The sequence below is a fragment of the Dipodomys merriami genome, unplaced genomic scaffold, assembly GCF_024711535.1.
Source record: "Dipodomys merriami isolate MVZ:Mamm:240054 unplaced genomic scaffold, mDipMer1.0.p SCAF_22, whole genome shotgun sequence".
Classification (NCBI taxonomy): Eukaryota; Metazoa; Chordata; class Mammalia; order Rodentia; family Heteromyidae; genus Dipodomys; species Dipodomys merriami.
The window spans coordinates 16,842,812-16,965,000 of NW_027203604.1; the positions used below are offsets into that span (position 1 = coordinate 16,842,812).

At 51.2% G+C, this 122,189-nt stretch overlaps 4 protein-coding genes across 8 annotated transcripts; 1 reads left to right on the plus strand and 3 right to left on the minus strand.

Moving 5' to 3' along the window:
• Window positions 1-393: 393 nt before the first annotated feature.
• On the plus strand, window positions 394-11,418 carry Ap5z1 (adaptor related protein complex 5 subunit zeta 1). Of its 2 annotated transcripts, XM_070033459.1 has the most exons (18): window positions 394-461; window positions 1,251-1,385; window positions 2,252-2,438; window positions 2,561-2,803; window positions 4,442-4,586; window positions 4,726-4,835; window positions 5,080-5,248; window positions 5,764-5,904; window positions 6,132-6,169; window positions 6,268-6,430; window positions 6,800-6,981; window positions 8,299-8,441; window positions 8,894-9,034; window positions 9,383-9,494; window positions 9,832-9,929; window positions 10,244-10,376; window positions 10,458-10,672; window positions 10,844-11,418. In XM_070033459.1, exons 1-18 carry the CDS (start codon window positions 421-423, stop codon window positions 11,109-11,111), a joined length of 2,664 nt encoding a protein of 887 aa, XP_069889560.1. In that variant the 5' UTR covers window positions 394-420; the 3' UTR covers window positions 11,112-11,418. The 2 variants fall into 2 exon arrangements, with proteins under 2 accessions (XP_069889560.1, XP_069889561.1); XM_070033460.1 differs by lacking the exon at window positions 2,561-2,803.
• Window positions 11,419-12,724: 1,306 nt separating this feature from the next.
• Window positions 12,725-57,538, minus strand: Radil (Rap associating with DIL domain). 2 transcript variants are annotated; one of them, XM_070033463.1, is made up of 15 exons: window positions 57,441-57,538; window positions 52,631-53,229; window positions 26,794-27,041; window positions 25,941-26,570; window positions 24,293-24,330; window positions 18,913-19,073; window positions 17,635-17,747; window positions 16,955-17,192; window positions 16,311-16,483; window positions 15,696-15,846; window positions 14,958-15,148; window positions 14,484-14,826; window positions 13,570-13,706; window positions 13,221-13,360; window positions 12,725-13,067 (listed from the first exon to the last, which is right to left on the minus strand). In XM_070033463.1, exons 2-15 carry the CDS (start codon window positions 53,163-53,165, stop codon window positions 12,962-12,964), a joined length of 3,204 nt encoding a protein of 1,067 aa, XP_069889564.1. In that variant the 5' UTR covers window positions 53,166-53,229; window positions 57,441-57,538; the 3' UTR covers window positions 12,725-12,961. The 2 variants fall into 2 exon arrangements, with proteins under 2 accessions (XP_069889564.1, XP_069889563.1); XM_070033462.1 differs by lacking the exon at window positions 57,441-57,538 and adding an exon at window positions 56,268-56,345.
• On the minus strand, window positions 39,332-43,543 carry Papolb (poly(A) polymerase beta). Its single transcript, XM_070033461.1, has one exon. It carries the CDS (start codon window positions 43,361-43,363, stop codon window positions 41,435-41,437), a length of 1,929 nt encoding a protein of 642 aa, XP_069889562.1. The 5' UTR covers window positions 43,364-43,543; the 3' UTR covers window positions 39,332-41,434.
• Window positions 57,539-67,634: 10,096 nt separating the features above from the next.
• On the minus strand, window positions 67,635-106,275 carry Mmd2 (monocyte to macrophage differentiation associated 2). 3 transcript variants are annotated; one of them, XM_070033464.1, is made up of 8 exons: window positions 106,050-106,275; window positions 105,475-105,561; window positions 84,571-84,652; window positions 82,740-82,900; window positions 78,349-78,423; window positions 73,279-73,380; window positions 72,570-72,639; window positions 67,635-69,204 (listed from the first exon to the last, which is right to left on the minus strand). In XM_070033464.1, the coding sequence occupies exons 1-8, from the start codon at window positions 106,094-106,096 to the stop codon at window positions 69,001-69,003; spliced, it is 828 nt and encodes a 275-aa protein (XP_069889565.1). In that variant the 5' UTR covers window positions 106,097-106,275; the 3' UTR covers window positions 67,635-69,000. The 3 variants fall into 3 exon arrangements, with proteins under 3 accessions (XP_069889565.1, XP_069889566.1, XP_069889567.1); XM_070033465.1 differs by lacking the exon at window positions 105,475-105,561 and having other exon boundaries at window positions 106,050-106,272; XM_070033466.1 differs by lacking the exons at window positions 105,475-105,561; window positions 106,050-106,275 and adding an exon at window positions 86,201-86,528.
• Window positions 106,276-122,189: the final 15,914 nt, after the last annotated feature.

The window sequence follows — 122,189 nt, forward strand, 5'->3', positions numbered from 1 at the left end:
TCTTTAAGGACCGAGTCGCCTCCGGAGGCCCCGCCCCCCGGAGTCCAACGCGAGATGTTCCGAGGTCGAGGAGTGAGTGCCAAAGAAGGCTACAGCTCCGGAACACACAGGTTTCGTGGCCCACGAGGACACCGGGTGGGGCGCTTCCAGGCCCGCCCCCATAGGCTCTTCCCCGAAGTCCATTGGCTGGGAAGCTAGCTGCCGGTCACTCACGTGAGGCGGCACCGGAAACCGTGCCACTCGCGCTACCGTTCGCCCGGATTGGGTGGTGTGTCACACGTGACACCACCCCAGCAACCAGAGACAGGTCTGCCCCTCCCCGTGACGTGCTCAAGGCGAGCCCTTCGCTGGCGTGCGGAGGCGCGACTCAGTCACGTGATGCGCCACGTGACACGACCCGGAAGTCCTGGAAAGGCGGGGATGTTCACGGCCGCCGCGGAGAATCTGCTCCAGCAGGCCAGGTGCGCGCAGCCGCGGGCGGGCGAGGACGGGAGCTGCTCTGTGCCGCGCCGGGGCCGCCGCCGGCAGGGAGTTCCAGAAGGGGCGAGCGGAGGCGGGCAGGACCCGCCGCGGGGAGCGGCCAAAGGCTTGGAGCGGCCTGGGTCGTTCGACAGTGGCTAGGCAGGCCGAGCTGCCCCCGAGCTGCGGAGCCCAGCGTCGGGCTGTGATGCTCGGCCGAGAAGTAGCACCCCCCCCCCCCCCATCTCCAGGCCCCAGGCTGGCACTAGTAGTCGATAGCCTGCAGAACCCCAAACCACTGGGAGTAGTTTAAAATGTAAACAGGCCTGAAGGCCGACGCTGGTGGCTCACGCCTGTAATGCTAGCTACTCAGGAGGCTGAGATCTTGAGAACCGTAGTTCAAAGCCAGTCAGGGCAGGAAAATCTCTGAGACTCTGATCTCCAATTGACCTCCGAAAAGAGCCAGAAGTGGAGCTGTGGCTCAAGTGGTGCAGCCTTGAGCTTAACAAAGCTCAGGGACAGTGCCCAAGCCCTGAGTTCTAGCCCCAGAAGTGGCACGCTCACACGCGTGCGCCCACACACACCACCAAAACATGGGAGGAAAAGGTCCCGGTCTAGAGAGGGGGACTGTGTTAGAGGCCCCTCATAGTCACCCTAAGTCTCCCAGGATTGAGAAACCATACTCTTAGCTTTCTCCACTAGTTAGGAACATGGCTAGCAGATCCTTGTCACTCAGCACCTACCCAGGGTTCCTGGGTGGGTGACACCTCCTGACGCTTTTTCTTGCTCAGGGAAATCCAGGATGAGGAGCTGGGTAGATTCTGCACTGGAGTCAGTAAGCTGCTGCAGGAGGCCCCCGGGCCTGCCACTGTGGATGCCTTGCAGAGGCTTTTCCTCATTGTCTCTGCCACCAAGTACCCCCGAAGGTGAGTACACCAGCAGACCCCAAATCTACACCCAACACGACTGGGGAGACTGACTACAGGTTGATGCTTTGGTGTCTCAGCTTGGTGTCTCAGTGTGAAAAGTTTTCAGAAACACTGTTCATGGCAATGAGTGGCCTAGTGATAGAGTACATGCTTAGCATGCATGACGCCCTGGATTTGATTCCTTGGTACCACATAAATACAATAATAAGTAATTTTAAAACAAAAGAAAAAAATACTTTTTGGTCGGTCATGGGGCTTAAACTCTGGGCCTGGGCACTGTCCCTCAGCTCTTCAGCTCAAGGCAAGCATTCTACCACTTGAGCCACAGCTCCACTTCCTGTTTTCTGGTGATCAACTGGAGATATGAGTCTCATGGGCTTTCCTGCCCAGGCTGGCTTTGAACTGCAATCCCCAGATCTCAGCCTCCTGAGTAGCTAGGATTACAGGCATGAGTCACTGGTGTCCAGCAGAAATGTATTCTTTATCTGACTTACATAACTGTAACCCCTCTGCACGTCACCTTAAAAAAAAAAAAAAAAAAAGAGGGCTGGGAAGGTGGCTTAGTGGTAGAGCGCTTGCCTTGCATGCCTGAGGCTCTAGGTTTGATTCCTCAGCACCACATAAGCAAAAAGAAAAAAGCCGGAAGTGGCGCTGTGGCTCAAGTGGTAGAGCGCTAGCCTTGAGCTGAAGAGCTGAGGGACAGCGCCCAGGCCCAGAGTTCAGGCCCCACGACCAGACCCAAAAAAAAAATTAAAAAGAAAAGAAAAGAAACACTTCATCTCTAGACACACTCAGGCCAGCTCTCCTGAGCTTGCTGTGACATGACGTGTCACTCGTGGGTTGCTGGGGGGTCTCATTTTCAGGCTAGAGAAGTCATGCGTGGACCTGCTGCAGACCACCCTCTGCCAGCCCTCCTGCCCTGAGCAGCTCCAGGTCCTCTGTGCCGCCATCCTGAGGGAGATGTCCCCTTCAGACAGCCTGACCCTTTCCTGTGAGCATGCCCAGAACACCCAGCAGTTGAGCCTCGTGGCCTCCGTGCTTCTGGCCCAGGTAACACATTTTCATCACTTGGGGTGACCATCTTGTCTGCTGATGGTCCTGGGGCCTCTTGGAAGGGCAGCCAGGGCCATCCATCTTGGAGTGTCCCTGAATGTTTCCCATTCTGTCACCAGTTGTTACCACTGTCGCTAAAAAGAGCCCACTCCTGCCTGCCTGGGAAGCCACCCCAGGCACTGTTGAAAGCTAAGTCAGGCCTCAAGGTCTGGGCTGCCCAGGTGACATTCCTGGGCACACGGGACCGTGGCATTGGAGCAGCAGTCCCCTTTCCGGATGTTTCCAGAGCAAATGCCATGCTGCTGGGAGTGCTGGGCACAGGAGGTGGCTCTGCAAGGGAGAGGACATGGGTGACTGGGAAGGTGCGTCCAGAAGCTTCCCTTCTAGAAGCTGATCCCTCCCTCATGTGTCCCAGAAGGGCAAGGGGGCCCTTGTCTTAAGTGATGAAGGCACCCACTGGGGTACATGTGACAGTCATGTAAGGCACTCATGTGGCTGACTAGTGACCCGGGCTGTGACAGTGGCAGGCAGAAGCAAGCTGTTTCTGTGACCTGACTCCCGAATCACAGGGAGCAACCCCCCAAAATAGCACATCTCCACCTGCTGGAACTCCATTTTTCTTTCTTTCTTTCCTTTTTTTTTTTTTTTGTCATCTGGGCCTGGGCGCTGTCCCTGAACTCTTCAGCTCAAGGTGAGCGCTCTACCACTTGAGCCACAGCGCCACTTTCAGTTTTCTGGTGGTTTATTGGAGATAAGAGTCTCATGGACTTCCCTGCTCAGACTGGCTTTGAACGGTGATCCTCAGATCTCAGCCTCCTGAGTAGCTAGGATTACAGGCGTGAGCCACCAGTGCTTGGCTGTTTATTCTATTTATTTATTTATTTATTTTTGAGACAGGACATTGCTGTGTAGCCCAGGCTGGCCTAGAACTTTTGATCCCCCTGCCTCAGCCTTCTGAGGGCTGGGATTACAGGTGTGTACCACTGCACCCAGCAGCTATGCTTATCTTCAAGTACTGGCTTTTCTTTTTCCAGCAGCTTCCTTGTGGAAAAGCCTGGGTCCATCCTCTATGGTCCCCTTGGCCTAGACTGAGTGGATAGCCTTGGGGTGCGGTCTCCTGTACCCCCCCTCACTGGAGGAATTGGGCCACATCCAGGCTGGGAGGCTTTTCAGAGGGGCTTTGGGGATTTGGCACTGTCAGCCCTTGCTTTGCTGGGGCCAGCCCTGCAGTCCCCATGGGAGAGGTTTTGCTTCTTCCCATCTTAGGTGCCAGGTGCACTGCAGCTGCCTGTGAAGTGCACCCCTGGGCGGGGTCCTGGGAAGGCGGGGCAGACTCCTCCCTCTTGGCCAAGTTTCCACCCAGTACCTGAGTCACCGAGGTGCCTGATCCCCCTGGAGGCAGTCACCTCCCTCTCCTCAGAGTTCCCATCCTGGACCATCCCGAGTCAAGCAGGTACTGGAAAGAGACTTAGCCAGGAGGAGGCAGGAGTCTGCCCCACCTTCCTGCCTAGCAGTTGCATGGATAGCTTGACTGACTGATTGCTTGAGTGCCTGGAACTCAGGGCTTTGTGCTTTCACTTGACCTTTTTGCTGAAGGTGGCACTCTGCCACTTGACCCACAGCTACACATCTGGTGGCTTTATGCTGGTTCATTGGAGAGAAGAGTCTCACACACTTTCCTGCCTGGGCTGGCTTCAAACCATAAATCTTTCTATCTCAGCCCTCCTGAGTAGCTTGGATTATAGTCAAGAGCCACTGACCCCTGGATGCCCAGAACTTCTACGCCACCTGTCTGCCAGGCCCCAGTAACTGATGTGCTGTGCCCACTGTGAGGCAGATGACATTGGAGCCCCTTGACCATGTGGCCCAGCCTTGTCCCCTGTGGGGGTTGTTTGTCTCTGCCATGGGTTGTCTCTGGATATTCCCCTCTTCTGGAGAAGGAGACCCACTCCTGTGTGTGGGTGAGTTGTTGCTTAGCGCTTGCTTTGTTTGGTTTGCAGGGTGACAGGAGACAGGAGGTCAGAAGTGTGGGGCAGCGCATCTGCACTGTCCTCGAAAGCCGGCAGCTGGACGGGTCCAGCCCCAGACCTCTCCTCCCCATCGTGTCCAAGGTTGTGGGCCTTGCCCCAGACACCCTCCAGAGTGGTGCGTGCCCCTGCCACGTTGCCAGGGGAGGTGGGAGAGTGGGGCTTCTGCATGGCCCGGCTTGTGCATGAGCAAGCTCAGGGGGGACCGTGGATCTGCAGTACCTCACCCTGCTCCTCCCTGAACCCCACTCCCACAGACCACACTGACCTGCTCAGCAAGAGGCTGGTGGACTGGCTCCGCTACGCCAGTGTCCAGCAGGGGCCTCCACACTCGGGGGGCTTCTTCTCCACACCCCGGGCCCGGCAGGTGAGGCCTGAAGATGTCAGGGAGCACCCTGCCCCCAAGCAGCCTCTAGTCCCATCGTTCTCCTCCATCTGCGGTCTGTGTGGTCAGGGCCAGCCCTGTAGAGGCCGCGTGACACGGACCCTGGGGACAGTGTGGTGTTCCTGCATGTTGAGGCGTAGTGCTGTCACATCCTGTGCTCTCTTAGGATGGGGCAGTGGCGTGGACCCCATCCCCTGCAGCTTTCCCCCTGTCCTTCCTCCCGCAGCCGGGCCCCATCACTGAGGTGGACGGGGCAGTGGCCTCAGACTTCTTCACAGTGCTGTCCACGGGCCAACACTTCACGGAGGACCAGTGGCTCAACGTGCAGGCCTTCTCCCTGCTGCGGGCCTGGCTGCTGCACAGCGGGCCTGTGGACCCGGGGAGCCCTGGCACAGGTGTGCCCCAAGGAAGGCAAAGATCCGGTGAGGGTGGGGAAGGGTTGCCGGGCCCAGATGCCCCAGACGTGCTGCAGACTACAGAGAGCGTGGCACGGGTCAGTCGCCACCCAGCTGCCCTGGGATGCCCTCACACACCCAGGGTCCCTCTACAGAGGTGGCAAGGCTTGGGAGATTCTGGGGACAGTGTCAACCAAATTCCACCTTGTCTGTAAGTCCTTGGTTTATAGGCAGGAAAGTCTGTGAAACTCTGATCTCCAATTAACTACCAGAAAACCAGAAGTGGTGCTGCAGCTTAAGTGGCAGGGCGCTCACCTTGAGCAAAAGAGCTCAAGGACAGAGCCCAGGCCCTGAGACCAACAAAAAGCAAACAGAAAAATCAAGTGTTTCAGACAGTGTAGACTTACCATGAGAAATGTCAGCTAATAGCCAAGTGTGGTGCTGCATGTCTATAATCCCAGGATCCCGTGCTGCCCATCTACACCTGCCATCCCCTGAGCCCTGTTTCCCCACAGATGACAAATCGGAGCTGGAGGGCTCCACCCTGTCGGTGCTGTCCGCGGCCTCAACAGCCAGCCGTCTGCTGCCCCCGAGGGAGCGGCTGCGGGAGGTGGCCTTCGAGTACTGCCAGCGCCTCCTGGAGCAGAGCAATCGGCGTGAGTCCCCGGGGCCAGGGCCCGTCTTGTGGGGTGCTGCCCAGAGGCCGGGCCCCACCCCTGCGCGCTCCCTGGCTCTGGTGGGCAATCACTGTCCCCGAATGCAGGACGAGGACGTCTTCTCTCAGGGCAGTGTTGAGGCTGACCTCCCTCTTCCCTCCCTCCCTCTCCCCCCCCCATCCTCTACCCTCCCTCTCCCATTCTCTCTCCTGCTTCCTCCCTCCCAGGAGCACTGAGGAAGGGGGACTCTGACCTGCAGAAAGCTGTAAGTGGCCAGTGGGACAGGATGGGATGGTGGGGGGATGAGACAGTTGGGGGGGGGTGCAGAGCCAGCCCCTGTGACACAGCCTGGTGCCCCCTCAGTGTGTGGTGGAGGCCGTGCTGGTTGTGGACGTGCTGTGCCGGCAGGAGCCGTCCTTCCTCTACCGCGCCCTGTCCTGCCTGAAGGCCCTACACGCACAGCTGGGCACGGACGAGGGCAGTGAGCGGGCCCTGCTAGCGCTCGCCCAGTTCTTCCTGAACCACGGTGAGGCCTGAGGTGGGGAGGCCAGGGCGGGGAGGCTGGTGTCAGAAGGCCCTCCTGCGGAGGCTCTTAAGCCTCACTCGGGAAGCGAGGTTTATTCCAGGCCCTCTTGGCACTCAATGGTGTCACAGTTACATTTTTGAATAGCAGAATGAAAGTGTCATGCTTGGACATCTCTGCGGAGTTGTGGGTGGGCTGTGAAGCCCTGCGTGGCCTTGAAGGATGGCTGGGGACAGCCATGTGGGATGTGTCCTGGAAGGAAGCACAGACAGCCCTAGACCGCGCTGACGTGCCAGCAGGTGGAAAGCGCCCCTGTGATGCATTGCAGGCACAGCTGCAGCCACTTTGCCCTGATGAGGTTGCACTTTCCAGGGGAGGCGGCTGTCGTGGGCGCAGATGCGGTGTACCAGCGCCTCTTCACCCGGCTGCCTGCGGAGCACTTCCACAGCCCCGTGCTGGCCTTCGACATGGTCCGGTTCTGTGTGGACAACCTGGGCCTGTTCCCCTCCCCGCTCCTCGGCCTTCTCAAGTCCAGCTTCCCTAATCTCTTCAAGGTACTGGGGGGGTGGGAGGGGGGGAGGGAAGGAGGGTGGATGCCAGGGCCCAGTGCTCTGCCCTCTAGTTAGTCTCAGCAAGAACGGCGAGGCACAGGGTGGGGAGTGGAGGCTAGGGGTATGCTACCACTCATGGCACCATCCCTGGCTTTGTTATCTTGTCTTTATAACGTTTGCGTGGACAGGTGGGTCATCTGCGGTACAGGGATTTGAACTCAGTGCCTCACGATTCCTAGGAGGCGCTCTGCAGTTGAGTTATCCCCCCCCCAGCCCTTTTTGCTTTATTTTTCAGGTAGAGTTTTGAATTTTTGCTCTGGGATATCCTTGGTCTTTGATCTTCAACTTAGGCTTCTTCAACTTAGCTGATATTACAGACAGAATGGCCACACCTGGCTTGATGTGGAGATAAGAGTCCTGAGTTTTGGCCCAGGCTGACCTCAAACTGCGATCCTCCTGATCTCTACCTCCTGGCTTTTTTGCTTTTGGGATAGGATCTTACCAACTTCACCCAGGTTGGCTTCTACTCAGTGATCTCCCTGCCACAGCTTCCCAAGTGCTGAGATTACAGATGGATGCCACCACACCTGGCTTAGCCATGAGGTCTCCGTGCCTGGCACATTCAGCCCTTAAATGCTATAACTTTTTATTTAAACTGGCACTTCAGTGGGCATCTGTAGTAGAAAATGATTGATTTGATCTCCAGTATAAACATGGCTGCAGAAGAAAAACTAAAACAGTAGAAGGAGGGTTGAGATGGAACGGTTAGAAACAAGTCTAGGCCAGGGAAGGTGGCTCAGTAGTGTTTGCTTTGCATGCATGAGGTCCTACGTTCGATTCCTCAGCACCTCATAAGCAGAAAAAGTGGGAAGTGGCGCTGTGGCTCAAGTGGTAGAGCACTAGCCTTGAGCTGAAGAGCTGAGGGACAGCGCCCAGACCCAGAGTTCAGACCCCACGACCGACCAAAAAAAAAAAAAGTCTAGGCCAAAGAGCCCCCCTCCTCTCATCCAATTAGCTGGCACCACGCTCAGTACCCCAGCTGCTCAGGCGGCACAGGTAGAAGGATCACGGTGTGAGGCAGTCCAGGGTCAAAAACAATGAGCCTGTGGCTTGAGTGGTTGAGGCCTGCCTACCAAGCAATGAGGGCCTGAGTTCAAATTAAACAAAAATGAGAAGAGCAAGCAAGCAGAAGCAGAACAGGAGCGGGCGTGTCCACACCCCTGCCTTGCAGGACTGGTGGAGAGGGGGGGCAGATTCCATGCCCCTGCCTGGGGGTGGCTGGCCTTGTGGCTGCGGCCAGAGCCTCTGTGTGTCCCGCAGCTCCTGGCGTGGCACAGCGCACCCCTCACATCGGAGTTCGTGGCGCTGCTCCCGGGCCTGGTGGACGCCAGCCTGGCTGTGGAGATGCTGCACGCCCTGTTGGACCTGCCCTGCCTTACTGCCGCGCTGGACCTGCAGCTCAGGTGACCAGGACACCCCCTTCCCCGCTCCTCTGCACCCCACAAGGCCACCTCCCATGAGCCACCTGGGGAGGAGAACCTGGAGAGGCCAGGAAGCACCGTGGCATTGCCCTGGAGTCTGGGGTTACTTTTTGTTGTTGGTGGTGGTGGTCCTGAGGCTTGAACTCTGGGCCTGGGCACTGTTCCTCACCTCTTCAGCTCAAGGCGAGCGCTCTACCACTTGAGCCACGACACCACCACTTCCAGTTTTCTGGTGGTTTATTGGAGATAAGAGTCTCACGGATTTTCCTGCTTGGGCTGGCTTTGAACTGTGATCCTCAGATCTCAGCTTCCTGAGTAGTTAGGATGACAGGCGTGAGCCACCGGCGCCCAGCTGGGTCAAGGGTTACTTTGACCACAGTTGGTCTGGGCCAGGAACCACATCCCAATGAGGCCTTGGGCCTCCATCCACCCAGGAACTCAGCCACCCCATCGGACAGGCCGCTGTGGGACACCTCCCTCAGGACCCCCAGCTGCCTAGAAGCCTTCAGGAACCCCCAGTTCCAAGGACTCTTTCAGCACCTGCTACGCACCAAGGCCAGCGGCTCTGTGGAGAGGTCAGGTGCTCGCGTGCAGTGGGGCGGGGAGGGCTGGTGGCCCTGTGCTTACCCTGATGTCCTAGGCTCAGAGCTGGGCACAGGACCTGGCTGCTCACCAGCCCCTCGGCCCCCAGCCCCTGCCACCAGTGCAGCTTTGCTTTCCAGGAGACTGAGAATTAACACCTCGAGAAGGGGAAGGGAAGGCGGGAGAGGGGATCCCAGGCTCAACTAACTAGGTCGCAGTGGTCTCCCCAAGCCCAGGAATTGGGCTTGGCGTAAATGTGGTGGGATGGCACTCAGGAGCCGCTGTCCTGCTGCCCGCATGGGCCTGTGGGCAGGCACTCAGTGGCCCGGCCATGTCCCCAGGCTGACACCACTCCACCAGCTGCTGCAGCCCATGACCAGCTGTGCCCGCGTGGTCCAGTGCGCCCAGGCGGTGCCCACCCTGCTCCACGCGTTCTTCGCCGCCGTGACCCAGGTGAGCCCACCTCCAGTCTACCTGCCCCTGGCTGGAGACGGGCTGGAGAACCCCCACCCCCACCCCCATTCCTGCAGGCAGGGGTGCTGCCTGCTGGCCCCTACCTGATGTCTAGCTGCTGGGCACGGGCGCAGGGCAGTCTGGGAAAACTCCTTTGCCATGGCCTTGCAGTGCTGCGTCCACAGGGGGCGCAAACAGAGTGGGGACTCAGATAGCCCTCCCACATGTCCTGTCCTGGCCCAAGGCAGGAGACAAGACCTCCCTGGGCCTGGCCACCCCCTCCCTAAGCGTGGAGGATGGTGAGGTGGATAGAGCCCCTCTCTCTCCTCACCCCCAGTTCGCCGATGGCGCCCTGACCAACCAGCTAGCGCTGCTGATCCTGGAAAGAAGCGACTCGGTCTATCAGGTGGCGGGGTTCGAGGCCCGCGTGCACAGGTGCGCCTCACCTGCCGGTCTACCCCAGGCCAGCCTGAACCCTTCCCCCTTCCAGGGCATTCTCCTCTTTCTGCACTAACTCCACCGTCAGGGCTGGTTCAAGTCCCCTTTCCAGGACCCCATGCCTTCTGGGTGCGTTTTAAGACCTCAAGGTACATGAGCCAGGGTCGATGTGCCCCGGTATGAGGACGATCCTCAGCTGCTGATCCGGGAGTGGGGGAGCAGCTGCCTGGAGGGGCTCCCTGATCCTCTCCAGTTGTGGGCCTGGGCTCTGTGCAGAACAGGCCGGCCTGCAGCGCCCACTCTCCCAGCAGGGTGCTGAGCGGCCAGCTCCTGGCGCTGTGCCAGCACAAGCCGGCGCTGGTGGTGGAGCTGGCCAGGGAGCTGCTGGGTGTCGGGGGAAGCGTGAGCAGCATCCGCAGCCATGGGAGCGTGCTCACCTGCGTGGTAAGCCAGGGCGCGGTGGGCTCACCTGCCCCCTCCCCTGGAGGCCTGGCCTGGGCTGAGCCTCCTCCATCCGGAGCCTAGGTGTGGGCCGTGGGCGAGTACCTGTCAGTGGCCTGCGACCGGCGGTGCACAGTGGAGCAGATCAACAAGTTCTTTGAAGCCCTGGAGGCCCTGCTGTTCGAGGTCACCCAGTCCCGCCCCTCAGCTGACCTGCCCAGGTGTCCCCCGCAGGTCATCACTGGGCTCATGACCACACTGACCAAGCTGGCTTCCCGGAGCCAAGACCTGATCCCCAGGTACCCACATAGGGATGCCATGGGATGCCCTGCCAAGTACCATGCTGGCCGAGTACTCTGAGCTGGCTGCCCTGCAGGGGGGTGGGGGGGTGGGAGGGGAGGGAGGCAGGGCCTCCACTAGGGGTCCCAGCTAATTAATTGGGACACACCCCCCCCCACCCCGGCCCCTAGGGTGTCTTTGTTCTTGTCCAAGATGAGGACGCTGACCCAGAACCCAGCCCCCGGCTTTGCGCACCAGGAGGAGGGCACAGAGGCCATCCGCACACGGGCCACTGAGCTCCTGACCCTGCTGAAGATGCCCAGTGTGGCCCAATTTGTGTTCACGCCAAGTGCAGATGTGTGCCACCCCCGCTACCACCGTGACACCAACACGGCCCTGCCCCTGGCCCTACGTACTGTCAGCCGGCTGGTGGAGAAGGAGGCCGGCCAGCCTGGGTGAAGGGCATGGTGCCAGGGACACAGGCTGCTGATTAAGAGCCTGGTCTCCAACCAGGTCTTAGGGCCAAATCTGGGCCAAAGTGGTCAGTTCTGTGAGGGGAGCAGAGGCTGCCTGGGAGAGGCAGGAAGCCTCAGAGCCTTTTCTCCACTCCTGCCTGCATGGCTGGGCCGAGCTGGGCCTTGGCGTGGCTTGGCCACCTTTGGGTTTTCTTTGGGCTTTCTTTGGGCTAGACTCAAGCTGTGTGACCCGTTTCCTCTTCTTTGTCTCTTGTTTTAGACACATACTAAAATAAACCTTTAAAATCCAAGTACATCATGGGTCTCCCCTTCTGCACCCCAGGAGATGGCCGGGTCCCAGGAGCCCAACCACAGTCCTGGAACCTGCGGCCTTCCAGCCTGGCCTCCAGTGCAGGACTGGCTCCGGCTGAGTCCCAGCACCCATCAAGATAGACACTCCCAGGTAACCCAAGGGGTGTGGAAGCTGCTGCCTGGGCCCAGCACTGGCCCCAGGGCCCTGTGTAGTTGGTGTGGACTCTGCACTGGGGCATAGGGCAGCCAAGCCTGCAGGTCCTATGTTCCAGAAGCCTCAGGCCCCAAAGTCCCGGCTAGAGCCAGATATGGCCACCAGGTGGCGCTGCCCACCAGCTCCTGGCCAGCCAGGGCCCCACCCCATTGTCCAGGCCTCAGCACCCTTCTCCTAGTCTATCCGTGGGACTGGTGGGATCATGGACTGGGATGTCCTGGAGCAAGCACTTAAAGCAGTAGTAGGCCCACAGGCCATGCCTTCAGAGTTGAGCAAGAAGAGGTGCTGTTGCTTTGAGAGGCTTGGTGCTGACACTGGCAGCAGCAGGGGAGGAGAGGACTTGGCAACTGGGTACCCATAGGAGCAGCACCCTCCCTGGATGTGGGTCCTGGCTCTAAGGATCTTCCTCTGGGTCCAGCCATGCATCCTTGTTCATTCTCAGCTGGCGTTCTACCACTTGAGCTATGCCTCCAGCTTAGCTTTTTGCTAGCTAACTGTAGATGGAATTTCACTGATTTTTTTTTTTTCTGCCTGGGCTGGATTAGAACTAGAGTTACAGGTATGAGCCACTGGTACCTGGCTCAGCCACTTCACAGCTATCCAGCATTTTTAGTAGTAGCTTGCAGGGCCATGTCTGGCTGCTGCACCTCCCCTTCCTGGTCAGCAGGGGGCAGCATAGAGCGGTGAGGCCCCCAGGACACTGCAATAGGGGCTGGGCTCTGCGGCTTGTGCTGGGATCCCCTCACCTGGCCCAGAGCTTGACCACCCATTGGTGGTCACGTCAGCCATCACCTGGACACCAGCACGGCCCTGCCACCGTGTCCCACTGGCTGGTGAGGTGAAGGGATTGTAGCCAGCTAGCAGGGTACAGGTTGAGAGCCTGGGCCTCCATCTGGGTTGAACCTGGGCTGTGGTGAGTGGAGGCCAGCTGGGAGAAGCCAGAGCCCAGGATGAACTAAGGGTACTGAGCTGGTCTGATCTTAGGGACAAGGGTTTCAGACCCTCTCTGGGGACATGCCCTGGCCCTTTGTCCTAGCTGTGGTCCTGGGGCAGGAAGGGTGGGTCACCATCACGCAGCCACTGCTACAATATCAAACAGTTTATTCAATCTAAACTCTCATGAAAGTCTTTAAACATAAAGCTCTGTAAGAAACATCACAACTTAGTGTCATCTGCCATAAATAAAATATACACTAGGATATACACTATCAACAGGTGTGTCCTCGACGCACACAACTCAAAGACCAGCCACAGGGCTTGCTGCGGGTGGTGGCAGGTGCCAGGCGGGTAGGGCGCCTGAGGATGGGCGCGAGCGGGTACGCAGCTCCCTAGGTGGGCGGGGTGCGGAAGCGGATCTTCTTGGCAGTTTCTGTGTCAGACTTGGCAACCAGAAACCGCATCTTCTTGCCACCATGGCGGATGAGATCCACAGCTCTAGGACCAAGGAGGAGGAGGAGGTGAGGCTGGGGAGCTGAGGTCACCACCATGCAGATCCCCATCCCTCCCCCGCTCCTAGCCCCATGCACAGAGGACCTGGGGGGCTGGTGAGCCCGGCGCCCCTCCTGCAGACCCCATTGCTGGTCCTACCTCATGTAGCCAACGCCCATCAGGCTGCTGCCGTTCACCTCCAGGATGCGGTCACCCAGCGACAGCCGCCCATCAGATGCCGCGGGGCTGCCCGGAAGCAGAGTCTGAATGTAGAGTCCAGGGGCGCCCAGGGGTGTGTGCTGGAGAGAAGCAGAGGCTTCAGGGCTTGGGTGGCTGGCACCCTTTCCCAGCAGGTGGCAGGGCAGCACAGGGTACCCTTCTGAACCCCAGGATGGTCCTGAGGGTCCAGAGCCTGGACAGCTGCCCCAGGCCTCCGCTGCCCTGGGGCTCCCTAGCCCTGACCCTGGCTTGTCTGGGAGCAGGAGGGATTGGGGAAGCCCGCCCTCACCATCCCGTCAATCAGGCCCATGCCCAGCCCCACTGGGCCTCGCTCCAGCTCCACCATGAACACGTAGCAGAAGTCATCAGTGCTGGAGCTGCGGCTGGAGGGCACGGTTGGCTCATCCGCTGCCTCAGCTGCATCTCCTGGGTGGGGTAAGGAGGGGAATGGGATGAAGCCCAGGGGTCAGCATCCCCAGAGGATGGAGATCTGAGGAGCCCAGGGAACCCGTGTGCAGAATGAGATACCAGAGGAAGGGGTCACGTCCACCAGTGGGGCACCCCTCCCCAGGTGTCTGGAAGGGCACTTCTGGTCCTGCGCAGGTCTCCCAAGGCTAGGGTGTTGTGCAAACACCCCAGCACAGCCTCCTCCCTTGACTCCCTGCACACCCAGGTGGCCACTGTGTCCATCCTCTGGAGGGTGGCACCCATGCCCAGCCCCGATCTCAGCCCCACTCTCCTCCAAGCCGGCACTCACGCCGCCCAGGTGACCCTGGGTCTGCAGCACCTGAGAAGGTGGCCGGCCGTGGGCCCCTCTGCAGATGATGGACTTGCAGGCTCCTCCAAGCTCAGTCCTGAGGCGGGGCTCCCAGGGGTGACTGCTTGGCGCTGGTGCCCTGCCCAGCCTGGCTCAGCCACATTCAGGCACGTGCAGCACACGAGCACATGCTCCCAGCCAGGCGTGCCTCCACCTCCCTCCCCCTGTGCAGAGGCAATTCTCTGGTTCCCACCTATCTCCTGGCCAGCGCGTGGAAGTGGCAGCGCATGGACCATACCCGCCCGGGGGCGGGGCCTCGTGCACCTTCCCACCTGGCCACACCCTCTGGGGCCTAAGCCCTGGGGTTGGTTCTGGAAACCCAGTGGCCATGGGTAAGACCCACACCAGAGGCCTGCCGACCGGACATGAGCAAGGCCTGACCTCACCTTCTAGAACTGCGGCTGGAGGGCCACAAGGGCCATTTCTCTGTCCTTCAGGAGCTATTTTTCCAGAGTGACCACCGGGCTCTGGCCAGCTGGGGCCTCCGGGCTCCAGGCCTAGTGGGGTGCTGGGGGGTGTGAGCAGGCACGAAGAGTCGGGCTGTGGGGGGCCGGCTTGGGAGCCCCTACGGCCAGACTGCCTTACTGGGGGGCCCTGTACCCCCAGAGGCCCAGCAGCAGGAACACGCCCTGGGGCAGCTTCGAGGGCTCCTCTGCTGGCGTCCCTGGATGCCACGGGGCAGCCCTGGCCCTCCAGCGGCCCCTCGAGAGTGGTGCGGTATGCACTGCCCTAGGGGGGACAGATGGACAGATAATAAGATCAGGCCCTAAGGACCAGCAGCCTCGCTGCTTCTAGACCTCTGCCCGCTGCCGCCCTCATCACCGAAGGAGGGCTGTACCCGGCTCATCCTGCCTCCATACCTCAAGGGCCCCCGGGTGGGTGGGCGTGGCACCAGGGCTGCCCGGGCCCCGCAGGCCCCACAGGAAGTGACGGACGTAGAGCAGGTGCTGGTAGATGCCGTCGTCCACACAGTCAGACTCCAAGTCCACCTGGAAGCCCTCGCTGGGCAGGACAATGGGCGGGGGGTGCTCGTAGGATTCCAGCACATCCTCTGCATGGGACAAGGCCACTGTGACCGGCCCACCCTCACTGGGGACACAGATACCCACAAGCACGTGGGCCCAGCCCACTACAACGTGATGCCCCCCCACAGGCACCAGGTTTCAACCACCATGTGTTAAGGGCACAGGGTCCCAGGGGCACTGAGGCCACCAGGCCTGAGGGGGAAAACAGCAAAAGCTCCAACTGCATCCACAGTGAATCTCCTAGCACCTTCTCTGTGTCTGCACATGAGGTGAAGAAAGACACGTGAAAATGCATGCATGTGCACCACGTGAAGCCACGCAGCCCACACACATGCTCAGCACTGGAACTGACCCCCGGGAGGCTCTGGGCCTGTGCCAGCTGAGCCCCAACCAGAGCCTCCACAAGAGGCAGAGGGGCCTTTGGGCTGAGCCTGGGGCTCAGGGCTGGGTGTGGCCCTGGGCCTGGGAGCCCCTGGCTGCTCACAGGCCAGGCTGCCCCGCACTATCTGGGCCTGGATGATGAAGATCCCGGCCTTCCTCGGCCCTGTCACTCCCGCCCTGCCACAGTCTCACCTGATTGGAAGGCGTCGGGGCTGTCTTGCGCTCCTGGCTCCCAGGCACTCATGGGACCCATGGCCGAGGCCAGCTGGTACTGAGTCAGCAGCCGGTGCAGCTGTGCAGGGCTCAGGGCTGGAAAGGCAGCCCGGAGGGTGACCCAGCTCATCTGCGCATGGGGAGCTCAGGTCAGAGGCATCCTGGTGCCTACTACAGCCGGCTTCCGGAGGCCCTGGCTCCAAAGCCCAGCAAGCACCCACAAAGCGCACTAGGGAACCAGGTGGGCCGGCAGGGGGCTCAGAGGGGGGCCCTTCACCCCAGCTGCCTCATGGGGCAGTGGACGGCACCCTGAGGGCCTGCACCAGCAGGCAGCATGTCTCCGGGCCTCTGGCAGAGGACGACTGGGAATCTGCAGCAAATGGGATCCCCACCTCACACCATAGGAAGCAAGGTAGCAGTAGACATGGGAATTCAAGCCTATAATCCTAGTTAAGACTTTGGATCAGGGTTCGAGGATCCAGACTGCATCCTCTTGCCCTGCTCGGTTCTGTCAGGTGCAGATCCCACAGCAATGCGTATGGCCCCAGCGCTCCGCTCCCCTGCTGGCTGCCCACCATGCGGTGCCCTCCTAACCTGGATGAGCTGGGCGCTGGGCGTGGCCAGCAGGTGGAGGGTGCAGGAAAGCTTCCGGAAGAAGCGCTCCCCGGCCGTCCCGAGGCCCTCGCTCCTCGTCCATTCCAGAAGCTGTTGCAGGCGGGCAGAGGCCTGGACCCCCCGGGGCCAGTGGAAGCAACTCAGGGAAGGGCCTGGGAGATGGAGACGGGGGTATATGTCCTGTCCACCAGCACAGGACAGCATGCTTGTCTGCCCAAGGACAGACGCAAGTCTGCCTCAGTCTCTAAGGTGACGGGCTACTGCGCAGGTCTGGATGGGGATGGGGTGTGGCTCCTCCCTGCTCCGCCCTCTGCCCCAGAGGCCCTGTTGGCTGGAAGGAACCTGTGCTTAGCCCCCCCCCCCCCCGCCCACCACAGGTGATGGGGCACCCTGACAGCTGGAGTTGAAGTGGGGCACCTCTGTGGCTTCACCTGGTTGCTTTTGGCTCACGTGGGCACTGGGCAGTTCTGAAAAGGGCATGGGTCACCCCCTCGCCTTCTCTCTGAAGCTCCTGTGGGACCTGCCTGGGGCACGTGTGCCACCCCCGGCCCGGCCTGCCCCCGCCCTGGCACGGGGTGACTGGGGAGTGGCACTCAGCATCCCCACAGGTCCCCGGCACTCACCCTTGTCCAGGAGTTGGTTGAAGAGCAGCGTGCCCGAGAAGAAGAAGAGGTAGGCGAGCATCTGGGAGGCCACCTCGGGGTGCACCTGCAGCTGCCGCAGGAGGTCCAGCGCGGCCTGGTACACAGACACAACACGGCGCAGCTCTTCGGGGAGCGCAGGTGCCGGGCGCCAGCTCTCCCGGCGCTCCGTCTGGAATGGGGGGCACTCCAGGAGGGCCGGGAGGCAGACATACAGGCACTGGGGGTAAGAGAGAACCCCAAGAAGCACTTTACAGGGTTGTGGGAGCCGAGCTAGGCCTCGACCTCAAGTTCCTAGCCCAGCCCCACCAGGGCCATCTGGGCACACAGCCACCCATGGGTGATGCCTCCCATGACTGCTAGGGACCAAAACCAGGCAGGTCTCAGCCGAGCTGGCCACGGGGGTCACTTGGGGGCAGAGACAGTGCAGTGACCCGGGCTCTGACTGGGGAGGCCCACACCTGTGGGTTATTGGGCCCCTGACACTCTGGCACTGGCTAGACCGGGGACAAACACCAGCTTGGCTGGAGCGGTGGGCTCAGGGGACAGCAGTGCATCTTCTACGACCAGGCTGTGGCTCAGTCGTGGGGCCTTGTGGGAAGGGTGGGAGAAGGGTGCACCCAGGGTAGGGTCCCGCTCGATTGGCCTCTGCTGGTGCCCACCTTGGACAGGTAGTAGACGCTCTGCTGGAAGGCGTAGAGCACCACTTCCTCCAGCACCGCCATGGCCTCCTCGCTGGCCGTCAGCGCACACGAGAACAGTGACTCCTTGGAGCCTGTGGGGAAGGGCAGAGATCTCAGGCAGCAGCAAGGGACCTAGGGATCCTGACTCAGGGCCTGGCAATGCCAGTCTGCCCCGTCTGGGCTGGTTCCGAGCCCTCCCAGCAATGCAGGCAGGGGCAGGGAGGCAGCTCCCGCCCAGCCCAGCCACGCGTCACATGGCCTGGACACATTTCCCATCAGACCCCGCATCATCTGCAGCACCTGACCCTGCCCAGCCCCACGAGGGACCTCTACTGGGACACAGCAGAGGAACCCACACACGGGGGGGGGGGGCTGGGCGTGTCACACTCAACCGCCAGGAAACCCCAATCCCCCACATGGCCACCTAGCATGGGAACACAAATGACAGGCTACGTGGTGTTCCTGAGGACAGGGTGGCAAAGGGGACAGGAGTGGGTGGGGCTTGCAAGGCAGACCCCAACACTCCATACAAGGGAGACAGCCCCCGAGGCCATGCGAGACAAGCAGCAGTGTCCCAAGGTCTTGGAGGATTAGCCTGGCCACAGCACTGCAGGCACCAGATCATCACCAAGGAAGTGCAGGGCTGGGAGGAGGGAACGGCCGAGCAGCGCTTCCAGTGGGCAGCGTCACTGGACGGATGGCAGGGACCCATCAAGCCTCCACATGCCTCCACCCTCTCATGGACACGATGTCCTGAGTGCAGTGGCTGCCATACTTGTCCCTACCCTGGGTCCTGGGCTCAGCTCCACTAGCCAGTGCCAGACCAGGACTGGAGGTGCCGGCTGAGAAAGTGGCACCCCAGCAACACATGGCAACTCTGCCCATGAAAGGCAGCCAGGCATGGTGGGTGCAGCCTGTAATCTCAGCAGCGCTCAGGAGGCTGAGAATGGAGAACCAAGAACACATGAACAGCCTGGGCTTTGTAGGAAGAGCAACGAAAGAAGGAAAGGCGGGAGGAAGGGCAACGGGGGAAGGGGAAGGGAGGGAAGGGGTGAAGCAGTGCACAGCTGGAGCGGGTCCTGACGTGTGACCCAGTGTCTCCCAACGCAGCCTCTACCCAACTATTCCCAGCCACAGGCTGTGCTCATGGCTTCCCGGTGCCGGCCTCGGCGCTATTCCTGCGCTGGTGGGTGCCGGGCCTGGTTCCCAGCACAGAGCCCCGGGAGGCAGCCTGCCGGGGCCTGCGCACAGCTGTACCTGTGACATCCAGTTCATCCTCCATGCTCTGCACGTACAGCGGGCACTTCTGCTGGATGAAGTACAGGAGCTCCACTGAGTTAGACATCCAGAAAAGAATGTGCTGCAGGTCTGGAACCAAGTCAGCCATGGTGCAGCTGGCCCAGGAGATGGGTTCCTGGCTACCAAGACAGAAAGACTAAGAGTTAGGGCTGGGGGCATCGCTCAAGTGGTAGAAGCGCCTGCCTGTTCAAATCTCGAAACACACACACATATGCACGCACACACACACATACACACACATACACACACACACACACACACACACATACACACACACACACACACACATACACACACACACACAGGCACGCACACATCCAGGAGCCTGGTGCTGGTAGCTCATGCCTGCAATCCTAGCTCCTTAGGAGGCAGATACTGATTGGGAGGTTTGTGGTTTGAGGCCAGCCCCAATAGATATCTGAGAGGCCCTTTCTCGACCCACAGCTGGGTGCAATGATACATACCTGTCATCTATTACAACAGGAAGCCTAATCATGCTCCTATCTCAAAAATAAATAGCAAAAAGCTGGGCTGGAAGCCAGGAGCTGGTGGCTCACGCCTATAATCCTAGCTATGCAGGAGGCTGAGATCTGAGGATCACGGTTCAAAGCCAGCCTGGGCAGGAAAGTAGGTGAGACTTTTATCTCCAAGAAACCACCAAAAAACTGTAAGTGGCTGTGGCTCAAGTGGTAGAGTGCTCGCCTTGAGCTGAAGAACTGAGGGACAGCGCCCAGGCTCAGAGTTCAAGCCCCACAACTGACAAAAAAAGCTGGGCTGGAGGACTGTCTCAGTGATAAGAGTGGCAGCCCAGAAGGTGTGAGACTCAGGACCCCGCTCTGTCCACATGGACACAGTTGTTCTCATATAGCACATTGCTGTCAGCAAGCCACACAGGGCTGCAAAGCGAGACACTGCACACACACACAGACACACACGCACACACACACACACACACACACACACACACACACACACACACACACACACACACACACACACACACACACACACACACACACACACACACACACACACACACACACCCTCCACTCAGGCCAGGGAAGATCCTAGCTTCCAGAACAAGAGCTTAGAGCCTCAGTGGATTAAGTTAAATGAGGCAATCCCAGAGGAGAGGTACGGTGTGCACTAAATATCATGTGAAAGCAGGGGGCGTTCGACATTGCCAAGCTTGATCCTAGCCCCTCAGGAAAAAATAAAAAGGCAGAAATGAAACAAAGTTCTTAGGAGATTCAGAGACAACCATGGTCTGAGATCTGCAGGCAGGAGAGCGGAGCCAGCCAGGCAAGTTCCCACCACAGACACGCTTTGTCCACTGGGGGGCGCTGTTACTCTAGTTAATTAAAACAGGACTAGCTGGCACTGAGCAAGGCCCTGGGGAAGCTCACACCCTCCCTGGCCCAGGGTGGGGCTTTGGAAGCCTGCCATCTGGGCGGAGGGGAGGGGAGTGACGCCTGCCTTTTCTGGGAACAGTGGTAAAGTTGGGGGTAAAGCCAATGGCAGCTGCCTGTCACTCAACAGTCACCCCATCTTCTGGCCATCTCTCCCACCAGCCCTGGGCAGTGTCAACCACCCAGTGTGATGGGAGTCCTGGGGAAACAGGCCACACCCACAGGAAAAGTCCTGGGACCCTGCAGGAAGCTGGTTTGAGGGGGTCAGGAGAGGCGGAGTTTTGTTTCTCTCTCTCGGTCCCTAGCTCTCCCCTGGGGCCTGAGGTTCCGCTAGTTCCCCCTGACGTAATCTCACTTTTGTCCCCAAACAACACTGACCTCTCTCTGTCCTGCTCCTGGGCAGGGCAGGAACTAGCTGCAGCCCATCTCTGCCTGCTTCTGCTGCGGGCCAAGCCCTTCTTGTTCACCCTGCACCACACCAAGCCTGCTCCTCACAGGTTCTCCACACAGGCACCTGGTTATTTCATGGATAGGGTCTCATGATCTCGCCAGAGGCTGGCCTTGGATCACGATTCTATTTACATTTTCAATGTGACTGGAATTATAACCTCCACACCCCCCCCCCCCCACGATAAATGCCTGCTTGCTGACATGGGGTCTAAATGTTTGCCCAGGCTAGCAAAAATGTAATACTCCTGGATCTTCAATTCATTTGGTTTTCAAAGCCAAATTCTATCTTGCTCCCAACATTCATTACCTTTCTCAATTTCCCCCACAACTCAAAGCAATGTTCAGGCCTGTACCCAGAAAACAAATACCAGGCACTGCCAGCTGCAGTTCCCCTATCAGACCCAGAGTCAACAGCAAGTTTACCCCATTTGCCACCTGGGCATATGACACAGAGGACCCTCTGAGCAGGGCATCGAAGACCCATCTCATCCCACCCAGGCCTGATGGGAAACACGACACACAGGCCCGAGCGAGGAATGCAGTGGTGAAGGCCGCACCGCACAGCCCGGTCATCCTGTGCACGGGGCAGGCGGGCAGCGACGGCACTATCAGGCAGGTTCCCTCTGAGCAGGGAGTGGACACAGCTCCCAGTGTGCGCAGGGGCGGGCTGGCCCGCAGCTGCCTGTGGTGGCCAGCTGCACCCAGGTGCGCAGGGAACTTGGTGCCCAGTACAAGAGGTAGAGCCGCTCCTGCAGCCTGGAGAGGCCAAGCACCAGTGTCAGATCACCCCAAGAGAGGGAGAGAAAATTCACACCAAGCTGTGAGCAGGGCTGGTGCTCTTGTCTCCTCACAAATCCTGGGGACAGGAGACCACAGGGGCTCTCAGCTGCAGAGCAGAGCAGGGCCAGACTGTGGGGTCACGGGCAGCCAGGACGAGCCCAACACAGGAGATCCCAAAGTGGTGAAGAGGTCCCTCAAGGCCAAGCAGTCTGGCAGCACTGCCAGGAGTCTAGGGGAGGGACAGAGATGGAGGCACAGAGCAGCTGCTGGCTCCTCCCAGGTCCCTAGGAGGGAGGGGTGGTGGGAAGGAGGCGGCCAGACAAGCCAAGGGGGATTGGCTGTCTCCTGTCTTTTCTGGGGCTGAAGAAAGCTGTCTGTGGACCAACACTACAAAATGAATGAGCAAAGGTGGGTACTGGTGGCCCACACCTATAATCCTAGCTTCTCAGGAGGCTGAGATTTGACCATGGAGGGTCAAAGCCAGTCTGGGCCACAGGAAGAAGGCAATTTGGAAATCTGAAACAAAAAGGACCAGCCCGGAAATCAATAAGCCAGATGAACACAGACAAGAAGCACGTGACACTCAAGTGGAATCATAGGAGTTGAGTGGCATGGTGGGCCCCAAGACTGGACACTAGAGGAAGAAGGAAGCCCTGAGCACAGGGTCACCAGGTCCTGCTCCTCCACATCCTTCCCATGATGCTCTGCTTCACCACCGCCAGCGAACCATAGATGAATCCTCTGAAAGCCTCCTTTTAAACTGTTTCTGGGTACTTGTCATAATAAAAACCTGACGGAACCACAACAAATCGTAGCCTGCTGTTCATTAAGCCACCAGTGGACCAGGCCATGGCCAGGAAAAGGCAGATGTGTTCCAAGAAGTCCAACAATACACCTCGCTGACAGGCGCAGGGAGGGACGGTTACTGACGTGGACCAGGCCTTCTGTGAAGCTGAGACCGCGGGCAATTAAGAAGGAAAGGCAACAGCGATCTGAAGCAAACTGGGCGGGATGTGTCACCAAGCCCGGGGTGACTACATCCCACTGCTGGACTGTTGTGTAGTTTGGAAGGGATCCGTTATTTTTAAAAGGAAAAGAGAAAGAAAAAAAAAAGCAACAAGTGCACATCAGAGGTGACACAGGACTGTTTTCACACTGAAACATGGAAAGTTCTGGAAATTTCCGTCCAGCAGCAGCAGCTGCTAAGGGAAGACGGGCTCTTCCTGTCAGCAGGAAGCTGGGTCCATGTCCAACCTCACCTCGGCCTGGCGGTGCCAGGGGCCCCAGGCTACCCCAACAGACAGGCCCTGTGAGAAAGGCTCTGTATGCACAGGGGAGCTGGAGAGTTCCTGCATCTCTATGCCCCCTCAGCCTGGGAGCAGAGCAGGTGGGGCTTCCCTGCCTGGTCCACCAGACCCTCACCACTGCACCCCCACAGGCCACAGTGCTGCCACCACCACAGTAGAACCTGTGCGTCTGCTGCCCTTCTGCCAAGTGGGAGGCGTGGTTTCCCTGCAGAGGGTGGGGAGGGGTGTGGTCTCCAGGGCAAAGGGTGGGGGGAGGGGCATGGTCTCCTGGACAAAGGGCAGAGGTCTCCCAGACCTCCCAAACTGGGCTCCTGTGAGGTGCATCATGCAAAGGAGCTTGGAGCAGACATCTGTGCAAGAGGAATCCTGAACTCAGCTCTCAACTCTACCTGGTTCAGGCAGTGGCCTGGGTCAGCCCTGCTAACCCAACACGAGGCCTCTGTCTCTGTGCTTTGCTCCTACCTGGGAAGTTTTCAGGACCCTGGAGCGCACACGTGGCCAGTGTGCTCTGCTTTCTTGGAGCAAGGGCAGTACTGGGGTTTGACCTCAGGCCCTTGCCCATGCTAGGGAGGTGTTTCATGTCAGACGCCACGTCCCCAGCCTTTTGCCTTAGTGTGATTTGCAGAGACTCTCATGCTTTTGCTGGGACCAGCCTTGGATTTCAAAACTGCAATACCCTACACCTTTTGAATAGCTGGGGCATGCACCAGGCATGCACCACCACACCCAGCCCATGTGCTCTGACAGGAGAGGCATGAACAGGAATGGAGCTGGCTCTGCACAGTGACCTGACGTAAGGAAGATGTCACCAGCACATGAATCCCCCAGTGCCAAGGTCCTGTTCCCCCATGTGCTGCCTGACATGACCCCTCTGCTATGTATGTGGCTCTCAGGTGGGTGGCTTCACTAAGGCGTGCAGGGAGCCATGTCTCTCACTGCTTTCTTTGGCATGGGTTTAGGCCAACTACACTGGGAGAACAGGCAGCAGATCCAGGGGAGAGCCTCTACTGCCCATCTACACAGTGCACTGGGCAACCGCCGAGTGCCTCCAACTCTGCCCAGGTACGAGTTGGCTTCCCATGGCAGCTGGTGCTGGGCAAGGCAATGCTACCACCTCCCTCCTAGGGAGGCTGCTGCACTAAAGGGAAGGGGACTCTCAGGGATGGGGAAAAAGGGGAGGATGCAAGGCCTCTCAGGGGTAGGATGCGCTGGGCAATTTCCCACAATACCCCAGTGGGAAGGAAAGGCAGGCTGCTCTGGGGGAGGGCAGTGAGTGAAACCCAGATCCAACACCAGGCCCCAGGAGGCCCCAAGAGACTCAGCCCTGGGAGAGCAGGGGCCTCTGGGATCTGAATGCCATTAAGGCAAGTACAATGACCAGTCCATACTTACAGTTGTGCCTGTTTCTCTGCCAGTTCTTTGGTTTTCTCCTAAAAGGAAAAAAAGTGAGGAAACAGTAACACAAGGATACATAAAAACACACACTGATCCCACTCCACAAAAACCAGGGTACACGGTCCCAGACACCCAATTCTGTTTATTCTAGGCTTGGCTGGAAAGAACACGTTCTGTTGACTTAGCCATCTTCTGTTCACCCCCTTGCTGAATATGACCCACACGCTTCTTGCAAAAGAAATGGCCCACTCCCCCAGAGCGCATTAACAGCATTGCTTTGTTTTGTTTTATTATTTGAATGGTGACTCTGGCATTTGCCCAGGTGATCCTGGAACTCATGATTCTCCTGCCTCAGCCCCTTGGGGAGCTGGACACAAATGTGCATCACCACACTCAGCTTGCTTGGGTCTTACTTTTTGCCTAGGGCTGGCTGTGACTGTGATCCTGCTGTTCTCTGCCTCCTGAATAGTTGGGATTACAGACATGAGCTACTATGCCCAGATTTGTGTTGCCACTCTTAAGAAATCTTTCTTGGGGCTGGGAAGGCGGCTCAGTGGTAGAGCGCTTGCCTTGCATGCCTGAGGCCCTGGGTTCGATTCCTCAGCACCACATAAGCAAAAAGAAAAAAGCTGTAAGTGGCGCTGTGGCTCAAGTGGTAGAGCGCTAACCTTGAGCTGAAGAGCTGAGGGACAGCGCCCAGACCCAGAGTTCAGGCCCCATGACCAGACCAAAAAAAGAAAAACTTTCTTGGCTAGGAGTATGGCTCAAATAGTAGAGTACTTGCTTAATGAGCAGGAAGCCCTAAATTCAAATCCCAGTACTGCTAAAATTTTTTTTAAAAGGGAAGAGGAGATAAAGAGCCATCTTTTGGGTCCTTGTGAGCTATCACCACGGGGCAGGAGCTGGTAGAGAACCTGAGACCATGGGAACTACCCCCATATCGCAGGTAGCCTGTGCCAGCACTTCCAAGTCCAGCCCATCACGGGACCTGGAGTTATGTGTGTGCATGCACGTATGCATGTGTGTGTGCATGTGTATGTGCGTGTGTACATATGCATGTGTGTGCATGCAGGTGTGTGTGCATGTGTATGTGTGCATGCTTGTGTGTACACATGCATGTGTGCGTGCATTTGCGTATGTGTGTGTGCGCATGCTTGTGTGCATGCATTTGCGTATGTGTGTGTGCGCATGCTTGTGTGCATATGCATATGTGCATGCATTTGCATATGTGTGTGCATGTTGTGTATGTGCACGTGTGGTAGCAGAGGGGCCAGGTCTGGGGGGAGAGACCACAGATGTTGTTCCCTGCCCCACAATGCTTTTCTCCAGCTTACAGGCTACCATTCAGCTTGGAGGGCAGTGTCAGAAGACAAACTGCCCTGCAGCCAATATGCATGCATGCCTCCCTCCCTCCCTCCCTCCTTCCCTCCCTCCTTCCTTCCCTCCCTCCCTCCTTTCCCCTCACTCCCTATGCTGGCCCTGCTGGTGCCTGAAACTGGGCCTTGGAGGTGGGGCAGTGTTGAGGCTCAAGGTGGCTTGTATCCAGCCTGGCAGCAGCAAAGGGGTGCACTGGGGAGATGACAGGCCTTCCTTCCAAGGCAAGCAGAGCCCGGCCCTCACCCCCCAGCCAGCACCATGCACGCACCCACACGGTGTCTCGGATCTGCCTGGCTATCTTGAGCAGGAGCTGTCCGAATGCGCCTGGCGTGAAGTGGGTGGCTGAGTGCTGGATACAGAGGCAGAGGAGGAAGGCGGGTGTCAGTTTGTGGTCGTCACCCCCCGGCTCGATCAGTGTCATGATTCTCTGTAGCAGCAGGTCTTCCAGGTCAGGCTCAAACTCCAGGACCAACTGCCGTCGCCGTGGAAGGCCAGCCTGTGCGGAGGGGGCCCCCCGCCCCTTCAGTGCTGCCCCGCACATCCTACAGCTCTGAGGCACAGCGCCAAGGCGGGCCAGGGCCCCAGGGGGCAGGGGCTGGGCCTGCTCAGGGTCCTTGAACAGCAGCAAGTAGTAGAGGCCCAAGGAAAGCAGGTCACCATGGCGCAGCACCACGGGGCCCCGCCCCACCTCCGAAAAGTTGATGGAGATGGGGGCACCCACAATGGGCTCCAGGACCAGCCTGGCCCTGGCCTGGCCTCCGTCAGGGGGTTGATGGCGGCGGATGGTGCAGTGCAGGGGCAGGATGTCAGGGGCCGACAGGCTGATGCTGGGCTTGCTGGAGGGTGTGCGCTGGCCCACAGTGTGCCGCTCCCGGCTGAGCACATACACCAGGCTGTCCTGAAACACACAACGCCATCAACCCATCAGAGCGGCAAGGAGGGGGAGGGCAGTAGCCACCTCTGCAGCTGGGCCTGTTGTCCCTGGGACCCTCCAGGGCTTAGGCCACACACCCCAGGGCCCCCAGGCATGAGCGGCCAGCCTCCCAGAGCTACCCCCAGCAAACAGTGGAGTCAGGACAAGGCACCCCGGGACACCTGGGGGTAGCTGAGGAGTAACTTACATGCTGCTGGCTGTAGCCCTGCAGGAGAAGCAGGTGAGGGCACTGGTACAGGGAGAAGCGCATGGCGTCGGGCCCAGACTCCTCGGGGACTGGGGCAGCGTCCGGTAGGCTGGTGGCGGCGCTCAGGCTGGTCTCGCTGACTGTGCGGCGCAGCCCGGGTGGAGGGGAGCTTGGCACTGCTTCTGCAAGCAGAGCTGGGGTTCCCTTGGCGCGGATCCGTTGCAGCCTCCGGGCCTGGGCATTTATCCCTGCAACAGCACACGGGGTGTAGCTGGTCCTATGGCCTCAGTGCCACCGGGCACACCTTGACCCCAATCCCACCAGGACACCACAGCGCCACCAGGCAAGCTCCAACTCAGATTCCACCGAGGTGCCATCCATTACAACAGATCTGGAGAAAATCAGGACTGCTGTCCATGTCCTGTGGCTCAGGGGCAGTGCCTGCCCTCCAGGAGTCCATGGCACAAACCTCACCTATGCCATGCCTTGCATCAAGCCCACCAAATGCTTGCCCATGCTGGTCACTCTGTCTCCCAGAGCTGTCCTCCCAGCCCACCTGCATGCCAGCTAAGCTCCCCTGGGAGGACGCCCGGAACCAAATGGTCAGCCACTTCACAAGGTGGCACGCACCCACAAGCCTGCACTGTCACAGCCAGCTGTCCCCTTCCTCAAGCTGCAGTGACACTCTCAGGCCACAGCAGACATGCGCATGCACGCATGCGCGCGCACACACACACACACACACACACACACAGAAACACAAACACACAGAAACACATGTACTCACAACCACACAGGACCATCACATATGCATTCAGATCACAACACAGACACACAAACATTAGCACATACACCTGTGTTCCCATGTACACACACACACACACACACACACACACACACACACACACACACACACACACACACACACACACACACACACACACACACACACCCCAACCAATGCACACAGAGCCCGGAAGGAAAGGCATTTCAAACGCGTGCTTACAAGCAGCAGCACTCTGCGCTTCCTAGGCCATGGCCGCTGGGAGCGCTGACAGGCGGGAGGGATGGCGCCACAGCCCCGGCCTCCTGCGCCTCTGCTCCATCCTCTCCGCACAGCCTATGCGAGGCAGCTTTTCCTCCAGCCCATCCCGAGGAAGGGAGGCCAGCAAGCAGCTGGGCTGTGCCTCACCCGGGGCTGGCGCTGGATCTGCCCTTCCTTCCAGAAGGCTGTCTGCGCACCTGCAGCCTGGGGGGGGGGGGGGGGCCAGGCACGGGAGGGAGGCTGGCCAGCCGCAGAGCCAGGCTGCGAGGCTGCTCTGCCTGCTGCAGAGCCTGGCCCGGCCCAGAGAACAGGCAGCAGGTGCCCGGCAGGGGGGGCTGGAGCCCCAGGACCGGCCCACTCTCCACTCCAAGAAGACAACACAGTCCCAAAGAATGCTCTCACCCTCAAGTGCTCCCCAAATCCTGGCGAGGGGGGTTGGAGATTGCAGGAGAAAATGATGAGATCTGCCTCTCCCAGAGTCCCAGCCCACCCCAGGCCAGGGTCCCCTGGGGCTGCTCCCCTTGCTTAGAGGCTGGCTGGACCCCTTCTCTCCAATGACCGTCTCTGGGACAGCTCTCATCTGCCTGATCCCAGTGGCCAGTAGGTCAGAGCTGAGGCACCTTGCTGGGCACTGGCCACACCCCAGGAAAGGCTCTTGCTCAAGGTGGTGGCAGCATGTGACGGTGCCCAGGGCCCTGGCACATGGGAGCCTGAGGACAGGGATGGCCATGGAGCAGCAGCCGTGTCCATGGTGACACCAGCACAGCCCCCGAAGACAGGCCTCTCCTTGGATCCCCTGCTGTCCCACATGTTTGCAAACTCACGCACCTTCCTCAAGTCCCCTGCTATCCTGCACTTTTGCACACTCAAGGTGCACACACAGGGTTGGCCTCTGCAAAGGACCACTCATAGGGCAGCCTAGCCTATGGATGGCAGGCGGTGCACACTTCTGCAGCCCTCGCCCGCTATGGGCTACAGTGACCCCTTGCCTCTGTTACTGGGTGTAGAAAAATGCACACCACACCTCATTTTCAAACAGCTGTTGAGAGCTGCAGCTGTGGCGGGGGGGGGGGGAGTGGAGGCCGCGGCTTTAAGGTTGGGGGAGCTGTGCTGTGCGCAGGAGGGAGTGGTTGGCTATAACACAGGCACAAGGTCTTCATCACCCTCATGCTTTGATTCTGCTTTTAAAACTCTCAGCAAATGTAAGTGGAAGGTAACTAATTCCTTATACTTTGATTTTTTAAAATCTATTTTGGGGGTTTTCTTTGAGACAGAGTCTCACTACACAGCCCAACGATTTCAAACTGGCCACCTTCTGCCTTAGCCTCCTGGGTGCTATCATCTGTCCCTGAAAGAAAGCCTGCCTGCCTTTCCTTCCATTTATTTAATTTAGTTATTTATCGTTGGTACTGCTGTGTAAACTCAGGGCTTTGCACTCATCAGGCAGGTGCTCTACCACCTGGCCTCACCTCCAGCCTTTTTGCTTTAGCTGTTTTTCAGATGGTTTCACTATGATCTTCCTACCTCCGCTTCCTGAGGTGCTGGAATTATGGGTATGTGCTCAAAGCTTCTCTTCAGGTAATAACCACAGAAGCCTTAAAGTTCTCCCCTCTCCCAACCCTGAGAGGAAGCTGCAGGAGTTAAGGTCCAGTGTTGTGGGGCCGGGGGACCTGGGCTCTTCCACCCAGGGACTCCCTCTGCCTGTATCAGGAGCCCTGGACCCTGAGGAAAATAAACACTTGCCAACACTCTAAGACCACTGCCCACCCAGGTGAGGCAGCTCGATGGGGTTTAAACAGAACAGCTGGGCTACAGGCCCAAGCGGGAGGTCACGTAGCTATAGCTATAATGGAGGCTGGGCGGGCCCAGTGGCCTCTCCTCGCCCCCAACACTTTCAGAGCTTTCCTGGGAGTACTGAGCCTAGCATCTCTGAGCACCTGCCCGGCGTGGCTCCCTGGCTCCTGAAGTGAGCTGACACTGAGGTACCACCCTCCCCTCCGGCCCTCCACTGAAGGTACTGGCCATTCTCCACCGGCAGAGACTGTGGTTCAGGATGGTAAATTCACCCGGCAGCAGCTGGGGTGGTCATCAGAGCCGCCACCAGGGCTGCTCCGGCTCTTCCTGAACGTCACTGGGTTCCTCCATAAATTCACCCCGTGGTTTCCCCTGTGGCTCCTGGAAGGGCATCTGTGCTCGCCCCTCCCTGCTACCCGGCACACAAATGCCATCTAGGGTCATAGCTAAAGCATTATTCATGACAACGAACTCATTCCAGACTTCAGAACGCTACAGTCCAAACTGAAAAGAACATATCTCATTTGGACACACATGGGAATTTACAAAGGTGGGCCACATCCAGGCCATACAGTCTCTACAAACTTAAAAAAAAACTCAGCAGAACAATGTTATCTAACAATAAAGAAATCAAGCTAAAAACAATTCTTAGAAAAATCACCAAATGTTACCACTAAGCTTTTTTTTTTTGGGGGGGGGTCCGGTCGTGGGGCCTGACCGCTGTCCCTCAGCTCTTCAGCTCAAGGCAAGCGTTCTGCCACTTGAGCCACAGCGCCACTTCCAGTTTTCTAGTTGTTTATTGGAGATAAGAGTCTCACAGACTTTCCTGCGCAAGCTGGCTTTGAACCGTGATCCTCAGCGTGAGCCACTGGCACCCGGCTGAAGCATGCTTTTTTTTTTTTGGGGGGGTCCGGTTGTGGGGCCTGAACTCTGGGCGCTGTCCCTTAGCTCTTCAGCTCAAGGCTAGCGCTCTACCACTTGAGCCACAGCACCACTTCCAGCTTTTTTTTCCTGCTTATGTGGTGCTGAGGAATCGAACCCAGGGCCTCATGCATGCAAGGCAAGTGCTCTACCACTGAGCCACCTTCCCAGCCCTTGAAGCATGCTTATTATAAATATGTTATTGTCAAAGAAAAGTCCTACTGGCAAACCAAGAAGTGTTTGGTATTGGGTAAAAACTAGTTATTAACTATCAATACTGTGGGATTTAGCTAAGGAACTTGGATGAGCATGAACAGCTTTAAAAGCATATGTTAGAAGAGAAAAAACAGGAATCAACTGAATCTCAAAAAGTTAAAACAAGCAAGAAAAAAAAAGCCAAACAAAACAAAATCACCCAGAAATGAATAAAATCAGAGTCGAAGGTAAGAAATTATGTTAGGAGTAGAAATTAATAAAACAAAAAACAAACATAAAGCATATAAACAAAATAGGGAAACTAATAAAACTGACCCATTTCTGGCACTTCTATGAACAAGAGAAGCCAGGTGCTAGTGGCTCACACCTATAATCCTAGCTACTCAGGAGGCTGAGATCTAAGGATTGCAGTTCAAAGGCAGACTGGGCAAGAAAGTCCATGAGACTCTCATTGCCAATTAACCACCAGAAAACCAGAAGTGGTGTTGTGGTTCAAAGTGGTAGAGAGAGTGCTAACCTTGAGCAAAAGAGCTCAGGGATAGCACCCAGGCCTGAGTTCCATCCCCGCTAAAAAAAAAAAAAAAAAGACAGAACCCCATGGATCACGAAAAAGATAGGTGCTATTAGAATATCCCACCCAATTATTGGAAGCATCAAGGTCAGAGTTCATTTCTGACAATGTAAAGGAAATATTATGAAACTTTAGACAAAATGGACAAATTCTTAGAAAATAATGACTTACCAAAGCTGATTCCAAAAGAAAGAGGGCCCTCATAGTCTGTTGATATGATCACTGAACTGTGGACCCTGGCCCACCGCATTGGGAGTCTCTCAGAGATACTGTTCGCTATGTCAAATTAGACACAGATATGCCTGCACTTGAAAGTTATGTCCATCTCTCCACAAAGGCACCTGAATGTTAAGTTGCTAAAGAAATAACCACAAGTTGAACATTCCTATACAAAGATACTTAATAAAACAAATATTTAAAAGTAAAGAAAGATGGGAAAAAAGAAAGATGGGAAAAACTCCACAAACTCCACATGGATCAGGGTCAATTGCACTATTCAGTGGCACTAAAAAGATGTACACAAGCCAGGCATGGTGGCTCATGCCTATAATTCCAGCTACTGGGCCAGTCTAGGCAACAAGTTCAAGAGACTCTAGCCCCAAAACAGAGCGAGGCACCAGTGGTTCACTCCTATAATCCTAGCTATTCAGGAAGCTGAGATCTGAGAATTGGAGTTCAAAGCCAACTTGGACGGGAAGTGCATGAGACTCTTATCTCCAATTAACCACCAGAAAATGGAAGCAGCGCTGTGTCTGACAGTGGTAGAGCACTAGCCTTGAGTGAAAAAGCTCAAGGACAGCACTCAGGCCCTGAGTTCAATCCCCACAACCGGAAAAAGGAAGGAAGGAAGGAAGGAAGGAAGGAAGGAAGGAAGGAAGGAAGGAAGGAAGGAAGGAAGGGAGGGAGGGAGGAAGGGAGGGAGGGAGAGAGAGAGAAAGAAAGAGAGAGAGAGAGAAAGAAAGAGAAAGAGAAAGAGAAAGAAAGAAAGAAAGAAAGAAAGAAAGAAAAGCCAGGTCCACATCTCTCACACCTTTATTTCTAGCTACTCAAGGAGACTGAGATCTGTAGACGGCAGTTCAAAGACAGCCTGGGCAGAAAATAAGACTCTTATCTCCAATCTAAGCAGCAAAAAAGCTGGACTAGAGGTGTTGCCCAAGTTGTGAAGTGCCAGCCATGAACAAAAATGCTAGGCAAGAGTGGAAAGTCCTAAGATGAAGCACCAGTATTGCAAATAAAGACAAATAAATATACAATACATAAATTTTTAAATCAACTAATTAACCACAGCAAAAGGAGGTGGTAAAGTACCTATCTAGAAAGTACACAGCCCTGAGTTACAAACCCAGCACCACTAACCACAGAAAAAGACTCTTATAACATGAGGAAAGAAATGTTAAAGTTTTTTTTAAATCCAGAGGGTAGTAAGTGGGAATGACTCAAGTGGCAGAGCACTAGCCCTGAGTGAAAAAGCCAAGGTGGATTGAGAGTCCCTGATTTCAAGCCCAGTACCAGCACAGACATAGACATAGACATAGACACCGACACCGACACCCACACATACCCACACACCCACCCCACCCCCCCCCACACACACAGAACATGTAACAATGCACACAGACTGGATGAGAAGTGTCAGACTATTGGTCATGCTTGGCCTTGGGGTAACGGTGCTCTCTTCCTAATACATTCCCAGCTGGCAAGTTTTCCACAGCAAAGGGGGGGGAGACTGCTGTGAAGCTGGTACTTCTGATAAATGTGGCCGTGTCTCTCTGCCCAAAGTCCTAGCTGGGCAAAGCCCTCTTCCAGGAGCAACTAGAAACCCAGTCAAGATAGCAGGGAAGTGAAGAGATAAAATGCCTGGAAACAGAGCCCTCCAGGGCTGTTGTCATCCCTCAATGTTCAATCTTTCCTGTTCCCTTGTCCCTGCAGCCAGGCCTGAGCACAGCAGTCCCAGGCAGCTGGAAGGAAGCCACAGCCACAGGCACACACTTGTCCTTCACCCAAATCATCCCAGAGGATGGATGACAGGAGCTATAGGGGGGGCTATAATTGCAAGCATTCTGGATCCCTGGTGACCAGGAAATCCAACTCATCATCTCTCCACTCACTAGCTGGTATGTGGCAAGAAAGCAGTCTTGCATTGCATTCACATTCATATTCACTACTACCTCGTCACATTCACTATTACCTCCTGACTAGTAAGCAGGCTTAACATCTCACTTTTGGGTAAGTGAGTGAGGTGGCTATGCCTGTAATCCTGGGCACCTGGGAGGCAGCAATCAGGAGGATTGCAGTTCAAAGCCAGTTCAGGCAAATATACTCCACCTCAACCAATAAAGCTGGGCATGGTGCGACAACTACAGGGAAGGCAGAAATAACAGGATCATGGTCCAGAGTGGCCAGGACAAAAATGCCAGTAAGACCCCATCTCAACCCCGTAAAGCTGGATGTAATGTCATCCAGCTACACACATGTGTGTGTGCACATGTGCATGCACACACACACAAGGTATTGCTTTGGTATTGTTTTAACTATAAAATATTTCAAACACATGTATAACTTGGACTGTAACCAAAATAAACATCCTTGCATTTGCCTCTCAACCTAAAAATCATGGCTCATTCCTCTCACCCCATCAAAGAACCACTATTGTGGATTTTGTGCTTAACAGCCCCTAATTTTTCACTTACACTTTCTTAGGCCATACTATTTCTTTTCACTTTGCAGCCCAAGCTAGCCTCACACTTGTGATCCTTGAGCCTCAGTCTGCAGGGTGCTATGATCGCAGGGTGTATTCTTCCACACTAAGCTTGACATACACAGTTTTTTTTTTTGTTTGTTTTTTGGGTCCAGTCATGGGGCCTGAACTCTGGGCCTGGGCGCTGTCCCTCAACTCTTCAGCTCAAGGCTAGCACTCTACCACTTGAGCCACAGCGCCACTTCCAGCTTTTTTTTCTTTTTGCTTATGTGGTGCTAAGGAATCGAACCCAGGGCCTCATGCATGCAAGGCAAGTGCTCTACCACTGAGCCACCTTCCCAGCCCCGACATACACATTTTTAACTGGAACCTATACTGCTTTACTTTGTATCCATTATATAATCTGTATCACACCATGAATTTTTCAGGCACATGCTTTTTCCCTCAGCACCGTGAGACCTGAATGTCAGAAACTATGATTTAGAGTCACACTCTACACTCGTACTGCAGGAAAACTGGCTGGCCAGCCCCTCCCCACTGATGGATATGTAGATGTCTTAAGCTTTGGACAATTACAAAACTCCGTTGTTGTTATCAATACAGTGTACCTGCTTCCTGGTTACCCATGGGACGGAGTCCTGTGGAAAGTGCTTACTGGTTTTCTGATATCAAGGCCTATATAGAAAATGATTTTGTACACATGGCACATTGGAAATAACCAGAGGGTTTAGAGGATACTGGACATGGCCATGGGCTCTCTAAGAGGACCTGAGAGGAATATCAGCGCCCACAGTACCACATAGAGACCAGCCAGCAGAACAAATGGAACCCCAGATGTGGGCCTATCACTTCTGTGAAATGCACACATTTTTCTTTTTCTTTTTCTTTTTTTTTTTTTTTGGGTCCTGTCGTGGGGCCTGAACTCTGGGCCTGGGCACTGTCCCTCAGCTCTTCAGCTCAAGGCTAGCGCTCTACCACTTGAGCCACAGCGCCACTTCCGGCTTTTTTCTTTTTGCTTATGTGGTGCTGAGGAATCGAACCCAGGGCCTCAGGCATGCAAGGCAAGCGCTCTACCACTGAGCCACCTTCCCAGCCCCACATTTTTCTTAAAAGAGGGTCTCTGGAGGTTGGGAAGGTGGCTCAGTGGTAGAGCGCTTGCCTTGCATGCAAGAGGCCTTGGGTTCAATTCCTCAGCACCACATAAGCAGAAAAAGCCGGAAGTGGCTCTGTGGCTCAAGAGGTAGAACACTAACCTTGAGCTGAAGAGCTCAAGGACAGGGCCCAGGCCCAGAGTTCAGAGGTCAGGCCCCACAACTGACCAAAAAAAAAAAAAAAAAAAAAAAAGAGGGTCTCTGTAGCTCAGGATGGCATCCAATTCATGGTCCTCCTGCCTCTGTCTCCTGAGTGCTAAGATTACAGTCATACACTACCACATGTGGCTTTCTTAAACCCATTTTTATTGTCTAATAATCTTAGTTTTTTTTGCCATCCTTAAAAGATATATTTCATACCCTTCCTATGCTCAGTTTTATGTGTCACAAAGTCTCCTAGCCTATTACCTGCCATTACTGATGAATAAAATCTCAGTCATGGGGCTGGGAAGGTGGCTCAGTGGTAGAGTGCTTGCCTTGCATGCATGAGGCCCTGGGTTCAATTCCTCAGCACCACAGAAGCAGAAAAAGCTGGAAGTGGTGCTGTGGCTCAAGTGGTAGAGCACTACCCTTGAGCTGAAGAGCTGAGGGACAGCGCCCAGGCCCAGAGTTCAGGCACCATGACTGGCAAAAAAAAAAAAAAAAAAAATCTCAGTCATATCAATCTCTCAGCTTTCCTGAGTCTTCCTTAGGAAATTCTTACACTATTTGTTACTGACTTATTTGTTCATTAATTTATACATACACATATACACTCACACACACACATACATACATATATATTATTTTATTTTATTATTTATTTATTTATTTATTTTTGGTGCTGGTCTTAGGGCTTAAACTCAGGGCCTGGGCGCTGTCCCTGAGCTTTTGTGCTCAAGGCTAGCACTCTGCCACTTGAGCCATAGCTCCACTTCCCAGCTTTTTTGGTACTTCATTGGAGATAAGAATCTCACAGACTTAGGGCTGGGAAGGTGGCTCAGTGGTAGAGCACTTGCCTTGCATGCCTGAGGCCCTGGGTTCGATTCCTCAGCACCACATAAGCAAAAAGAAAAAAGCCGGAAGTGGCGCTATGGCTCAAGTGGTAGAGCGCTAGCCTTGAGCTGAAGAGCTGAAGGAAAGCGCCCAGGCTCAGAGTTCAGGCCCCACAACTGGACCCAAAAAAAAAAAAAAAGAATCTCACAGACTTGTCTTGCCCTGGATGGCTCGGATGCACAATCCTCAGATCTCAGCGTCCTGAGTATCTAGCATTAGAGGCATAAGTCTGGCATGGGCTTAGTCATTTATCTTTGAAACAATGTCTCACTACAGCGGGCTCAAATTCTAGATTCTCCTACCTCAGCCTCCCAAGTGCTGCAATTACAGGTATAGACCACCATACCTGGCTTAGTGATTCATAATTTACAATACTATAAACAGAGAATATGCTCTATACATCAGACCCTGAAATAATAATATTGAGTATTGCTTTCCAGTCTACCATGGTTAATTTTTATGATGCCCATTCTATATATTTTTTTTTTGGTGGTATCGGGGTTTGAACTCAGAGCCCCATGCTTGCTAGGCACAGGGTCTATCACTTGACTCATGCTTGTAGGCCTTGTTTTTGTATTTTTCCACTAATGTCTAGATATCTAGTGTTTCTTGCCTGAGGCCAGCCTCAGACCTCCATCTTCCTTTTTTTTTTTTTTTTTTTTTGGTCAGTCCTGGGGCTTGAACTCTGGGCTTGGGCACTGTTCCTGGGCTCTGCAGCTCAAGGTGAGTGCACTACTGCTTAAGCCACAATGCCACTTCCAGTTTTCTAGTGGCTTATTGGAGATAAGAGTCTCATGGACTTTCCTGCCCAGGCTGGCTTTGAACCACGATCCTCAGATCTCAGCCTCCTGAGTAGCTAGGATTACAGGCATGAGCCACCGGCGCCGGCTACATCTTCCTACTTATGCCTGAGATTAGAGACATGAGTCACTTCACCTTGTTTATTGATTAATCCAAGGCTGGCCTCAAACTGAGATCCTCCTAGTTTCTGAGTATCTGAGACTACAAGTATGAGCCACCACACCTGACCCTGCCTGATTCTTTTTTTTTTTTTTTAATTTAATTTTGTGAACATACTGTACAGAGGGGTTACAATTGCATGGGCAGGATAATGCGTACATTTCTTACCAAGCACTGCAGCCTCCTCCTTTGTTTACCCTTCACATCATTTCCCAGCCTCCCCCCTCCCCCCCCAATCCCCATCCTTCTCCCCCCCCCCCCCCCGCACCAACATAGTAAAGCTCATTTTGGACATGACAACTTGTTGCAACAGGTCCACCTGTATCCTTAAACTGGTTTTTCCCCATCTCCTCCACAAGTTATACTGACATCAAATATAGCAAAGAGATAATCTTATAAATGCGTTAGAAACACATGCATGAAAGAAAAAAAAACATTAAAATACACATCTAAGGGTTCATTTTCCTGACATCACATTATCTGACCTTTTCCGCTTGACTCATACATATACTAGATATTACAAATAAGGGAAACCATGGGACCTATGTTTCTTTGGGCCTAGCTTACTTCACTTAATATAATTTTTTCCAAGTTTTTCCATTTCCTAACAAATGGGGCAATGTCATTCTTTCTGATGGAGGCATACCTGCCTGATTCTTGAGAAATACTTTCCAATTGTTGGGTGAAGGGTTCTATAATAAATGCCCACAAAATTATTGAAGGCAAACAATTTGGCCAGGAATAGGTCCTGGCCATCTGCCAACGTGTCATCTGTCTGCTTCCACTATAAGGTAGTTGAATGGTTATGACAGAGACCCTGTGGCTGAACCTATTTAGCAACTGGCCCTTTATAGAAAAAGTTCACCAGCTACTGCACTAGACTGTGTTAAACATGGTTCCCTTCTTTTGGTCTGTTCCATAACAAGTTACAAAGAGCTGCTTTTAAATTTTCTGTGAGGGCTGGGAAGGTGGCTCAGTGGTAGAGCGCTTGCCTTGCATGCTTGAGGCCCTGGGTTGGATTCCTCAGCACCACATAAGCAAAAAGAAAAAAGCCAGAAGTGGTGCTGTGGCTCAAGTGGTAGAGCGCTAGCCTTGAGCTGAAGAGGTGAGGGACAGCGCCCAGGCCCAGAGTTCAGGCCCCACGACTGGACCCCCCCAAAAAAAAATTTCTGTGATAAGCACACATTTGAAAAGCACACATTTGAAAATCCCTGTTATTCTTCACTTTTTAAAAATCAAAGCCAATGTGTCTGGCGCAGTGAAATTTACCAACTTGCTGCATTTTCCTGGTGCCTTGTTTTTTCTCTCATTAACACCAGCTGCCCCCTTGTCTCAAGTAACTCTTTTGCTGTGTAACTTGTCTGAACAGCCACTGAACCTGCTTTTTTCCATTAGCATATCATCTTTCCATTTTCACATCATTACATTTTGGACAGATCTCTTGAAACTAAAAGAGCATGCGCCGTGTGCAGTGGCTCATGCCTATAATCCTGGCTTATTCATGAGGCACAGGGCAGGAGGATCTCATTCTAAGCAGGTCTGGACAGGAAAAGTGAGACCTCACTTGAACAATATAAAGCAAAAAGAACTGGAGACATGGCTCAGGCGGTAGAACGCTGGCCTAGCAAGTGCCAAGTGCCCTGAGCTCAAACCCCAATACCACCCAAAAAGAAAAAAAAAACAAAAACAGTGCACAGCTGGACTTACTTTTGCATTGCTAATGGCGTGTCACTCTGTATGCTCCACCCAAGAGTGGTGGTTACAGGGCCTCCCTGGTATTACCCAGGCTCTTCTCCCTTTACCTTGTTCTGATTCCTCACTTTTTCATCTCTTTTTCTTTTCTTTGAGATGTGGCCTTAGGCTAGCCTTGAACTCCTGAGATCCAGTGATCTCAGTATAGCCATCCACCACAGAGCAGGCTTCCTGGTTTCCTTTTTTGAGTTTTAACTCCCTTTTACAAGTCAATGTTGCGTTGAAACGTTAACTTTCTGTGTTTCTCTTAACTTTTTTCTATGCATCTTTGGCCCAATATCACTGATATTCATCAGTGCCCTTGCCCCTTTTGCAGAACAACACACCAAACCATCTGAATTCATAGCATCAGATTTAAACATTACTGTCCAGGATTTTAGTTTCACTTTGTTTGTTTGCCATTTATTTTTATTATGTTTGTAATGGAGAAATACATTATCTGTTTTCAAAATAGTGCTTGAAAATACAAGGAGTACAGATACTATATAACAAACAAACTCTAGTCATGAGACACAACGTACATCACATGAAAAAAAAAATAAGTCAGATATTCAGGTAAGAAAAACTAGAGTTAAAAATCCCAAGTTTCCAGCTTGGTAAAAACAGGTACAGTTACATGAAGTAGTTAATAAACTAAAAGGACAAGACTAGATCTGTGGCCAGCGGTGTGAGGCAGTCAATGGCAGCTACTCAGAATGCAGACACCAGGCACCCTTCACCTGATTCCTCCCTCGTGTGATAGAAGGGCAGGGTGGCCACACAGGGCAAAGATTCGAGAAAGAGAAATGTGGTCCACTAGACATGGCAAAGTCTCAAGTACTGCATAGCCTAATAGGAAGAGGACTAGAGGCCAACTTTGAAAAGTTAATCTGGAAGGGCAAAAAGAAGAGTTTAAATAGTTGCAGTGTTAGCTTTAAGAAAAATGTATGTGTGACAGAAAGGAAGGCAGCTGGGAAGACAGAACCAGGCTATGTGGGACAGATGCTGGGTCCACATTGAAAGCAAGTGGTCAGTCATCTGCATCTGCTATCCCTCAGTTCCTAGACATGGATGGGCTGCTACTCCATTATCTTTTCCTTTTCTTTCTTGGGAGTATTCCTAATCTTTGGCAGGATAAAACAGAAATAGTAAAAAGCTGATTAGATGTCAAGTTCTGTAAATGTTTCCTCTCAAGTCTACTGATAGTGACTGTGGGTAAGTCATGAAGAAATAAGAATTGATTTAAAATTCTGCCCCCCCCCCAAAAAAAAAGGCCTCTGTTGCCTGCATGTGTGTGATTGGGCAAAAGCTTTCTTACATAGCAGGGTAATGTGGTGAACAAAATGTCTGGAACACAGAGATCAGATGACATCCAAATCAGCAATGAGCTTCAGCTATGGGCCCTAAGGACACAAGCCTGCTGGTTTCACATCTTGGCTTGGAAAACACAACTGGTCTGGGTTTTAAAGAAACAACATACAGCATTGTGCAGCAAAGAAAAAAAGGGTGAAGGCAAAAAAGTTTTATGACAAATGATTGAGGATGAGAGAATATGGAGCCTTGTTAGCTCAAAGAAAACGAATGTCTGATCGCTGATTATACACTCTCTGAAACATTCTATAGATAACACCATCACTTCTTGATCACGTCCCATCAGAACCAAAGACTTAGTAACTACTGTTCTGAAGACAAAACTCTACCTTAGCAGTGGACATTTCGTTTGAAAGGGCTGCTGCTAATTCACAGGGATTGAGCTGTGTGTACTTTTGTTCTTTGTGAGTATATTATGCTGCCACACAATGGCATCTGCTTAAGATTAAGAGTGAAGAAACCTACTCAGGAGAAAAAAAATAAAATGAAATTAAAATTCACCAAGTTGAAAAAAAAATCCAAAATTAGTTCTAGTTCCTAACTTAAAAAAAAAAACATAAAGTGCATCATTAATATAAGGAATTCTGATACTAGTTTGTATTGCAAATTTTTTCCCAACAATGCATCAAACATAAATCCAGTCCTGATGTAATCAGGGTTACAAATATAGCTGGAGGGATTTTTCTTTTTTTTATAAGTAGTCCTTTGACAGAGCTAATATAACTGTTGCTGACACGTTAATAATCTGAAGCGTTAATAAATAGTACTTCGAGAATTTCACCAACTAATCTGGACTTCTGATCAAAATTAGGCCAGTAAAGGAAGTTACCAAATGAGCATAAAGCTATTTCGAGTCCTATCTAGTCTGGTTACCCTCATCCTCCTCCTTCAGTACTTGAAGACAATGGGCTGAGCTGGTAGCAGTTTATGGGCCCTTGTGGTGGATTTTATTCATCCAATCTTTTATTGATTTCTTGATAGAACAGGACTGGATCTGCAGGGAGACCAGGGGTACTGGATATATCTGTGCTGGGTATTTCCTGAGAGGCCAACAGAGAGGCTGCTGTTGGAACACTTGCTGAGCTGAACTTAACTGGTTGTTCCACTGTTTTGGTTTTCTTGGTCCCTTCTTTACATGAGAACGTCCTCTAGACTCCTACTATAGGATTAGATATGTTTGTAGCTGTGTTTCCTGAAGGTATTGGTGGATGGTTTACCATATGTGTTGAAGAAACCACTCTGGTCACTGTGGGCTTTGGTGGCGCAGAAATGGTAGGCTGCGAGGGGGCCTGAGGAATGTTTTCACTCAGTGCAACACCTGAGCTTTCACTGGGGCTCACGTGTTGCAGGGAAACCTCGGGAGCCTGTATGGTACTCAAAGATGCTGCCATGACAGCTAGGGCAGGACTGTTTCTGCCCTGAGAGCTGCTCAATGGGCCAGCCTTCACAGTGCTAGTGGGTAAAGGTACAGTTATGTTGTTTTCACTGTCTACAGACATGTGGAGGCTGCTGTCATTTACAGTTGTCAATCTCACGCCTTCTGTTAAATGTGCTTTCTTTTCCTGAAGAACATGATTAGGAAGCAGCTGATGAAGTTCCTTCCTTCTTAAATGCATGGCGGCAATTTTCATATCCATCTCAAACATCTTACTATTCATCGCTTGCCTATAAACTGTATCTGTGAAAGACTGAATATCATAAGTGAGATCGATATTGAGAATGTCAGAGTCTTCTGGCTTTTTTAACACTAGCCCAATCACCCACATTGTACGGAATTCTTCCTTGTCCGCATTTTCTTTGGGTGCTGGAAAGGACTGGGGATTCACATGTGCCAGCGTGATAAACTCGTTCTTTTCCAAGTTCCCAACCAGAATTCGAATCTTTGATTCCACCAAGCCCACCCACTCCAGATGCTGTTTTTCTGTTGGAGCACTTGCCAGAAGTACAATGTAATGCTTGTACTTTTGAAAGAAGCTTGGGGCTTCAAAAAGCTTGGACCAGTCTGCTTTATTCAGCAAAATTTCATGTGTGATAGCTAGCCCTTGTTTAAATTCCTCAATCATAACCATCCTGGTTGAAACGGACACGTTGTACGTGGAGTTCTGCTGTGGGTACGCTGGTGTGATTATGGGCATAAGATGGTACCGGTCGCTGGGATTCACTCTTGGGTCCCATACAGGCAAGTTAAGATTCCGTTCTTCAGGCTCTTTGAGTAACACCGGATTTGGCCATTCCCACTCGGAAAATACCAAGAAAAATTTACGTACAAGCGTGGATGCTACTGCATTTGGATAAAGCTGACAAGTTCTGGCTACTAGCATAGCCCAGGAAACCCCTCCGAGGAAACCTAGTATGTTGGAATAAATATTGTGGCATTTGGCCCACAATTTAATAGCTCTCAGGGTTAACCGGAAGTTGTCAATGTTTGGTACTAGATGTAAAATTTCATCAGTTACTCTGCAACCGTTAAGGCTTCGTATGCATCTAATATCTAAGTTTTTAAGCAAACTGTCATCTCTTAGGTCCAAATCCTCTGGAATGGTTTGTAGTGCTAATCTTGCAAACAAAATATCGATTTCTATCCCGTCAAAGCACAGCTTGATAACTGGCACAAACGCCTCCTCAACCGCCCTCAAGTCTTTCACTTCTTCCTGCAGCTTCAATTTGTCGTAGAAGGAGGTGAAGAAGTCGCTTCTGTCCACGTGTCTGGGGGCGACGCAGAGCGCGTCGATGTCGGCCCCCTTCGTGTGGACGCCCAGCCTGCAGGAGCCGAAGGTGAAGATCTTCCCCCCGACACTGTCCACCACGGCCTGCGGGAGGCTGCGGCTCTCGCTGATCTCCCGGATCCAGGCCTTCACCAGATTATTTAATTTTTCCAAAATTAGAATCCTGCGCTGCAGTTCCTCTTCCTCTTCGAACACCCCGAAGGGCTTCAGGGTCTCCACCAGCCTCCGGGTGAGCTCGCGGTCCGTGTCCTTGGGGGCGGCCAGGCTGATCGGGGAGGAGATGCCCCAGTGCTTCTGCGGCGGCGCGGCCGGCGGAGGCGCTCCCGGGGCGGCCGTCGGAAACGGCATCATCTCTAGCGCCCGCGCCGCAGGGGCTGCTGCCCCGCCACCGCGACCTCGGCGGCCGCCGCCCGGCTCATGATCCGTAGGCGGGAGGGGCGGGCTCCTGCCGCCCCGCCGGCCGCGCTCCGCGCCCGCCGCCTCAAGCGCTTCCCCTCCTTCCCCTAGGAGCCAACATGGCGCCGGGCCATCCGCGGCCGCCTTCCTGAACGGGCCGCGCACGCGCGCGAGTGCGCACCGGCCGCCGCCGCCGGTCTCGCGAGAGCAGGAGCTCTCGGCCTGGCGGGGCTGGGGGACGCGCGCTCCACGGGCGCGAGCGCAGAGCGACCCCGGCGCCGGCCCGCGGGCCCTGGCTCGCCGCGCCCCCGCCGCCCCACCCGGGCAAGCGCGCGCCCCTCGCCACCCCGGCGTGGAACCTACTGTGAAAGGCCGCCGGCGCGCGGGCGCCGACCGCCGGGGCTCGTGGTGGAGCCGCCACCGAGGTCGGCCCCGGGTCCGCGGTCCCCGCGGCGCCAGGGAGCCGTCGGCGATCTGCGCTGCGCTGCGCTGCGCTGCTCGGTACCGGGGAGCCGGGCCCCAGGATCCTGCGGTCGTCTCGTGACCTCAGGCTCCCACGCCGATCTGATATGTTCTGTGTTCACTAGACGAAGAGAACCTTCCAGCCTGTTCTGGCCTCCGCACCCACGGCACCTCCCGCTTGCCTCCCTGCAGCCCCGGCCCGTCTGCAAATCAAGCATCACTGGAGCATTCCCGCAAATGCGCGCACTTTAATTACCATAAGCATCATCTCCAATTCCTTTCGTCTTCTGGTTCATCTTTTGTTCTTCCGTGTTCTCTTTAACTATATCCCACATACTTGTTTAATGGTTACAAGCAATGGTGCCAATGCCTAAGGCTGTCGAAAATCCAGCCCCATGGTTTGCTTTTTTACTGGCAGGGAGATAATACCGTTTGTCCTGTGATTTTGGCTCGCGAGCTCATTTCTGGTGAGGTGGGTATATCCTTCCAAAGATGATTTGCTTTGCTCCTGCAAGAAGCCCTTCTACACTATCACTGTGTGCACTGTAGCTGAATTTCTTAAGCAGAAATGGCCGACACCCTAATGGGTGCAATTTTGAATTCTAGATGCATGTGGGACAAAGGCTAGTTCTCAAATATTTGTTTTCCCCATCAAGAGCCTAGATCAAGACAAATAACCTTGTTCCGTGTCTTCTTAAACCATGCAGCAGATCCCCTTCCAGCTCTGTACTCAACGTGCCTCGCTTCCACCATTCCGACTCAAACTTGGAACACAAGAGTCTCAATTTTAGCTCCCTACCTTGTTAAGTTTTTGTATTTTCTTGGCAGCTGGTAAACTTAGCCATCAAAAGGGACAGATGCTAGCTGGACACTAGTGGCCTATGCCTGCAATCCTAGCTACTCTGGAGGCTGAGATCTGACCATCTTAGTTCAAAGCCAGCAGAAAGGTCCATGAGACTCCTATCTCTGATGAGCCACCAAAAACGAGGAAGCAGAGCTGTAGCTCATCTAGTGGAACACTAGCCTTGAGTGGAAAAATCAGGGACAGTGCCCAGGCCCTAAATTCAAACCCCAGGGGGGAAAAGTGCTAGGTATGGTTTCAGAAACAGCTTAGATTCTGTGGTTTTTGCAGGACTTTTTTTCTCCAGTCTTATAAATTTTCATATCTTGGGTATTCACCCATGCACTTATAAGATGACTCATGATGTTTGCCCAACAGAAAGATTTCACAGAATAATTAAAACATCACCAGAAGCCGGGCACCGATGGCTCACACCTGCAATCCTAGCTATTCAGGAGGCTAAGATATATGAGCATTGCAGTTCAAAGGCAGCCCAGGCAGGAAAGACTGTAAGACTCTTATCTCCAATTAACCACCAGAAAACCGGAAGTGGCGCTGTGGGTCAAGTGGTAGAGCACTTGCCCTGAACTGAAGAGCTGAGGGACAGTGCCCAGGACCAGAGTAGAGTTCAAACCCCACAGCTGACCCCCCCCCGCCCCCGGCCACCAAATCACCAGAAATTGAAGTCCTTCCCCTCCCCATTTCAATTTACCTTGCAAGCTTAACATCATAGAAAAACTGTTTCCCACAAAAAATCTTTTGGGGGCCTCATGCTTGCTGGGCTTGCTTTACCCAGGGAATACTCTCAGCTAATACCACACTTCCAGCCTGGTTTTTGCTGGTTATTTTGGAGATGGGAGTCTTGGACTTTTCTACTCAAGCTAGCTTCAACCCATGATCCTCTAGATCTTAGCTTCCTGAGTAGCTAGGATTACAGGAATGAACCAACGGCACCTGGCCAGTAAAGTCTTTGGGTATCATTCCAATGACCCCAAAATGCTGCATTTTTTTTTGCCTGTAGAAGCTTCTTCCTGGCCTCTAAGACACCTCATTCTTCATGTTGTCTTTGTATCTCAGGCCACTTTCTACTTTTCTCAGCATCCTCATTACATGGCCTCTAAATGTTGGAGTTCCTCCAGTTTCCATACTAAGCCCTCACCAGTATACACTGTATGTACATTAACTACCTAAGTAAACTGTCCATTTCCACAGCCTTACTTACTGTTAAGCCCCTACTCCCACCCCAGTAGGGGGGCTTGAACTCTGGGCCTGAGTACTCTACCACTTGAGCCACAGCACCACTTCTGGATTTCTTAGTGGTTATTGGAGATAAGAGTCTCAAGGACTTTTGTGCCTAGGCTGGCTTTGAACCATGATCCTCAGATCTCAGCCTCCTGAGTAGCTAGGATTACAGGCGTGAGCCACTGGCACCCAGCTAGTGTTAAGTTTTATAAGGAGACCTCTTATGACCACTGATCTATTCATATCATCTGGTTACCACATGTGCCACTTGCATTTGGATGTCACAAACTTCACACAGTTCAAAGAGAACTCTTGCTCTTCCTCAATTTCTGCTTCTCTCCATCACCTCCATTTTAGAACTGGTGACTCCCACCATATACAGAGACTTAGGGGTAATTCTTTTTTCTGGTCTGTCTTGGGCTTGAACTCTGAGCCTAGGCACTGTCCCTCAGCTCTTCACCTTAAGGTGAGTGCTCTACTACCTGACCCACAGCGCCACTTCCAGTTTTCTGGTGGTTTATTGGAGATGAGTCTCATGGACTTCCCTGCCAGGCTGGCTTTGAACCTTGATCCTCAGATCTCAGCCTCCTGAGCAGCCAGGATTACAGGCGTGAGCCACCAGCACCTCGCTTAGGAGTAATTCTTGACACCTCTCTTTTCCATTTCCAAATACTTTCACAACATATGTGGAATCCATCCATTCTGCTCCACCTTGTAACTAACCACAGTCCACACCTCCATTAGTTCTCATTAGTCAGTCAGAGCTGGGCTTCTACAATCAGCCTACCACTCTGACTTCTCAAATACTCTGTTTCAGTGGCCTCTCAGTACACTTGATCTAATGTCCAAAACAATTTCCCAGTACCACTAAGAAAAAATCCAAAATGCCTACCAGCCCATATTGTTCTCTCTCCTCTTTCAGTTCTTTGGCCGCTCACTACTTATTAAGTGTGCTATCAGGTTTAGTATTGTATTAGAATTTCCTTTCAGTAGATCACAAGCCTTTCCATCTCATCGATGTAGCTAGTTTTTTGTTTTTTGTTTTTTGTTTTTGGTCTGAACAGAAATCTTCGGTTTTGATGTAGTCAAAACCCATCTACCATAAGATGTGGTTTGTACTTTTTTGTGTGTGGTACTAGAGTTTGAACTCAGGGATGTGCAAGACTGGCCCTCAACTACTTAAGGCATACCTCCACCCTTGTTTTTTCAAGATGGGGTCTTGAGAACTGTTTTGCCTGGCTGGCCTCCAACCAGATCGTCCAGATCTCAGGCTCCTCAATAGTTAGGATTAAACGTGTGAGCCACTGGTGCCTGTTTGTATTTTTTAAGGGAAATTTATGAAATCCTTCTTTTGACTATATTGTTTTCCACTTGACATCTAGGTTTTTAGTGCATTTAGGATGAAGATTTTTTTTTTTTGGGGGGGGGTCTGGTCATGGGGCCTGAACTCTCAGCCTGGGCGCTGTCCCTCAGCTCTTCAGCTCAAGGCTAGCACTCTACCACTTGAGCCACAGCACCACTTCTGTCTTTTTCTGCTTATGTCGTACTGAGGAAGGCATGCAAGGCTAGCGCTCTACCACTTGAGCCACAGTGCCACTTCCGGCTTTTTTCTTATGTGGTGCTGAGGAATTGAACCCAGGGCCTCATGCATGCAAGGCAAGCGCTCTACCACTGAGCTACCTTCCCAGCCCTGGGATAAAGATATCTTTTTTCTCCATGTAGTTCAAGCAAACTGTTCCTGTGCCATTTACAAAATCTTTTCTCCAGGATTTGTGGTGGTGTTTCTATTCTGTGCCCTGGTCTCAACTTGTTTGTTCCTGCCTTGAAACTCACATATTTTCAATTTCCATGGCTTTATAAATGCTGTCTCATGTTTTTGCCTGGGCTGGCTTCAAACAAGACCCTCTTGCCTCTACCTCCTGAGTAGCTGGATTACAGGCATGTACCACCACCCCTGGTCTCATGCTTGCCTTCTTGTGAGGAAGACATCCCAAAGCAAATGAGAAGGCCTTACTCCCAGGAAGGAAGCTATGTCACCATCAGAACAGGCCTGATGGCCACAGTGGGCACCCAATGTTGAGGCACTGGTATGGAGGATAAACAGACTCATCTTAACTGAGTCCAGCGGCTCCCAACCAGGGCAGGCCTGCCTCCCAGGGGACATGTGGCAAATGTCCAGAGATCTATGTGGGTGTGCAGGAAAAGGAGCAGGAGGGCAGATGCTGGTCTGTACCCTGCAATACACAGGTTGCCTCCCACAGCAAGGTGTCAAGAGGGGTGGGGGAGGGTGGGGAAGAGATTGCTCTCCATGTACTCCAGCTGGAAGAAAGAAGACAAAGTAGACAGAAAGACCTCCAGAAGCTTTGTACTGGCGGCCTGCACAAACATTTCTTCTCCCTCACCCTTCCCAAGCTGCTGACAAAACCCACATGGCCTGCCTGTCACCTTCCCCACAATCCACATAAGTGATTGTCATCTTTATCTTGGTGACAGGACCCAGGCCCTCTCCAAATGGCACAAGCCTGAAGTCCCCGCCCCTGGGAAACTAGGGAGAGATAGACAGTGCTCCAAGCCCCAGTGCATCCCAGAACAGAGACTGCATTTTCATAGGCTGGAAATCCAGGAACACAGCAGCCGTGAAAAGCCGAGAAAACAAGGCACTGATATGCCCTCAGTACTGTGGATGTGCCCCAGTGACCCAGAGGATTCATGGGAATGGGAGGCACTCTTATTTCCATACCCTCAGAAGCTCCTGCAGCCTCCTCTACCCTGGGTTTGCTGGGGACCCCAGTGACTTGGCAGGAGCTGTGCCTGCTGTGTCCTGGGAGCCTCTGAGGGGCACTGAACTGCTCCTAGCCCCACAAGCTCTGAAACTGCTCCAGCTGCAAAGCACCAACTCCTAATCCAGGAATGCAAAGGACCAGCCGATAACATCTCTGTGACAAGGGCCTGACACTGCCTCCGAGGAAAGCAGGCAGAGCCCAAATGAGGACCAACCCCAAATGAGGACAGCTCCCCAAGATGAGGAGGTGCACCCTGAAGTGACAGGAGTCACCTCATGGGGACCTGATAGCTCCTCCCAAGCGATGACAGATAACAGGAAACAACTTCTCTGAACCCTACAGAACCCAAACTGAGATAAGGACCAACCAGGCCTCACTGAGACCTGTGACATTCCTTTCCCAGTGCCAGAGCAGCACAGGGTGCACAGGGCTATCCTGTGTGGACAGACAGGCACCTGCAAGCCCCACTAGCACCCCAGGAGGCTCAAGACAGACAGGCTTCCCTGCCCGAGGGTGTAGTAAAGCAGAGAAGTCTCACAAGCTGCTGTCTTTCTCCACAGTCACCCAGCTGCTACAAGGAACAACTCCTTGCTTCTTGTCACCTCCCCATAGCCACTTGGGGTCTCTGCCTTTAGCTGTTCCGAAAGCAGGACAGAAGAGACACTGGGTGCTCAGCCACAAGATTGAAGGCACAGCCAAAATCCCTTCCAATCCTGCAAGCCACAGAAGGCTGCATCAGGTCCTTTGCTAGGGACAGCTGCATATCAGATTCTGTGTGTCTGTGAGTACGTTCTAGGTCTATGCATGCACACATAAGTCAAAAGATCTCAAGCGGAGGTCTGGGCTCCAAAGTGAGTGCTGCCTCACCATCAGATTCCTCTGGGGCCAGCGTCTGCCGGCATTGTCGGCCCCCGAGCTGCCCTGCCCCTCTCCTCCATACTTCCCCTGGCCTAGCCCCCTACCCAGCCCGTACGTGTGCCTAAGGACAGGCAGCATGGACATGCTGTGACAGCCAGCCTTGCTCAGTCCCTGCAGCCCTCACTGCTGGCAAAGCCACGTGCACAGCCAGCAGACACAGGGGTGTCCAGTCCACACCTGGAGAAGAATGGCAGCCAGGAAGGTCATCCCTGGTGCCAGGCCTGCCTGGGCAGGTAACATGACCCATTCCATCCCAATAAGTGGGTCAGCTGGGCTGACAGCTCAATAGCCTCTTTATTGGATAGGTTTGAAAGCTACTAAGTTCAAGAGGCCATAAGCCATGGAACTTGTTCTTGCCATGCTTGATGCGAACCAGCAGCCTCCCCCAGGCCCATGAACTTGCACCAACCTGCGGCCACCACATAGCAACCACCCCATGTGGGCACAGTCAGCTACCCAAGGATCCACCCTGTGCAGGTGACACAGCACAGAGACCTTGGAATGGGCTGGGTTCAGGGGACAACCCTGTCCAGCCTGCTCTTTGCTGTCACTGAGCTCAAGGACTGACAAGCTACCCCACACATCAAGGGTCTTCACCTCCGTGCAGACTGCTGTCCCTCCCAGCTGACTCTTCCCTTTTGGATCTCCCTGACCTCACTGAGGGTGTTCAAAATGAGGCGTTGTCTAGATCCTTACAAGCAGGGTCAGACCAAAGCCAAGCTCCCATAAGCAGTGACTTCATGGGCAAAGGAGGGGGGGGGTCCCTATGCAAGCAGGAATTAGGGTGTTTGTCTGATGAGGAGGCTTTTTACTGTCACCCTGTGCCAGCAATTCTAGTCAATGCCAAACTGAGAACCAGTGGCTCACTCCTGTGATCCTAGCTACTCAGGAAGCTGAGATCTGAGGATCCTGGTATGAAGCCAGCCTGGACAAGAAAGTCTGTGAGGTTCTTATCTCCAATTAACCAGCAAAAAACTGAAAGTAGAGCTGTGGCTCAAGCAGCAGAATGCCAACATTAAACAAAAAAGCTACAGGACAATACCAATACCAAAAATAATACATAAATTAAAAAGAAAAACAATGCCAGTAACAACAGCCTCCTCCCCATTAGAAGGACACGTCCCTGCCCACCCCACCCCAATACTAGTGCACCACTGCCTGTTATAATAATGACAACATGAGGCCAAGTATGGAACAATATTAGACCAGTTGTGGTCTCAACTACTTGGGAAATGTAAGTGAAAGGATCAAGACTTGAGGCTAGTCAGCCAAAATTAGCCCAAGATGCTATCTGGAAAATAAACTAAAAGCAAAAAGCGGTGAAGCACTTACAGAGCAAACACAAACCCCTGAGTTCAATCCCAGTGCAATCAAAGAAAAAATTAGACACTGTAATTGCCACTTGCTGAGCCCCAAGGCCAGCACCACAGCGCAGGTGCATCACCAATCCCCTTGCGACTCTATAGACCACCCCCATTCTCCAGATACAGAAATTGAGGTCAAAAGAGGTGACATGATTTCCCCAAAGTAACAGTGCTGCAGGTCCCCCAGGACACAGGGGTCAAGCCCAAGACCCAAGCCTCAGCCACTCTGCTGCCGTGGCTCTCTTAAACATGGACACCATGATATAATGGACTGGCATGGGGGAACTGAACTGAACTGTCACAGCACCCTAAGGATGCACACAGGGCGCCAGCAAGAATGGGGCCTTTTCTACTGCAAAATGCCAAGAAACCAAGTGCTGAGTCGTGCAGGCTGTTAGCATTGTTTTGACTCTGGCGACAGATGCCAATTCTACTTTCTCATACAAAACAATGTGTACAATAGGGAGTGAAGAAAATGACAAACGTTGACACCAAAAATTTAAAAATACTTTGGCATGTTAGATAGGAAGGTGGTTCAAGTCTATCATTCTACCTACTTGGGAGGCAGAGATGGGGGTAGGGGGGAATCACGATTTAAGGCCAGCCCAGGCATGAAAGATTGAGAAACTCTATCTCAACCAACTGCTGGGCATGATGGCACATGCCTGCAATCCCCAGTGACATGTGGATGCACAAGTAGGAGGATCACAACCCAGACAGTCCTGGGCATAAAGTGAGACTTTTATTTTGAAAATAGTGCCAAAAGGATCTGGAGGTTAGGCTCCAGTGGCACAGCACCTGCTTAGGAAGCACAAGGCCCTGAGTACAGAAATATTACTAATAAACTAATATTTTTATGGCACATCTGTATTAAAATAACCAAGTTTGTTGGCGGTACAGGGTATGCACGTGCTAGGCAATGCTTTATCTCTTGAGCTACGTTCCTTAATTTTTTTGGACAGGGTCTCAGCAACTCTGCCAAGGCTGGCCTTGATCTCACAATCACCCTGCCTCCACTTCCTGAATAGCTGGGATTACAGGTGTGGACCACCAGGCCCAACCAATAGCCAACTTCTTTCCACCAACTGAATACCAACAGACACAAAGCAGCAGGCCACCAAGGGCTGTCGAGACCTCAAGGCCAAGGCAAGCTAAGTAGCTAGTTCCTGTACCAGCTGCCTGTGGCCCTGCTCCCCCCACCTCAAGAGCTGCCTCTGGCTGCTTTAGGTATCACTGTCCCACTGCACACTGGGGTGCAGCCACTCACCATAGGCCACCTGTTGATGCCATGTGGATTTATGAAGAATTCCTCCACTGTCATTCATCTGACCACTTCCAAGGCCCATACCACATCTAGATAAGATTCTGTGACACAGAGTCCCAGGGCTACCAGGCACAAAGACTGGATGCTCGAAAGCTCTAGGAAAGGCCATTAGGAGCCACTGCAGTGTACCACCTGGTGCCCTGTCCCAGACCAGGAGGTCTCAGGGGAAATGTTCAAAGGCTCACACAGCAGCTCCACTGGCCCCAGAGCAACCCTGCATTCGCCTGTACCTGTTCCTGTACCATACCTACCTCTGCTCCAAATCCCCAAGCCCCCAGCCTTCCTCACCTGCTGTGGTGGTGTCCACATCCTTGGCCGTGAGTGCTTCCACATCGGATCTTTTTCTTAGCTCAAACCTCCGAGACAAACCTTCTCGGGGTTTCCATAACTCCTGGATCAGGAGGGGCTTCTCGTTGTCCCCAAATACCCGGAAGCACTGGGCTTGCCACCTCTGTCCAGAGTCCCCAGGCTGGCCCACCACATCACAGAGCACATACTGGCTGGCATGCTCGGGGTCCAGTGAGTAGCGCTCGAGGGCCTCCTTCACCAGCTCCTGGGCACTGGAGGTACCAGTAGCAAGAACACTCTTGTAATGAGTACCTGAGCACACACTGTCACCAAACACCTTCAAGACCCCAGGGGCTGAGAGCTGGGTGGAGAGTTCTGCTGGGTCATCGCTGGCACCCAGGCTACAGAAGGTGGCATCCAGGTCCCGGTACTTGTAGCTCAGCGTCCGGGACAGCATGCTTGACAGTAGCTGGCCCTGCCGCTTCAGCTTGTTCTTGGTGGGAGGAGACATGATGAAGTGAGTCCCATAAAACATGGTGGGCAGGTCTTCATGGATGATGTCCAAAGGCTTCAGCCAAAAGGTGTGGAAATGCCAGGGCCTGGGAGAACAAAGTGAGTGAGATCTGTCAGCACCAAATGTCACAAGCATCAGTGCAAATGAGGCGGGGGGGCAGTGGTAACACCTATAATTCCAGCTTTTTAGGAGGCAGAGATTAGGAGGACTGAGGTTGAGGCCAGCCCCAGCAAAAAGTTCGAGACCCCATCTCAATCAACAAGCCAGGCAGGGTGGTACACTTGTGCTCCTAGCTACACAGGAGGCCATAAGTAAGATCTTGGTTCACCCCAGGGAAAAATATGAGACCTCCCCCATCTAAGAAATAACCTGAAACTAGAGAGTCATGGAATGTTGCTCTAAGAGTAGAGCACTTTCCTAGCAAGCACAAGGCCCTGACTCCATCCAGCAGACATATACACTTGAGGCCAGACCCCAACAAAACTTCTAAGCAGAAGACAGGACTGGAGCCTACGGGCCCAAGTGAAACAGGTCTGATGGGCTGAAGCGTGCTTCTGGGAAAACCTTTACTAAGAAGCAGGCTGAGGTCTCTGAAGAAGGTAAGCCACTCCACCTAGGACTCCAAATTCTGGGAAGCACTGGGCCCCAGCACAGGAAGAGTGGCCGCCAGCTGAATGTGGGAAGGCTCGTGCACAATCTCAACAAGAGTGGCTCTGGTCCAAGGCCAAGCCCACCATCCAGCAAAATCACAGCAGAGAAACATGCTGAACAACCTGGAGGGCAAAGTCTGGCCTCTGTGGACTCGATTTCTCCTACACCACAGTATGGAACCCTGTCACACACAGAGGAGCCAGGGAGATGGCTAATCTGCTGGCACAGAAAGAGTGACAAGCAAGCAGACTCCCACAATCAGGCAGAAAAGCTGGGTCCTCATCAGAGGACACTACCCTGGGATGCATGTGGCTTAGCAGGTCCACAGCAGACACAATGGGCTCTTCCAGAAGGGGGGAGGCATGCCTGGAATGTGTGTATTCCACCCACCACAACCAGCAGCCGCCAGACCCAGAGAGCAGGGAGGACTCTGAGAAGCCTGTATCCTACGCTACAGACTCTTAATCCTAATGCGCTGGGTGCCCCATGGGTTTACAGGGAGCATTATCAGTCTCCGTCACAATCCAGGCCAGACAGGAGGGCAGAGAGAAAGGAGGGGACTCTACAGGCTTTGCTAGGAGACTACAAACTGTGAAAACCTAGGCACACATCTCCTGGTGACCGCACCCCACTTCTGTGTTCATGTCCCAACACAGACCAGTGAGCCAGGCAAGAAGTCATTTCTAGAAGGCTCAGGAAAGAGTAGCTTAGGACCCAGTGCATGGCACTTGTCACTGTGACTGTGGACAACCAGCCTATGTAGGTCCCTAGCCTTGGAAACTGGGTACTGAGGGCAGAGCATTTAGAGGACCCCCTCCAAAGACCTCAGGAAGCCAACACAGGCTGCCATTGTGAACCAGGGCTCTACCACTGTCCAAAGCTGCAGGCGAGTTCCCGAACACTCACATTGCCACCTGGGCATGAATGAAGCAACAAAGCAGACCACCATTCAGCTGGCCAGATCACTGGCCTGCTGACCTCCAGGCATTCTGGAGGCCTGTGCCCTTCTAAACACTTCTAATAGCTGCAGACACCGAGGCCTTAGTACCCAACACAGGCCTGAGTACCCAACACACCAGGCTCCAACCACTCTTGGGAGTGATGCACATATTAACATTGTGATGTGTGTTCTCACAGTGAAAATGTTCAAGTTATGTGAGAGATCCATGAAGGAAAGCCAGAGCTAGCTCTGGGTGATCCCAGCTGCTTGGGGGGGTAGAGAAAGGATGATCAGGAGTTCCAGGCCAACCCAGGCAAAAGACAAAAGGGCTGAGGTGTGACTCAAGTGGTAGAGCACTTGCCTATTCAAATGCAAAATCCTGCATTCAGTCCCCAGTACTTAAAAACAAGCAAACAAAGAATGTTTGGAAACAAAGGATTCAAGCAGCCTGCAGCTTCTCAAAATCAGCCACAATCCTGCTCAAGAAATTCCCCACCTGCATGTCCCAATGTCCCCTGTTGGCATCAAGACCAATGTACATCCTCAGACCACCAGACCCTCCACAAACATTCACCTCTCTGAAGCTCAGTGGATCTCCCTGCCAGAGGGTCCCCCAATCTAGACCAAAGTGGGCAACCACCTCGACCACTAGAAGCCTTGGCCTCTGAAGATGGTGTCTAAGTTTCAGGAGTAAACACCAGTCCTTGAATAAACACCAGTGTTTAAAGGCCCAGATCCAATAGGGAAGTGACTAGCATCTTGTACTTGGGGGTAAACGCAGTTGGGAAATTGTCACTTCCATACTTCTGCTTTAATTTGAAAAAAGAAAAGAAATGGGAGCCAGGCACCAGTGGCTCATGTCATGCCTGTGATCCTAGCTACTCAGGAGGCTGAGATCTGAGAACTGAGGTTCAAAGCCAGCCTGAGCAGGAAAATCTGTGAGACTTTTATCTCTAATTAACCACCAAAAAGCTGAAATGGAGCTGTGGCTTGAGTGGTAGAGCACTAGCCTTGAGCAAAAATGTCCAGGGACAGCACCCAGGACCTGAATTCAAATCCCTGGACTGACAAATACGAGAAAGAAAAATGGAAAACTGCAAGTATGCCCAATGCTAGGTCCCCTGAGCAACCCCTGCCCCAGCTTGAGCTTCAAGTGCACCTCTCCCTTTTTGCAGCAGCTTCTTGGGTCAGAGTCTAAGACAGAGTTGGGAAAATCTTAAAAAGTAGAAAGACCATGTAAGCTAGGAGAGGGTGACTCATGGCTCTGCAATACATCCTTAAGTCCAACCAGTCCTTGCTAACCCTGAGCCTTATCCATTTTTTTGGAGGGGGGGGTAGGTTCAGAAAACTCTTTCCCCCAGACCACACATGCCATTTCCCTTCCCCTAATGAAGTGCAGAATTCAGCCTGTTTGTCCAAATGGGACAGGAGTGCAGGAAAAAAATCTTACAGAGTAGAGCATGCCCTGGGTAATCAGATCTGTTTTTTTCTGGAAGTGTGACCTGCCTTTGCCTTCACTGCCCAATTCTCACCTCAGTCACACAAACACTTGGGGACAGCTCAGGGCCCTGAGAGCTAGGATGCATGCTTTCAGCGAATGTCTCATTTCTGATGGAAAAACAAGCTTAAGTCACAGCAGCAGGACAGTGAGGTCAGTGCCGGCTGACATGGGTGGAGGGACGTCTTTCGATTCCAACAGGACAATGTGGAACCCATTATCATTCCAGCAGGAGGGAAGAGGAAGAGTAAACTGTGCACACAGAGCCTTGTCCCCCAACTTCCATGTACCCTATCTGTACAGCTCCAGTCTGAGGGAGGCTTGTCATGTGAACCCCATTCCATCAGGTCTCATTTTCCCGGAGTTGCCTCCTCCACAGTGGGATTAACAACTGCCTCCTCTCTGGAATGCATTATTAGGTGCCGAGACACTAGTAATCAAATTCTTTTTGGCAATTCAGATTAACCAAACACTTGACAGGCGACAGGAGCCGGGCGGGCAGGTCTGCAGCCCGCCAGGCCCCACCCCTGGGTCCCCAGGGACCGAGGCTAGTCCTTTCCCCGGAGGAGGGGTGAGGGGGGGGGGCAGGAGCTCCAGCTCAGCATCTGTCTCCTCAGACGCCACCCTTGATGGGGGGGGGGGGAGGGCTGGAAGTGCTACAGAAATAGCTGGGAAACAAGGTCCGTCCCAGCCAGGCACCCGGGTGTGGGAACCGTGCGTGCAGCGGGACGGGGCGTGGGAGGGAGGGTGCGGGACCCCACGCAGCGCCCCTTCTAGGCACTCCGGGGGGGAGAGTGGGTAACCGAGGGCCGGGAGTCAGTCCCCTGGGGGGCCGGAAGTCATCCCGTCCCCTGGGGGGGGCCGGGAGTTCCTCGGAGCGGAGCGGGGCTCTCCCGGAGGAAGCGGTGGGCCAGGCCACGCGCGCCAGCCCGCCTAGGGGTTGCCGCCCCCCCCCAGGCCCCCGCCGCAGCGCTCGCCGGTTGCCATGGTAACCGCGCAAGCCGGCTTTCCCTCGCTCCCCCTCCCCCTCCCGCGCCCCAATTCGCCGCGGGAAAGATGCACCCGTGCGCCTCGCCCACCCCAAGCGCGCGCCCGGCCGCTCCTTCAGCCTCGGGCTTCCGCGCCCCCCAGGACCCGACGGTCTCCAAGTAGCACAACCCTGACGACCCTCGCCTCCTCCGTCCTTCCTCACGCGCCCCGCACTCACCTCCAGCACAGCCCGCTGCCGCTGCCGCCGCGTCCCCGCGAGGCTCCCACGGCCGCCGTTAACCGGAGCCGGTGCCCGCGACCAGCGCGTGCCGCGGCGCCTCCTGCCGGCCGCGCAACGGGCAAGGCGGGGCCTCTGAGGGGGAGGAGCCTTGAGAGGGCGTGGTCACGGGGCGTGGCTTCTGGGGTGGGACTTGAGAGGAAAGGGTGCGAGGAGAGCCGGCAGCGGGGATCCCGACGTTCGATAGGCAGACACAAGTCTCTAGGGGCGGAGCTTCACATGAAGGGGCGGGGCTAGCCGACCAGGAAAGATGGGTTGTGCGCTGGCGCCCCCAACCGGGTAAGGAGATGGGCTCGAGGGGGCGGGGCTTCTAGGAGAGGCCGGGCTGGTTTCAGACAGCCCAAGGGGCGGAGCCTCTGTGGGAGGGGCGGGGTCTGTGCTGGACTGCGCCTGATGGGGGTGGTCCGCGTTCTTGCCTCCACATTCTTGCACTCAGAACCATGGCTGCCAGTTTCCTTTTCCCATCCAGTTTTGTTACTTTTTGTGCCAGTACTGGGGCCCAAACTCAGGGCCTGTGCGCTGTCCTTCAGTTTTTCCTCTTAATGCTGATGCTCTACCACTTGAAGCACAGTTCCACTTCCTTTCCTGCCAGGGCTGGCTTTGAACCATGATCCTCAGATCTCAGCTTCCTGAATAGCAAGGATTACAGGTATGAGCCACCCAGCGCCCCGCTTAATGGGATATATTTTATGGTAATGGCCCCACATTCAAGGTGATGAGATATTTATGGACTATCTATATGCCAGACTGTATATAGTTCATATTGGTGGAAACTCACATCTACTCTTGTGAGGCACATGTTTTTTTTTTTTTTTCAGATGAGGAGACAGAGGCTCAGAGTGATCAAGCTGTCTGATAAAATAATACGGGTGTGGGGCTGGGAGGGTGGCTCAGTGATAGAGTGCTTGCCTTGCATGCATGAGGCCCTGGGTTCCATTCCTCAGCACCACATAAGCAGAAAAAGCCAGAAGTGGAGCTGTGGCTCAAGTGGTAGAGTGCTAGCCTTGAGCTGAAGAGCTGAGGGACAGCGCCCAGGCCCAGAGTTCAGGCTCTATGACCAAGAAAAAAAGAAAGAAAGAATACAGGCGTGAACCTTTACAGCACATGCATACACACCAACCTTGCACTGGGAGGCAGGAACCATGCAGATTCCTCTGAACAAAGTAAAATGATCAGGACCAGCAGGCCATCCTACAAGGCTTCCCCTCTCTGACCCAGGCTCAGCTCTCCCTCCCTGCAATTCTCTTCAAGCAAGTGTTGACAAGCTGCAGCCTGGGAAAGGTGACATGTGACTTTTGGAAAATGAATGGAGGGCTGTGACGTCAATCAATAGATTCATCCCCAACAGATTCACAATCTGCAGGGAGGTGGTGGAATTAGGAAGTGGGGGCCAAGTTGTAGAGAGTGGGTCACTGGGCTGCTGTAAACAAAGTTTACACATAGCTGTGTCCATATGTGTGTCTATTGCCTGTGACTGATTTCATGGAACTAAGAGACTTTACAGCCCCTAAGCCTAAAACATTTATCAGCATTGTAGCCAATATCCCAGAGTGATCTAAGAGAGAACCAGGAAACACCTGCTGGTCTCCCTCTACTAATGTTGGTTTTTGCGTTCCTTTTTTAAAAAATTAATTATTTATTTGGCAGTACTGGAGTTTGAATTCAGTGCCTCTTGCTTGCTAAGCTGGTGCTACTATTACTTGGGCCACACTTCTGGCCCAGCTGGAACAAAAACATGTTAATTGGTTATAGAATCTCAGGGTTTTTTCTGTCCAGGCTGGCTTTGAATCTTAATCTTCCAGGTTTTAGCCACCTAAATAGCTAGGATAACAGGTGTGAGTTTTCTCACATTTCTGAAGCCCAGAGTTGGAAACCTGGTTTCCTCTGTGGCTTCTCCTTAACACTCAGGTGGTCACCTTCTCCTATGTGTCTCCTTCTGGTGGCTTTCTGCATTCCAGTCCCCTCCCCCCTCTCGTTATTGGGGCTTGCACTCAGGGCTTTGAGCTTTCTAGGCTGGTGTTCTACCACTGGAGCCACACTTCCATCCCTGATTTTGTTGATTATTTTCAAGATAAGGTCTTGCAAACTTTTCTGCCTAGGCTAGCTTTGATTCTTCCATATTCTCAGCCTCCCTAGTAGCTAGGATTATAGGCATGAGTAACTGGCACCTGACCAATCTCCTCTTCCAACAAGGACACTATTTAGAATGAATGAAACCCATTAATTATCCCATTAAGAGTTATACTTCTAAATACAATCATATCCAAAGTACTGGGAGTTAGTTAAAATTCTGCATATGAATTTGGAAGCGGCATAATTTAGCCCATAACCAACTTTTGTCACCTGCTTAATTTCTACTCATCATTTAAGGCTAAGAACAAGCACTGCCTCCAAGATGGCGCCAGGGAGCCACATCTCCTGATTTATACACTCCTGTGGAAGAGGAATGTGTAACCAGTAAGGCAGTGCCACAGTGGCATTGCACATTCCGTATGATAAAAAGGTAGTTTCTACTGGTGCTGTCTCCTGCATCACTTGCTCTGAGTCAATCTGGCTGCCATGCTAGAAAGACCTGCAAGCAGCTCTGAGGAGTTCCATGTGGGAAAGTAACACATCTAACCACAACCAGCGCCAAGGCTTATTCTGTGTCAGTGAGCTATACTAGACATGGGTCCCCCAGCCCTAGGAGCATTGAGATGGATGCAGTCCTAACCAACATCTTAGCTGAAATCTAACAAGAGGCCGTGATGATTTAGATATGAAGTACCTCCCCTTCCCCTACCAGACACACACACACACACACACACACACACACACACACACACACACACACACACACACACACACACACACACACACACACACACGGCTAATCTATTGAAGTCTTGGTCTACAATGCAAGCAGAGTTTAGAAGTGATTGGAAGGCTATGCCTTCAACCAATGGATTGATCCTCAATAGATTCACAATCTGCTGGCACTCATGGGAGGTGGTAGAAGTAGGAAATGGGGCCCAGTTTGGAGGAAGTAGCTCACTGGAAGTGCATCCTGGAAAAATATACTTTGTTCCCAAACCTGTCAGGTCTCTTATCTGCTTCCTGGCAACCATGAGGTGAGCAACTCTGCACCTCCATTCCTTTTCACCAAAATGTTGAGACCTTGGCTCAGAAACCAGAGCCAGCCCACCATGCCTGAAACTTCTGAAACCAAGTTCAAATAAATCATTTCTCCCTTAGGTAATTTCCATCATTTTTTTTTTGTCAGTTGTGGGGCTTGAACTCTGGGCCTGCTCATTGTCCTTTAGCTCTTCAGCTCAAGGAGATTGCTCTACTGCTTGTGCTACAGCACCACTTCCAGTTTCTAGTGGTTTATTGGAGATAAGAGTCTCACAGACTTTCCTACCTGGGCTGGCTTTGAACAGTGATCCTCAGATCTCAATCTCCTGAGTAGCTAGGATTACAGGTTTGAGCCACTGGCACCTGGCTCATCAATTATTCTTGTTGGTTTTTTTCCTGCCACATTACACGAAGTCTAATAAAGACCCTGAGCCAGAACCCCACAGCAAGAGTACTCTCAAATCCCTGACTCTCAGAAAAAGTGTGAGGTGATAATTGTGTATTACTGACTCAAGCACTGAGTTTAGGGGCAGTCTGTTATGCTGCAGCAGATAACTGATGTCCCTCTGACTGAAAGGCTTCCCTCCCCCAAATGCCCTCTCCTATCATCCTACAACCTTTTATGTTTTAACTTTGCTGTTGGTTGGTTGGTTGGTTGGTTGATCTGGCAGTACTGGTTTGAACTCAGGGCCATGCACTTCCAAGGCAAGTGCTATACCACTGAGATAGGCCCCCAGCCCTTTGGCTTTTTAGTTGTGTTTCAGATGGTATCTCACTTTTTGCCTGGCTGATCTTGGACCTTGATCCTACCTCTACATTCTGCAGAGCAGAGATTATGGGATGCACTACAATGTTTGACTTATTTGTGAAGTTCAAGTTCTCTTTAATATTTTTCCTCAGCTAGCTTTGAACCATGATCCTCCCAATGTCCACCCCCATGTTTCCTCAAATAGCTGGAATTATAGGTGTGAGACACTGCACCTAGCCACTATTTAGTCTTTTAATTAAGCAAGTCTACATTACTCAGACTATGTTCCTTCTGTGTAAATGAGTCATTGTTGCTCATCCTCCACTTATAATTCGCTAACAACGTATATATATTGGGATCACAAAACCCTTCTTGGATTGATCTCCAGTCACACTGAACTTGTTTTGTTATTGCTGTCTGCTGGTCCTAGGGCTTGAACTCGGGGTCTGAGCTCTGTCCCTGAGCTTCTCTGTGCTCAAGGCAAACACTCTCACACTTAAGCCACAATGCCACTTCTGGCTTTCTCTGAGTAGTTTATTGGAGAGATAGGAGTCTTACATACTTTCCTGCCTGGGCTGGCTTTGAACCATGATCCTCATATCTCAGCCTCCTGAGTAACTAGGATTCGATTACAGTCATGAACCACTGATGCCTGGCTTGAACTTCTGTTTTTCAAACGCTTCCCTCCTCCAAGACCTTTCTCTGCCTGCAGTCTGCTGTGCCTGCAGTACTCTTCATGTTGGGTGTGCTCCCTAGCACCTCCCATCACAGGGACTCCTTCCACATTTACCACCCAGTCCTCCCTCTTGATATCACCCTTCAGCCATGGTCTACACTATTATGTTTTATTTAATTCATAATCCTTTATCACTACTGTGAGATCATTAGTGTGTTTAACACATTTAAGCTCGTCTTCCTTACAGGCAGAGAGGCCTCCTGTCTTGTTCACTATTATATGAGGCACACAGTGGGTGTGTAATAAATATTAGCTGAGCATGGTGATGCATTCCTGTAATCCCAGTTCTCTGGAGGCAGAGGAAGAAGGATCATGAGCTGGAGGCCTGTCGGAGCTACACAATGAGTTCTAGATCATCCTCCCACACCCTCTGTAGACTGGCAGTTTCTCAGGGGCAAGTGAAGAGTTATAATCATCTTTGCATGATTTTGAGCTACTGAAATCTCTGAAAAGTCACCTAACAGACATGGAAGCTTGAGCTGCCCTCTCTGGCCACCAGAGGGAGACCGAGTCCTGTGGCCTAATTGGGAAAAATGGAAGGATGGAGTCCATGGGTAAAGGTATGGCCTGTGCCTGAAGGATAGCTGCTCCAGGACTGCAGAAACGGGATACTGAGGGGGCCAAGGATTGGGAAGACTCCAGCCTCAAACCCAGTGTCACCAAAAGAATAACTGAGACAATTCAGCCACTAGAGGGAGATATCTTACGTTTATTGAAACTTCCTACTCCCCTTGAAAAGAATCATGTCCACCCGCAAGGTCATCACTCATCATTCTTCTAAATACAAATGTTTATCAAATACTGGGTTAATACAAAAGCAATTTTCCAAACACAGGAAGGGTCTGATAACCAGCAGGACATTGTTCTCAACGCATGCTCTTAATGCCGTTCTGTAAAGTGTTGCGGTTCCATTTAAAAAGAAGGGGTTTAGCCAGGCGCCAGTGGCTCACACCTGTAATCCTGGCTACTCAGGAGGCTGAGATCTGAGGATCGCGGTTCAAAGCCAGCTCGGGCAGGAAAGTCTGTGAGACTCTTATCTCCAATAAACCACTAGAAAACCAGAACTGGCACTATGGCTCAAGCAGTAGAGCACTCACCTTGAGCTGAAGAGTGCAGAGACAGAGTTCAAGCCCCATGACCGACAAAAAATAAATAAATAAATAATAAAAAGAGGGGGTTTGAGGTTCTGTTAAAAAGAAAAAAAAAAGAGGAGGATGGGATTAGGAGCCAGGTGCTGGTGGTGGCTCATGTCTGTCATCCTAACTACTCAGGATAACTGAGGGTTAAGGTTTGAAGCCAGCCCAGGTAGGAAAGTCCATGAGACTCTTATTTCCAATTAACCTCCAGAAAAGGCCAGAAGTGGAGGAGGTGTGGCTCAAGTGGTAGAACACTAGCCATGAGCAAAAAAGCTCATGGACAGTGCCCAGGTCCTGAGTTCAAGTCCCAGGACTGTCCCCACACACATACAAGGGATTAGGAAAGACATTCAGACAGCCATTCCCTCCTGAAAGGCCTTCTGAAGCTGGGCCTGTCCCTGCCCTAAAGTGGAAAATCCTGAGAGAAATTTGGAATGCGTGAGGATAGTGACAGTGGACTCTACAACAAGCCAGAGCCCAGAATTTGACATTGCCCATGAAGACAGGGCAGCTCTGGCCAAGCTGAGCCTTTCTCAAATGGTCTCTCTCTCTCTCTCTCTCTCTCTCTCTCTCTCTCTCTCTCTCTCTCTCTCTCTCTCTCTCTCTCTCCTGCCTGCCCACCCCTCTCACACTCAGACATGCCCCTCCCCCAGAGGCCCCGGAGAACCCCAGTACTAAGATCCATGCTCCCCTCCTCCTCCCACCTAGATCATGGGGTGACTGTCAAAACAAGACTCCAAACCTTGGTCCCGGATTCCTTTCAGTGGAGCCGGGGTTCGCATCATCCGATTCTTACAAGCCTCTGGTTTCTTTCTCCCATCTTGTCCCCAGTCGCCCAAGGTTTGCCCCATGCCAACCCCTGCCAATTGCAGCAAATTTGTACCCAATACTATTAACCCTGGCCAGAAATGGTTTTCCATGAGTGTCCCCTCAAGAGCAGTTTCCTGAATTTACGATTTAGGCTCACTCATACATCATAAAACCCTATGAGTGAGTTGCAAAGAAACAAAAACACAACATAAAATGACAGGGCAGATGATGCAGAGCATAACAGAATAAGATTGGAGGGTGGTGTGAGCTGAATGTTTGGGGTCCCTACAGGACTAACCTCGGGGTTATGGCATTAAGACATATGGCCTTTGGGGTTGATGAGGTCCTAGGTTGGGCTCTCATGTGGGGACAAAAGCCCTACCAATGAAGTTCTGTAGGAGCCAAGTATGGTGACACATGCCTGTAATCCCAGAACTCCAAAGGCTGAGGCATAAAAGTTGAGAGTTGGGGGGTGGGGTGTGAGGAGAATCAGACAGATACACAGAGACACAGAGAGAGACAGAGATCAAAGCTAGCAGAGAGCAGGTTCACCTCCAGCCCAAAAAGGGCAAGGTTAAGAACCAGAGTGGCCCTTATCAGACCCTGAACCTGCCAGCACCTTGATCTGGAACTTTTATTCTCCAGAACTATGAGAAAAATGGATGTTTGATGACTTCAAGCCATCTAGCCTAAGGTATCGTTGTTACAGTAGCTGAAATGGTGTAAGATAAGGATAGAATCACATAGGACAAGATAAGGTACATTGAGTATCTGAAATGTCAGAACCCAGAGCCCTAGCTATTTTGGGGCATGGTTGTATAAACTGGGGATTCACAGTGCACAGTGTGTCTTAGAATGGGGCTTAATCGGAAAGGTCTGGAAGATAGTGACACACAGAGGGCCAGCTGACCCATGTTCCTTGGATCCTGTGCAAAGTTGTGGGAGGGAAGGCCTTCCTATAAAGCCTGCTGGGCGTGGCAAGAGTGTGCCGCACCTTGGGCCTTCTTTGCACAGAGAAAAATTGTAAGAACAAGTTCAAGAATGTAGGTGTAGAGGCTGCTTGCTTGTGAAGATCGAGAAGAATAACCTGTCACAGGTAGGCCTACTTCAGAAAACCCCAGATCTTTTCCCAAGATACTAGATAGGTATTTTTTTTAAATCATCTGTTCATGAACAGATCTCTATCATTGTTTGTTGAGACAGTCTTGCTATAGGCCCAGGCTGGCCTTGAACTCGGGACCATCCTGCAGACTTACTCAGGACAGTACTAGAGCTCCCTACATACAAGTCAAGAAAACAAACCCAGGGGCTGGGAAGGTGGCTCAGTGGTAGAGCGCTTGCCTTGCATGCCTGAGGCCCTGGGTTCAATTCCTCAGCACCACATAAGCAAAAAGAAAAAAAAAGCTGGAAGTGGCGCTGTGGCTCAAGTGGTAGAGTGCTAGCCTTGAGCTGAAGAGCTGAGGGACACTGCTCAGGCCCAGAGTTCAGGCCCCACGACCAGACCCCCCCCCAAAAAAAAAAAAAGAAAACAAACCCATCCCATCAACCTGCTGGTTAATCTTCTGCACTCAGAGCCACAGGTTCTTCAAGATGAGGGACATGTCCACACCTTGATTATGAGGAACCAACACTTACTCCAGGCTCCCTAGACGAACCTTTCCAACCCCCAAAAGGAAGGAGGTGAGGGGCCACAGAACCAGGAGCAAATTGCGACTGAAGATTTACTAAGTGCTGTGCTTCAGGCTTTCAGCGTCTTCACCAAACACCCCGAGCCTCTGCTCAGTGCATGTGGTACTCCTTCCTCTCTGTCCTGCCCAAACCTCCAGGTCTGGATAAAATGGGTAAAACAGGAGCCTGGCTCTGTATAAATTGCCACTGATGGTGCATTCCCAACTACAAAACAAAGAGGGAAACTCTAGACCAATGATCCTCAACACTGCCCTGGGCAACCTGCAGCTCCCCAACACACTTTTCTTTTTCTTTTTTATTGGGGGTGGGGCAAATTAAATCTTGTGCTTGCTCGGCATGCTCCCCCACTTGAGCCACGCCTTTAGTTCTTTAGCATTTAGTTGTTTTCTTTTTATGTTTTTTTGTTTGTTTTAGGTAGGGTCTCATCCTTTTGGACTGACCTCAAACTGTGAATGTACTGCCAAAGCCTCTCAAGTAGCTGAGATTCCAGGCACGCCACGCCACTCCCAGCCCTCCAACATCCTTTTGAACGGTCCATAGAGCTAACTTTTCACATTTACACTAGAGCAGGACTTGTCCGTCCCCCCCCATTCTTTCACACAGATGCAGCAAAGTGTCCCGGCATCCTCCTCATGTGGGATCATTTGCACCAGACTGAATGCAAAGGCAGACGGGAGAATCCAGCTGGGTTCTGGGGAATCAGACATCCCAGGGAGGTGCCCAGATGGCTGCTGGCTGTCTCCCTGGCTCCATGGGGCATGACCACACCGCTGCTGGAAGGCCTGGGTTGCACATTCTGCCTCCCTCACCCCCACCCCCACGCTGCACAGCCCAGAATGTTCCTGGGGGCCCCCCACCCCTCCTACTGGAGGGATTGGCCTCAGGAATTTCTTTTCTTTCCCTGTGCTATTTGTGGTGCACTGGAAGGAGGTCCAGGACTTGGGTGGGTGGGGGGAGGCACTGGGAAACTCATTTGGGGGGAGGGAAGGGTGAGGAAGAGAAAGGATCTAGAGGTCACACTCCAGTGTCATCATCATCAGCCCACAGTTGGAAATTCCACCATGAGGGATTCATTCCTTGGGTTGACTCTTCTGGAAAGTGTCACATCCTGGCCAGGACTTTCATCCCACATGCACAGTTAATGCAACTAATTACAGCACTTAGGTTCCCAGGGGTCAGGAACCCATACACACACACTCACTGATAAGTGTTCCTTCCTGGAGCAGGAGCAAGTACCTGGATGATGGGTAGACTGGGATCCAAGCATAGGGAGCACTGGGAAGCAGAGGGGGTGCCCCCCAAATCAGACAAAGGCCAGAGGCTCCTCGATGCTGAGCTGGGTTTTGAAGGATGCATAGGAGTTGGGTAGATGAAGGGATGAATGGTACCTTGAGGTGGGGGCGTGCAGGTGGCTGTTGTGGGGTGTGCACATCAGCTGCCCAGGTGAGAGGCAGGAGACAGCTGTCAGCTGCTGGAGCACAGTCAGGGCCTTTAAAACGTGACGCCAGTGCCCCAGGCATCTGGGACTAGCCACACGTCCTTGCATGGTGCCTCACCCTGCCACACAACATCCCAGACTCCCACTGTCCACTTCCCCATCTGCTGGTCCAGGAGAGAACAGATCTTGGTGTCCCTGCACTGAGTGGGTGGGCACTCCCTTACCGCCCACCTCCGGCTCCTCCCTGGCCCTCTGATTTCCAGCCCCAGCTGGGGGAAACTTCTGGGGCGAGCCCACTGTGTATGGCGACAGCATGCAGGTGAACGAGAGCACGCGCATGTGTGTGTGTGCGTGCATGGGCGCGCGCGCGCACACGCACACACACACGCACACACACACACACACACACACACACACACACACACACACACAGAGGCAGGTGGAAAAATCCAGCCCCAAACTGTTTCAGCTCACAAGTCATCTGTCTGAGGAATGTGTTGAACTTTTAATAGAATACTGGCTTGGACATGCGGGATTCCAGGAGCTGAGCCCCAGAATGCCCTGGAATGTGCTAGAAGGAAGTATAAGGCACCCTGTCTTGGCCCACCCTCGCCCACCCCCGTGTGGCTGGGAAGCATGGAATAAAGGCCTTCCAACACAGGTCAGACTTTTTACCCAGTAATTCCAAGATGTCAGGTCAGACCCCCGAGCTCAGCCAGCCATTCCCAGTCCGGTAAATGTCCAGGAGGCACTGGGCAGAAGGCTGGCCTGGCCACAGAAGCCGGTGAGGACAGGCACCTGGCAGCCACACAGCTGAGCAATGGGGACTTCAGAGGCTGAAGGACCTGGATGCGCTGCCCAGGCAGAAGTCTAGTTGAGGTGGAAGCCTCACGCCTGGGCCCACCTGAGTGGCCTCTCAGAGCCACTGCTTGGCACCAAGTGACAGTCCAAATGCTGGCACCTGAGCCCCGGAGAGCAAGTCCGAGGGGCTACGTGGTGCTCTGGTGAACGTGTAGCTCTGTCATGTCTCTGGATTTTGGGGGATGAGAAGAAATGGATGAGCAGTGGCACCCTCCTTCCAGCGGCCTGGGTGTGTCCTTCCGTTTCTCTCTGGGTGTATCCTTCCTTTTCTCTCATCTGCCCCCAACGTGCTCACTCCAGGAGCCTTCCCAAGAGGGAAGAGGGAGTGGGGGGGAGGGCACTAGTGTCTAGAGTACGCATGCTCCCCAACATGGCAACTTTTAACTGCTCTGGCCTTGATTCTGTTTCACACACCAAGCTTAAACAGGCTAGAGGTTCCATCATGAGCATGCGATTGATTGGTAGTGGCTGCCCATGGTGCTGTGTTGAAAGAATTCTGACACTACATACCTGCTGTAATTGATTGGTGATGTCTGCCAAGGTCATGGACATCCCCAGTCCCCCATCTCTCCTGACAGGACAGTCCCCCCAGTCAGGACTTTTGGCCATAGAGACAGAAGCTCTAGGATCCAGCTGTACACAGTGTACCAGATCCCTTGCCAGGTTTCTCAGGACCCCTTGGCCCATCATTCTCAATGTGCCCTTTTCTGGAGATGTTAAGATTGGTTGGATTATGAAACACTTGTCTAAAGTAGAAACACTACAAGGTTAACGTCTCCCCAACAGAAATGACTAAATGCTGGCTTTCCCCATGGGGACTCCTGGGGTGATCTGGCTGTCACCAGAAGGGACCTCAGACCCCTCAAGAACTCTACCCAGGGAAGGGAGGACAGGTGTCAACACTATACTCTAGGCTAGCATTCGAAGCTAACCGCCATGATGCGCTGCTCCATGGAGTGTGGGCTGCTTCATTTGGACACCTTGGTCTGCAGGGTGCTGGGCAGGTAGAGGTACCTCCAGATGGCATAGTAGTGGGTGCCAGCACCGAATGCCACAAAGAGATGCCAGATGGCGTGGGCAAAGGGGATCCTTCCGTCGCTCTTGAAGAACACCATGCCCAAGCAGTAGAAGACCCCTCCGGTTACCAGCTCCCAGAGGCCCTCCGTATTGGGCTGTCAACAAGGACAGGATGGAGGCAGGTCAAGAGGACAGCTGCTCACCCCACCCCACCCAAAACTAAAAGACCCAGGCTTGGTGGGGAGCTAAATTGACATCATCAGATCTCTGGAAATCAGTTCTGTGATGAACCATATTTCTATCTGAATCTCAAAGCATACTTTGATGGCTTTTGATATTTCCTAGAAAGTAATTGGGTATACATACATATATATATATGCACATAAATAAATGCATATATTAGAAATGAATACACATATACAATTATATGTGTGTGCATCCAATATGCAGCAACTGTGACAGTTAATTTGCACACCCACATTCATAGCAGTATTAGTCATAATAGTCAAAAGGTAGAAGGAAGCTAACTACTCATCAGCAGGGGTGAATGAATAAATGAAAGGCAGTAGGTCTGTCCAGTGGAATATTAGCCTTTAAAAAGGCCATTCTGACAGGTTACAATGTAGATGACCCTTGAGGACATGGTGCCAAGTAGAACAAGGCAGGCACAAGCAGGCGATCGCCTCACAATTCTGCCTGTGTGAGGAACCCAGAGGAGCCTAGTTCACTGAGACAGAAAGTGGAAAGGGAGCTACCCGAGGCCAAAGGGAGGGGAAAAGAGAAATTGCTGCTGAATGGGTCTGGTTAAGATGGGAAATGTTCTGTGGGGATCAGCGGTGAGGGCTGCCTGGCAAGGTGAATGCATTGATGTCACTGGAATACACAGTGAAAATGGTTAAAATGGACCAACAACAAGCAGCTCACGCCTGTAATCCTAACCACTCAGGAGGATGAGATCTGAGGATACAGGTTTGAGGCCTTCTGAAAATAACCATCTCCAAAACAGGTAGCAAAAAGAAGGCCTAGAAGCATGGCTCAAGTGGTAGAGCACCAGCCAAGCAAGCACAAGGCCATGATTTCAAACCTTAATACTTACAAAAAAAAAAAGATGAGCCGGGCACTGGTGGCTCACGCCTGTAATCCTAGCTACTCAGGAGGCTGAGATCTGAGGATCTCGGTTCAAAGCCAGCCCGGGCAGGAAAGACTGTGAGACTCCTATCTCCAATAAACCACCAGAAAACTGGAAGTGGTGCTGTAGCTCAACTGGTAGAGCGCTCGCCTTGAGCTGAAGAGCTGAGGAACAGCACCCAAGCCCAGAGTTCAAGCCCCACGACCGACCAAAAAAAAAAAAAAAGAAAGGTTAAAATTGCCAGATGAAACTGTAACCCCCCCTCTGCCCATCACCTTTATAATAACAAAAAATTAATAAACAAAATATTTCATTTGCTAAAAAGTCTTTATAAGAAATGTTTTTTTTAATTGCCAAGTGATAGTGGCTCATGACTGTAGTCCTATGCAGAAGGCTGAGATCTGAGGATCATAGTTTGAAACCAACCCATGCAGAAAAATCCATGAGACTCTTATCTCTAATTAAACCACCAAAAAGCTAGGTGGAAGTGTGGCTCAAGCGGCAGAACACCAGCCTTGAATAAACTAAACTCAGGGACAGTGCCAAAACCCTGAGTTCAAGCCCCAGAACCATCCACAAAACAGAAATAAAAATGGTTAAAATGGCACATGTTGTATATTTTGCCCCAATTATTTTCAAAGTAACTCATCATTTATGGCAAAATAAAATTAGAAAAAAATAGAATAAGAAAAGGAGTTCTAACTACACCCAGAGGCAAACCCCCTTATACTGTGAGTTGGTTTAGGAAAAAGAACTCGAGTTGAATAGGAAAGAGAGCAGGAGGAAGAACCAGCCAAGTACCTGTCCCAATGCCCTAACTTGACTTCCTACATTAACATGTCTTAGACTATGCTTCTAGAACTTTCCATACATTTTCAGTGTATGTGTACGGACACAGGAACTAGTCACCTTAAAGGAGATGTGCTCTGACCATTCCTATCACTTCACCCTTCATTCACATCAGTCTCTTAGCACGCCTCTGGTATGTCTGCAGGTTACTTGGTGTTTCCAGCAGCCCCATGGTATCTCATTGCTTATGTGCACAATCATGAATTCCCTGGTCCTCAAGAGTTGGTATAGTTACTGTCACCCTAGCTACATGGGAGGCTGAGATCAGGAGGATCTCAGTTCCAAGTCAATCCAGACAAAAAAGTCTCTGAGACTCCATTACAACAGAAGCAGCTGAGTGTGTGGGTGTAGGGATGCAGACCTGCCATCCTAAATATAACAGGAAGACCAGAATAGGCAGCTTGAAGTATAGGCACACACTTGGGTAGGAAGAGACTTTATCTAAAAAATAACCAACACAAGCTGGGAGCCAGTGGCTCAAGCCTGTAATCCTAGCTACTCAGGAGGCTGAGATCTGAGGATTGCGGTTCAAAGCCAACCTGGGCAGCAAAGTCCTCCAATAAACCACCAGAAAACCAGAAGTGGCGCTGTGGCTCAAGTGGTAGAGTACAAGCCTGAGCTGAAGAGCTCAGGGAAAGCATCCAGGCCCAGAGTTCAAGACCCTTGACTGACAAAATAAAAATAAAAATAAAAAAATAACCAGCACATATGGCTCAATAGAGTGCTTGCCTTGCATGCATGAGGCCCTGAGTTCAATTCCTCAGCACCACATAAGCAGAAAAAGCTGGAAGTGGCACTGTGGCTCAAGTGTTAGAGCACCAGCCTTGAGCTGAAGAGATGAGGGACAGTGCCTAGGCACAAAAGAACAAAACAGCACAAAAGAAAAGACAGCATGAGGTATACATAGTTCAGCAGTGGACCACCTGCATACCAAGCATGAGGTCCTGAGCTCAGTCCCTCAGGACCACAAGGGAGAGTTTAATTGACTATTTTTTTTTATGTGCTGGTACTTAGGTATACACTCAGGACCTTGTGCTCTCACTTGGTTTTCTTGCACATGGCTGGTGCTCTACCACTTGAGCCATGCCTCTAGTCCAGCTTTTTGCTACTTAACTGGAGATGGAATTTTGTAGACTTCTCTGCTCAGGCTGACTTCAAACCATAATTGTCCAGTCTCAGCCTCTTGAGTAGCTAGGATTACAGGCAGGAGCACCTACAACCTAGCATAACTGAGTGTCTATCACCTAATCATAGTAATATCCAGTGTTTCTAACACTCTGACAGGTACCAGGTCAAGGTCCTTGCTGGAGTGCTTTCGTGCAGCAGTCACAATACATGGACACCCAACTTCAGGCAGAAAGTATGGTGGAGAGCCTGGGGGGAACCTGAGGATAAACCCTCATGTCTTCCTGTCCTTCCAGACAAACCACTTGATCCCCTGGGCTCCAGGTGCCAAAGGAGACCTGGGGATGGTTGACAAGTGGACAGGCCAGATGCACCCCTCCATGCCAGGGAGATCCCACGCTGGACAGCGAGACTTACCATGGAGAGAATGACCAGGGCAGGGAAAAATCCCATGACCACGTAGCAGAGCAGCTCCACAAGTTTGTACCTGGCAGGAAGACAAGCCACACTGGCCTTGAGACAAGCAGCCCCCGCCCCCCCCCCCGAAAATCACACAGCTCCCTGATTCTCCTTGGCCTAGTGTCCTAACAGGTGGTGGAAGTCGTATCACTTTGGGCAAGTTTCTCTCCCTCCTTGGACTCTGGTGCTAGAACAGGGATTGCAAATACTGAATACAGCATACAGGTGGGTACTTCCAATGCAGAAATAACTAGTAAATCCCAGCATCTTTTCCTACAGAACTGAAGCAGCCACCCTCAATGGAGTCAAAAGCAATGCACTGTCCGGGACTGAGTTGCCTCCAGAGGCCCCATGGGCTCTGAGATTCCAGGAGCCCCTCTTTTGCTTCTCTAACCTATCATTTGATTCTTCCCATCCCTGTCATGTAGCAGGACAAAGACTGGGGGACTGCACCTTCCTATCCCTTCTCCTTCATCTGCCAACATAGGCTAGATGGCGATGGGTGAAGGAGATCAATGGACCCAGTGATCTGTGATGTCTTCGGTGGACTCATGAGGACTGATGCTCAGCCATGGCCTCAACAGAACTGCACCCTCATACTTCTGGGGTCATCCTGGGGAGAGGCTCCACCCACCCACTGTGACCACCTACTCAGGCCCTGGCTTACCGCTCATGGAAGAAGAACACATAGACAGTACCAACAGAGGCCATAATCCAGACGAGCCAGCGCATGTGGGAGGCCCAGGGGCCCAGCTCTCGAAGATTCAGCCTGGGAAAAAAAGAGCCATGGCTCAACCTGAGGGGCCCCCTTGGACCTGGCCCTGCAAGGAAGCCGATTCCATGCCCAGAGACGCCCTGTTCCCAGAAGTGCTGCACAGGGGGCCATGAGCTCTTGCAGGAAGAGTCTGGACAGGCAGAAAGATCGCTGGACAAGCCAAAATAACCATCAATGGTGGGCCCAGAGTCCCTTCTTCAAAATGCTCAGGATCAGGAATATTTCAGATTTTGGATTTTTGCTGGGACACAAGTCTGCACATGCAATTCACTTAGGTCCCACATATACCTTATACACAGAGACTGGACATATATTTTTTTTAATTTATTTTTTGGTCAGTCATGGGGCTTGAACTCTGGGCTTGGGCGCTGTCCCTGTGCTCTTCAGCTCAAGGTGAGTGCTCTACTGCTTGAGCCAAAGCGCCACTTCAAGTTTTCTAGTGGTTTATTGGAGAAAAGAGTCTCACAGACTTTCCTGCCTGGACTGGCTTTGAACTGTGATCCTCAGATCTCAGACTCCTGAGTAGCTAGGATTACAGGCGTGAGCCACTGGTACCTAGTTTGGAGATATTTTTTTGAGACAGCACTATAGGCTGGGCTGGAACCTAAAAGTCCTCTTGCCTTAGCCTCCTGAGTGCTGATTATAGGCATGTACTACCATGCCTGGCTCTTATACATTATTTTCAGTGCAGCTATGTTCTGACCCATGCAACTTCTCACTTGAGGCTGAGTGTTGGTGTTTTCCCATTTGTGGGAAATGTCATATCAGTTCCAGAAAAATTTAGAATATTGGAGCACTGTAGATTTCAAGTATCCAGACTTGGATAATCAATCTGTAACCAGAGGAAATTGGCCAAGAAAGGAAAGAGCGTCTCAAACATGTAGATGTAAAAATGAGAAAAGTGAACTTGGGTGCTACTGGCTCAAGCCTGTCATCCCAGCTATGTGTAAGACTGAGCTCAGGACGAGGGTGTCTCAGGCCTGCATCAATTCAGTGGCTCATACCTGTCATCCTGAGATCACAAGGAGAGTGGTCCCAAGCCAGTCTGGGAAGAAAAAGTCCACAAGACACCAACTCAGTGGGAGACACCAACTCAGTGGAAGAAGTTGTGTATGGCTGGGCACCAGTGGCTTATGCCTGTAATCCTAGCTACTCAGGAGGCTGAGATCTGAAGATCAAGTTCAAATCCAGCCTGGGCAAGAAAGTCCATGAGACACTTATCTCCAATAAGCCACCAGAAAACTGGAAGTGGCACTGTGGCTCAAGTGGTAGAGCACTAGCCTTGAGCTGAAGAGCTGAGAGACAGCACCCAGGCCCAGAGTTCAAGCTCCATGACTGACCAAAAAAAAAAAAAGAAGTTGTGTGTGGTAGCACATGCCTCTAATCCTAGCTACAGAAGCAAAAAATAGGAGGATCACAGTCCAGGCAGGTACCCAGGCAGGAAAATGAGAGGCCCAGACTCAAAACTAACCAGCCATAAAAATATGGTCTGGCAGTATGGCGCAAGGAAAGGAGAAAGGAAGAGAATCAAGTTACACATGTCATTCTTTTCATGGTGATAGACTCTAGGGCCTCATACATGGTAAGCACTCTCCCACTGAACTAACTTCTCAGTCCTTATATGTCATTTTTTGCACTTGCTTTGTTTGCTCCCAGCTAGTACTCTATCACTTGAACCGTGCCTCTAGCCCAGCTTTTCCCTGGTTTATTATGGAGATGGGAGTCCTAAGGACTGTTCTGCCTAAGCTATAGCTTTGAACCTCAATCCACTAAATCTCAGCATCTTGAGTAGCTAAAATTACAGGTATGAGCTGCTGGCACCTGCTCATGGTTTCCTTTTACTTTGTTTTTCCTTTCTTTTTGTTTTGTTTTATAGGGGTTTCTTCGTACATTGTAAATGTTGCAGTTCATTTTTAACTTGACTTTAAATCGAAGAAAATAAAACAAAAAAAAATCTTTTTCTGAACTTTAAACAAGTATTTTGTTGTTGGGGCTTGAACTCTGGGCTTAGGCACTGTCCCTCAGCTCTTCAGTTCAAGACAAATGCTCTACCACTTGAGCCACAGTGGCACTTCTGGTTTTCTGGTGATTAATTGGAGATAAGAGTCTTACAGACTTTCCTGCCAGGGCTGGCTTTGAGCCTAATCCTCAGATCTCAGCCTCCAGAGTAGCTAAGATTACAGACGTGAGCCACGAGTGCCCAGCTAAACAAGTGTTTCTCCACTACAAAATTGGCTTTGACTAGAATCAAAATTAAGAGGGCAAATCCTGAAAAGATGCAGGAGGAAATCCTGTTTTTAAGTTATATGTTCCCACTGTTGTAATACTGACACCGATAGAAATGAAAATATTAGTATTCTCCACTGCTCTCCTTATTTTCCTTACGGGTCTGTAATAACATGTCCTGAGGGCAGCAGGGGTAGCTTAATGGTGGAATACTTGCCTAACATGTGTGAGGCCCTGCACTACACAGAATACTTCCTTACATTCTTACATCCATACTTTCTTTCTTACATACTTACATCCTTTCTACCATAATAATTCATGCAACTATTTTTTGTGGTACTGAGGTTTGAACTCAAACCTTATGCTTGCTAGGAAGGTGGTCTACTGCTAAGCAGGATCTGCAACCCTTTTGTTTCAATTGCTTTTCAATTAGGGCCTCATACTTTTGCTAGTAGCTGGCCTTAAACTGAGATCTTCCTACCTCTGCATCCTGAGTAGATGGTATTACAGATGTGAGGCACTGTGTTCATCCAAGTTTGTGTGTGTGTGTGTGTGTGTGTGTGTGTGTGTGTGTGTGTGTGTGTGTGTGTGTGTTGCTAGGGACCAAACTCAGGGCTTCATATATGCTAAGCAAGTGTTCTACCACTGAGCTACCTCTATTGCCAGGTTTTTTTTTTTTCCTTTTCCTTTTCTTTTTGTAGGTTGTAGGGCTTGAACTCAGGGCTTGGGCCCTATCCTGAGCTCTTTTTGCTCATTGTTAGTACTCTACCACTTCAGCCACAGCTTCACTTCCAGGTTTCTGGTCGTTAACTGGACTTCAGAGTCTCACAGACTTTCCTGTTCAGGCTGGCTTTGAAGCACGATTCTCAGATCTCAGCCACCTGAGTACCTAGGATTGTAGAGCACATGGGCAGCAAAGATGGCACTAAGAGGGAGCTGAGTGGGCAGAGCCCGATTTGCTTTAGTGTAACCAGCCTGTGGAAGCTCAGGTGCATGATATAGGGTGTGACCTTTACAGTGATTGGCTCCTTTTCCTCCCCTGCCATGCCACCCGCTCTGTTTTGCTTTAAAAAGGGCTTGCTCTGTGTTAGTAAATGAGTTTTCCTGCTTGACTTGACTCCCCGCTGCGTCTGATTGTCTCCCGGACTAAGGGAGGCTGGTGAATGGGCAATCGGCCGCACTTACCTTTCCTCGGACCCCATCCATCTTTCGTGGGACGGACAATAGGATTACAGGTGTGAACATTGACACCTGGTTTCTTTTCCTTTTTTAATGGAGTCAATATGTCCTGCAATTCCTGGTCTGGTTTAGGAGGAGCCATTCTCTTAAGTAACTAGATTCTGTTGCCAAAGTATGTGGATTTTTTTTTTTCAAAAAACTTCTGAGTATTGACTTCTGACTCCTTTCATGTATGAGAATGGTTGTCTATTGTCTATGTCTGAATGACAACTCTGGTGGTTCAGGAAAAACTAGAAAACCACACACATATCTTCATTGTGTTTCCAAATTAATGGTGCTGTGATTACATTCAGGCACCAGCCTGATTTCTTCTCCTTTATAAATGACTATTATTATTTTTGGTCAGGCTCAAAAGCCTGAAGAATTCAGCTCTGCCATTTCTATTCACTTCTCTCTGATTGCTTTAATTAATCAGGGGCTTTTAAAAACTATGTTTGCACTCTCTGATAATCTCTCGCCTTTCCTCTGTTGTCTGAATTTAGATTGCAATGGCTTTCTACTTCTCTGCTGAACTGAATTTATTAATGTAGTCTATCACAATGTGGCTTTTATTCTTTACTTTGTTTCTTGAGATTTGTAGTCATCACTTTCATTTCCGTCAGCTATTTTCTTATCTCCTGTTTGTGCTCTTGTTTAATTACATTCATTTCCTTACTAATGGGCCTGAAGTCAGGAGAGCTCCACAGAGCCAGCAGTTGGAAGAAAAGCTGGAACAAAATTGGGAGACAGCAGGCACAAGCAGGACCTGCATCTGTCATTCATGACCTCGACCCTTCATGACACAGGAGCCTCAGAACGAGGGGACCAACAATACAGCTCCAGTCTGAAGGGCAGGGGCCTGAAAGTTCCCTGGACAGTGACTGCGGAGCCCCCGCTGGCGAGGGCAGCACAACACTGGGGAATAACTGAGCTTCACTTGGGGCCCGGCCTATGGGACGATGCCGCATCCTTTCCGGGTGGGTCTTCCCTCTCAGGTGCTGTCCCACATGTCAATCATCTCTGAAACACCCTCCCAGATACATCAGCCCACATTCAGCTCCCAGGCTCTCAGTTCAAGCCCCAGTGCTAGCACCAAAAATAAAGGTGGTGGATAGTAGAACTGTACCTATACTTTCGTTGTTGTTGTTATTATTATTATTATTATTATTGGCAGTTTCCTTTCTTTCTTTCTTTCTTTCTTTTTTTCTTTCTTTCTGCTTTGTGCTTTTCTTTGTGATAAAGTCTCCCTGTGTTGCCAAGGCTGGCCTCAAACCCTTGATCCTCCTACCTCAGCCTCCCAAGTGCTGAGATTACAGGTGTACACCACCACCTCCTGCCAAATTCTTACCTTATACATGTGAAATATGTGTACAGGACCAGGGGTATGGCTGGGTGGTAGAGTGCTTGCCTAGTATACAGGTTTCATTTCCTAATACCATTTGACCCAGCCAAATTACAAGCATAAATGCAAAGAACAGAGCAGAGAAGCCAGGCCCCATGGTGGGGCTGGGCACTCACCAGGGCGCATAGGAGGCAGCAATGAAGAAGTAGATGACCATGCGGTCGGTCATGTGCAGGCAGTGCTCCACCATCCTGGAGTGACAGCAAAGGTGTCAGCATGGTCCCAGGGCCACACCCAGGCCTCCCAGGCCTTCCTACTGGGAGGGGTGTTCTCTCTACCCAGCCGCAGTCTGACCGGCTGTTGGCTATGGGATGGAGCAACTAGGCCCCCTAGTGTTCTAAGTGTGCAGATGCTTCAGGGGTCCCCAATGAGTGAATACTGACATGCCTTCCACTTTAATCAGAGCAGCTCTGCCATTTAGTTTTTTCTTTTTCTTTTTTGTCAGTTGTGGGTGTTGAACTCAGCGCCTGAGCACTGTCCCTGAGCCTGTTTGTGCCCAAGGCTAGCGCTCTACCACTTAAGCCACAGCATCACTTCCAGTTTTTGAGTGGTTAATTGGAGATCAGAGTCTCACAAGGACTTTTCTGCTGGGGTTGGCTTTGAACCGTGATCCTCAGATCTTAGCCTCTTGAGCAGCTAGGACTACAGTCATGTGCCACCAGCACATGGCTGCATTTTGGTTTTAAACTGTGGTTTTTAAAAGATTCTGCAGCTTGCAAATATGCACAGAGCCAGGCAGGGTGGCACACCCCTGTAATCTCAGCATTTGGAAGGCTGAGGTAAGAGTGCTAGGCCAGCCTATGCTACACAGAAAAAAATCTGTTTCAAAAAAAGCAAACAAACAAAGCTTGGGGGGGGCGGTCCCAGCAATAGAGTGTTTGCCTAAACAGTGGGTTCAAACCCCAGTACTGCCAAAACAAACAAAAGGCATACAGAAACTGAAAAACTTCTCCCCTAAAACTGACTGCAGTCTGACATCCTGCTCATAAGAGCTCAAAGCCCAGCTTAGGGACACAAAACAGGCCAGAGTTACTGACCATAGTGCCCTGCTGCAGTCCTCACTAACAATAAATGGGTGCATTCATGGACCCAACAGGCTCTTGTGTGGTTGTCATGACATGAAATAGGTTCTAGCATCTGCTTTGTTGTCTGAGCCACAAACATGGAGAAAGTGGGTGTGGCTGTAAGGAGCCCCAGCTGGGGAACCGAACCCTGCACCAGCTGGCCAGTCATGGGAGGGAGGGGTCTCCTTGGAAGTAGACCTCAGCCCCACAGGGAGCCAAGAGGCTGCAGCACCAGCCCCTATCCACAAGAGGGATCCCAAATCCCAGCTTGTGGCTGCTGACCATCTGAGGCTCCTAAAGAGAATAAATAGTTCTCTTTTTTTTTTTTTTTTTTTGGTCCGGTCATGGGGCCTGAACTCTGGGCCTGGGCACTGTCCCTCAGCTCTTCAGCTCAAGGCTAGCGCTCTACCACTTGAGCCACAGCGCCACTTCCAGCTTTTTTCTTTTTTGCTTATGTGGTGCTGAGGAATCAAACCCAGGGCCTCAGGCAGGCAAGGCAAGCGCTCTACCACTGAGCCACCTTCCCAGCCCAGTTCTCATTATTTTCATCTATCAGATTGTGGGGCACTTTGTTACACAGAAATCAACAGATAACTAATATAAACTGCAGCTCTGTCCAGCAAGCTGTCTGCTGGGCTCTGAGTGTGACTACAGTTCTAGTGCGTATCGTCTTAGATATAAAAGCAGACACAATGGCTTGCATGCATGGAGCTACTACTATAATCAGAGCACTATGTTTTGTTTTGTTTTGTTTTGTCAGTTGTGGGGCTTGAACTCTTGGCTTGGGCGCTGTCCCTCAGCTCTTCAGCTCAAGTGAGCACACTACCTCTTGAGCCACAGCACCACTTCTGGTTTTCCGGTGGTTAATTGGAGATAAGAATCTCATAGACTTTCCTGCCTGGACTGGCTTTGAACCGTGATCCTCAGATCTCAGCCTCCTGCGTAGCTAGGATTACAGGCATGAGCCACCGGTGCCTGGCCCTTTCTCATCCTCCTCCTTTTTGGGGGTTACTGTTGTTAATTCTGTTTAGTATTTTTTCTTTTCTTTTCTTTTCTTTCTTTTTTTTTTTTTTTTTTTTTTTTGCTTACGTGGTGCAGAGGAATCGAACCCAGGGCCTCATGCATGCAAGGCAAGCGCTCTACCACTGAGCCACCTTCCCAGCCCTGTTTTGTACTTTTTTGAGACAGAGTCTTGTTATATATCCAGGGTGGTACATGACTCTCCCACCTCAGCCTCTTGAGTGCTTAGATTATAGACGTGTACCACCAGATGTGCATAGTAAGTTGAAGAAGGAGTCTCATTAAAGTTTTGTGCCGGCTGGTCTCAAAATTGTAATCCTCCTGCCTTAGCCTCCTAAGGACTTGGATTACAAGGAAGCCACCATATCTGGTCCTGCATTAACTCCTCAACTTATCTACAAGGAAGTTATCATTATTTCCACCCACCTCACAGTATGACCACAGTACATTCAATCCCTGGGTGGGCATAAAATTGGTGTTTTTGTAAGAGAAAAAAGTGGGAGAGTTGGTCACAAAGCCACACAGGAAGTAGCCCATGGGAAGACATTCGAGTGACATGGCCACAAGCCAAGAACACTAGGAGCATCTGGAAGCTGGAAGGGGTAGGAAGGATGCTCTGCTGGAGCATCAATGGGGGAATCTGGAGTCCAGGATGAGCTCTGGCTCAGACTTGAGCAGCTCTGGGACCCTGCAGGCCATTCCTCTCTGAGTCTTAGGGGATTTCAAACAAGCTGGCCACAGAAGTATGAGTGCTATAGGAATCCACACAAAGAACATTCCCAGTGCTGTAAAATTCCTAGACACAAGTCACATATAGTGGTACACACCTGTAATCTCATTACCTGGGAAGCAGGGATCAAGAGAATCATGGTTTCAGGCAAGCCCAGGCAAAAAGTGAGCAGGACCTCATCTCAACCAATAAAAGCTGGCTATAGTGGTATCTCTGTCATCCCAGCTGTGCAAGAAGCTTAAATAAGAGGATGGAGACCCTATTCAAAGAAGAACCGAAACCAGGTGCTAGCGGCTCACACCTGTAATCCTAGCTACTCAGGAGGCTGAGATCTGAGGGTCTCAGTTTGAAGCCAACCGGGGCAGAAAAGTCCACAAGACTCCTTATCTCCAATTACCCAGCAAAAAAAAAAAGAAAGAAAGAAAAAAAGCTGGAAGTGGAGCTGTGGCTCAAGTGGTAGAGTGTTAGCTTTAAAAAAAAAAAAAAAAAAAGCGCGGGCTGGGAAGTTGGCTCAGTGGTAGAGTGCTTACCTTGCATGCATGAGGCCCTGGGTTCCAATTCTCAGCACCACATAAGAAAAAAGAAAAAAGCCAGAAGTGGCCTTGTGGCTCAAGTGGTAGAGTGCTAGCCTTGAGCTGAAAAGCTGAGGGACAGCGCCCAGGCCCAGAGTTCAGGCCCCACAACCGAATCCCCCCCCAAAAAAAAGCGGGAGGAAAGGCCCTGAGTTCAAGCCCCAGGACTGAAAAAAAAAACAAAAAAAACCCAAAAAACTAAAGCACAAAGCGCTAGAGGTGTGGTTCAAGAGGTAGATCACATGCCTAGTGAGAGCTAGGCCCTGAGGTCAATGCCAAAAAAAAAAAAAAATCCTGCTGGGTTTTGGTGGCTCATGCCTATAATCCTAGCTACTCAGGAGGCTGATCTGAGATCTGAGGATCGTGGTTCAAAGCCAGCCTGGACAGGAAAGGCCCTAAGACTCTCATCTCCAATAAACCACCAGAAAACCAGAAGTGTGTTGTGGCTTAAGTGATAGAGCACTAGCCTTGAGCTGAAGAGCTGAGGGACAGCGCCCAGACCCAGAGTTCAGGCCCCATGACCAATCCCCCCCCCCCCAAAAAAAAAATCCCTTGGAGAAAGAAGAGTGGTCACCAAAGGTGAGAGGCTGAGGGGTTCAGTTTGGAAAGACAGAACATTCTGGAAAGTTCTAGAGAGGAATGGCAGTGATGGTTGTCTGACAGTGTGTGATAGTCTACTTCAAAAGGATTATGGTGGCAATGTCATGTAGGTGTTGTGTATGTTTCACTACAATTAAAAAACTAAAAGCAAAATGGTTTGACGTTGTAAAAATCCAGGGATTTTCAGGCCCACAGCGCTCCTTAATGTTGAAAAGGTTTGAGAATAGCAAAGACCCTGTCAGGTCTCCTGAAGGGAATAGAGGCCATGTGGCCTTTACTGGGGCCCTGAAAGCAGGTGTTCACTCTTGGGGTCCTCTCAGAGCAGAGTGAAGGGGTAGGCCGGTGCAGGGAACAAGGTCACCCAGGTGGCACTCAAGCGCAGCTCCCAAAGCAAGGTCAGTTCCTCAACCATGACGGCCCTGGTATCACCATCCCCAACCCCTCCAGGTTTACCTGAGCAAGCCCTCCGCCCAGGGTGGCCTGCACAGCTAGGGTCCCTTGTGTGGGTGCTCACGAGGTACCTGAGGTGACTCTTCTTCCAGGAGACGGTGTGGAATATCGTGGACACCACGAAGAGGCCACAAAGGCCAAGGCCATAGATCCAGGCAGAAATGGTCTCCCAGTCATCATCTGACAGGAAGTAGAGGTTGGAGCTGCCCAGGATGCTGGGAATAATCCAGAACTGGAGGGAAAAGGACAGCGCTGCAGGTCCAGTCTTTTGTGCAAAATGGGGGGGAGGGGAGGGAGGAAACAGAGCCCCTTGTGTCCCTCATGCACAGCTCTCTCTTTTTTTCTATAAACCATATCTCCAATATTTAGTCAACCTAGCAGCCATGGGAACATGGTGATGACTGGGCATTTGTTTCATCTTACTGGATTCCTTTTATTTTTTCATGTTTAATGTAACTAAAGCATAAAAGCCTAAATGTTGTAAATGTGGTAGTACTATATAATGTTTTGGTGCATGTGTTCATTGGATATTGCTTACATTAGGCTTCACTAAATGAATCTCCTCCAATTCATGCTAGAAACTTCCAAAATCCTTCCTTCTAGATTTTATAAAGAACAAACTCATTGCGAATTCAAATTGAAATTTCAAGCCAGGCACTAGTGGCAGAGATCCAGAGGATCAACATTCAAAGCCAGTCCAGACAGGAAAGTCTAAGAGACTCCATCTCAAATTAACCAGCAAAAAAAAAAAGAGGTGGCTCAAGTGGTAGAGCACCAACCATGCATGCGCAAGTCTGAAATCCCGAGTTCAAATCCTGGTACCACCAAAAGCTCATTTAAATGTTCCCTGGCATGGATACTATCTCTGTGAATGTTTCATTGGAATCCTTGACTGGCACCCCAGGCCCAGTCACCATGCTGAGGAACCTTATTTGCCATATGCCATGCACCCATCACTGATGTTCCTGAAGCAAGAGCTCCACCCACAATAGCACTGGTACCTAGGTGTCACTCAACTTGTGAGTCTAAAGCATAGCTTATCCCTGAGAGAAGTGCCTCAAATCCTGTGCCTTGGACTGTGAATGTGGCTTAGTGGTAGAGTGCCTACCTAGCATGCATGAAGCCCTAAGTTTGATTCCTCGGTGCCACATACATAGAAAAGGCCGGAAGTGGTGCAGTGGCTCAAGTGGTAAGAGTGCTAGCCCTGAGCAAAAAGAAGCTCAGAGACAGTGCCAGACCCTGAGTTCAAGCCCAGGATTGGCACCAAAAAAAAAAAATCCTGTGCCTTTACAGCTATGTGATTCAGCCCACCTTTGCCCTTCCATTTTGTTCTTCCCACTTTCTCTTGTGAGCCAATATGCTGCATGATTCAGTGACTGAAAAACAATCCTTCTAGCTTGACATACTCAGGGCTGGGGGCGGGAGGGTACCAGCTTAGGGACCCCTGCATCTGGGCAGCTGGGGATGTACTTGGGGGATGCATTTCAACAAGGGCCCTGAAAGATGGAGAGTGTCTTAGAGGCAAGGGTGGGGCAGAGAGGCCAAATGTTCCAGGCAGCGGAAGAGACTAAGCAGAGACACTGAGTCCTGCCTGCCTTTATGAAGAGGTGAGTGGCTGGAGGAGGAGCCTGGGATATGTGTGTGGCAGGTGAATGGGACCTGCAGGGGAATGTGCCACGGTGACTGGTCAATAGCATGGGTATGAGGGAGTGGCTGCAGGCTTTTAGAGCCAAGGAGAGGCCTTGTATCCTTGTGACCTTCCCTCCCTCCTTGTGGCCTTCCCTCTACATCCACTTACCCACTCCTGGGGATCATGAGACATCTGTGTCAGTGTGAAGAGGCTGCCTTCCCCTCCCCCACCCAGACGTCCCACCTTAGCCCCCACCCCCAGGCCCCACTCACAGCATGGGTGGCACAATTGGCTGCATGCTCATATTCTGTGGGTTGGTACCTCTTGTGGGGTGGGACTCGGTGGTTCATGAACCTGGAATGACAGGCAGAATTCCAGAAAGACTGGCTGGGAAACCATCTGAGAGAATTGCTTGGTTCCTCTGTCTCGCTCCTTCCTGTCCTTGTCTTCATTATTATTCTTGGTGGTACTAGGTTTGAACTGAGGGCCTTGCACTTGCTTAGGCAGGTACCTTACCAACTGAGTCACTCCCCCAGTCCCTTTCTTTTTTTGGGGGGGTCCGGTCATGGGGCCTGAATTCTGGGCCTGGGCGCTGTCCCTCAGCTCTTCAGCTCAAGGCTAGCGCTCTACCACTTGAGCCAGGCGCCACTTCCAGCTTTTTTCTTTTTGCTTATGTGGTGCTGAGGCAAGTGCTCTACCACTGAGCCACCTTCCCAGCCCCCCCCCCCAGTCCCCTTCTTAGCTATGGTTACTTGGTTATTTACATCCAGATGATATGCCCATGCTACCACATCCAGCCATTGTTCCAGCATGCAACACCATAGCCAGTCACTGCCCGCTTTATACCTGGGCTGACCTTGCACTAAGATCCTCCTATTTCTGTCTCCCAATTAGCCTGGACTGTAGGCTGAACCAAACATACCAGTTTTGCTTTGTATTTGGTGTTTTGTTGCTGTTGTTATTTGAGACAGTCATGTTATTGTAGCCCAGGCTGGCCTCAAACTTGCAATCTTCCTGTTTAGCCTCTTGAATGCCAGGATTACAGGTGGGTACTACCATGCCTGACTATTCTCATTTGCATAGTTTGGCTCCCCAGGGATAGAGCTTGGTGAATTTTTACATACATACACCCCCATTATACTACCCAGGATGACATGCATTATTTCCTGCCACCCCCAGAAAATGCCCTTCTGCCTAACCCCAGTAAGTACCATCCCAATGAAAAAACTCTGTAACACTGTTAGTGTGGATTACTTCTTCCTGGTCTTGAACTTGGTACCAATGGATTCACACAGAACCCAATCTTCTGTTTCTGAGTTCTTTTACACCTGGGATTCTTCTGAGATTCATCCATATTATTTGACATGGTGATTGGTTGTTTCCATGGCTGTGTAGTATGCTATTGGGTGGATGAAGTACACATGGTTTACTCAGTCTACCACAGGGGAAATGACCCAGGGTAGGGTAATTCAGGGTAACTCTGATGGTGAAGACTTGGGTGTAAATCTCTTGAACATGTGACGGTTGATCGTGACGATCAACTTGACTATTCTGAGAAGCCCTTAGGAGATTAGCACAGCACGCTTCTGGATGTGTCTGTGAGCATTTTCCAGAAAGGATTCGCTGTGGGGGGAAATCTTCCTTGAATGTGTACAGCTCCACTAGGATCCTAGATGGCCTAGTACACAGATTGTACGATCTCATCCCACTTCCTCTCTTCCTGGCCCCCCTCCTCTCTCCTTCCTGGCAGCCATGAGGGGAGCTGCTCGGCTCTAACCACCCCGCCGCACCATGACACGGGCTGAAACCCAGGAGCCACAGTACATCCCCTTGGCATCGTTTCGCGCGTGCGCTGTCATTTCTGCGGCATTCAGGTCACTGTGCAGAATCAGGCAGTTTTACCTTTAAAATAAACATTCTCAGAGGTCTTTGGGGTGCCGGGGTTTGAGCTCTTGCTGGGTGGGGGCCAAACCTCGTCCCCAGCCTAACGATCTTGGCGTTCGGGTGCGGAATCCTCACGGCCCCCGGGCCGGCGGGTCCCCAACGGGGCCCCACACGGAGCCCCCCTGGGTTTGCGGCTGGGAGCTGGGGAGGAAGCGACATAGGCCGGCGGCCGGCCGGGCTCCCAAGCGGGGCCCCGCCAAGACGTCCCTGTCCCTGCTCGGCCCGGCCCAGCCCGAGACGAGGCCCGGGCCTGCGGGGCGGGAGCCGAGGCAAAGACCCGCACACCGCTGGGCGGGAACCACGGGCAACGCAGGCGAAGCCACTTCCGGCTGCAGCACCCACTTCCGGGGCCCACCAACCCACAGAAGCCACCGGTCATTCACTTCCGGGGCCCTCACAGGTGTAGAAGCCACGGCAGCATTCACAGGGTGTCTCACAGCAGCAGAGGCCCAGGACTTGGTTCACTTCCCAGCAAGCTTCTGGTGCATGGCTCCCTGGGGTTTTGCCAGCATTGTCCACCAGGGGAAGACAAACGCCACTCAAACCGGCCACACACACACACACACACACCCCGACAAACACCACCACCACCACCACCACCACCACCCAAAGCAAGAAATGAGTGTGATTTAGCACAAAGGGCTCCCTGAGCATACCTTCTGTATGATGGCTCAGTACAGATCATGGGGCATTCACTGAGCACCTAGCTATGCTGAATCCATGTGATCATCCTCCCTGGAGCATTCATTGAGTACTTTCTGATCTGGCTCCATGCTGGCATCCTTCGTGGAGCATACATGGGGCTCCTTCTATATGATGGCTTTATGTAAAGGATGATTTGTGGAGAATTTATCAAGCACTTTCTGTATGCTGGATCAATTCTCAGTCCTCAGTGCATTCATAGAGCATCTTCATATGCTGGCTTTGTGTATGACAGTTGGGCTAGGCAAGAGCACAAGCTGGAGCGCGTGGGCCAAGCACTGAGTCTGTGGTTTTCCCCTTGGCTACCTGGGGTCTGGTTTTCCTATACTGGTCCTCTTGGCACCTGGATGAACCCAGGAGTCCATGTAAGTCCTCTGTTCCAGCCATGTGCTCTGGCATGTGCTCCCTGCCTGTATCTACCAGGATTGCATGGCCATGTGACTCTATGGTCACATGACTCCAAGATCTGGCACATGCTGAGCTGGTCAGTCAACACACACACACACACACACACACACACACACACACACACAGTCTGCAAAGTCCCACAGCTACTGGGTTACACCAGTGGGGACAGAGTAAAAAGTTTTTCCCAGTATTTTGGATGCCGTGGCAGGAGAATCTTGAGTTCAAGGCCAGCTACAAAGAGAGACCCTCTCTCAAAAATATAGAAGACTTCTGGATGCCAGTATCTCACACCTGTAATCCTAGCTACTTACTCAGGAGGCTGAGATCTGAGGATCGTGGTTCAAACCCAACTTAGGCAGGAAAGTCATTTCTAATAAACCACCCAAAAATTGGAAGTGATGCTGAGGCTCAAGTGGTAGAGCTCTACCCTTGAGCTGAAGAGCTAAGGGACAGCACTCAGGCCCAGAGTTCAAGTCTTATGACCCACAAAAAAAAGAAAAGAAAGAAAATAGAAGTCTTAAGAAGAATCAGAGAGAAGAAGGAAGGAAGGAAGGAAGGAAGGAAGGAAGGAAGAAAGGAAGGAAGGGAGGGAGGGAGGGAGGGAACCAACATGCACACCTGTAATGAGAGGTACTCCAGAAGTGGAGATAAGGGAATCAAGGGCTAAAGCAAGTTCCAAGGTAAAAGTGTGAGACTCTATTGAAAGGCAAAGTAAAACAAAAAAGGAGCTAGGACATGACTCAAGTAGTACAGTGCCTGTCTAGCAAGTATGAGAGCCTGAGTTCAACCCACAATCATAAAAAAGGAAAAGAGAAAGGAAAGAAAAGGAAGGGAGGAAGGGAGAGAAAAAGGGAGAAACAAAAAGAAGGGAGGGTGGAAGGGAAAGAAGAAAGAAAAAGACAGAAGGAAGGAAGGAGGGAGGGAGGGAGTGGAAGGAAGGAGGGAGGAAAGGGAGGGAGGGAGAGAGGGAGGGAGGGAGGGAGGGAAGGAAGGAAGGAAGGAAGGAAGGAGGGAAGGAGGGAAGGAAGGAAAGGAAAATTGGTGCCAGTACTGATGGCCCATGCCTGTAATTCTAGCTACTCAGGAGGCTAAGATCTGAGGATCAAGGTCTGAAGCCAGCCTAGGCAGACAAATCTGAGAGACTCTTATCTACAATTAAGCACACAAAACTAGAAGTGAAGGTGTGACTCAAGTGGTAGAGTGCCATCCTTGAATGAAAAAGCTAAGGGAGAGTACAAAGTTCTGAAGTCAAGCCCTCAGTACTAGCACCAAAAAGAAAAAGAAAAAGGGAAAAAAATGAGATTTTAGCCAAGAGCAAGTAAGGGGCCACCCCCTGGAGACAGACACACCCCTGGAAGTGAAGATTCCTAATGGTCAAGATGCAAGTAACATGTCTCCAAACCTAGAAGCACCCAGGGTTGTCAGCAATCTCCAGAAGGCCAGAGAGGGCCCTTAGAGCCCCTAAAACAGACCTCTGGCCTGGTGCTGAGCTCATCCATCAAGGATGCTGGTCCACGATGACCCAGGTTGAGCCAGGTGTGCATGCATGTGCACGCACACACGTGTGCACACACACACATAGTGCAAGCACACCAATAGTGTGCCAAAAGCCTCAGGGAAGCCATGACAATTTATGTCACACAAGTGGGCAACCCCAAGTCCAGCTCCAAAGAGGGCTCCTGTACCTGTCCCCAAACAAGGCCCTGTGACCCTTTCCTCCTCTGTACCTTTAACAAACATCCCTCTAGGTACCAGGGTGATGTCACAGTTGCTATGGCAATCCAGGGGGCAGGCAGAATGGTTATTTATTTATTTATTTCTGGCCTCAACAAAACTCTCCTTGTCTCTGGCTGCTGCTGTGACTATTGAAGGCAGGAGGGGGTGGAGGGAGAAAAGAAAGCCAGGAGATGGGTGACCCAGGCAGACACCCAAGAAATAGTTCCCACCACCCTAAAACCCCAGAATGTTCCCTTTAACCCCTTGTGTCCTCTTTCTGTCCCTTATAAGCCTCTGTACGACATTAAGAAAGCAGATTCTTTTTTTTTTTTTAAGAAAAATGTTTTAATTTGCATACTGGGTTTCTTTCCTTTTTACTATGCAAGTTTCTTTTTTATTCGTGTATATTTGCCATCCCAAAGTCACCAAATTGTTGATCTTTCCATCCACACATGTAATATACTTGTGTGACATTTGTATTGTCCTTTTCTATACACGCATTTCCCCCCTTTTTAAAACTATTATCAGAGATAGTCTCATTCTCTTTTTCACACACATGTAGGAGCCCTGCTATTTGGCTTTATGAGTTTGGACCATGATAAACAGTGGCCCCTGAACTCCCCTAAATCCCCCATCTCTGTACCTAGTTCAGCTCCCCTAGTCCATTCTACATAATAAGACCCTGCCTCAATCAAACCAAAGAGAAAATAAAAGAAATAACTACTAAATGGAATCATGCTCCCAAAACCCACTAGGCGCCAGGCATACAACAGCATCTCAAGGCAATTCTTTCTCCTCTTCCAAAAGAATCTACCCAACCCCCCAGGCACCATTTCCTTCCAGGTACTTAGTCCACCCAGAGCCTCTGTGTATCAGAGGAAGCGCACACTGCTTTGTTCAGTAAATAGTGTTGCTCTAATAGGAAAACTAGGCTACAAAAGTGTAGGCCATTGATGGCCAATCTTGGCCAAACATTAAGATTCACCTGGGTGCAGGTGAGGAGGGGTGAACATGTGGTTCCAGCTTACCTGGGAGGCTGGGACAGGAATTCTGCTTGAGCCAGAGTTCAGGGCTAACCTAGTCAATCTAGTGATACCCCCATTTCAACAACAGGGAAAGAAATACCAGGTACCGTGATCCTGTAGTCCTAGCCACTTAGGAGGCAGAGATCAGAAGGTTTGTGGTTCAAGATCAGCCTGGGAGCAGAAGTTCAGGAGACCCCTCCCCCATCTCTACCCATAGGAAGTTATATGTGATGGCATACGCCTGTCATCCCAATAATGCAGGAAGAGTAAGTTGGACCAAGCCAGCCCAGATAAAAAATGAAATGCTATTTTTTTTTTTTTTTGGTCAGTTGTGGGGCTTGAACTCTGGGCTTGGGCGCTGTCCCTCAGCTCTTCAGCTAAGGCTAACACTCTACCACTTGAGCCACAGGGCCACTTCTGGTTTTTTTCTAGTGATTTATTGGAGATAAGAATCTCAAGGGCAGGGATTTTCTTGCTCGGGCTGGCTTTGAACCTTGATCCTCAGATCTCAGCCTCCTGAATAGCTAGGATTACAGGCGGGAGCCACCAGCACCCAACGAAATGCTATTTTCAAAAATAGTGATAACAGCAAGTTGGTGGCTCATACCTGTAATCCTAGTTATTTAGGAGGCTGAGATTTCAGGACCAAGGTTCAAAGCCAATCCAGGCCAAAAAAAAAAGTCTGTGACGTTCTTACCTCCAATTAACCGGCAAAAAGCTGGAAGTAGAGCTGTGGCTCAAGTGGTAGAATGACAGAAAAAAATCTGAGAGCTGGGAATGTCGCATAGTGGTAGAGTGCTTGCCTGGCATAAATGAGGCCCTGGGTTTGATTCCTTAGTACCACATATACAAAAATAAATCATTTTAATCAATGAATTTTAAAAAATAAACAAGACCAAAAAGGGCTGGAGGTATACCTCAAGTGGTAGACTGCCTGCCTGGTAAGTCCAAGTCAAACCCCAGTTCTACTAAAACAAAACAAGACAAACCTGGGATGCAGATGAATGGATAGATGAACAAAATGTGGTCCATCTGTACAATGGAATATTCCTGACACGTTAAAAAAAAATGAGATCCTCATTCATGGTACAATGTGAACCAACCCTCAAAACACTAGGCTAGAGATGGGGGGAGGGATTGGGGGGCTCGGTGATACTGCCTATGTTGCTTCTGAGCTCGGCTTCTTCAAGCCCTCCATCCCTGGGGCTGTCCTGGGGAAGAGGGGGAGGGCAGGGGGGGGAGGCTCTGCCCCCAGAAAAAAAAGCAGGCCAGGCTCCTGAGAACTCCACTTTGGGGACAATCCCGCCCCAGCTGGGCCACTGCCTGTCTGTGGCGACCCTATGTCCCTTGGCCAAGGGACTAGCGGGGTTTGCCCAGGCTCCCAGACAAAGGAGGGTCTGTGTGTCCCCTGCCTGGCCAAGAGCCACCACCACCACCAGGGAGGCCTCGCCCTCCCTCCTGCACCCGGGTTGCTCTTTGTACTCATTCATGAATCCGGGCCTCTTCTGCAAGGCCCACAAGCGTCTTGGCTCAGTCTTTGGGAAAGAGACCTTGGGTTTATGCCACCCAGAAAACAGCCAAGAGATGAAAATCCCAGGCAGAGAGCTGGAGACAGGAGGGGGAAACTGAGGAAGGGGCTGAGTAAGGCACCCCGCGCACCGAGCCTTGGGGACTCTAAGCGAGACGGAGCACACAGCAGGACCAGCTAGGGGCAGAGGCCCTGCGGCTTAGGACCAGCGGAAGGGCCACAGCCTCAGCCTCCCTAGGGGCTCCTGGAAGATACTGGAAAAGAGGAATCGTGGGGTTCCTGCTGGCTGCTGTGAGTGGGGTCAGGAGAGAGCTCACCCCCAACGAAGCTGGGGACCCTTCGCTAGCCCATCCTTCCCCAGGGGACCAGCCCAGACACCAGCCTGGCCAGTGTACCTTCCGCTCGCCAATCACCGCCCGGCTTGCCCCATGACGTCATCAGCAACCAATCAGAGTGCCGGCTAGTGCGAGCTAGGCTAGGGCTAGGGTGGTTTTTTTTTTTTTTCTTTTCTTTTCTTTTCTTTTCTTTTTCCTTTTTTGCGGAACTGGGAATGGAACCCAGGTCCCCGGCCAAGCCAAGCCACCGCAGCCAGTGTTACTCTCCTAGGTGACATTCCTTCAGCCACAAATAAACAAAGGACACTTTGTCAACACATCCACCCGAGGCGCTGGTGGGAGGAATTTCCACTTCTATCATTTCTGTCCCGTCTCTGTCTCCAAGCCAGCTGAGGGGGGACAGGCATATGGCTTCAGATATCTAGGATATCCTTCCTCCCCCACATCCTCCCAGAAGTCCTGCCCCTATCAACTTGCTCCTCCTGTTTTACAGGGGGAAACTGAGGCCAGCCACTCTGCTCTGAGCCCCTCCCACACATACACACTAGCAAGGATGGGGGGGTGGGGGTGGACAGGGCTGCTCATCCAGAGGAAGCAAGCTCAGGGTTAGAGCCCAACAGCCCATAGTCCTGGTGATGGGATCCAGGAAACAGCAGTGAACCCTGCTGGGCTTGAGGTCCTTCTAGAAACTCCCCAAACGCCTGTGAGCATAACAGTTAGAACTATTCTTGTACCTTCTGTTAAGTGGCACTCAATGTGAGGTCTTAATCTCCTAATTTATGTGTGCTCATAGTTGGTCCTGAATTCCAGACGTAGGCACTGTCCCTGAGCTTTTTCACTCAAGGCTAGCACTCTACCACTTGAGTCACAGCTCCACTTCCGGCTTTTTGGTGGGTAATTGGGGATAAGAGTCTTACGGACTTTCCTGCCTGGGCTGGCTCTAAACCTCAATCCTTAGATCTCAGCCTCCTGAGCAGCAAGGGATGAGCTTTTAGGGCCCAGCTTTCCCCCCACATTTTATTAGAATATATTCACTATACAAAGTATAGGGTTTCATGTGACAGTTCCATACATGTGTATAACGTACTTTGACTAACTCACTCTATTAAACTTTCTTATCACAGATACTCATTTATTTTGTTCCTACACTTTATTTTCTACTGGTCCTAAGGGTTTGAACTCAGGGCCTCCCACTTGCTAGGCCAAGAGCTCTACCACTTGAGCCACATCCCCAGCCATTTCTTGCTTCAGAGAATCTCAAAGTTTTGCCCAGGGCTAGCCTCGGATGGTGATCCTCCTACTGATGCCTCCTATGTAGCTGGAATGGTAGACACACCATGCCCAGAGTGTCACTTGAGATGGGATCTCACTAAATGTCGCTAGGCAGTCCATGAGGGGAAGGCAGCAGAAACATCCTGCCATCCATCTTGCAGGGTGCAGTGGATGGAGGACTGGAACAGGGTGGGCCCAATGTCCCCAAGGGAGCATCTGTGAGACAACATCTGAAAAAAACTCTGAAACAAACAAGCCCTCCCTCTTCTCCCAGAGAAACCTTAGCCCTGAGATGAGTGCGCCAGGATAGAACAGGAAAAATTCCAGAAGGTTCTGGAATGTACTAAACCCAGTTTCCAGCGCCATCCCCCATTAGCAAGATCCAGGCATCCAGGCTGAGCAATGCAGCCACGATGGAGAAATAGATTCCCCCAGAGATTGGTGCCTGCTAGGGCTGATGCACACACACACACACACACACACACACACACACACACACACACACACACACACACACACACACACACACACACACACACACAGAGTACAATCCCAGGGGTTTCACAGGACTGAAACACCATCCGAACTTCTAAGAATATCCCTGCTCCAAATACATGCTGATCGATCTGTTCTCTGAGGCCCTTTCTCTGAAAGAAATTCAGTCGGGCTTTGTCTGGGATGCAGGCACCTCAGAAGTGTGAGTGCAGAAGCTCTGCAGAGGGGCAAGGGGCAGGAGGGGTGGGAAAGGGAGGGTATCTTCCCTTCTTTCTTCAGAGATGTTGCAAACTTGCAAGACTGCAGCTCCTAATGAATGAAATGATTGATTCTGCCTGTGATAACCATTGGCTGCAGAGACCACAGGACAAGAGGTTGCCCAGCAACCAGATCCATAAAGGGAGCAGAGTTGAGCATGCTCCTCCACCAGTAGCTCTCGGCCCCCACTGATCAAACAGGTCAACCAGATGTCTCCCACCTCCAGGTGAGATATATGTGAAATGCACTACCTGGTCTAGGATGCCTTTGCCTTTCTTGAAAAACATCCATCGTGAATCTAATCGAGCCTCTGGACCATAGCTGCAGGAACATGCACCTCTGGCCACATGTGGCTAATTACAAATACATTCATTAAAAAACAATAAATTAAAGCATGCCTGTAGTCCTGGCTACACAGGAGGCTGAGGTGGGAGGACCACTTGAGCTCCTGAATTTGAGACCAGCCTCTCTGCTGCAAGACAGGAAGACCCTGTCTCAAAACTAAAATATACAAGCTAGCTGTGGTGGTGCACACCTGTAATCCCAGTTATTTAGGAGGCTGAGGCAGGAGGATTGTGAGTTCAAGGCCACCCTAAGCAATGTTATTCCTAATTCAAAAACAAAATAAAGGGCAGTAGGCATGGCTCTAGCAGCAGAACATCTTCCTTGCATATGTGAAGTCCTGAATTCAAATTCCAGTACCATCAGACACAAAATAAAATTTAATAAAGGGCTGAGGATACAGTTCATGTGGTAAAACACTTGTGTAACAAAGAGGCCTGGGATTCAAATCCCAGTATGAAAAAACAAGATAGTAAACAAAAAGAAATTAGAATTTAATTTAAAATTCATTTTTCAAGTCACATTAGCCACAATTCAAATGTGTGCCTAAGTGATATTCTTTAGGATTTGTCTTCAAATACTTGGATAAAAATGAAGAGGTGCTGGTGGCTCATGCCTGTAATCCTAGCTATGCAGGAGGCTGAGATCTGAGAATTTCCAGCCCAGGCAGGAAAGTCTGTGAGACTTTTATCTCCAATTACCCCCAAGAAAACCGGAAGTGACTCTGTGGCTCAAAGTGGTAGAGCACTAGCCTTGATCAAAATGAGCTCAGGGATAGCATCCAGGCCCAGAGTTTAAGCCCCACCACCAGAAAAAAAAAAAAAAGTGAAGAGATAGCTAGATATTGGCAACACAGATCTGTAATTCCACCTATTCAGGAGGCTGAAATCTGCAGGTGTGAGTTTAAAGCCAGCCTGATCAGAAACATCTGTGAGATTTTTTTTTTTGATCCATCATGGGACTTGAACTCAGGACATGGGTGCTGCCCCTGAGGTTTTTCACTCAAGCCTAGTGCTCTACCACTTGAGCCACCACAGTTCTACTTCTGACTTTTTGGTGGTTCACTGGAGATAAGAGTCTCACAGACTTTCCTACCCAGGCCAGCTTTGAATCGAAATCCTCAGATCTCAGCCTCCTGAGTAGCTAGGATTACAAGTAGAAGCCTCAGGCACCCAGCTGTAACGACTTTTTAAAATTGTGGCAAAATACATATGACATAAGATATACCATCCTAAAGTTTTCTACTTGAGCCATGCCTGTGGTCTTTTTGGCTTTAGGTGGTGGTTAATATTGCTGTTTGGTGTTTGAACTAAGGCCTCATTCTTGCTAGGCTGGGGCGATACTGCTGAGCCATGCCTCCAGCCCTGCTTTTCACCAGTTCTTTTTAGGACAGGATGTCATTTCCCACCCAGGCATGCCTGAGCTGCAGTCTTCCTGCTGTGATCCCAGGCACACATTGCCACATCTGGCTTCCCTCTGTGGAGACAGAGTCTCACAGACTTTTCTGCCCAGGTTGGCCTAGACCCTCGATCCGCCCAATCTCAGCATCCATGTAGCTGAAGATGACAGACACCAGCCACTCTACCCAACTTTGGACTGAAGAATAATCTCATGAATTTTTTTTTGCCTAGGTTAGCCTCAAACCCTGATCTTCCAATGTCCACCTCCCAAGGAGTTAGAATTAAAGGCAGGAGTCACTAATCCCAGACTCTTTTTTGTTTTGTTTTGTTTTGTTTTTCAGTTGTGAGGCTTGAACCTGGGCACTGTCCCTGAGCTCTTTAGCTCAAGGCAAGTGCTCTATCACTTGAGCCACAGGGCCACCTCTGATTTTCTGGTAGTTAATTGAAGAGTCTCATGGACTTTCCTGCCCGGGCTGGCTTTGAACTGCGATCCTCAGACCTCAGCCTCCTGAGTAGCTAGGATTACAGGCATGAGCCATGAGCACTCAGCCCAGCCTCTATTTTGTTTTGTTGTTGTTGTTTGTTTTCTAGTCCTGGGGCTTAGACTCTGGGCCTTGGCACTATCCCTGAGCTTTGTTTTGCTCAAGGCTAGCACTCTACCACTTGAGCCACAGCACCACTTCTGGCTTTTTTTGTATATGTGGTACTGAGGAATGGAACCCTGCGCTTCAGGCTTATGAGGCAAGCACGGTACCTCTAAGCCACATTCCCAGCCCTCTATTTTGTTTTGAAGACAAGGCCTTGCTAATTTTTCCCAGAGTGACCTTGACCTTACCATCCTCCTGCCTCTGCCACCCAAATAGCTAGGATTACAGCAGGAACCACCACCACCGCCCCCACCTCTCCTGCAACACCACACGATTCTCAGCGGCCTCTGAACCATGTACCTGTCCCCCGCGGGTCCTCGCCGCACATGGCTGAGGGGTCCCCAGAGGGCAGCTTTGGGGGTGCAGAGTTGAATTAGTGCCCTCCATTTGGCTTTCTGCTCCTTGTTCTGTCTCTCACTGCAGGGGCTGTGGGTAGGCGCCTTCCCAGCTGTTGCAAAATCTCAGACAGACATTGTTCTAAAAGAGAACAGACCCAGCTGGGGAGTGGGGGGGGGGGGGAGGAAGAGGGAGAGGGGAGGAGGGGCAGGGGAAGAGGAGGGGGGAGAGGCCCTTATTGCTATTGGGGCCTGTCCTGGAGTCCCCAGATGGGGCCTTCTTTCCTTCTTTCCTTCCTTCCTTCCTTCTTTCCTTCCTTCCTTCCTTCCTTCCTTCCTTCCTTTCTTCTTTCCTGCCTCCTTCTTCTCCCTCCTTACCCCATCTCTCTTCTCTCTCTCCAGACATGGTGCCTACACACTGTGACAGACGTTGCTCATGCAGGACTGACAGAGGCAGGGCCTCCTCTTAAAAACCTTCTGGAAGGAAGCAAGCAAGCCTTGCAAAGCACTGCACCCGCAGCCTGACCCCTGGCCTCAACGAGCCTGTTGTGAATGCACGGAGGAGCAGAGAGCCGCTGTGGGTAGTGGACAAGCCTGGGGCAGGTCCCTCGCGCCACCATGTGAGCACATGCTGGTGCTCTGCTGACACTGCGAGGGTCTCGAACCTGGGCTGGGGGAGGAAGCAACCGCACAGATCCTGCAGGGCCGTGTGGGCTCTTTGTGAGGTCTCAGGAACAGACTTGAGAAAAATTGGAAGGGTGGGCAGCGCTAGGATGAATCTGGGATGAATTTCTGTAAGTCACTGTGGGGGGGAAGGGAGGGGGGGGAGTGCCCGTTTCTTACTTTGGTTTTCTTTGGGTTGGATTTTGAGTTTGTCTGTGTTCTTGGCAGTAATGGGATTTGAACTCAGAGCCTTGTACTTGCTAGGCAAGGTTCTCTACCACATAAGCCAAGTTTCAGCTCTCCCCACCCCCCCACCCCCGTTATTTGCCAGTCCTGGGTTTGAACTGTGGGCCTGGGTGCTATCCCTGAGCTCCTTTTGCTCAAGGCTAGCCCTCTACCACTTGAACCACAGTGTCAATTCTGGCTTCTGTGATTAATTGGAAATAAGAGTCTCACCAAATTTCCTGCCATAGCTAGAACGGTGATCCTCAGATCTCAGCCTTCTGCTTAGCTAAGATTATAGGCGTAAGCCACCAGGGCCCTTTTCTTTTTTTTTTCTTTTTCTTTTTTCTTTCTTTTAGGTCCAGTTGTGGGGCCTGAACTCTGGGCCTGGGCGCTGTCCCTCAGCTCTTCACCTCAAGGCTAGCACTCTACCACTTGAGCCACAGCGCCACTACCGGCTTTTTTCTTTTTGCTTATGTGGTGCTGAGGAATCGAACCCAGGGCCTCAGGCATGCAAGGCAAGCGCTCTACCACTGAGCCACCTTCCCAGCCCCAAGGGCCCTTTTCTTTTCAAGCATATTTCTCACTTTAGCTCTTCAGTCAAGGAAGAGCATGGTGGCACATGCCTGTAACTGCCTCTCAAGAAAAAATAGTACTGGGCTTGATGGTGCACACCTTTAGTCCCAGCTACTTGGGAGGCCAACATACTGTCATTGATTGGGCCCAGAAGTTCAAGACCATCCTAAACAACAGGGTGATGGGTAAACTCCATCTCAAACAGAGGGAGGGGAGCACACAGCAGGCATAGCAATATACACTTGTAAACTAAGCAGTTAGGAAACTGATACAAGAGGCTCATGAGTTCAAGTCCAGCCTGAGCTACATAATTGTTTTTTTCGGTTGTGGGGCTTGAGCTCTGGGCCTGGGCACTGTCCCTCAGCTCTTTAGCTCAAGGCTAGTGCTCTACCACTTGAGCCACAGCACCACTTCTGATATTTCTGAGTGGTTTATCGGAGATAAGTCTCACAGATTTCCTGCCCGGGACAGCTTTAAACTGTGATCTTCACATCTCAGCCTCCTGAGTAGCTAGGATTACAGGCATGAGCCACCATGCCCGGCTGGGCTACATAATTCTTGTTTCATAAAACCAAGAAGCAGCGATCTGGGACTTTCCAGTGCTGAAAGGACAGCTCCAGCACCAGCATAGCACCAACAGCCTCTCAGCTGCCCTGCATCGGCTCACTATTTAGTTGGCACCAGCTGTATACCACGTGTGCATTCATTTCCTCTCCACCCCATGCAAAGTCCTACCAAGCAGGAGCAGCTGAGGAGCAGGTGCAGATGCTCCTTGCCTGGTCATACCCCCCCGAAAGTGACATCAAAATAGCCCATCAAGTCTGTGTCCCCTAGGCCACAGGAGTACAGGGAGGTCACAGCAGGACGTCCTGTACCCCAGCACCTAGGACAGCGCCCATCACATAGCAGGTCCTGGCAACCAGTGGTATCAAGAATGCAGGGAGCCAGGCACCTGTGGCTCACGCCTGTCATCCTAGCTATTCAGGAGGCTGAGATCTGAGGATTGCGGTCCAAAGCCAGCTGGAGCAGAAAAGTCCATGAAACTCTTTTTTTTTTTTTTTTTTTTTTTTTTGCTGGTCATGGGGCCTGAACTCTGAGCCTGGGTGCTGTCCCTGAGCTCTTCAACTCAAGGGTAGCGCTCTACCACTTGAGCCACAGCACCACTTCCAGCTTTATCTGCTTATGTGGTGCTGAGGAATTGAACTCAGGGCCTCATGCATGCGAGGCAAGCACTCCACCACTGAGCCACCTTCCCAGCCCCTCCATGAGACTCTTATCTCCAATTAACCACCAGAAAACTGGAAGTGATTCTGTGGCTCAAAGTGGTAGAGTGCGGGCCTTGAGCTGAAAAGCTCAGGGACAGCACTCAAACCCACAGTTCAAACCCGATGACTGACCAAAAAAAAAAAAAAAATGCACAGAAAACGGTGCCGGTGGCTCACACCTATAAATCCTAGCTACTAAGGAGGCTGAGATCTGAGGATCACAGTTCAAAGCCAGCCCAGGCAGAAAAGTCCTTGTGAGACTCTTATCTCCAATAAAACTACTCCAAAAAATGGAATTGGTGCTGTGGTTCAAGTGGTAAAGCACTAGACTTGAGCACAAAGAGGCTCTGGAACAGCACCCAAGCCCTGAGTTCAAGGCTCAGGACAGGCAAAAAAAAGAATGCTTGGAAGCCCAGTACTTGTGACTCACACCTGTAATCCTAGCTATTTAGGAGGCTGAGATCTGAGAATTGTGGTTTGAAGCCAGCCTGGGCAAGAAAGAAGTCAGTAAGATTCTTATCTCCAATGAGCCAGCAGAAAGCTGGAAGTGGAGCTGTGATTAAAGCGGTAAAGCAATGGCCTTGAGTGGAAAAGCTCAGGGACAGTGCCCAGGCTGAGTTCAAGCCCCAGCACCGGCACACACACACACACACATACTCACATAGACCTACTGCTAAGATTTCAGGGATAAATGAGACCATGTTGGAAAGTGCTGGGCACACACTCAGGGCCCACCTCTCCCCACACCAGAAGACCTTGTGCCAGGACATCGACAATAAACCAGCCAGCCAGCACAGATTGAACTCTACAGTCCTGCACCTGTACCTCACACACCGAGACCCCTGCGGTCATCTGCCCTGGGCCCAAGGATTTCCTGCACAGCCTCCAACACCCTGAGAAACTTGCTTTTCCAAACTGCCTTCAAGCCTCTCTGGAAAGAGGCCGACTGCAAATGGTCGTAAATGATCACGATGACACAAATCCCCGAGTCTCTGGAGCATTTGAATGTACACCAGATGCTCCAAGCGATGGCTCATGAATATTATCCTAATCATCTTTAGAACAAAAAGTCCAGGATGAGTTGAGCACCAGTGGCTCACAACTAGAATCTTAGCTACTCAAGGGGCAATTGAGGCTTAATGGCAGCCCAGGCAGAAAAGTCTAAAAGATGCCATCTCCTATCAACCAGCAAAAAAACAAAAACAAAAACCAGAACACACACACACACACACACACACACACACACACACACACACACACACACACACACACACACACACACACACACACACACACACACCTGGGCTGGAGGCATGGCTCACATGATAAAACCAAACCCAAGGCCCTGAATTCAAACCCTAGTGCACTCATTCATTCACACACACACACACACACACACACACACACACACACACACAGTGAAAAGTGTTCGTAGGCCCTGTGACCTTTTGTTGCCTAGCTACAGAAGAAGTGGGTCTAAGTGACTTTGAAGGACAGTAGGATGGGGAATCTAAATCTACAGAGGGCTGACCAGGACCCCCGTGAACTGCTCAGCCCTGTCAAGGTGCCACACTGATGAGACCATATATAATAAGGACAGAGCTCAGTCACAAGTCTAGGACCCCTCTCTTCCACCTTTCCTTGGACCACATGAGGGGCCAGCTCAAATGGTCTGAGAGGCCTTAGGAGAAAAACCTCAAAGCCTGTGAAAGAATTCCACTGTGGGGCCATTTGTCCTGGTCACTGCAAATGGAAGCGAATGAACTTGACCTGGGACTGGGGAAACCACACAGATTCCCACACTCTGCGCTAACCATGCTCTAATAGACAAGGGATCAAGTGATCAAGTATTGCAGCCCTGTGGGAAGGGGCCAGACACAGTAGGAGGAGTGGCTTCGTGGTGGTGGGCTGGGTGGGCTGGTTTCATGGGGCTGGAGCTTAGTGAGGGGGCTGGGTGGGTGTGGCCTTGTTGGGCGGGGCTTACTGGGGGCGGGACTTGGCCAGAGTTCTTCCAGTCATTGGGGATCATGACCTTGACGGTAATTGTGGGCCCCTGGTGTCTGTCTGTCTCTCTCTCTCTGTCTCTCCCTCTGTCTGTATGTTTATGTATCTCTTCTCACTCCCCCATCCTTGAACACAGGTGTTCACATATGATATACTACCGCAAGCCCAAAGCAACAGAGTCATTCATGGGCTGAAACCAAACTTGTGCAATGGAATAAACCTTTCCTCTTTATAAATTGATTGTCTCAGGTATTTGGGCACAGTCAAAGACACAGGTTGCCTTTTCCTTCTACATGTGGGATTTGAATTGCTTGTTGCCTACGTGGATTGCAAAGATGTCTTTCAAGTTTGTGGCTGGTCTTCAACTTTTTTTTTTTTTTTGAAATGGGGTCTTGCTGTGTTGTTGCTCAAGCTGGTTCAAACCTGTCATCTGCCCATGCCAGGCTCCAAGCACTGAAATTATAGGTACGTACCACCATTCTTGGCTCCTTTACAGACTTTTTTTTTTTTTGGTCCGGTCGTGGGGCCTGAACTCTGGGCCTGGGCACTGTCCCTCAGCTCTTCAGCTCAAGGCTAGCGCGCTACCACTTGAACCATAGCACCACTTCTGGCTTTTTCTTTTTCTGCTTATGTGGTGCCCAGGGCCTCATGCATGCAAGGCAAGCACTCTACCACTGAGCCACCTTCCCAGCCCATCCTTCACAGACTTATGTTTAAATGTAGTCTAATTTATCACTCTTTTCTTTTATCATTTGTACTTCATGTGCTTCGGAACTATTTGTCTGCCCTTATTACAAAATTCTTTTGTATTTTCTGAAAGCTTTCCAGTTTCTCTTTAAAAAAAACCAAAAACCACCAGAAAACCGGAAGTGGCGCTGTAGCTCAAGTGGTAGAGCACTCACCTTGAGCTGAAGAGCTGAGGGACAGCGCCCAGGCCCAGAGTTCAAGCCCCACGACCGACCAAAAAACAAAAAACAAAACAAAAACAAAAAACAAAAAAAAAACAACTTTCACTTGTATTTTTTTTTTTTTTTTGCCAGTCCTGGGCCTTGAAGTCAGGGCCTGGGCACTGTCCCTGAGCTTCTTTTTCCTCAAGGCTAACACTCTACCACTTCCAGCTTTTTCTGTGTATGTAGTACTGAGGAATGGAACCCAGAGCTTCATGCATGCTAGGCAAGTACTCTACCACTAAAGCCACATTCCCAGCCCATAAATTTTTGTTGTTGATGATGACAATGGTGGTCATAGGGCTTGTCAGGGCCTGGGTACTGTCCCTGAATTCTTTTTGCTCAAGACTAGCACCATTTCCAGTTTTCTGGTAGTTAATTGGAGATACAAATATCACAGACTTTCCTGCCTGGGTTAGCTTTGAACTGTGATCCTCAGATCTCAGCCTCCTGAGTAGCTAGGATAACGGGTATGAGCTACCAGCACCTGGCTTCACCTGTAAATCTTTAACCCATTAGAAATCTATTTAGGGGGCTGGGAAGGTAGCTCAGTGGTAGAGTGCCTGCCTTGAACTGAAGAGCTGAGCCCAGAGTTCAAGACCCATGGCTCACAAAAAGGAAGAAAGGAAGAAAGAAAGGAAGGAAGGAAGGAAGGAAGGAAGGAAGGAAGGAAGGAAGGAAGGAAGAAGAGAAAAGAAAAGATCCACTTTTATAGCTGGGTGCCGGTGGCTCACACCTGTAATCCTAGCTACTCAGGAGGCTGAGATCTGAGGATCACAGTTCAAAGCCAGCCCGGGCAGGAAAGTCTATGAGACTCTTTATCTCCAATAAACGACTACAAAACCAGAAGTGGCGCTGTGGCTCAAGCGGTAGAACGCTGGCCTTGAGCTGAAGAGGGCAAGGACAGCACCCAGGCCGAGGGTTCAAGCCCCACAACCGACAAAAAAAAAAAAATACCTTTTATGAGCCACAAAACCATGTTGAACTCGCAATGCTTCAGATATAAACAGTTAACTAAGCCAGATACCACTGGCTCACATCTGTAATCCCAGCTTCTCAGGAAAGTGAGATCTGAGGATCTCAGTGTAAATCCAGCCTGGGCAGAAAAGTCTGAGAGACTCCATCTACAATTAACCAGCAAAAAGCAGGACTAGAGGTATGGCCCAAGTGGTAATGTGCCAGCCATAAGCAAAAGCACCAAGTGAGAATTCAAGGCCCTGAGTTCGAACCCTGGCACTGTCACAAGAAAAAAAAAACTTCCTTTTCTATGTAGTGTGAGGTTGGGCTCTACTTTCATTGCTCTCATCTGATGGTTAACTATCAGCATTGTTTACTCAATAGACCATCCTTGCCTAGACTGAGCTGTTGACTTTCATCAAGGACTCCGGTTAGAACTAAAAGCCCAGCTAGTCCAACCCCTGAGGAACAGATGCTCAGAAAGGGAGAGTATTTTTGATGATGCCACAGAGCACTTGCTTGGAATGCCTAACTCTCACCATGGGGAATGTCCCTATGCTGTTCACTCTGGATCAACAATAGAGACCACCTGGCTGGGGATTGCTTGGAAATCCAAGTCCAAATCCAGGGATGTGGTCTACATATAAAATACATAACCAATGCTGAAGATGCATAGTGAAAAAAAGAAAGCCAAACAGCTCCCAAAGAGTTCATAGCGATTACTTGTTGGAATCATAATATTCTGGATGTAAAGATTTAACAAAATTGGGTGCAGTATCTCATGCCTGTAAGCTTCATGAGAGGAGGAGATTGGGAGGATTATAGTTCCAAGACAGCCTAGGGAGAAAAGCTCATAAGATTCCCCACACAACAGTGAAAAGTGGGAGACGGGCATCAGTGGCTCACATCTATAATCCTATTCAGGAAAACTGAGATCTGAGAATCATGGTTCAAAGCCAGTCCTGGCAGAAAAATCCATGAGACTCTTATCTCCAATGAACCATCAGAAAACTGGAAGTGGCGCTGTGGCTCAAAGTGGTAGAGTGTTAGCCTTGAGCAAAAAAATAGCTCAGGAACAGCACCCAGGTCCTGAGTTCAAGCCCCAAAACTGACAGTAATTAATTAATTAACGAATTAATTAATTAAAAAGCTGGGTATGGTAGTGCATGCCTGGAATCCCAGCCTCTGTTTGTGAATGATTGGTCTAGTTAATATCTTGGTTCTTCCTTGCTGTGAGTAATAGCTCAACCTAGGCAAGGATAGTCTGTTGAGTAAATGGTGCCAATAGCTGAGACTATCCAGACTGTATGAGGAGCATAAATAGGAGGATCGTGGTTCAGGCCAGCCCAGGCACAAATATGAAACACTACTTGAAAAATAACTAAAAATAAGGTAAAGGACCAGAGCTGGGGTGGAATGCCTGCCCATTCTACACTTTTGTTCCAGGACCCTTGAGAGCAAGCTTTCACAAGTGCAAAGGGGCCACTCTGAAGAAGACAAATTTGTGCAGCCAACCCCATCCATCCACCACCAGGCCAGGAATCACTCAGGTCCTTTTCGTTGTTGGTGAGTTCCAGCTGGCCTGGAACTCACTGTCCTCCTGTTTCTGCCTCTCAAGCAGCTGGGATTACAGGCGAGCCCCACCTCACCCGGCCACTCTGCACCGGCCTGGGAAGAGGGTTCTACCTGTCCTCCTGGGGGAGTGGAGGGTTAACCCTGAGACTCTTCACTTCCTCCAGTTATGACACAATGACCCAACCCACCCGGGTCTGCTCCACTGGAGCGCAGGACACACCTGGGCAGTCCCCTTACAAAGATGAAGACCCTGGGTCGGGAAGGGGGATGGGGCGCGGCAGGCAGGACGCCCCCCCCCCCTTAGAGGCCGGGGGTGGGAGGTGTCTTCTCCACCAAAACCATCCTTTCTTCTTCAGAAAGACCCCCAAGATTGCAAGGAGCACTAGAAGAGGATTTCACACGGGAGACCCCCCCCCCAACAAAATCCTAGAGAAACTGAGTCACTGCAATCCTCTCCACCCGCATCTAGCTGGGGGGAACTAACAGCAGGAGGGAAACATAGCTGCTCTACAAAGACAGCACGAGTGGGGTGGGGGAGGGAGGAGAACCCCGGAGCTCACTTCGTGAGAAGACCAGGATGTCCGTTCTGGGTCCCAAGCCTCAGTTTCCCCCACGTGAAAGGAGCACTAATCCATTCTTCTGCCCTGCTGTGAGGATGGACAGAAGGGGTGCACAAACGAGGCCCGTTAGCATTTCTAACAGCGCGTCCAACAGATGGGGCAGGAGTCGGCCCCACGAAGCGCGGTAGATGCTTTCCAGGGATCATCTCGTTTAATCCTGGGGCGGGGAGGGGGGACCCCAAGCGAGAGCTGGAGACCCGTCTCAAGCCCTGCGTGGCCAACAAGAAAAAATGAGGCTCAGACGAGGGCAGCGACTGGCCCAGGGGCACCCCGTTAAGAAGGGGGGTCTCGCTGCGTCTGCCCCGGGTGGCTCGGGCCTCGCCGCTGGGATTACAGGCGTGCGCCGCCACGCCCGGCCAGGGGACCCCGGGGCGCAGACGCCCATCCAAGACCAAGGCGACGCCGTCCCGTGGGTGGGGTGTTTCTGGCCGGGATGGAGGGGTGTGCATCTCTGCAGTCCGGGTTCCTGAGCCTCGGAGGACAGCGGGGACCCCCAGCCCCCCCCCGCCGCTCACCTGGCGTATTTGGTTTTCTGGAAATCCAGCAGCCGGGGAGCGAACATCGCGGCGGTTCCATCGGCGCCCTGCCCCGGGCTCGGCACGCGGGAACTTGGGGAGCCACGGGCACAGGCGCAGCAGGTTGGACGACCCGATCTTAAGTGCTTGGGGGGGACGCGGTCGGCACCCCCGAAACCCCCCGGAGCCCAAGCCCGAGAAGCCGGAGCCCGAGGCGCGCGCGGAGCCGGCGGCGCCAAATCCCGAGCAGATGGTGGCGGGGGCGGGGGGGGGGGGGGGGACTGAGAGGGGGGCTCCCGCGGGCCGCCCATGCCCCGCCCCGCCCACCTCCACGCCCTCGGCCGCACGCCACGCCCCTCGCCTCGCCACGCTGCCCACAGCCCCGCCCCCGCCCCTGCCCATCACTTCTAGCCCCGCCCCACTTCCCTGCCCATCATTCCTTGCCCCCGCCCACCGCCCCTTAGCCCCGCCCTGTCCATCACCCTCCCTGTCCCAGACTCTGTGGCTTTGGGAAATCCCCCCCCATTATCTCCCAGATAATTTTCAGTTACAACGACCCCAGGATCTGTCAGGTCCTCCCTCGGGGTCCCTCAGCCAAGTGGGTGTTGGGACCACCAGCCAGTAGGCCCGACCCCTTCCCGTCCCCAACGAGGGCGACAAGATGAAAGAAACAAGGGGCATGGTGGAGCACCGGGGAGACTGAGGCAGGAGGATAGAGGATGTTCAAGGCAAGACTGGGCCACCAACATGACCTTATCTCAGAGAGACAGAAACACAGAGACAAGAGAAAAGCAGAATGCCCCAGAGACAGAGAAACAGAAAAGAGACAAGAGACAGAGACAGGGAGGGAAGAGAGGGCAGGGGAGGAAGGAAGGAAGGAAGGAAGGAAGGAAGGAAGGAAGGAAGGAAGGAAGGAAGGAAAGAAGGAAGGAAGGGAGGGAGGGAGGGAGGGAGGGAGGGAGGGAGGGAAGGAGGGAGGGAGGGAGGGAGGGAGGGAGGGAGGGAGGGAGGGAGGGAGGGACAACCCATCTGGGGATTCAAGGACAGGCCCCAGGTTGCAATGAAGGCCTCTCCCCACCTCCCCCTTTCCCTCCCCGGCTGGGCCCGTTCTCTTTTAGAACAATGTCTGTCTGAGATTTTGCAACAGCTGGGAAGGCGCCCACCCACAGCCCCTGCAGTGAGAGACAGAACAAGGAGCAGAAAGCCAAATGGAGGGCACTAATTCAACTCTGTACCCCCAAAGCTGCCCTGAGGGAGCCCCCAGTCATGTGGGGTCATGCATGTGGCTGGGGCTGGGGCTTGGGGGAGGCTGCTGGAAGCAGAAGCAGAAGGAAAACATCCAGAGATGCTCAGGCAGGAAGACTTACCAGCCTGAGATCCAAGGATCAGGGTTCAAAGCCAGCCTGAGCAAAAACATCCCCAAGACTCTTGTCTCCAATTAACTAGCAAAAAGTCACAATTGGAGCTGTGGCTCAAGTGGTTAGAGTGCCAGCCAGCCTTGAGCAAAAAGCCAACTGAGAGCAGAGCGCTTGAGTTCAAGCTCCAGGATCAGTGTGTGTGCATGTGTGTGTGTGTGTGCGCGCGCGCGTGCCAGGTGCACACAAGCACAAAAAGTTGGGGTCACAGCAACCACCTAATGCTGGTGACTTCTAGATAGGACTGTTGGTAACAATGTTATAGAATGTTGTCTGGGTCAAGGCTGCTGTGTGCAATTGGGCTGCAGCAACCTGGGGGATGGGAACCATCTGTGAAATGAAAATGACACAGAAGAAAATTCTAGAAAGCACTCCCTCTCACAGCGAGGGAAAGGAAGGTCCCTGAGCCTTCAGTTTCTTGCTTGGCACATAGACGTGTCTCTTGCTATAAGCCATAGTTCCTAGCAAAAGGTCTCTCCCATTGTCCTGCGTACTTGCCTCTCTCCACACACTGCCCAGCACCTAGTAGATGCCACTTAGTACCTACTGACCAGGGAAAGGATGAGGAGAATCAGGCCTGATTCTCAGCCAGGTCCCAGGGATGCCAGGGACTAGGCTGGGGGCTCCAGGAAGGGAAGCAGGGAAGCTGGGCCATGTGGGAATTGGGGGGGGGGCTTTTCTCTAACCACTTGCTTCCCCCCTGTGGCTCCACAGAGGGTGCAAAGTAACACATGCTCAATAGTACAGGCGATTTGCAGAGGGGGGAAATATACAGACCTGGGTGAAGATTAGCAGTCAGCATCTCCTTGCTGACATATGCAGAAGGGAAACTGAGGCAGGTAGGCGCAAGCCTGTGCTGAATGGAACCCCCATTCCCTGGATGTAGAGCTTATTACCCAACAGAACTCTCTAGAACTAGTGAGTGCTCAGAGCTCCCAGTGACAGAATCAAACAGGAACAGATAGACAACCAAGTCCCAGCACCCCCACGTGAAAGCCAGTACCCTCCACTCCAGGTCCCAGCCTCCCCATCCACTGCATTAATGCATCTGTCCCCGGCCCCACCTTCGCCCCAGCCCTCAACTCCAACTTCCACTGAAGTCCCTGCTGGCTTGGCAAAGGTGAAAGTTCACCACAAGTGTGTCTGATCACAGCTGCCTCCCCGCATCCCCCCCACCCCCCACCCCTGCCATTGCTTCCCAGGGAGTCACAGTCAGGCTGGGCTAGAGAAGAGTCAACAGGCTAGAACCAGATGCCCACCCTCCACCCCCAAGGTTTTTGCCATCTCCCTGGCCCCAGGATGCTGTTCACCATCAAGCGGGTCTCTACAGGCCCTCTTCTCCCCAGAGGAGACCCCTGAAAGGAAAGACAAACCTAGAAATGGATTTTCTTGTCTTTCTTTTTCTCCACAGCTAAAGAAGTTGAATAAAAAATAAGTTACTATTTTTACTGCCAGGATCTGGTTGTTATGGCAACCAAGGGCCTGACTCCTGCTCCAGAGTCAGGCTTGGACTGTGTCTGAGCAGGGAGGTCGCAAAGACTGCAGGGGATGGACCCTGGGAGTCATGGGGCTGAGTCTACACTCCAGGGGGCCACTCTGTCCACCAGACCAGTCCCTGGTGAATTCAAATTAATCTCCCTTAGGCATAAGCCCTTTGGAGCTTCTTCTTGTTGTTGTTGTTTGCTTGTTTGTTTTTCTTGCAGTCCTGGAGTCTGTTCACCAGGGCCTTGCCCTTGCTCAGCTTTGCTTGCCAGGCTGTTGCTCCACTACTTGAGCAATGCCTCCAGCCCAGCTTTTTGGAGTTGGAGTCTCCTAGATTGTTCTTCCCAGGCTAGCCTCGAACTTGGATCCTCCATATCTCAGCCTCCCAAAGAAGCTCACCTCTGCCAGCTGTGAGCTCAGATTCAGGACACCCTTGTCCTCAACACCTTTTCTTTGCCACTCTTGGAAGTGGAAGAACTCATCCTGAGTGGCTGCCCTTCCACCTGACTGCATCTAGTCAGTGAGTTTGTACAATTGTCATGCCTGGCTTTTTTGGGAGGAAGCAGGCACTGGGCATTGAACTCAGGGCCTTGAGCTTGCAAGGGAGGCACTCTACCATTGAACCATGCTCCCAGCCCTTTCTATTTTAGTTTCATTTTTGCCCACTGTTCAACTTGGACCGAGATCTTCCTACTTCTAGCTGGGATTATAGGCATAAGCTACCCTACCCTGCCCCTACATGCCTAGTTCTCCTTAGACATTTCAACAACCAGAGAATGATTTCCATTTAACCAAAAGGTATAATCAGGCTTAAAGAGTTGACAGATCACGTATCTCAAATCCATAGTAGTTGGGTACAGTGGCTCATTCCTGTAATCCCAGAGACTGGCGAAGGGGAAATGGGAAGATCACAGCCTGAGAACTATGTAGGCATAAAATTTCACCCATGCTCACCCATGGCTGAGCACAGCAGTCCAGACCACCTGGGCATAAAGTGAGTCCCTACCTTGGAAGTAACTAAGATGAAAGGGGGCTGGAGGCATGGCGCTTCCTGGAGACCCTGAGTTAAATCCAAAGTGCTACAAAATAAATAGAGAACAAAGAAGGAAGGAAGAGAGGGAAAGAGGGAGGGACCAGAAAAAAAAGAGAGAGAATAAAAACCAACAAGAACCAGGCCAAACTCCTTCCAAATTCCCAGCTGCTTTTTGGAATTGCTCTGCCATTGCCCAGCCTCCATGCACAGATCAGGGGCTATGGTTAGGCATTGTCCTTTTTCTTTGGGGCTCACAGTTGAATGGGGGAGACAGCTGGTTAGAGCAACCACTAGGACCTTGGCTGCCAATGAGCGTCTGTGTGTGGGGATGGACGGAGACGAAGGTAAGCAAAGCTGGACGGGTTGTGGTCAGGTCAGATTTTAATCAATCTCAGTGACTACAACTGGGCAAAGTCCAGTGGGAGCTGAGCCCAACTTCCATTTGTGTAGAAGCTAGGTCTGTGTGTTTTAAAAGTAGTGAGGAGCGGAGAAGTGGTAAAGGGGGCACTCAGAAAGAGCAGGGGAGGGAAAAGATTCAGAAAGCACACTGGGGTTTTGGGCCCCATGAGACCCAGTTATAACTGGCTTCATCAGTAATGATGGTCTCCTGCCCTCCTTGGAGAGCTGGAAATGCAACAAGGACTAGGTCACAGGGAGGGGGCCTTGACCTGGCCCTGGGTTTGTAATGTGGTCTCATGTGCATGTATACACACACACACACACACACACACACACACACACACACACACACACACACACACACACACAGAGGATACATGGCGGAAGAGACATAGAAAGTTGAACAAAACAAAGACAGCAAAGAATGGGGCCTGGACTCACCTAGGGCATTATGGGTAGTTTTTTGTTTGTTTGTTTGTTTGCTTTTTGTTGGTCTTAGGGCTTGAACTCTGGGCCTGAGCTCTTCAGTTCAAGGCTAGCACTCTACCACTTGAGCCACAGCTCTACCACTTGAGCCACAGCACCACTTCCAGTTTTCTGGTGGAGATAAGAGTCTCATAGACTTTCCTGCCCAGACTGGCTTTGAATTGTGGTCCTTAGATCTCAGCGTCCTGAGTAGCCAGGATTACAGGTGTGAACCACCAGTGCCAGGGTAGTTATTTCTGGTGGGAAAGTATCTTGAACTTGTCCTGTCACCCCAGCACATTCAGGCATGCTTTCTGTCATACTGTGGCATAATTGTGTTCAGAGATCTCAAGGCTGGTCTGTTGAGGATCATTGCAACATAGATGTCTGAGCACCTTTTGGAACAAAGATGGATTCTGCCACATGTTCCCATCTCAAGATCAATGTCCTACCTGCACATTGTCCCTTACAGACATGTGCCATCAGAAGAGGCACTGGGCGCTGGTGGCTCCTGCCTGTAATCCTAGCCACTCAAGAGGCTGTGATCTGGGCTGGGAAGTTGGCTCAGTGGTAGAGTCCTTGCCTTGCATGCCTGAGGCCCTGGGTTCGATTCCTCAGCACCACATAAGCAAAAAGAAAAAAGCCGGAAGTGGCGCTGCGGCTCAAGTGGTAGAGCACTAGCCTTGAGCTGAAGAGCTGAGGGACAGCGCCCAGGCCCAGTGTTCAGGCCCCACGACCAGACCCCCCCCCCCAAAAAAGAGGCTGAGATCTGAGGATTAAGGTTCAAAGCCAGATAGAAAAGCTTCTCTAATTAGCTAGCCAAAAAAAAAAAAAAAAAGGCTGGATGTGGAGCTGTGGCTCTTAAGTGGTAGAATGCCAGTTTTCAGTCCCCCAGCTTTTTTTTTTGTCAGTTGTGGGGCTGAACTCTGAGCCTAGGCGCTGTCCCTCAGCTCTTCAGTTCAAGGCTAGCACTCTACCATTTGAGGCACAGTGCCACTTCTGACTTTTTCTGCTTATGTGGTACTAAGGAAGCACTCTACCACTGAGCCACCTTCCCAGCCCCCGGCCCCAGATCTTTTTACTTTAATTATTTTGGAGGTTAGAGTCCCATGTTTTCTGCACGATAGGCCTAGACTGTAATCCTCCTATTTACACCCCATACACAGCTGGGATTATACCTCAAAGCAATCACTTTATCAAATGCTGCATCTCAGAATAATTTTTTTTCCTTTAAAATATTTTTGCTTAGTTCTCAGAGTACAGTAAGCATTTTGGCCAGCAGGCAAGGTCAGAGGGAGAGAATGTTTTTAAAAATTTTTTGTAATATGTTACAACTCAGCAAGGGAGGGAATATAAAGCTTCAAAGAAAGAATTATCTGCAAGCTTTTAATCAAGTGACTCGTGAATACAGTGCATTCCTCACTTGTGTCCCAAGCCTGAGAACAAAATGAATTTTTCTCAGGAGCCTTGAGCTTTCTCAGCGGCCTTTTAAGGGGACCAGAGGTTATCCTGGGGTGCGGCCTTGAGCTTGGAGAAACTGTCAGTGTGGGCTCTGTCTCCCTAGGCCAAGGCTGAGGCCTAGCTGGGAAGAGGCTCAGAGGAGCCCAGCTGAAGGCCCAACTGGGATTTTTTATTGTCTTTTTTTTTTTTTTAAGTATTCAGCCATTAGGGCTTGAACTCAGAGCTTGGGTGCAGCCCCTGAGCTTTTTCACTCAAGACTAGTGCTCTACTACTTGAACCACAGCTCCACTTGTAGCTCTTTTTGCTGATTCATTGGACTTTTCTCACCTATGCTGGTTTCGAACTACCATCAGGAGGCTCTCAAGCCTCCTGAGTAGCTAGGATTACAGGTGTGTGCCACTGACACCAGGCCTAACTAGGAATCTTAGTTGGGGGCAAGGGGTTGCTCCAGGGAAGGGGAGCAGGAAAACTTTTCAGCTGAGGCCTGGAAGATTACCAAAAGGTTTTCAGGTGGCATGGGCAGCCAGGTGGGGAATCAGGGTTTGGAACCAGCATGAGGACACAGGACACAGGATACAGGGACAGAGAGACTGAGCCTACCAGGTTGGAAGAGGAACAGGTGGGAGGTGGAACCGTTGGTTGGGGCAGTGCCAGGGTTCGTGGCTAAGGCTATAGTTTATCACATCTAAGATGTCACCAAGTATAAGATATTAAGAAATCACTGTTCAAAGCCAGCCCAGGCAGGAATGCCTTTGAAACTCTTAACTCCAATCAACCAACAAAAAGCCAGAAGTAGAGCTGTGGCTCAAGTAGCTGAATGCTAGCTTTGAGGGAGAGTTAAAGGCCCTAGAGTTCAAGCCCCAGGTACAGCACACACACACACACACACACACACAGAGTCCCTGAGCTTTTTTGCTCAAGGCTAGCACTCTATCACTTGAAACACAACTCCATTCCTGACTTTTTGATGATAGATTGGAAAGAAGAGTCTCACCAACTTTTCTGCCAGGGCTGGCTTTGAACTGTGATCCTTGATTTTAGCCTCTTGAGTAGCTGGGATTACAGGTGTGAGCTGCCAGTGTTTGACTCAGATGTCTTCTCTTATATACAACCAGGAAAGATAAATCACTGCCATTATTTTCACTGGTATTTTATCATGAACTTTTCTTTTTGGCAACATTTTTTTTGTGGGTATGTAGTGCTGGGGCTTGAACCCAGGACCATGTGTATGCTAGACAGACACTTTGCCACTGAATAACATTTCCAACCTTTGGGGTTTGTGTGTGTGTGTGTGTGTGTGTGTGTGTGTGTGTGTGTGTGTGTGTGTGTGTGTGTGTGTGTGTGTGTGTGTGTGTGTGTGTGTGTGTGTGTTTATGGGGGTTTTTTGTTGTTGTTTGTTTTTTGTCAGTCATGGGGCTTGAACTCTGGGCCTGAGCGCTGTCCCTCAGCTCTTCAGCTCAAGGCTTGTGCTCTACCACTTGAACCACAGCACCACTTCTGGTTTTCTGGTGGTTAATTGGAGATAAGAGTCTCACAGACTTTCCTGCCCAGGCTGGCGTTGAACTGCGATCTTCAGATCTCAGCCTCCTGAGTAGCTAGGATTGTAGACACAAGCCATCAGTGCCTGGCTCCAACCTTTGTTTAAATAAAAGGTCCTGCTATGTGGCCAGGCTAGCCTTGAACTTTCAAATCCTCCTGCCTCAGCCTCTTTAGTACTCAGATTACAGTCATGTGCTACTGTGCCCAGTTGGCACTGTTTTATTTTAATTGAACAATTTTTGGGAGGGCTACTCTGAAAAACCTGAGTTGCAGCCACAGGATGTAACTGGAGATGACACAGTTACCAGACACTGGACCAGCTTCAGGTCTCCAACTCCACTCTCTGCCGGTTGGAAAAATTCAAGTTCAGATGTGCCAAAGTTGTCAGTTTGAGAAAGATGCAATGAATACCTGTCTCAAAAAAATCTAGCTTTTGTGTGTCTTGAATAGATGGGACAGAAGCCAACATTTTAAAACCTGGCCAGCCTGTAGTGGTTCATATCCATAATCCTAGCTACTCAGGAGGCTAATATCTAAGGATCATCGTTCAAAGCCCAGCCAGGCAAACAAATCCATAAGACTCATTTCTAATTAACCAGCAAAAAGCCAAAGTGGAGCTGTGGTTTGAATGGTAGAGAGACAACCTTGAGTAAAAAAGCCAAGTGAGAATGAGTTGAAGCCCCAGTACCAACAAAAAAAAAAAAGTCCCCAGGATTGAAAAAAGAAAAAAAGCCAGGCACTGGAGGCTCATGCCTGTAATCCTACTCAGGAGTTGAGATCCAAGGATCATGGTTCAAAGCCAGCCCACATAGGAAAATCTGTGAGACTCTGATCTCCAATTAACCACCAGAAAACTGGAAATGAGGCTGTGGCTCAAAGTGGTAGAGAGCTAGCCTTGAGCAAAAGAGCCCAGGACCTGAGTTCAAGCCCCAAGACTGACAAAAAAGAAAAGAAGGAAGCAATATTCTAAAATTGCATTGTGTTGATGGTGGCAAGGCTCGTTATTAATTTTTAAATACTTTTTATTGAGATTAAGTGATTACATACATTTCACAAATTTCACAGTATTGTAGGATAGTGATACCTAAAATCATAAACACATTTTAACCTTCATGGGGCAAATTGTCATTATCTTGGTCTATAAAGTTTGTGAATTCTATAAGCTTTGACAATACAACTATTTCTTCTGCATTGAGTGATATGTACATTTCTTTCCTTTTGCTTAGTGTAAACTGCTCCCTCTTTCCCTCTATTCTCTCCCTCCCATTGCTGCCCTTGAGTTGCTTAGTTTGTTTTCATCAGTGTCCAGTGCAGCTGATGGGACCCTCTGTTGTATTTTTTCCCCGTTTTCCTCTGATTCTCCTTCTAGCTTCCCTCAGATGTGCACATGTATATCCCATATATGATGTTAACAACATGGAGTCATTTAGAAAGTATTTGACAAATTAAGTAGATGGCTTTTGTTTCTTGAGTCCTGTTTACTTTGTCATATCTCCCTGCATTTTGGATTTAACATCCACATATCAGGGAGACCATGTGCCATTTGTCTCTCTGCTCTTGGCTTACCTCCCTCAAAATGATTTGCTCTAGTTCCATCCACTTCCCTGTGAATGCCATTATTTTGTCCTTTCTAATGGCTGTACAATATTCCATTGTATATAGGTACCACAATTTTTGGATTCATTCATCTGTAGTGGAGCAAGGATCTTTATTTAAAAAAAAATTTAGGGGCTGGGAAGGTGGCTCAGTGGTAGAGCGCTTGCCTTGCATGCCTGAGGCCCTGGGTTCAATTCCCCAGCACCACATAAGCAAAAAGAAAAAAAGCCAGAAGTGGCGCTGTGGCTCAAGTGGTAGAGCACTAGCCTTGAGCTGAAGAGCTGAGGGACAGCACCCAGGCCCAGAATTCAGGCCCCATGACCGGACCCCCAAAAAAAAATTTATACCTTAGCCAGGCACCATAGCTCATGCCTATAATCCTAAGTTACTCAGGAAGCTAAGATCAGAGGAACCAGCCCAGACAGGAAAGTCTGTGAGACTCTTTATCCTCAATAAACTACCAAAAAGTGGGAGGTGAGCCAAGTGCTAGTGGCTCATGCCTGTAATCCTAACTACTCAGGAGGCTGAGATCTGAGGATCACAGTTCAAAGCCAGCCGAGGCAAGAAAGTCTATGAGACTCTTATCTCCAATTCACCACCAGAAAACAGGAAGTGGTACTGTGGCTGAAGTGGTAGAGCACTAGCCTTGACCTGAAGAGCTGAGGGACAGCACCCAGGCCCAGTGTTCATGCCCCATGACTGGAAAAAAAAAATCAGGAAAACAAAACAGAAAAACAATTCAGCCTTAAAATAGGTGAAAGAGCCGGGCACCAAGGCCTCACGCCTATAATCCTAGTTACTCAGTAGATTGAGATCTGAGGATCATGGTTCAAAGCCAGACCAAGCAAAAAAGTTCCAATGAGACCCTTATCTCCAATTAGCTACTCAAAAATTGGAAGAGGAGCTGTGGCTAAGTGGTAGAGCGCTAGCCTTGAGCTAAAGAGATGAAGGACAGCACCCAGACCCAGAGTTCAAGCCTCATGACCGGGGGGAGGGGAGGGAGGTGTTGGGGGGGTTAGGGGGGGTTGGGGGGGGAAGCTGGGCCTTTAATCCTAGCTACTCAGGAGGCTGAGATCTGAGGATGGAGGTTCCAGGGTAGGAAAGTCTGTGACTCTTATCTCCAATAAACCACTCAGAAAACTAGAGGTGGTGCTGTGGCTCAAGTGGTAGAGCGCTAGCCTTGAGCTGAAGAGCTGAGGGACGCACCCAGGCCCAGAGTTCAAGACCTATGACCAAAAAAAAAAAAAAAAAAAAGTAAATATCAAGATAAATGCTTGAAAATGTTAAAGGTAACCAGAAGCTGGTGGCTTACACCTACAATCCTAGCTACTCAGGAGGCTGAGATCTGAGGATGGTGGTTTGAACCCAGCCTGAGTCAAAAGTCCTTGTGAGACTCATCTCAAAATCCAGAAGTGATGCTGTGGCTCAAGTGGTAGAGCACTAGCCTTGAGCACAAAGAGGCTCAGGGACAGTACCCAGTCCCTGATTTCAAGCCCCACACCAACAAAAATAAAATAATTTTTTTTTTGGTCTGTTGTGGGGCTTGAACTCTGGGCCTGGGCACTGTCCCTCAGCTCTTCAGGTCAAGGTGAGCACTCTACCACTTAAGCCACAGCACCACTTCCTGTTTTCTGGTGGTTTATTGGAGATAAGAGTCTCTCGGACTTTCCTGCCCAGGCTGGCTTTGAACTGTGATCCTCAGATATTAGATTCTTGAGTAGCTAGGATTACAGGCATGAGCCACCAGTACCCGGGTAAAAAGTTAAAAAATTTTAAAGGTTGCCGGGCGCTGGTGGCTCACGCCTGTAATCCTAGCTACTCAGGAGGCTGAGATCTGAGGATCGAGGTTCAAAGCCAGCCCGGGCAAGAAAGACCGTAAGACTCCTATCTCCAATAAACCACCAGAAAACCGGAAGTGGTGCTGTAGCTCAAGTGGTAGAGAGCTTGCCTTGAGCTGAAGAGCTGAGGGACAACGCCCAGGCCCAGAGTTCAAGCCCCACGACCGACAAAAAAAAAAAAAAAAAAAATTTTAAATTAAAGGCACAATGTGAGTCTACCACAAAACTTTTAAAAGTACCTGGCTGAAAATACCATACATTGTTGTGTGTGTATGTGTGTGTGTGTGTGTGTGTGTGTGTGTGTGTGTGTGTGTGTTTGCGTTCGTGCGTGCTGGCACACAGCAATGTGGGGATGCCCCCTGCTGCTCCAGCTGAGTTAGCTCACTTATGTACCAGGGTGGTGAAATTACTTGGAAAGACTATTTGGGCCGGGCGCTGGTGGCTCAGGCCTGTAATCCTAGCTACTCAGGAGGCTGAGATCTGAGGATCACGGTTCAAAGCCAGCCCGGGCAGGAGAGACCGTGAGACTCCTATCTCCAATAAATCACCAGAAAAGCGGAAGTGGCACTGTAGCTCAAGTGGTAGAGCGCTCGCCTTGAGCTGAAGAGCTGAGGGACAGCGCCCAGGCCCAGATTTCAAGCCCCACGACTGACAAAAAAAAAAGACTATTTGGGAGTCTTAAATGAAAACACACCTGCCTTACCAGACTAACAGTACACTCCTGTAATCCCAGTGTTTAGGAGGCTAAGGAAGGAAGGTGAAGATTTTGAGTTTATAGCTGGGTGCAGATATAGCTAATGCCTATAATCCAAGCTACTCAGGAGGCTGAGAGCTGGAAAATCACAATTCAAAGCCAGACAGAAAAATCTGCAAAACTCCATTTCTATTTAGCCAGGCAAAAACCTCACTGAAAGCATGGTAGAATGGTAAAGTACTAGCTGTGTGCCAGAAAACCAAGTGAGCCCATGGCCCTGAGTTCCAACCACAGTACTGGGAAAACCAACAAATAAATAAAATGATTTTGAGATTAGGGCTATACAGAAAACAAAAGATAGATAATAGATCTATATCTATTTAGTAAGCCACGTCCTGGCTTTTAATGCTTTTGTTATTTTATTTTTATTTATTTTATTGTATTTATCTTTCATTATTTCACCCATGCTAACGTCAAACTCCCCTTGTGCCATTCTTCATGCTTCTTGCATAGCGGGGATGACAGACCTGACCCATCTTGTTTTTCTTTTTTTGTTTGTTTGGGTTTTGTTTTGTTTTGTTTTGGTCATGGGGCTTGAACTCTGGGCCTGGGCACTGCCCCTCAGCTCTTTAGCTCAAAGCTAGCACTAGTACTCTACCACTTGAGCCACAGCTGCACTTCTGGTTTTCTGAGTGGTTTATTGGAGATAAGAGTCTCACAGACTTTCCTGCCCAGGCTGGCTTTGAACCGTAATCTTCATATCTCAGCCTCCTGAGTAGCTAGGATTACAGGCATGAGCCACCAGTCCCAGCACTTGACCCATCTTACTTGTTTCTTCATTGAGATGGGATCTTGCCCAGGCTGGCCTCAACCCTCAGTCTTCTCTATCTCAGATTCTTGAATTGTTGGGATTACAGACATAAGCCACCACACTTCTTCTACCTCTTGTTTTTTTTTTAATTTTTTTTATTGTGAAAATACTGTACAGAGGGGTTACAATTACATGGGCAAGGTAATGAGTACATTTCTTATCAAGCATTGTAGCCTCCTCCTTTGTTTCCCCTTCCGATCCCATCTTTCTCCCCCCACCCCACCCAACCCCTTGTTTTTAATCACTGAAATGTTAGGTGTTTGCATTTCTGGTATCAGACTGCACCAGATTTGACACCTAGGCCTTCCCTCTTTGGGTCCTCTCTGATGGGCTCAGCCTCTAGTCCACTCCTTCCTGTCTGCCCCCAGAACTAGAGATGCTCTGAGGAACAACCCTGCATCTCTGGCAAGCTCCTTTCCAGCCTGGGGCAGCCCCTTGGGGCTGATATCTGGTGTCATGGTGCCCTCTAGTGCTCAGAAGCAGAATTATCATGTTAATTTCAATGGAGCTTGTCTAGGTTGGGGCTCAGATAGGTTGGGACTGGTGAATGCCATCCTTGGATGACACCTGACAGTGAACTTGAGGCCTTGCTGAGTGGGTGCTTTAACACTTGGGAACTGTCCCATCCCCTTTTTTGCTTTTTTTCTTTTTGATAGAGTCAGTTTTTCCTCTGACTTTTGTGCCAGGATGGTAGTTATATACACCCATATGAAGTTTCTACTTCAAAGCCAGTGCTGGTGGCTCACCCCTATAATCCTTGCTACTCAGGAGGGTGAGGCATGAAGATAAGCGTTTGAAGTCAGCTCAGGCAGACATATTCAGAAGGCTCTTACTATAATGAACCAGCATTAAGTATGAAAGTGGAAGCAGTAGCTCAACTGGTAGGGCGCCAGCCTTGAGTAAAAAAGTTAAGCAAAAGTAGGGGCCCTAGTGCCAGAAAAAGGAAGGAAGGAAGGAAGGAAGGAAGGAAGGAAGGAAGGAAGGAAGGAAGGAAGGAAGGAAGGAAGGCAGGCAGGGAGGGAGGGAGGGAGGGGGGCGGAGGGAGGGAGGAAAAAGAGAGAGGAAAGAGGAAGGAAGAAGGAAGGAGGAAGGAAGGTAATAGAACAGTAAGGCTAAGATTTGAGGATTGTGATTTGAAACCAGCCTGGGCAGGAAAGCCCATAAGACTCTTATCTCTAGTCAACTACCAGAACAGCCAGAAGTAGAGCTGTGGCTCAAGTGGTAGAGCATCAGCCTTGAGTTCAAGCCCCCAGGACCAGCACCAAAAGAAAGAAAGCAGAAGAACAGTGAAAAACTGTTGTAGTTGTTTAAGGCAGGGGTTGGAGGGGGAGTGATGGGGTGAGGTTGGTCAGATATGTCGTTCGTATGTGTAGAAATGTCACAATGAACTTCTGTGCACCTACTATATGCTAATACAATTTTTGATAGAAAATAAGCAAAAAAAACCCTGAAGGTTTTAGAAGTGTAGCTCACATAGTAGACCACCTGCCTACCAAGTATAATGCCCTGAGTTTAAACCTAGTACTGCCAAAGGTGGGCCAAAAAAATGTCATCAAGTAGCCGGGACAGGAATAGCCAAATGCCAGTCCTGGTCAGAGATAAGTATGTGGAGATTCTTCATTTTCTGGACTGAGTCTGTGTGTGGGGGGAAATATATATATATATATATATATATATATATATATATATATATATATATATATTCTTGGAATATGGAAGTAAAGATTGACTCCCACCTTATTCCCCAAGGTCAAGCAAAGCACCAGGTGTGTGCTCACCTGCTTGCACACAGGAAGGTCATTCTGACCTCACCCCAGGTGGAACATTCTACTCTGGTCCTGGCCAAGGACACTGCCCTTGGCCCTAAAGAAGCTGTAGCCCATTTTTTATTTTCTGCTTTCTTCTTAAGACCTATATACGCCCACCCCAAAACCCAGTCCCTTGCACACCCTCCAACCCTCTGGGAAGGTCTGTGCCCCTAGCTGGCTCTAATGTTGATGATCCAGTCTGGCCAATTCCTTTTCCATTCTCCTCCATGTTCCTAACAAGCCCTGAGCTTTTTTGCTTGAGGCTAGCACTTTACCACTTTGAGCCACAGTGCCACTTCCAATAATCAGTTTTTAAAGTCCTGTTTACAAACCCTCAATTACTGACAGCCAACATAGTTTGCACCCAATCTGTTCACACAGACCCAGTCTATATGAAAATAAAGAACTATGTGCTCAGGGCTTGGATGCTATTCATTAGATTTTTCACTCAAGGTAGAGTTCTACCACTTGAGCCACAGCTTCTCTTCTGACTTTTTTGGTAGTTAATTGGAGATAAGAGTCTCACAGACTTTTCTGCCTGAGCTGGCTTCCAACTGTAATCCTCAGATCTCAGCCTCCTGAGTAGCTAGGATTTCAGAACTTTTTTTTTAAATCACTCTTCATTCCTCTTTTTCCTACCAGGGCTGGGAAATCCTTTTTCTGCCAAGGGCCATTTGGATATTTATAATGTCATTCATGGACCATACAAAATGATATACAAGTGGACAGACCATAGGCAGCCCACAAGAAGCTCATGAGTCTGTCTTTTCGTGTACCAAGTGATCTCTCAGTCTGGCATGGCCATGGCACAGATTATTCCTCACCTCTGGAGGGGTGGAAGGTTCCAGGAAGAGCTTGGTGAATGGAAGGGCTAGAAACTGGTCTGGATCAGAGGAGAGCTAAAAATCCTCCAAAATATCAAGGGGATCTTTAGTTTTAGGAGAAGGAGTTAGATATATTCAACCCTTCCAGAATTCCAATCCTGAGAAAAAAAAAGTATGAAGTCCTGGAAGCATTGGAGGAATTAGAGACCCAGTAGAGGCTGGGTGCAGTAGCTCATACCTATAATCCCATGTACTCAAGAGGCTGAGATCTGAGGACTGAGGATTAAAGCCAGCCTAGGCAGGAAAGTGTTATGAGACTTTCTGTTAAGAAAATGGAGGGGAATGGAAAAGGAATAGACCTAGACCGGACTTGATCAACAGGTGAGGACTGTTTATTGCCAGCAAGGGGCAGATCTTCCTGGGGGTATGGAGGGTGTGCAAGGGACTGGATTTGGGGTCAGGTTTATATAGGTCTTAATAAGAAAGCAGAAAATTAAAAAATGGGCTATGATCTCTTGGGGGTCAAGGGCAGTGTCCTTGGCCAGACCCAGAGTGGAATGTTCCACCTGGAGCAAGGGGCTATGATCTCCTGGGGACCAAGGACACCTGGGGGCTAAGGGCGGTGTCTGGGGCTAGGCCCCAAGTGGAATGCTCTGCCTGGGGTGAGGGGGTGTTCAGCTAAGCCAAAGTCAGCGTGACCTGCCTTCGGGACAAG

What these genes read in the sequence shown, in the direction of transcription:
- Papolb (XM_070033461.1), bottom strand. Translation starts at nt 43,363, where the DNA reads ATGATGCCGTTTCCGACGGCCGCCCCGGGAGCGCCTCCGCCGGCCGCG.
- Ap5z1 (XM_070033459.1), top strand. Translation starts at nt 421, where the DNA reads ATGTTCACGGCCGCCGCGGAGAATCTGCTCCAGCAGGCCAG. An exon ending in AATCTGCTCCAGCAGGCCAG is followed by an intron (nt 462 to 1,250) that starts GTGCGCGCAGCC and finishes TTTCTTGCTCAG; the next exon opens with GGAAATCCAGGATGAGGAGC. An exon ending in AGCCAAGACCTGATCCCCAG is followed by an intron (nt 10,673 to 10,843) that starts GTACCCACATAG and finishes CCCGGCCCCTAG; the next exon opens with GGTGTCTTTGTTCTTGTCCA.
- Radil (XM_070033463.1), bottom strand. Translation starts at nt 53,165, where the DNA reads ATGTTTTATGGGACTCACTTCATCATGTCTCCTCCCACCAAGAACAAG. An exon ending in GCGTCTACTACCTGTCCAAG is followed by an intron (nt 17,193 to 17,634) that starts GTGGGCACCAGC and finishes TCTTACCCCCAG; the next exon opens with TGCCTGTATGTCTGCCTCCC. An exon ending in CCAGCGCCCAGCTCATCCAG is followed by an intron (nt 15,847 to 16,310) that starts GTTAGGAGGGCA and finishes CCCCATGCGCAG; the next exon opens with ATGAGCTGGGTCACCCTCCG.
- Mmd2 (XM_070033464.1), bottom strand. Translation starts at nt 106,096, where the DNA reads ATGTTCGCTCCCCGGCTGCTGGATTTCCAGAAAACCAAATACGCCAG. An exon ending in CAGAAAACCAAATACGCCAG is followed by an intron (nt 105,562 to 106,049) that starts GTGAGCGGCGGG and finishes CCATCCTCACAG; the next exon opens with CAGGGCAGAAGAATGGATTA. An exon ending in TGGAAGAAGAGTCACCTCAG is followed by an intron (nt 78,424 to 82,739) that starts GTACCTCGTGAG and finishes CTGTCACTCCAG; the next exon opens with GATGGTGGAGCACTGCCTGC.